Source organism: Moschus berezovskii, chromosome 25 (genome assembly GCF_049115385.1).
Source record: "Moschus berezovskii isolate FMDL1 chromosome 25, NW_MosBer_1.0, whole genome shotgun sequence".
Taxonomy (NCBI): domain Eukaryota; kingdom Metazoa; phylum Chordata; class Mammalia; order Artiodactyla; family Moschidae; genus Moschus; species Moschus berezovskii.
The window spans coordinates 39,571,263-39,715,441 of NC_142484.1; the positions used below are offsets into that span (position 1 = coordinate 39,571,263).

The following is a 144,179-nucleotide window of genomic DNA, read 5'->3' on the forward strand; positions in this document are numbered from 1 at the left end:
AGACTCTACAGGCCAAGGACTGTGCCCAACCCGAGGTGTTAAGCATCACACAGCGACTTACCCGCCCCCGGGTAAGTACGTACCTATAAAACAGGTATAACAAAAACTGCCCCCTTCATAGACTTGATTAGATGAATAATATATACAAATACATTCAGAACAGCCTTACACTTGGAAAACACTGCTGTTTTCACTTGAATTTTTCAGTTACTACTAAATGTTTTTCACTGGTCTTTAGCACTGTATCTTTGGTAAACTGTTTATCATATCCTTCCCTTTATCTACTTGACTGAGGTAAGTCACCTTACCTCCTTACATTTCTACTTTTTAACTCATTTGGAATTTATGTTGGTACTAGGTTGGAGGCAATTCCACCCTCCTTACCCATCAGATAGATACGTGCTCTCTCTCACTCACATAAACACCTTGGTTATTAGGCATATTATTTGTATGAGAAAAACTCGTGTGTCTCCTTTACTCATATTTTCCACACCTCCTACAATTCTCATACTAACTACAGTTAGCAGAGACACCATAGGTTACAGGCTCAATCCCGCAAGACTGCCTCTCCCTACCCTAGCTCAGAGGCCAATTGTAAGTCCATGTTGTCACCTGGACTTCCAACGAGCTGTAAATCAGTGCTTCTGTGATCCCCTTTGTGGTCCTGACAATTTGTTGGAACAGCTCACAAAATGCAAGGAAACACTTAAATTTTACGAATTTATTAAAAGGATACGATAAAGGATACGGAAAGGACAGATGAAGACTCACATAGGGTAGAGTCTTCTGGAAGAGTCCCAAGTGCAAGAGCTTGTGTCTCCACGCAGCTGGGATGCACCAGCCTCCTGGCACATGGATATATGCGTTCACAACCTGGAAGCTCTAAACTCCTTCACATTAGCATTTCTACAGAAGCGTCACGACATGGAAAAGACTGATCCTTCATTCAGTCTCTAGCCCCCTCCCCTCCCCTTTCCTGGAGAATGAGGCTGGGGCTGAAATTTCCAAATTTCTAAATATGGCTTTGTCTTTCTGATGACTGGCTCCATCCTGAAGCTATCTGGGAATCTACCAAGAGTTGCCCCATTAGAACAGAAGGCACTCCACTCCCATCACCCAGGAAATGCCAAGGGATTTATAAACTTTGAGTCAGGAAATAGGCCAAAGACCAACTATTAGAACAAAAGATGCTCTTCGTGCTCTCCTATCACTTGGGAAATAACAGAGGTTTTAGAAGCTCTGTGCCAGGAAACAGGGACAGAGAAGATTATTGCTGCACGTATTTTCTGTCATTTTCCATTATCCTATTTTGTTTGGCTTACTTTTAAGTCAATATGACACTAATCTATGTTGCCGCTTTCAGATGAGGCTGTCATTCCTTGCTTTGCACTTTGGACCCACAGTGCTGTAAATCCTGTCCATCGTGAATTCCAAGTTCTACATATCAGTACAGCTGTCAGAAGACTGGCTCCTGCCAAGAGCTGTTATGAGCACCAGTGGTGCTGCCATTCCTCTCCTGCCTCTGACAACCCGGTGGTTGGGCTCCTGGGGAGATCTCTCACTGAGTCTTATCCCTCCTACTGTGGTGCTTCTGCCTCCTGTGGGTACTTCAAGTCTGCCATCGATGAGTAATTACATGTGAGTAAAGAGCTTTTCGGTTCCAAACCTATGTCAAGACAAAACACATGTACACCCATGGCTGATTCATGTTAATGTATGGCAAAAATTACTACAATATTGTAATTAGCCTCCATAAATAAATAAATTTATATTAAAAAATTAGCCTCCAATTAAACAATTTAAAATTAAAAAAAAAAAAATGATGGGAAATGCAGATTTCACTGTGCCTTTTAAGATGGCCACTAGGCTAGGTGACAGTGCCAGTGCAGTGAGCCTGACGCTTCCATTTAAAGTGTTCTTGAAACGTCAAGAACACTAATTTAAGCTCTGCACACCAGTGCAGACCCTGGAGTCCCTGTGTGTGAAGGAGAGAGGGGGCTGCTTCCTTCCCTTTGGGCATCTCTTTGCCGACAGTCCCAGCCACGGCACAAGAGTCTGGTGCTCATTCATGGGGAGTGTACAAGACAGCTGCCAAGTGCCCATGACCAAGGCAGGCAGACAGGCGCCCGACTGAAGGAGCTCAGACAGGGTGACGTTTAGCTCCCCAGGTGACTCTCATGCAGAGATTTCTATTTCAAAACCAACTCTGAGATCAGCGTTTACAGTAAAGGAAAAGTTCTTTTAAATGAGAAACTTATTAGGTAGCGAAGTTTCTATAAAACATTCTCTTTGCTTTTTGCTACTTCTAGCTGAATGCCTACAACCAGCCTACCCTGCTCTGCCACAAAACCATCACACCTGCCCAAAAATAACCACAGAAAGACCTTAACTTTTGACAATGTGGGGAGTTCCATGCAGCATAAAAATGACACCTGCCTGCTACATCAGTAACAGATGGGGCATTTTCTAAGTGCTTTTAGCAAAACTAGACCAAAATACTAGCTAGAGACTTACAAAACATCTCTGATTGGTGACACACTAAACAGAATGCCACCAGTAAAAGCAAGGAATAAGCTTGAGGTCTTCTGAGAGAGACTGCATGTTAGATACCACAGCAGCCTTTCCACTCAGAGTCTATTCAGACTGCAGAATTCCAGGTCTAGTCAGACCCATGCAAGGTAGCAAATGAGACAGAGCAAAAGATCGAAGATAGATGCAAAGGACTCATGGAAGTTGTGAAGTCATCTTTTCTCAAAGAAAAGATTATTCACCTGGATGACTGCTGGGGGCCTCTCCAGACTGTGAGCCAACCACTGCTGCACACACAGGTGCCACCCTCACCTTGAAAAGATATTCTGTTTTCCTCCATGCAGTGCTGGAGAATAGGCATGACATCAGTAATCTGAATTCTTAAGAATTTGGAAACATGCTTATTAGTGATGGTAAGCAAGAGAAAGTGGGGGGGGGGGGAGTGCAAGTCGTTCCTTCCTGTCTGACTCTTTGCAACCCCATGAACTGTAGCCTGCCAGGCTCTCTGTCCATGAACTCTCCAAGGCAGAATCCTGCAGAGGGTAGTATCCCTTCTCCAGGGGATCTTCCCAACCCATGGATTGAACCCAGGTCTCCAGCACTGCAGGCTAATTCTTCACCAGCTAAACAACAGAAGAGCCTTGCAATTATTTTAGTCCAAGGAGAAACTTATCCCATAAAGTCCTATATTCTAGGAGTAATGTTTTGTCGGCTTGTGGAGAAGTAAACAATTCCTGCTCCAACATAATGCCTCTTCCTAAATATGGACTCTCAGAGTCACTTATTAAGAAAAATGTATCTTAAGAAAATATAATGAACAATAATAATGAGATGTTAAAAGCATAAAATTTTGAAAATGATTTGCGATGGGCTAGCTTTCCTCTGCTAACAATCTCTGCAGCCACTTTCAACTTGCTACCTAGATAGTAAAATGGTGTGGGCATATGCAGGTTTTTAACCTGATTCAGTTTTGTGTTTTTTTATGTATTCAACAGCTGATTTACCTCATTGTTATATTCTGATTATAAAGCTAACATGGTTGTGTGGTTTGTGTTTTTTCTTGTCAATCACGTCTAGACATCAGAGCAGGAGGTGGGAAATGTGCTCCACTGAGAATAAACAGCAGTCATCAGGCCAGACCACAGAAGGAAACAATTCCCTTCTCAGTTCATCCAAGGCCTGACTCTAAGGTCTATTAGCTAATTGATCTGGGCAAGACCCTAATTCCAATCTGTGAACTGGGTAAATGAAGATAATACCAACCCAACAAGCCCCAAAGTCTGAACCAGAAGATGGAAATGTTTATGAAGCATTTCACAAGCTTGAATATACTGGGGAAAAAAAAAACACAGCATAAAAGGAACAAGCCATAGACCTCAACTATAACATCCACTCGAACACCATGAGAGACAAATCAAAATCCGTCATAAAGGTAAGGAAGTTAACTTACAAAAGTACATTTTCCAGTTTGTATGAAAATGGTTTAATAACAGTGAAACTTAAAAAAGTGGTAATATTCACAAAGTGTATTGGTTAAAGACTATTTTTTCCAACCATGGCAAATAGTATGCAGACACATTTATCAAAGCAAAGCTTTCAGTCCCTCTACCACGTACTCTGAATCCTACTTACTATTCAATATGAAACACGATACAGTCAGAGGCTTTTTTGGCAGACATATCACATGCATCAATACATCAAATTCACAGCATTTTCTCCCTTAAACTTACCTGACAGAAGGCATCTGATCAAAATGCAAAAATGAACAATTTTAATAAATAGTTCAGCGTATCAATATCTAGAAGGTAACAAAAGTACAAAGATAAAGCTTTTTGGAAATTAAGTTAAAACAGAAATAAATTTTACATTTTATTAAATCATCAAATATAATCACTGGGGTATAATTTTATTAGCAAAAAATAATCATACCACTGATAAAGAAAAACGGAAAAAAGAAAATGCGCCTCAGACCAGAATACCATAACAAAAGTTTGTGGAAGCTGCATTTTATTTGAAAATCCACCCATTTTTGCTAACATACATTTTAATATTGTAAACAAAAATAGAATCTGCAGAGACAATGCAACAAGTATGCTTAAACTCATGTACAGAATTGCTTTCCTACAACAAACTGTCCTTCTTAAGGCCCCTCTCAACCCAAATGTTAAGATGTATTTACACAAAGCACCGATCAACAGTGCAGTTTAACTCTTCGTTAACTAAACTCTTGGCTAGACATTAATTTTAAAGATACTATTTCCCCTTATTTAAAAGGTACATGATCATAACATGGCATGAGCCAAATAAAAGGTTCAAGGATTTTGTCCCCTCCCCTCCCCCCATAACACCTCCTAGAGTTTTACTGAAAAGAAGGAAAGTCTTGAAGTGAAAGCAATTCCTCACATTCATTTTGGAAAGGCCCTAATGTCAAATGGAAAATAATGACATGCCAAGCACAAAGCAGTAAAGTTCCTTCCCAATGCACTAATGCTGAATTTAAAATGTAGTGCTTTTCCTAGTTCAGTGAACTGTTCCCTTGCAAAATCCTAGGCACAGAATTGACTATAAGGATTAATGCATTTATAATGCTTCCCTAAATCCCACAGAGACTGAGAATTCTTAAGCGATTCAGACCTATGGACTTGCCTTAAAATATTTAGTGCTTTGTATGTCAGCTGAGAAGCATTCTGAATCAGATTCATTCTTATGGATAACAATCACACATACCGTGTACATCCATACTCATTTTCATAAGGAGGTTTGATACAATATTAATGTTATGTAAATTGATAATCATAAATAAATACAAATACTTAAGGAATGTCTACTGCAAACTGAATATATAATTTTTTTTAAAAAAGGAAAGTTAATTTTAGTTACTGTTTCCGTATCTGTGAGAACTGGAGAAAAGAAAGATACTGCATAATGAAGAATTATGATTTGATCCCCCCAAAAGAGTCCTGGTGCATTAGCGTAAAGGACACAGCTCTTCTCTCCAGACAGCTTTTCCAAATACAAATTTCACACTTTCCAAATAAGGGCTTTTCTTGGTAGGTTACTGATTATGGGTATTAATAGGAGTTGAAAGAACTGAAGGGTTAGTCACCAAAAAGACAGCTCTTAGTCTGAAATCATGGCAATTCTTGGCTTTATAAACTGTATTGATACGTTCTCCTATAGACTAGTCCCAGTTTCCTTCATGGGCCTTTACTGGGTTACTGTAGCATTCTAATATGAAGAAGAGAGTTTAAGAGACAGCAGTTTGGATTTTGCTGGAAGTTAAGTATTTGCCGCTTGAGCACTTGTCTTTTTGGAATAATTCCATTCTCTTCCATCTAGTTACATAAACTGTATCTGGAAAAAAAAGAAAGTGTGAGTTAATTCACTGCATTTAAGAGACACTTTCTTCTAAGTAAAAATGCTTTGCACCTTTTACCATTCAACTTGCCTGGAAGTGTTCATAGCATGCTTATCACAAACCCTGATTACAAAACAAAGTCAGTATTATCAGCTTATCATGAGCCAGAACTCAGTATTTGAAGCAAAATTACAGGGCCTTCCAAGTTTCTTTCTAACTACTAAAAACCAAGGGGTATGGAAAGAAAGAAGATGAATGAACAATTTTTCCATGACAAGTTCAGAAAATCTCTCCATGAACACAAATATTCCACATAAAAATCTCATTTAGGCAACAAGCAAAATTTGAAATTTTACTTCTAAATATTATACCAAAATTAGAGATAATTAAGGGAACAGTATGATGTTTGCTAAAAATTTCTTTACTAATATAAATCAAAATCTGAAAGATCTACTTTCTATTCACTCAGATCCTTCACTCATAATATCCTTTAAACTGCTCATCCAAAGAAATTACTGGAATAGATATGCTAGTGAACTGCTGTCAAATCAGAAGAGTACAAACTCTCAAAGATCCACAAGGTATACCTACACTGGGGGCTCCAGCATCAAGAAGAAAAATGACACTGCTTTCCAGGAAAAGAGGTGGTGTGGATTAAAAGCAGAATCTTTCTATCAAAAAGGGCATTACGTATTCACCTGCCCTTACCTTAGACAAAGCTGGTTTGGGGGATGGGGGGAAATATTACCATTTTAAAGTGAAAAGGCATACATAAAAAATATAACCCTTTAAAACTAAAGATGCTCCTTATTAAGCTTGAATTCGATGTATAAAACTGCTGGTGTTCTCTATAAATCTTTTAAGACTGAATACAAACACCCAGTTTTTAATGGGTGGTGTTTGATCTCATCCATCTGCTGTGAGCAGTGGATGCTTATATGTACACATGTGAGACGGTCCTTTGTTTTCACACCTTCTAACAATGTTAAAGGCATTTTCCAAAAGCAGTTTTGTCCTCATGCCCTATTTGGATCTATTACTCTTCACCGCAAGAACAGAGGAGGAGGAAGAGGGGGAACCTAGAGTCCTTTAGAAACAAAAGAGAAGAGCCATTTGTACTTAATGTTTGGTAAATTTTAAAAGTTATTTCAGTCCCCGTCTCCCCCAACAAGCAGCAATACCTAAAGTGACTTATAAGAAATCCTCCAAAGAGAGCTCTGCAAAAGGGTCCTTTCCTGAAGCTCTGTGAGGACTGTGACTGGAGGGGCTGGAGGCTGCCGACAGCTGGGGGAAAGAGACAGAGAGAGGGAAAGAAAAAAGATCTCAGAACGACAGAACATGAAGGCAGAAAATGTAATGAAAGAGGAGGTGGTTTTTGTTTGTCATCTTTAATAAATATAATGGCAGCCTTTGCAGAAAGCAGAATCATTAAAACAAAAGTTTTAGTCACATGTCAAGTTAAAGGGTATCCAATGGCATGTGCTTTTCAGAAAACAAATTCTTGTTTCTGAATTCCAAAGGAATAAAGTCTTTTACCCAAAAAGGTCGAAATGAGCTGACCCATGGTTAAGACTTTTATTATATGTGTGAGTGGGAGTGGGGAAGAAGGGAGCCACAGTACAATTGTGAGCTGCAGATGGCGGCTTCCAGGGTGGACGCTGTCTCTCAAATGGTGTGCAAAATCTGACCTCTGTCCAGACCCAACACATCTAGCTGCAATACTCTTTCCTTCCTCATCCTTCCTCATCAGAGGTGGAAAGTCCTGTCCTCCGTGTTCACACTTTGGACAAGGAGTTGTCTCCTGCCTGTTTATTTGGAGAAGCTACAGCTGATGCTTTTATACTCCGAAGGAAGAAATGAGCTCAGAGGTTATCTACCATAGTTGAATGACCCACATACTACCCTGAATACAGGGAATACTTAAGATCCTTGATTCAGCTTCCTGTTAGAATACATTTACTTGATTCTTGGAATTTGCTCCTATTGTTTAAATATACAGTAAGGCAAATAGACTGCTGAAATCAATAAAATAGTTTTAGTATTTCCTCCAGTAAAGACAACTCCTGAAGTACCAAGATATTCCTTTTCATATCTGTATCTCCTTCATCAAGTCTACTTGAAGAGTATTTTAAACCAAATATGAAGCTATTTCTTTCTCTCTCTTCACTAAGTCATCTCCAACTCTTGCGACCCCATGGACTGTAGTCTGCCAGGCTCCTCTGTCCATGGGATTCTCCAGGCAAGAATATTTTGGAACAAACTTTTTTTTTTTCCTCTACCTGCATTAGATTGCAGAGGCACACAAGCACAGGAATGTTCAACTGAGCATTAAATCAAAGCTAAGTAGAAGCAGTTTCAATTCATACTTCAACATTCAAATTCATGTAAAGGATTTCAAGGCTCAAAATCTGTCTTTGCTGGCTCAGAGTGATCCCATTTCTGCCCCCCCCCTTTTTTTTAGCACTAGAGAGCATGAATAGCCAGTGAGTTTTCAACAAATATTAATATTATACCTCAAGCATATGCAATTTGTTGTTTTGGGTGCCAAGATTAATTTACAGGTTTAGAAATCATTCTCAGTTATATTAGTGGTTGAGTCATTTTCTTAATCCAGATCTTGTTCTCAGAAATAAATGTTCAAAGACAATGGGAAGAGACAATGGAAAAGTTGATGGAATTTACACAAGCAGCTATGGACAGGAAGATAGGACAGTAGGTCTGGGTTTGGAGATTCAAGTATCATCAAGGCAGAGAAGCTTAATTGGAAAGAAGCTTCTCCTCCACCTTTCATACCAACCAGGATGACCATTCAGAAGCAAAATGATTTTAAGTAATCACTGAGCTGGGAGTTAAAGATTAACTGGGTTTTTCTCCACAACACATTTTTTCATTTGACGTTAAAACAAAAAAGTCCCTGCTTACTGCAGAATGCCAATCATCCAAAATCTACAGTCCCGTATGACAGCCTCTCAACTAAAACATATTCTTGTATCACATTTTCATAAGGGCAGCAGTCTGAGAGGAAAATGCACTCTGAAGAATATGGGAAAATGGAACACCAGAATTCTTTTCTTTTCCACATGTGAGCACACTGCTAGAGAAAAGTTCTAGAGGCTTAATAATAATGTTGAAGAGCATCAGTTTTCCTTGGGGGAAAAACTGCTAGTTTCTAATACTTCTACTATTTGTTAAATTGGCAAAATAAACGCATACATAAGTCTTCAACACCTATTTAAAACATATGTAGCTACATTAAAACGTGAGAAAATAAGACTCAATAGCCTTGCAGTTAAGTTGCATATCAGCGACACCCATCTCAAGTGGACGGAACCTTGGCCCAGACTGGACAGGCTGACTGCACAGGTTGCCAAGGGCTGAGCCATACAGCAGTCCTTCATCACCTGTCCCACCCTTCCAGCACCCATACCAAAGGACACGCACATCATGCACTGCTGAGAAAGTAGTCAGTTCAGAGAGTGAGTAAGGAAACGGAAGGAAAGGAAATACACTGCAAGAGCCCAGTCACTGCTCAAGGAAAGAAGGAAGAACGGAGTACACCAAAGGGCAACAGGATCCTGGTGGGTGAGAACCAGCAGGATTTAAGGAGCCTGAGAAAGTCACCCAAAACTACAAGGGTTAGCTCTCCTTTACTTATCATTCTTGAGAGTATGTTAAGGAATATGTAGGGCTGCTACGTACTGGAGAGGGTTCAGGATGGGGAACACATGTACACCTGTGGTGGATTCATGTCAATGTATGGCAAAACCAATACAATATTGTAAAGTAATTAGCCTCCCTCCCAAAAAAATAAATAAATTTTTAAAAAATTTAAGAAGAAAAAGAAAAATCCAATGATCTTTGTTAACTGCAAAATCACTGTATTTTACAAGGTAGCAATAAGACAAATTGCAACTGACCACTGCAGTCATATTCTACTACAAATATGCCAACACACACATACATCCAAACAAAAGAAAGACTTTCACTTATTTATTTCAGTAACATTCTCTATACCACAATTTCCACAGAGCTAAAAAAACTTAGTACCGTCACCAGTTTGTTCAAATTAAATTGACCTATCCCACAACTAAATATGCCATTTAAACAAATGGTCAGTCTCACTAGTCTAAAAGAGACATACTTTTTTTCTCATCTTATACGAAAATGAAATACTGAGCAATGAAAGAAGAGCTGAATATAAATAAAAATACTAAAATGTACAGGTAATTGATGATGGCAACTCAGTTGACACTCCTTCACCCTCTTTCTTCACCTGAATCAACCTTTATAAAAATGTTGTAATAAAGTAGACTTTTTTTTCCTTTTTGGCTGTAGTGTGTGTTTAGCATAGTAAAGACAACAATACAGAAATCGTAAGTTAACTTCAAAAAAAAGCAAATATTCCAATAAAGGAATTTTTAAAAATAGAGTTCTATCAATATACTAAAGACCATAAAATAAAAATGGTTATTACTCCTTCATTCTACAACATTCAACACCAAAGAAAGAAAAATTTCATGTTAGAACAAGAAAATAGCATCAGTCTCAGAAAGTGAGCCTAGTGCAACTGAAAGCTTACAGGAGAATAAAGGACTGGGCATTTTAGGACAAACTTCTTGAAATGCATACTGGCTGTATTTAAAATTCTTAGAGAAGGAGCAACTCTGCCACATCTTTACATTTGCATTTGAATCCAAAAGCCTGGATAGCAAATAGCAACACTGTAAAGACTCATTTTGTCTTTGCTCAAGAGGCAAAGTCAACATCTTACGAGAAAAATGGGTGTACTTCTTTTGCCAAGGATGAGAGTACAGTTTTATGGAAAGATGGAGATGAATCTAATCCTGGCTCTTTCATAAAATGGGGTTAAGAAACACCCAATACCCAAATCTCCCTTAAAGGCTGCCTTGAGGACTGAAATATACAAAAAGCACCCAGCTCGTTGAGTGGCATACATTAGTCACTCAAATATTAGTTCAACCTTCCTTACCCCCTACAATCAAATGCTCATCTAATTTTATATACTAGGATCAGCTCGAATCTCACTGAATCTGCACTGCTCTTTTAAAGAGTTTTTATTTTACCATCAACCAGTCACTTGGGCTTCCATATTACACTCACCTTCAGGCTCCTCAAACGTAGAAACATTAAGAATAAGAAATGTATTTTGTCTCTTTTTCAGCAACTAGCAGTGACTTACACACAGTAAACACATTCTATAACATGTTAAGTTAAAAATGTAAAACTTACATTTTAAAGTAAAACTAAGTAAAATTTACACATTCTATAACATGCTAAGTTAAAATGATTTTTGGTGATAAAACAAGCTCTGTATGAAAATGATCACCGAAGTGGGGTATTAGAAGAAAATATTAGAACTTCCCTATTTTTACCCTCTTAAAATGTCTATTTCTTCATGCTTTTAATGTATGTAACATTGCTATAAGAATACAGAAGTATAAATACACTGAGGGTACTTGCTAAAGACTACTTTCCTGATACTTCTGTGTAATCAAAACATTTTAGAAACCTCAGCCCTACTTAATATGATTTCACCGAGACATTACCTACAAAACTAACCCGCAGAAAGATATGCTGATTTTGAATGTTACTGAATCCAGATGATTAAGACATAAACATACAGTATTGCACTGCAATATTTTATACTAAAGACAATGCTATTTCTCAGCTGCCCCTGAGAAGTATGGCTACAAAGAGAAGACTTCTCTATTGCATAAGATAAAGGGCCTGTCCTGGAGGTTGAGTCAAATGCCTTTGATAACTGTTTCCTGGGTTTATGTTCAACACAACCCCATCATGGGCTTCTGCCCATCAGTAACACCAAAGAGTAAAGCCAACATTACTCCTGTCACCTTCAAAGCATTACTCATCTTGTTTTAGGGACACAAAACAGTGACCTAAGAGGATTTCCAGTGAGTCAGCTCGTCGCATGAGGTGGCCAAAGTATTGGAGTTTCAGCTTTAGCATCAGTCCTTCCAATGAACACCCAGGATTGATCTCCTTTAGAATGGACTGGTTGGATCTCCTTGCAGCACAAGGGACTCTCAAGAGTCTTCTCCAGCACCACAGTTCAAAAGCATCAATTCTTTGGCACTCAGCTTTCTTCACAGTCCAACTCTCACATCCATACATGACCACGGGAAAAACCATAGCCTTGACTAGATGGACCTTGGTTGGCAAAGTAATGTCTCTGCTTTTTAATATGCTATCTAGGTTGGTCATAACTTTCCTTCCAAGGAGTAAGCATCTTTTAATTTCATGGCTGCAGTCAGCATCCACAGTGATTTTGGAGCCCCAAAAAATAAAGTCTGACACTGTTTCCACTGTTACCCCATCTATTTCCCATGAAGTGATGGGACCAGATGCCATGATCTTTGTTTTCTGAATGTTGAGCTTCAAGCCAACCTTTTCACTCTCCTCTTTCACTTTCATCAAGAGGCTTTTGAGTTCCTCTTCACTTTCTGCCATAAGGGTGGTGTCATCTGCATATCTGAGGTTATTGATATTTCTCCCAGCAATCTTGATTCCAGCTTGTGCTTCTTCCAGCCCAGCGTTCCTCATGGTGTACTCTGCATATAAGTTAAATAAGCAGGGTGATAATATACAACCTTGACGTACTCCTTTTCCTATTTGGAACCAGTCTTGATGTTCCATGTACAGAAGGATTGGGGCCAGGAGGAGAAGGGGACGACAGAGAATGAGATGGCTGGATGGCATCACCGACTTGATGGACATGAGTTTGAGTCAACTCCAGGAGTTGGTGATGGACAGGGAGGCCTGGCGTGCTGTGATTCATGGGGTCGCAGAGTCGGACACGACTGAGTGACTGAACTGAACTGAACTGAAGAGGATTTCTCTTTAAATGTACATTGTTTCTAAATCTCTTTACATAGAAGTAATGTTATTCCAAAACGGCATCTGAGACATCTCCTTAAAATCATGGCAACGTAAACTGACAAAGAATTAAAGAAAACCAAACTGAAGAGAGGGAAATGGATCGCAAGACTTCTTAAACTCATGGAAGGAAATATTAACTGCTAAAGCTAAAAATAAACATTTCCATATATAAGAAGTGTTTCCAGGGTAAGCGAAGTCTGTTTAAAGTTCAATTTGATGGATGGAAATAATGAAAGCTGGCTCAGCTTATGTGAATAAAATGTTCACGGCTCATTCATATAAGACTTTAACTTCTTATCCCTTGAAAACCAAAGAAAATGAAAAGCTTAGCTTTATGTTAACTGGTACTGCTGCTGCTGCTAAGTCACTTCAGTCGTATCCGACTCTGTATGACCCCATAGACGGCAGCCCACCAGGCTCCCCCGTCCCTGGGATTCTCCAGGCAAGAACACTGGAGTGGGTTGCCATTTCCTTCTCCAATGCATGAAAGAAAAAAGTGAAAGTGAAGTCACTCAGTCATGTCTGACTCGTAGTGACCCCATGGACTGCAGCCTACCAGGCTCCTCTGTCCATGGGATTTTCTAGGCAAGAGTACTGGAGTGGCTTGCCATTGCCTTCTCCGTTAACTGGTACATAAGGAGACAAAACAGTAATTATACCTAAAATGAACCACTTATTTGCTATTTATTGAAAATATGGTACTTTTCTTCAGTCAAAGACTTTCAAACTGTATTCCATATATGAGCTTGAAGCTATTACCTGATTTATGCTTTTACCTGATTTATCTACTAAGCTTCAACTTAAAATATCTAAGGAGAGAGCTCCTTAGACTTGAACATTTTCACAAAAGGTTTGCTACCCCCACCAAAAAGGTGGGGGGAGGAGATTTATAAACTATACCAAATTGGGCCAAATAAAAATTTTAATATAAAATCAAGTTTGGTAGTTTATGGTAACACTACCTCTACAAATGCTAAAATCAGTTCAGTTCAGTTCAGTCGCTCAGTCGTGTCCGACTCTCCGTGACCCCATGAATCACAGCACGCCAGGCCTCCCTGTCCATCACCAGCTCCCAGAGTTCACTCAAACTCATGTCCACAGAGTCAGTGATGCCATCCAGCCATCTCATCCTCTGTCGTTCCCTTCTCCTCCCGCCCCCAATCCTTCCCAGCATCAGAGTCTTTTCCAGTGAGTCAACTCGTCGCATGAGGTGCAAAGTATTGCAGTTTCAGCTTCAACATCAGTCCTTCCAATGAACACCCAGGACTGATCTCCTTTAGAATGGACTGGTTGGATCTCCTTGCAGTCCAAGGGACTCTCAAAAGTCTTCTCCAACACCACAGTTCAAAAGCATCAATTCTTCGGCGATCGTAAGGTAAAATCATCATTTTATAGATAAAGAAACTGAGGCTCATCAAATTTCCAAGGGCAACTTTCTCTGAAACACCTGGTTAGTGGGGAATCGAGTTGACGGATCTGTTGGAACTATCCTCCCAAAAGGTATCAATATGTTGAAGTCCTGACCCCTATGAATGAATCTTTGGAAACAGGGTCTCTGCAGATGTAATCAAGTAACAATGGGATCATTAGGGTAGGCCCTAATCCAATGACTGATTCTTTCTAAGAGGGATGCCACGTGAAGACAGAGACACAATGAGAGCGCCACGTGCGAGACGCAGAGGATGACTTGGGCTGCCAAAAGCTGGAAGAGGCAAGGAAGGGTCCTTCTCTAGAGAATTCCAGAGAAGCATGACTTGCTGACACCCTATTACTGGACTGTAAGCCTCCAGGAGTGCGAGAGATGAAATTTCTGTTGTTTGAAGCCATCAACTTTGTGGTTCACTCTGTTATGGCAGCCCCAAGACACCAACAACAGACTTGAAGCAGTCCCAGTTCCCAAAGCAGTCTGACTGCTTCCTCTCTAAAACCTGCTATCTCTATTAATCTCCACTCAGCTAGAATTTATGGCTATATTTAATATACAGAAAAAAGTTTTTAAGACTAGAAAGATAATTTTTTAGAAAGGATTTCTCTAGTCTATGTCAGTCAATACACACTGTGTGCCTTCTATATCGGAGAAGGCAATGGCAAGCCACTCCAGTACTATTGCCTAGAAAATCCCATGGACGGCAGAGGTGGTGGGCTGCAGTCCATGGGGTCGCTACGAGTCAGACATGACTGAGCGACTTCACTTTCCCTTTTCACTTTCACACATTGGAGAAGGAAATGGCAACCCACTCCAGTGTTCTTGCCTGGAGAATCCCAGGGACGGGGGAGCCTGGTGGGCTTCCGTCTATGGGGTCACACAGAGTCGGACACAACTGAAGTGACTTAGCAGTAGCAGCAGCACTTTTATATTCACAGTGCTATACACAGTCACTGATATTCATCATGAAGACTGTGTAGAACCTCACAGTCACCCAAGATTTTATGAATATGTTCCAGTTTTGTTGAAAACAAGAATCAGATTTCTACCTTTTAGGGAAAAGAAATGTCCTCAGCAAAAAGGCCTGGTTCTACATGTTGTCTTATTAACGATAATGGTCAACAGATGGGACTCCTCCAATTTTTGTTTTGACTGCTTCAGGTAGGCCCAGGGGACTACAGAAACAGTCTCACCAATGGTACTACATCCCAATTCCCAAAGTAAATCCCTGCCATGGGAATCTTCTACTAAGCAAGGACGAATGACCACAACACACTGCTGACAAGGCAAAAGGCTCCACAGAAATGCAGCTGGGCAGATCAGCTGAGAGAGAGGCACTGCCAACACCCACAATTAACACACCAAGAAAGTTAAAAACAAAACAAACAAAAAACGTAAAGCCTAAAAGCAAAGAGAGCTATTAGTTCTCACAGACAAGGAAGTCATTAAAAAGGCCATTTTTTTTGGTAAGATTTTAATTATTCCAATAGCCAAAGCTAACAGTACCCCCATTTAGGTTGGTAAAAGGCACTCACAACTAGCCACTGTGTCCTTTCAGACACTCAACTGATGTCATACTTTCTTAGATCTGGCAGATACAAACAAAAACACAGCAGCCATTTTATGTCTTATCCATATCCTCTACTAAAAAAACCCTCAAAGCATCCCAATACCAATCAGGAAAACAATAAAACTTTTAATATGCTTATTTTAAAAACTAGATCCCCAAATGTAACACTCTATGGTTTTCATATTGCTTTTTGGAAAACAGATTGATAAGGGGATCAGTATGAGATTCTCATATAAAAAAGTGATAAGAACATAAACACAACGCCCCCCTCACCAAATCTTCAACACGTCAACTGTTCTATGAACATTCATTAAGAGACTATTACTTCATATCACAGTAATTAAAAAAAAAAAAGCGAAACCAGGTTAACTGTCTTCATGCTTAGTAACATAATTGCTGCGTTACTGCAACACAGAATGAGTTTATAAACTATTAACCAGCAATGTACACTTCAATTTATACACCAGTGTTTATATAAAAGGACAAGCAAGAGAGGGCAGCAAGAGTCCCCATTCTCCTCAAGTTAAGAAACACACCAGCAACTGGTAACAGGAAATCAAACAGTGTGAAGAAGCACGGAAGAGAAGAAAAAAAAGCATTAGCCATACGGTTCTAGTAATCTCCATACAATCAAACATATAGAAATATGCACTCATGTAGAGCATTAACAAAAAAAAAAGCTACATTAGTCATGAAACACAACATCTTTAAGCTGCGTGAAAATATTTTTTAAAATACAGAATTAGCACAAAATGTGAACAGAACAGAGTAAATGTATAGGTCTTTTGGAACATTAGAGTATGGTGGTCTATTACATAAATTAAGGCTATACTGAAGAACGAAACAGTCTGAGCTAACAGCCATGTGGAAGGTATTACCTACTTACTTGCTAGCGGGCACTAACACAGCACTAAGAGTAACCTAAATATAATTTACAACGCACAACACATTGTTTGGAATACTTCACTAATGGTAATATGATAAATATATGTGGCAGGGTTGAGGTACCCTCAAGAACATTAACTTGGAAAAGAAAGAATATTAACTTGGTTTCATAGTAAGTAGGTAAGAGACCAGGAGCTGTAAGTTACGTCTTTAGTAAGTAATGGCTCCCAAAAGAAATACTTCAAGAAATAGGAAGACTTCTGACAACAGTAGGAGAACTGGGATTTGATTAAAAGATTCTGTTTTGATGGGATTTCACTTATATTTATAAACTATCATTTATTTTATACTGTATAAAGAGACATCTTTGCCTCAAAGATGTTTTATTGAAACAAAGAAAGCATATCAATGAGAGAACAACTAAAAGGTTTAAATTAAACATTGAAAAAATTATTTTGTTTACTGCTACCACTGAATGGCCAAAGTTAATAAAAGAAACAAGCTTTGTTGTTGTTCAGTTGCTCAGTCACATCCAACTCTTTGCAAACCCATGGACTGCAGCATGCCAGGCTTCCCTGTCCTTCACTATCTCCTGGAGTTTGCTCAAACTCACGTCCATCGAGTCAGTGATGCCATCCAACCATCTCGTCCTCTGTCGTCCCCTTTTCCTCCTGCCTTCTCTCTTTCCCAGCATCAAAGTCTTTTCTAATGAGTCGGGCCTTCACATCAGGTGGCCAAAGTATTGGAGTTTCAGCCTCAGCCATCAGTCCTTCCCATGAATATTCAGGACTGATTTCCGTTAGGATGGACTGGTTGGATCTCCATGTAGTTCAGGGGACTCTCAAGAGTCTTCTCCAACACCACAGTTCAAAAGCATCAATTCTTCAGTGCTCAACTTTCTTTTTGGTCTAGCTCTCACATCCCTACATGACTACTGGAAAAACCATAGCTTTGACTAGATGACCTTTGTTGGCAAAGTAATGTCTCTGCTTTTTTAATTTCATGGCTGCAGTCACCATCCACAGTGATTTTAGAGTCCAAGAAAATAAAATCTGTCACTGTTTCCATTGTGTGTGATGGGACCAGAAGAAACTAGCTAAGAATTATTAAAAACTAAAGCATGATAAAATATTTCCTACTCCAAGGATAGTTTAATTCTTAAATGATTAAAAATATTCAATCATGAAATTAAAGGCATTTTCATTCCTCAGGTTAGTCACCTAACATTTTAGCTTACAGTCTATTAACGAAGAATTTAAACCAATTTTGCACACTGCTTTAAACTACTACAATGGTTATAAGTAAGTAAAAAGATACATCAATGAGAAACAGAGTAAGTGACACAATGGAAAAGTAAGTTTTCAACCAAACTCCCTTGTTTGACAAATAATGTTCAAAACCTGTTTTAAGTGAGGCACCATTTTAGGAACCATGAACATAAAAGTTATACAAGCTTGCCTCTGTGAAGGTTACAGTCTAATATAGGCAACTCTCACTAGATCAAATGGATGGAGGGAGCGATGGATGGACAAATGGACAAACTGACAGATGCTAAGTAGTGACAAAATTCATAAAGAAAAATAATGCACAATAGGGAAAAGAACTTCAAATCTCAGGAGAACTGAAAAGGGATGAGAGATAACTTAGAACGAGTAAAGAGTAAATCCACTTTATGACAGACTAAGTTCTTCTAGGAAAGACAAAACAGCAGAACACTGGATAATCACTGAGAACTGTGAACGTGTGGAGCTGAAGAACATGAATGTTCTGTTTATTCATTATTATTTCAGAGAGGGAAATTCTGTGAGGTAGTTTTTAAGACAAAAGAAAAGCTGAGAATATATCTTACATGTTCAGTTAAATTAGATTCATCTCCTTAGATTTTTGAGTCTGGAGATAAGACGCTACAAATACTGCCTACAAAAGTTTACTCCAGTATCTACACATGGATTAAATTAGAAAGGCAAGAAAGGTTCCAATCTGGGTCAAGGATTATAGACTGCAAAAAGGGAGGGGGGCTAAGAATAGCAGAGGAACGATCAGTGGGATACTGTCACAAGATATATGGAAAACAAAGAGGGGAAAGGAATTTAAAGCAACTTTATAAAGTTTAAGATTCTGACTTTCAACTGGTTCAAATAACTCTGTAAGGAGAAGTCCAAAGCCTCTTTGAACCACTTCACTGCCACCCAATCTTCTTTTCCCCGTCATCAATTTGCCTTCTTCGTTTGCTTTCCTCAACCAGTAATATTTAAAATTAACTACTGACTTCAAATTTGATTTCTCAACTAGAAGCTTGTTCCCTAATGTTCTCATTCTCTTCTGGCAGAAAGTAATTAGAAAAGGGCACTTCTATCACTAATTCATTTATATACTTGAAAATTCTTGCACGGTTTTGGTGTTTTATTGACAGTTAACATGGATTTCAAAAGGAAACAAGATATAAGATCTGTGTTAAGAACTGATGCCAGGGGGCTAGCAATTTTTTTTTAAGGTAGATTCTTTTTTACTAAGATTTGTTTTAAACTATATTAAAAACACACACACCAAAAACCCTCATGCACAATGTTTCAAGATTAAAAGTATTATCCAAAACTGTATAGGATGCTCTTGACAACTACAGCAGTTATATCTTAGATACATAAATATAGTTTATAATCTAACAGGAAACCCAAGGAATTAGCAGAGTGGCTCACTGCGGCACAGGAAGCCAATAGTACCGTCGTGGCCACATGGGCTGAGGAGCAGCAGCAGAGAGGTAATGTGGCACAAATGAGCACCGGACCAGGAAGGAGCTAAGCTGCATTTCACCACTTGCTTAGTTTAGTTGAAGAAACTTTCCAAATCTCAACTTTTTAAAAATAAAGAATGGAGACACTAGTGATAAGAGGCCCATTTACCTTAAACATTATTTTGAGAATGAGGTAATGTATGTGAAAGTGTTTGCAAACTATCAGGTAGCACCCAAGCTTAGTAACAACATATTCTGTTTCTGAGCTAGGAGCTTGCAAGACAAGGCCAACATTAGGTGCAGGGTTTTAGCTATGCATCAGGGAAAATGAGGTAGTTAAGGGTTACCAGTAAATTTACAGCCCCAAAATATAGTTGGTTGTTTTTTTCCTCTAAATACATTTAAGTTATTTACCACTTGGTCTTGTAACAGTAAAAACCCAAGGCAATTTTAAAAAATAAACTATATGTACCTGAAGCTAAAAATGTGGGTAACAAAGAATAAAAAAAACAACAGGAAGACATAAACTAAAGAAAGGATCTACACCAAAAGTTAAGGAAATCATCATCAGCTTCATGTTTTCAAAATCTATACATTTCTTTAACAGTATTCAGCCAATATTCAGAACAGCTGCTGGTAAAAGATGGAAAAGAAAGAAAACTATAAATACTCATAATCTAATTTATAAAAAAAATACATAAGAAAGATAACCACACCAATTACCTCATCTGACAACTAACTTCATTATAAATACGTAACTGTTTGAGGAGCAGGAAGAAAAGGTCACTTTAACATGGACAAATGGGAATAAAAGAGGCATCTGGGGAAACACATGAAATTCAAAGAACATAGATTTTTTTACCTCTCAATCAGAATTAAATTCACTATCCACTCCCAGTCACTGGCACTGCCCAAGACATCAATCTATTAAATGAGTTCAATACTCAAAAAGGCTGAAAAATGAAAGGGTCTCTTCTGCTTCACTGGTCTATGAGATACATATAGACTAACTTAACTGGATCGATACAAACTAATTTTTGCAATATAACACTGTATACACTGGCAAGTGTAAAACTACCTGCATTCAAGTGGAAAAGGAATAACAAGTCATCAACAAACATGCTCAGGAATGCTTTCAAATAGTATTAAACACATAAAATAACCAATCAGTTGGCACTGGAAGCCACGAAAGGGGGTGACTTTTACAATCACATGTCAGTATTCCCAACTGTTAAACGATATCAGCAGGGTCATAGCAAGGGATAAGCCAATCTATCTCTTTACAAAAGTCTCATCCCACAGGATGTCATCAGAGAGGTAAACAAGAGAGAAACTTCTCATGTACTCTCCTAACCATAATGGGAGAAGCATTTTTCAAAAAAGATTTCCCTAATGCTAACAACAGTGAGATGAAAAAGAGTGAATATCCAGGTGAATTTTCACGAACTGAAGAAGGCCTTAGAAACATCTCAAGACAAAAGTCCTTCCTGTGAAGAAAATAGGTCCACATGGCATTTCAAGCATTTTTGCTCTTTTGTGGGGAGAGGGGTATCTGTTTTTAAATATGATCTTCAGCAGGAGAAAGTTATCTAATGAAAAATAGCATTCACAACTTTTGAAGACTTGTCAAGTTTCACAGACATCTCAATGTCAACGCTTCATCATTGTGGCATTCAAGTCAAGGCACTGAGTCCTGAGCTCAAGGTTTCTAAGACCAACACAGGAGAGCACACATCAGAACTGTTATCAGAAAGAAGGGTTCTTAACCTCTGGCCCCACCAACTCTAATCTAGACTTTTCCATCTTTACCTATTTGTAATCTGCTTATCCTTTCTTTCCAAATAGTCAACATTCCTAAAAGCTCTAACATGAGAAAGATACATGAAGAAAGTATCCTCTATGAAGGGAAAAAATGCTAACAACTTGTTTTTCTGAGTTGCATAAAAGGATTTTTTGGTATTATATTTCTTCCACATCAAGCACAGCACAAGTTACGTGCAGCATGTTAATTAGTACCTGTGCTCCTGATACAGGGCCAAAAGGGTTTGGTGGTCTCATGACAGGTTGGCTGTATATTAAGCTTGGTTGTGTCATTACAGGTACACTTCCCATTTGAGGAGGCTAAAAAAACAAAAAAGAGAAATTCTCAAGTTAAAGGATGCTGACTCACATTTTCCTTATTATAAGTAAGTAAACAAGAAGGATGATAATGATGTACTAGTACATGTGAATTAACTCAAAGGGGAAATGTCTATAAATGCAAATAAGATAGCTAAAAATTTTAAGAGAATTTTTTTTGGTATGGAAAATCTTTCATGTGCTCATTTTTTAAAGTTTACCAAAAAACTCAACTTTTTCTATATGAACTGCAAAATTCAAACTACAATAAACAAACAAAATAATTTAGACCAAAAAAATTTTCCAAATTTGCCACCTTTAGACATAGGGAAACTTAAAACTCTAAAATGGCTAAGACATTTCAAAGTAAATTGCCTTTGTTTATCAAATCCAGTTCTTATACCTTAATGCAAGTAAGCACAAGGGAAAATAGTTGATTCTTTGAAGAAGTCTACCTTCAGTAGTTCTTTCATTTTATTTTACACATGTTTAGAGAAAACCAAGAAGAGGCTTAAATTACACACAGAGGTTAGTTTATTCTTAAATAATTGAAAATAAATCTCAAACAACCATCTCTTTAAAAATTACCACTCTACAATATAAAATTAACATAAGTGGCAGAACAGAGTACACACAAATCATCACATTATTTTGGTTAAAATGCAACATTCTAAAATCTTATCTTTCTGCAAGTTCTATTTAACCTTTTAAGATGACTCCTATTTTCAGTGATTCACTTTATGAGTTTTCTGTGTAGACACCTTTTGTATGTAATGACTACTAACCCAAAAGCTTTTATGAAACTTTTTCATATGCAGGGAAAGAGCTACTTTCACTAAGACATAAATAAAGAAGTAGCAGAAGTAGCCACAGCAGCAATACCAATGGATGAACACTGCCTCCCACCAGCAAGTTTCCCAGAGTGTGTAGTGGGCTGAAGCTACTACACCTTCACTTCTTATCTGAGTCTGTATATTAAGAGAGCTGGGAGAGTAAGGGCAGTTTATAATGTGGGTTGTGGGCAGCTTAAAAGTTTAAACACTGTTTCTGTACTATACCAATCATGTCATAGGAAAATCTCTCTGGCCTTCACTAAACTAAATTTACCCCCTACACAATGCAAGAAATATCAACTCCCCATATCCACTATAGTAGTATTAAGGTTATAAGACCTCACTGGTATTAATATAAGGTCTAAGCAACAGAGACTTGGAGTTATCATTAATGTTTAAATGAGTTCACAATGAAGTATAGATACCTAACAAAACTTATGAGAGGAAAAATAAGCCAAGTAATAGAGTGAACATTAATAAATAATATTTGTTGTATAACAACTGTTCTAGAAATACTTACGAAACCTATGCTGTGGTACAAGGTTCTGTGCTAGTTACTAAGGGTATATTTGGCACTAACTCTTTTCTCAGTTAAGTTTGGAAATAAACACAAGTTAAATGCAGGTCAATCCACTTTCAAAAGGCTGTGTTGGGAAAAATACTTACGATTCCATATCCTATCATGCCTGTTGGTGTAGTAGCAGGATAGGCCATTACAGGGGGGGCCTGACATGGTGAGAGAAAAAACAAACAAGCAAGTGTAACTCACGTATGTCAATGGAGTCCAGGTAATTAATAGCTAAAAAGAATTGCTAAGACAGCTGTGATTAAAGGTGATATTTGTGTTCATTAATAACTGTGTCAAGCTCAATGACAAAAGGTGTCTTGAAATTAGCAGAAAAGCAGAATTATTAGAAAGAAAAAATACCATTTAAACTTAGATGCAACAGTGATCTAAGATTTCAATGTGCTTTTACAGCATTAAAAAATTCAGATTTTTAGAAATACTCAAATCCTGCAATGTAACATCTGTCTCTCCCATAAAGATGTCTGCCCAGAAAAAGCAGCACAGTGAATGTTCCTAGGTGCTTCACTTCTGCAGCAAAGACAAAACTTAAAGATCTCAAATCAATGAACAATCTGATCTTCCAAAAGACTAGTTTCTAAGGACCTCATTCACTTCTTTCAAATAAGCCCAAAGATTTCAAACCACTACAGAGTATGACTCAAGTTTGTATGTAGAGTATACATATTAATATTCCAATTTATTCTGTAAATTATTTAAAATATCTTCTGCAAAGCACCAATTCAGAGGTGCTTCAAGTCTGTTTATGCTTAAATATCTGAAAGAATGATCTACCACTAAGATGTTTAAGGTCGTTCCTCTTCCCACTTCAATTCATGCTTTGAAATATACGACCTCAGCAAGAATCATTTTAGATATATTTGCTGTCTTAACAACATTCCCTATGTGCTATCTTTTAATAAAAACTTAAGATGTATACAGGTGAAAGACCAATAACACTGCTAAAACATAAAAAATAAATTTTATGGCAATTTGAACATATACATGGAGAAGTTAAATAAAGCATAACTAAAGTGAATAGTTAAAAGTTAAGTATTTGAGTGAGCGTGTAGAACTTATTGGTCTCTCCCTACTTAAAAACCAAGAGCTGCGAGAGCAGTAGACAAACTGCCAAGTACAGCAGAAGCCTGTAAGATTTCATGCAATTGTTATATTCAACATTACCACAATCACCATTTCCCTTCATTCAGAAGTCATCAAGTGCATAGTGGAAGCACAGATACAAACACAGATGCCCAGCCATCTGGCAGCAAATGGCAGAATATTAAGCAAGAAAAAAAATTTATATTTCCCATGCTACCATCATCAGAATCAATACTACAACAAACCCATGAAATCAGTAGATGCTAGGAAGAATTTTGGCACATTGAAAATTTGAATGTGAAAACAAGTAATAGCTGGAAGGTTATGAGATTCTGCTATAGCAGTGGTTAATAGCATGCCAATTTATTGCAAAAAAGGCTAGTTTTTGGTCACTTACGTATTGTGGAAAATGCATGCCATTCTGTTTTTCCCAGGGAGAACAATTACATAATGCAATAACACTGGATTAGAACAAGTACTTACACAACAGAAAATACAGAGAGCATTTTAGTTCACACGTACATTCATCAACTACCCAGAATCCCTTGTGTGTCCAGTATCTGGTGGAAGAGCATCCACACTAAAACACTATCAAGGCTGACAAGCGAAACTTAGTCTTTGGCATCATCACCTTACTTACGTAAGAGTTTATTGATTACAAGCGTCATTAAAATATAAAACCTATCAGTAGTATGAATAGTGCAAAGTTCAGTGCATACTATGAACAGGGATGCATTGTATAATGAATACCACAAAAAAAAGCAAGCAGTTAAAAGAGTTGGTAGTGTAACATCATTATATATTTTAATAAAATATCAATAAATTTCTTTTAAATTTTTTAAAGTTTAGAAAAGTTTAAAAACCTTGACAGTGTTTAAGGATTAATAAAAAGGTTAGAAATGTAAAGAAATGTCATAGGCAGCAGTTTAAGCAGTGAATCATATCATCAACCCTAAATGTTAGTCATTGAAAAGAACCTCTATAAAATACATACATACACATATTTTAACAAAGTCCTCAAGAGATGACACACCTTACCATATACCACACAGCACCACAGATACGGTTTCTTATCAACACATTCCAGACGGTTAGATGCCTATTACATTCTAACAGTTGATCTAAGGTCAAGTGCTATTTGCAAATTTCTACTATTTCATGTAGATTAACTCTAATTAACACAAAACAGTCATTATATTTTCATATCAGCATTCGGATTTATATCATGGTTCATATGTTATATCAATGTATGAGTCACACCCAGAGGTGTGTTACAGTGGGAAAAACACTGGATTCAGAGTCAGAAGGGAAGGATTTCAATTTAAATCTGCTTCTGAGCAGCTTTCCACTAGAGGGGAAAAAAAAAAAATCACTGTACCCTTACAGTTGGGACAACAGCTGCTCCAAAGAGTACACTAATTATAAAGTCAGGATTGTGTGTGTGTGTGTGTGTGTGTCAGGATGTGTGTGTGTCAGGATGTGTGTGTGTCAGGGTGTATGTGTGTGTGTGTCAGGACAGTGTGTGTGTGTAAAATGTAAACTATTTAAAATGTAAGGTTTTATTATTGGTGATGGTAGTGACCACTACCAGGAAAAAAGTTGTTGTTTGGTCACTAAGTCATGTCCACTTATTTGGAGCCCATCAGGTTCCTCTGTCCATTTCCCAGGCAAAAGTGGGTTGCCATTTCCTTCTCCAGGGGAATCTTCCTGACCCAGGGATCAAACCTGTTATCTCCTGCATTGGCAGGTAGATTCTTACTGCTGAGCCATCAGGGAAGCCCAGAGAAAAAGTACTGATTTTAAAAGGTGGCTAAATTTTAGTATTGTTTTCCACTAATGAAGACTGAGATTAATAAAACTCTCTAGATAATGTCATGGAAAACTTTAATAGCACACTATTTTTAGCTCAGCCCTACATTTAATTTTTACAATTAACCCAAGGAATACAGCAAAACAGCACAATGCTCTGGAAGAGATAAAATAACAAAAGTGGCTATAACAAGGGTATGAGGGTCTCCAACAACAGGAAGGACAGAATGTGCAGCAAAAATGCTGCTTATTAGCCCAAGTTTGCAAGAAAGCATGTTTCAAATTTTTCTACAAAAAGAAATTGATTTTCTCTGACCCAGGAAGACATACTGGATTGGTAAAACAGGAGCTGACCAAGAGTAGTGGTACAGTCACAAACTACTCAGGGACAACCATACCTTATAGTAATTAAATTAGAACTTCTTTAGTATTAGAGGCTAACTCATTGTTTCTCCCTGGAGACTCAGACAGTGAAGAATCTGCCTGCAATGCAGGAGACCTGGGTTCGATCTCTGGGTTGGGAAGATCCCCTGGAGAAGGAAATGGCAACCCTCTCTAGTATTCTTGCCTGGAGAATCCTATGGACATTAATTATCATACAATTAATTTTCATTATTCATAGATTCTATATTTGCAAATTTGCTACAAACTAATATTTATTTGTAATCCCCAAATCAATACTTGTGAAGCTTTTGAAGTCTTTCATATACATGTGCAAAGTGGTGAAAACTTTGTCACTGGATACATCCAGTTCTGACAGGAAGATAACCAGAGGATGGAGAACTAGGGAACAGTGCGGAATACTCAAAGAAGCTCTGGCTCTGGGGCCAGTTGGGTAGGTTTAAAGTTTCAACTCAGGTACCAATTAGCAGGGTGGTCAGCTTAACCCCTCTGAATCTCCTTTTCACTTTTGTAAAGTTTTACAAAAGAATATATCATCTACTAGAATAAATTTATTTAGGATTTAATATTACAATCTATGTGAGATGTGTGACTGTGTATACATACACAGCTGAAACTATACTTGCTTGGTTTTTGTTAATACTGTCACCTAATTTTTACAGCCTATTCTCCTTATTTGCTGCACTTAAGGTTCAAAACGGAGAAGGCAATGGCACCCCACTCCAGTACTCTTGCCTGGAGAATCCCATGGACGGAGGAGCCTGGTAGGCTGCAGTCCATGAGGTTGCTAAGAGTCGGACATGACTGAGCAACTTCACTTTCACTTTTCACTTTCATGTATTGGAGAAGGAAATGGCAACCCACTCCAGTGTTCTTGCCTGGAGAATCCCAGGGACGGGGGAGCCTGGTAGGAGGCCGTCTATGGGGTCACACAGAGTTGGACACGACTGAAGTGACTTAGCAGCAAGGTTCAAAAGACCCTGATGCTGGGAAAGACTGAGGGGGGGAAGAAGAAGGGGACGACAGAGGATGAGATGGTTCGATAGCATCACCGATTCAATGGACATGAGTTTGAGTAAACTCCAGCAGTTGGTGATGGACAGGGAGGACTGGTGTGCTGCAGTCCATGGGGTCGCAAAGAGCTGGACACGACTGAGTGACTGAACTGAACTGAAGGTTCTTAAAGTCACCAGAACACTGAATTAGTAAACACTGAGCCATTTTTAGGGGAAACACTGTGTGTGAAATTAGCAACTGATTCATTATTAGACAAATAAATAACAGATTTGAAACCAGCAGTGGAGAATAAGAGCATAGCCTCTGAGGTAACACTGCCTGAGTTCTAAAAACCCACCCCACCCCATCTCTTTTATTTGGGCTTATTACTTAATAATTCTATGTTTCCATTTGCTCATCTGTAAAGTAGGGTAATAATAGTTACTACCATATAAGGTTAATTTGAGGATTATATAAAACAAAACTACATATTAAGTTAGAATGATGCCTGGCACAAAATAACCCTTAAGTAAACGTTAGCTACAAAAATGTACCTGGCAAATAGTGTCAACCCAGCTTCCTTTAGAAGCTGAATAAAAGAAATAAAAATTACTTTTATTTCTTAAATTTTTTAACGACCTTTGCACTTATGCTTTATAACTGCTTTACACAGAGTTTCACAGTGCATATTTACCTAAATTATTCATGTTAGTATATCATGAGATTTTCCAACTCACCATTGTCGCAGCATTCCACGCAGTTGTTGGTGCAACCTTTGGTTGCCAGTTAGATCCTCCAGTTAGCTTCTTTTCACCTGGCTGACTCCAATTTACATCACTTAAAATAAATACAAGTGAGATATAAATGAATGTAATTATGAAGTTTCTTTACTATAAATTTAGATTGAACAGAGCATTTAAGATACAGATGACACTTATACACATACTTTCTTGAGGTAAAAGCCAAACTAACCTCTAGACGGCACAGGGGGAAAAAAATGCAAATTTAACACTCACTTCTTAGTGGTTCCATTTCCAATGCCAAGATCTAGGACAGGAGAAAAAGAAAGCATTTAAAAACCAGACTCATTTTTATAAAACAACTTATTGTAAAGAAGATTCAAGAATTCAAAAAATACTTACTGCCCACAAGGTTGGCTAAGGATGAATCCAAGTCATCAGATACTAACTTATTAGGTGGGAGTTTGGCAACAGGAAGACTCTGGTTCTGAGAGGCCACTGTTGGTTTGAGAAGTCCACCTAGTTCATCAAAGCCTTAAAGTTACAAACAGATGAAATAGGATTTTGTAAGGAACTTTACAGAGCTATGGCTTTCTAAAGGAGGTCTCTGCCTTTTCTCCTTGTTTGTTTAATGGAAAAATCCTCTAAGAAAATGGGCACTAATAAAGTGGAAAAAGGCACTTAAGTGGAAAAAGGAGAAATCCACCATTTCAAAGTCAATTGATTGAGGAAGCTGTATGTACTTGGGCAGAATTCATTTGTCTTACGTCATAACAAAATTACATTAAAGTTAAAGGGAATGAAGAAAGAAGCAGTCAAGTAAACTACTCTTATTCCAAAACTGGGATGAGAAGGATGGAATTAATCCTTCCCCTAAGCTGACAAAGTCTTCTGAAGACTCACGCACACCTGAAGGTAAAAAATACATCTCTGAAAAAAATTTACATATACATAAAGTATATGTAAAACAGTACATTAGAATCAAGTGAAAATAAACCGCTAGCTTATCTCTTTTCTTCCATCTAAAAACAGCCTAAATTATACCTAAGAAATAGATAATCTACACTCTAATTGCACAGAATTATGCAGTAAACTAGGACATTGTTTAAATATAAAACAAAATCCCTTAGGGTTCTTTCCTGAAGGGTAAAAGGTATAAAACAAATCCAATCAACCAAGCCACCAAACGACTCAATAGCATAACCTAGGAATACTAGAGAATTTGAAAAAGAAAGTCAGCAAAACTGGGGGCTTATAAAATATGAACTGGTTTTTATATCCTTTATTCCTTCCTTCCAGTAAGACAAACTCAAGAGAAAAAGTTAAATACATCAAAAATCATTGTAAACCTACCAGTGCACAGAAAAAATGAATTTCTAGTCCGTACATACTCTTTATAAGCTTGTTTCTTACTTCTGTATAAACACTTATGATAACTATTAATAACTTTATATTATGAAATTAAGAGTATCTCAATGTTTAAATGGTCGGAATTTAATTACTACACTTACCACCCTACGATTAAGAACATAATTTAGTGTCGACTTCATAGGAATTTAATTTTTACAAACTTAAAATTAACAAGATACTAAATGGAAACCTAGCTGTACAGGTCTATAAAGCTGTCTTAAGACAAATGAACATACATACTGCAAAATGATTTAAAAAAAAAAAAGAGCCCTTGTACCCATAGCTCTGATATTTAATTATTCTAGCCGTTCACTACACAGACTATTTCAATATGTCAAGGTACCACAGGTAATACTTTCCTAGTTTTCAAAAAAAGCCAATTTCATTTCAGTAAAAGTAAAAATTACAGTGAATAAAACGCAGAGCATTCTACACATGGTCACTAGTAACTGAGAACTCTAATCTAAGGAAAATCTCTTTTTCCTCTCTTAACAGTTCTGGGAGAAACAGAATCTTCCCAGATTCAAAACTGCCACTAAGAAAAGAATAAATGCAAATAGTCGCTTGAAATTTTCTTCCAGTCGTTGGGGAAGGAGGAACCACTTCTTTGGCTACCCAAACTCCATCTCTTTACACATGTTAAAAGTACTATTATCTGTCCTTACACAGACTCTAAACTAGAACACTAGAGTAAAGGTAATTAAGTAATTTTTTCTTACCCCCAGAATCTACAGTAACATTGGTAGATTTATTTCCAAACACAGATTCGAAGTCAACATTAAGGCCAGCTGAAGGATGTGGCTGTGCAACCGGAGAAGGAGTGAACCCTAAGAGAAACCAAAATGGAAGAAGCTCAATCTTTAATAACTCTACATTGATAGATATCTAATAATGATGACAATAGAATGGAAAAAGTCCTAAATTCCTACAACAAAAAACAAAGCCAACCCTTCAAGCAAAATGTTTCCTAGACTACCACCTCTCTTTGTAGAGATTATTTTCCAAAACAAAATCACCCCACTAAGAAAATAAAAAAGTAAGTAAAGTTGAATTACCAGTTTGTTTCATTACAAAATAACATTTTTGCTTATTTTTTACCTTAAATTTTTATGCTAATAATCTTTAAAAAACCAAACACATCTAAAATTCTAGGATCTTGTATGAAACCAAAATTTAAAGGATCATCTAGGAATACAATAAGAATTCTGTGGTGTTTAAAAAAAAATAACTTAGTATCCCAAAAAGTCTTTTTCCCTCTACCTACTCACCTTCCATATTTCTCGCCTTCCTTCCTTCAATGATTAATCAAAAGCTATACGGTGTAAGTTCATTTGTGAAGTAACAGGATTCTTAAAAGTTATAACCCACTAGTCCTTATGAACGCCTTGTGTCCAGGTGTTTTTTGAATATTAAAAAAAAAAAAAGACTATTTTCAACCACCTTCTAAGTTCAACTTAACTACTTACAAAAGTGGGTCTGCCACATATGTAATTAAATATACTGATTTAACTAACTACGCTGAAACACAAGAACATAAAGGGAAAATTATTCTCTCCTCTCAATGTTACACTGATGCCAGTGGCATTTGGCCAAGACATCCAGTTTATAGAAACCAGGCAATGCTGAGGTAAATATAAGATTTTCAACTGTGTGAAGTTTTATTTTTGTGAAGTGAGGTTCTGAATTTCTATAGGCTAACTAGAAGAATTAAAATCATCTAGACCTATTATCGGAGAAGGCAATGGCAAGCCACTCCAGTACTCCTGCCTGGAGAATCCCATGGATGGAGGAGACTGGTGGGCTGCAGTCCGTGGGGTCGCTAAGGGTCGGACACGACTGCGTGACTTCACTTTCACTTTTCACTTGCACACATTGGAGAAGGAAATGGCAACCCACTCCAGTGTTCTTGCCTGGAGAATCCCAGGGACGGGGGAGCCTGGTGGGCTTCCGTCTGTGGGGTCACACAGAGTCGGACACGACTGAAGTGACTTAGCAGCAGCAGCAGCAGACCTATTATGGCTGTCACATGACTTGAGGAACTTTCAATCACTGAGTATACATTTAAGTAGAGAAGAGCCTAGCAAGGATCACAAAGAAGAAATTCTTTTACTTGTGGAAGGCTGGAAAAAATGGCAACAATAAATTCCTTCCTTGTGGAAGGAATTCTCTTCCATCTCTACATCTTATAAACTCATAATGTTAAAAGTTTTAAATGTCTGGTATTAGAAGATTAATAACTACAGCAGAGAGAAATTCAACTTTTGAGCCCTAAACACAGACCCTTTCTTCCTGTCTCATCTCTCTGCTAAAGGCAATTTCAGTCTGTAAGAATCTCACACTGAACTCTTAATGGACATGACCAGGACATAAGGAATTATAATAATGCTGTACTAAAAAGACAGATCTTAAAAAGGTAAAAATTAGGAAGAGATTTGGTGAGAAGTTCAAGAAGGTCCTCAAAGCCTGAGAAGCCAGAAAGGACTAATATTTTTATTAACAGCGACTCACACAAGCTGGTATACATCAATGATACTACTGTAAAAGTAGCATGTTACATCAGAGTATGAATATTCTGTAGAGGCAAAGATTTTTAAATGTACAAGTTTGATCTTATCCCATAGTCAGTTAGCCCTTAAAATACTCTTAACTCAAAGACACTGACCATACAGTGAGAATACAACACTATCAAAATATAATTACAGACAATGATTTAACGGTTCTCTGAAGCACGCAACTGTTTAGACATATCCCACAGGCTTGCCAGTTCTTCTCAAAGCTGCCTTACAAAAGGAACAGATGTATCTACTCAAGAAAGACAAAATTCTATCGTGCTTTATACTTACATCCCCGTGATACACCATTACAGTGTAAGAAGCTTACAGTGTTCTTTAAATCCTGGAAACAATATCTGAGCTACGGTATCATTTAATAAGAAAACAAAGGGAACAATAATTTGTAACTAGGATAGTATATCAAATTTCTATTTTCCTCTGATATCCTGTCCCAAATTCTTTCTAGAATTTTGTTGATATCAGAGATGAGCCTATCCTTCATAATAATACAAAAACAACTTCATTACTTTCTGTAAAGAGAGTAGCCATCTCCTGAGGTCCCTAGGGGCACCAATCTATGAAATTATGATGCTACTGCCTAAAAGTATAAAAAGTATAAAAGAGTTGAAAAGATATGAAGTAATCCAGAGCTAGTACATCAAATTTTAACAGCTTCGACTAGCAGAGGAAAAAAGTAAAAGGGAAATTCTTAATAAATTATAATAGCTGATTAGATTGTCAACCTTTAATTTTTAAAAGTGACTTAAAGCAAAGTTATAAAACACCACCATTTCAAAAGAGAAGATTTAGGGATCCCCTGCAGAAGATCAATAGGCTTGCGAAGTTAAGGTTAACCTGATGAAAACTGAACTGCCTAACTCTTTCATTTCACAAAATCCAGTGAAAAGTCTGTCACGGGCCGCTTCACAGATTAACACTTATTAATACTGCACTGTAGGAACAATCTCAAGAGGAAAATAATAAGCTGACTGAAAGGTACAAGATGAACACGTGTTGGGGACAGAAAGGCATTCCAACACCTCCGAGAAAAACTGGCTGGGTTGTTAATAGATTTTGGTGGTAGTTTGGTAATAAATAGGCCTCATACTTTTTTGAGAAAATAACTCTACTATTTATTAAACCAAGTTTTTTTTTTCTTTTTCTTACCAACTCATTTTAAGGAAAACAAAACGAAATCCCTCTTGCATAAACAAACTAATAAATTTTAGAGATTATTGTTACCTACCTCCAAATAAACCAGCTACAGTAGAAGGCTCATGGCACATAAGGGTAGTATTACGATAAGCTTGAGTGCCACAAAAAGTATCTGACAAGGCATATAAGGGAGGAAAAGAAAGGACAGGAAAAAGAGAGAAAAGTGAGAAGTGAGGAGGAAAAGCTAAGAGTGGAATGGAGTAATTAAAAGCAAAAACAGGAACAAACAAAAACAAAAGAGAAAACAGAGGAGTCCAAGCTCTTGGTATTCTTAAATTTACAACTTGCTAAAAAAAAAAAAAAAAAAAGCACTTAAGGCTCCATTATGAGTACTATATTTAAAACATATATATAAATAATATTCACAACAAATTTTTAAAAATAACCAACAGTGCATATCTTTAGATGAAAAAACATGAACCAGCTGGCGTGTTAGCCAATGCTAACATGTCTTCTAATGTCTTATTCTGCAGAGGAGGAAGGAGGCCTCGACAAAGTCACAAACATGGCATGGCTGGGACCACGACCCACTCACCTGACTTACACATCCCAGTATCCTTAGGGTTTTAATGAGGGCAAGCTACAAACTACACTGAAAACCATATCAAATCCAGGTCTTCCTCTGAAAGCTCTGGAAGGTATCTACATATCTAACTCTCTGATTTTTCCTGGTCATGCTTAACTCTACAGAGCAGGAGTTGGCAAACTACAGCCTGTGGCCTATTTTCATATGCCATGAGAGCTAAAAATGGTTTTTTCATGTTGAAAGGGTTTTAAAAAAAAGAAAAGATGATGACTCAGAGATTTTAATGCATCATATAAAAGCCTACAGTAGTTATTACCTGGCTCTTTACACTAAGTTTCCTGATCCCTATTCTAGCACAGCACGATACAACAAAGCTTTCTAGTAACAGAAATGCTTTATAAATCTGCACAATATGCAGATATGTGCAGACGGTACACTATGGTAGCCACTGTGCCACTTAAGAGTGGAAGTGTGGCTAGTTCAAGTGAGAAACAAAAATTTTAATTGTATTTAAAGAGTTCCTTGGACTGCAAGGAGATCCAACCAGTCCATTCTAAAGGAGATCAATCCTGGGTGTTCACTGGAAGGACTGATGCTAAAGCTGAAACTCCAATACTTTGGCCACCTCATGCGACGAGTTGACTCACTGGAAAAGACTCTGATGCTGGGAGGGATTCAGGGCAGGAGGAGAAGGGGATGACAGAGGATGAGATGGTTGGATGGCATCACCAACTAGATAGACATGAGTTTGAGTGAACTCCAGGAGTTGGTGATGGACAGGGAGGCCTGGCGTGCTGTGACTCATGGGGTCGCAAAGAGTTGGACACGACTGAGCGACTGAACTGAACATTTAATTTTAATAAATCAAGCTTTAAAGGATGACATGTGGCTAGTGGCTAATTGGATGATTCAGTATAAGGAATGACACACTTTGGGTGTCCTTTCATGCTCTTACTACTGAGTGAGAAAATACTGGAATTTTTATTACACAACTGTACTTAAGAACTTTCAACTTGCACTGAAAGACTTACTAAAAGGCCTCTTCTACAACAGGCATCAACAAACTATAGCTGCTTGTCTTTGTAAATAAAGTTTTACTGGAACACAGACAAGCTCAAGTGTTTGTGTCTTGTCTATGGCTGTTTTCATGCTATGTCAAGGTTTAGTAGCTGTGAAAAAGACTGTGTGGCTCACAAGCCAAAAATATTTACAATCTAACAACCTTTTAAGAGGAAGTTTGCTGACCCTTACTCTAGATTAATGCCTAACTGGTTGCTATCAGTGGTTTTTAATTTCCCCTTCTGCACTCACTTTCATTAAAAAAAAGTATTTAACAGTTAAGTTTTAGAAAGAAAGAGTATTTAACAATACTCTGTAACAATACAAAGAAAAAGTATTTAACAGTAAGTTAAGTCCCCTGTGTGTTCAGGGGACACAGATATATCTTGAAGCCCATCACTGCTCTGACTTAAAAGATGGAAATATATAGCCCAAATCAAAGTCATATCTGCTTCATATTCTCAAACTAAGGGAACAGACTTAAAAAGATACAGTCATATTTACCAAATACATACCGTGCATATTCAGTAAATATGAAGAAAAGATACAACCTGTAAAAGACTATCAACAGAACACTCCAAAGATAACTCTCGTTACCCCATATTACCAAGCAAAAAGGTACAGCATCTGACATATCGCTAAGAGTAACAAAATGTATAATTTAGCTTCAACTGCTTTTAATCTAATTTTTTAATGTAACTATATAATAAAGGAATTACAGCAAACAAATATTACACTTTAGAACTATTAAGACTATGCAATCAGAGCACCTGCCTTGAAACTTTCTCAAATCTCCAACTACTGCTTTCAAGTCACTTTCCCTTCTTCTCTCTCTGATACAGCTAACACAATATTCAGAATGGGGCCACATGCTCTATCTAGGGTACACAGATGACTCTATGCATGCTGCTTCAATCAAAGATTTACATTTGTGTCACCTTACGCTGTATTTCTGAATTGAATAAAAACACTTTCATCATCTTTTAAGGGGGTTCGGAGAAGGCAATGGCAAGCCACTTCAGTACTATTGCCTAGAAAATCCCATGGATGGAGGAGCCTGGTAGGCTGCAGTCCGTGGGGTCGCTAAGGGTCGGACACGACTGAGCGACTTCACTTTCACTTTTCACTTTCACACATTGGAGAAGGAAATGGCAACCCACTCCAGTGTTCTTGCCTGGAGAATCCCAGGGACGGGGGAGCCTGGTGGGCTTCCGTCTATGGGGTCACAAAGAGTCGGACACGACTGAAGTGACTTAGCAGCAGCAGCAGCATTTTAGCAGGATTCAAAAACATTTATTTCCGTTTAGTATATATTTAAAAACTTACTCTTCTTGGTATAACTTTGGTATGAAATTTTGCTTTTTTTTTAATAGATTTTTATATCACAATTAAAGCTATTCCGCCAAGTTGCTTTCCATTTTCTATTTTTCATTTACCTCCAGGCTAACAATGAAGTGAGACCCTTAAGATTAGACAGAGGGTATGTATAGATTTTAGACAATATAAAATTATACCATTATTTGAAATTAAAAAGGGGAAAAAAAGATTAAGAAAGCTACTAAGGGTGATAACCACCCTCTCTCTCAAACAGAAAGGGAAAAATATAAGCACACATAAACATGTAAGTTCAAGAGATGTCACTCTTCAGCCAACTCTAATAACTAACTCTCTGAACTAATAAACAGGATGTAGCATGTGATGCTACAGTATGAGAGAACAAAACAAAATTCAGTTTCAAAGGAAAATTTCTTCCTTAAAAACTTGCAACAAATAATATCATGGATACTAGTGTAAAAAAAACCTCACTACACTATTGCTAGTTTATTCTAAAGTTTGTTATTAAAATCCAAAGTAATTATTGCAGTGCTTTAAAAATAATGGATACGTTAAAAAATACTTAGGCAGTACAAACATTAATTGGAAAGAAAGGTTAAATGGTACTTTACCAACAAACATTTCATGAGTAGGTGTCCTAGTAGTAAAAGTGGATACATCTGAAGAAATAGGAAGGTGAACATCACCACTACTTTTTGTGAGGAAAGGATTTAAGCTTGGAATGGCATCATCAACAGCATCTACAGTAGCAGAGAAAGGATCTGTGCAGTCCAAGTGCATTACAGCAAAATGAAGAAAGGAAGTAAATCAATTAGTATTATAATTAGTCAAAAGAGGCAAAGTGAAAAGTAGCATCTATTATCATTATTAATCCAAATGCAAATGATCAAATCTAATCACCAAGACGGAAGAAATGCATTTAACATATTTTAAAATGAACCCTGAGAAAAAAAATACTCCTGTGTTCAGCAGCATACTAAGGATGGATCTGCTCCACAATATCAGAAAGACAACAGTCAGGTATTAAAAGAGAATAACAAAATACTTCGATAAAAGAGCCATCCAACCTGAACCATGTTCCCCACCCAAGATGGGAGTGTATTGGCTCTGGTGGCACAGCTATACATACTTAAATAATTGATATAAATAACTGGTATGAGTATGGAATAAGGAGTATTTCAAAAAGCCAAAAGGGATTAGGAGTTTCTAATATGTCCATATAACTCTTGTACAGCTTCAGATGTAGGAAACAAAATAATAAAGATGAAGCAAATGTCTAATGATGGAAAAAGAAATTTGGGGAAAATTAAGAACAGAGACTAAAGACTGGCCATGTAGTAGACTGGCATTAGCTTTGAAGGCCTGGCTGTAAGTTTTAAGCCTAAATGATTTGGCAGGAATAACAAATGTATTGTTCCCTACTAGAATGTATCAAATACATACTATCATCAAGTCCTACAATTAAAGTTATTTTAGAACCACATATTTACTGTATCTGTTCCTCATTCAAGATAGCCAACACTGTAATGATTGAAAGCCATTCATCATTCCTTAAGTATGGGGAGCAGCAAAAATAAACAGCACCAAAAATAAACTCTTATAATTTTATCGAGCACAACTAAAAATGAAAGGTACTCCTGTACTCCAACCAGTAGCCTATTTTTGTGTATTCTAGTTTGTGGTCCTAACTTAAGAATACAGTTTTCAGCACTATTAATCTACTCTAAGACTGTAAGATAGAACAATAAGGAGGCAATGGCCTAAGGAACAGCTTCTGCATTACAATACAGGCACACTTTATCCTTAAAGTCAATAAACTGAAAGCTAGTGTTCTGCAAATCCTGCAACTGTAATTTCAAAAAGAAAAATATCAAAAGAAAATTGAGGTCACTGTATGAAGTCTTACAAACATACCAAAACTCACTGATACACTATTCTAACTCAAATGATCATAAACATCTTTCCCACCCCTCCAACTCCTCAATAAATGGAAAAATGGGGGGAAAAGAATCAGAAAAAATAATTCAGAAACAAAAAGCAGACAAGAGTCAGACATAAGATTCACTTTTTGTACTAAAATACAAATGCAATGATGACCACTCTAACTCCTCCTTGTATAAGAAAGGAGCTGCACTAAGTTTAGAGTTGATCAGTTCAGTTGAAAGCATTAATACTAGTCTGAAATATCTGATTGTGGCATGGAGTTTTTAAAGTACATCATACTTTGCTGGACAAGTAAGTAACACAAAAACTCTCTAGTTGTCCATGCAGAAGGAGCCATGTGAGAAGTCATTCAAAGAGAGTATACACATTCCTACAACAGATTCATTAGGTTTTTGAGAAAAGACATGTTTGGAAAGTTACTAGTTATCTGCTACTCTATTGACTGATACTTTTTAACTGAGCACTTAATATTGATCATTTCCTATTATATGAAACATCCTAAAGAAGAGTATGCAGAAAAATGTAAGTGCATCTGTATATTTAGATCAATCAGATAATAAGAAAAACCAGCTTTTAATCTACCTTGACAAAACACTTCTACTGTGGTATAGTAGATAAACATCATTTAGATTTAATTATACCAAAAAATTAATTCAAATTCATTAAAGATTAAAAAAATAGTAATAATGTTCCAGCTATTCCAACTTAATCAGCCTGGCAACTCTAAAATTTTGTGTACTTTATTATTAAATACTTTTTTCTATTTTTATCATTATTCACTTGAAAGTTTAATTTTATGTAGAAAAATAATCCAAAAAGTTAAAATAAAGATTAAAATAGTACCAGTCATTTTTTTAGTCTTGAGATAAATATCTGATATCTACATTTGCAAATAGAAAATTGAGTGTTTTCATAATGTGTTTTTAATGAGTGTTTTCATAATGTGTGTTTTATACCAGCTGAGAAAGAAACAAATCAAACTTAAGAATGGGTCATTCTTTTTTGCCTGAAATAAATTTTGAAATCTTGCTTAAAACATACAACAGTGTACTAAGCTGAAAATAATGTGTATCTCTAGATTTGCTGCAACTCAAAGTTTTTAAGGTGGTAAAAACTGAAATCTCAGCTATTAGTACTCAATAGCGATTGTGTGTTTTGACTCCAGACCATTTCTTGAAAAATCAAAGGCTCGTTAATAATGCAATGAAAGAAACAAGCGAGCTTGTGTTCTCTTCAATGTTCACTTTTAGGTACAATCTTATTTACATACCTCTCATATAAACGGGGAAATCTTACTTCCTCTTAACTCTGTTTATCTTAACCTAGCTGTGACTGGAAATACACATTATTTCTGTGGTGCTTATAATAAGAACTAAATTAAATACCAAATCTGTTGCTGACATTCATTTTCAGCAAATGAGAGCAAGAAAAGCATTAAATAACATTTTAGAATTATCAAAAAAATCTAATCTTTGTCTTGTCACATTCTAGAAAAGCAAGATACAAAATGTTACATATTTAAAATGTTCAGGTAAATGGTTAACTTCAAAAAGTACCTTCTGGAATTTACTGTTATGATCAAAGCTTTATATAAAAGACTTATTTATCTTAGTAACTTTAATTTTAAAAATAAAGGAAAATATCTTAATCTGAATGTCATGGATATGAATAATACAATGAGTAAGTATTAAGAGTTCTTGGCTTAAAATACTCTGGCTATCTCTTTATGCTTAAGTCAAAACTTTGAAGTTATTACCAACTCAGAAGCCAAATATAAGACAAACTTTCATTTTTCTTAAATTGAGGGGCTTATAGTAAGATCACCATGTTTTCCTCATATATAACTGTAAGCTTTTGGAAAAACAGTAGTCAATTGCTACTGCCTCTGCTCCCAACTATACCTTATACCTGATAATACTTTTTTTTCAAACAATTTTTACAGTGCCACATTTAGATAGCAAGCCTAATGTTAAAATATGGGGGAAATTTTGACAAAAACAGTACATAAACCGAAATAACCTAAAATAGAAAAGTAAAACATAATTAAATGTACTCCAACATTCTAATCACAAACTGCTATCAGATAATTCTAACAGACTATAAAACAATTTTTACATACTGAAATTACTTAAAATTATTCTCCCACACTAATAGTCTATCTGCTTTCATATGTGAGCTCAATGATTCCAAACAGAAACTTTGATTTGTCATTGTTAACAACTGTATATGGTATCTAGATAAAACTATCACCCAGTTCAGTCTCACTAAAATGTTATATTAGTTCTAAGTCTTCTGTAAAATTTTTCATCTCTCCTGTAATACTTCAGCCTTAATTTTAGAAAACCTATAGTTTGTTTTTTTAAAGGTAAGCAAAATAAAACTGCTTGAATGGTCATGTTAATCCTATTAATAGGCAATTCACAATAAGCAGGAAATAAGCATATAAATTTTGCCAGATTAAAAATCCTAAAATTGTAATAATCATTAGGCTATTAAGAAATTCTTTTTTCTTAACCCTAATATGCTGTCTACAGATCATTTAAATAATTCTAAAAAATTCACTGACTTTGAACTAGCTTACTACTTTTAGAAATGACTCCCAGATCTTAAGATTTAGCTCAACTAGTTTTTAAAAAAGTGATAGCTCACAAATGTAGTCTAAAAACCTAGTGTTTTAGTGTTTTACTATTCCTTTTCCCTGTTCTTTCTTGAACCAGAAATAATCTGCCCCCTAAAAAGGAAAATGTCTACTGATTCAACAAACATTTACAAAGTACCTGCTATATACCAAGAAAGGTTCAATCCATCGGGGATATATCACTCAACAAAATATTTTAGAGCTCCTCCCTTCACATAATTTATGCTCCATTATATAAAATTGAGTCTAAAGAAATAACTATTAAAAAACCAAAAAAAGTTATTAACTCAAATTATTAAAATAAAGAAAAAAGTCTAATATATCACAAAACCCCAATAGAACAATGATCCCTGCTCTGAGAGGTGAGCCACTCAAGTTAGACTTTACATGTGAGTCAGCACAAAGTTTAAAAAAAAGCTTGCCATTCTCTAACAGTTTTCTAGACAATGTCCTTTCTCAGAATATCTTCCCCCCTCATAAAATTTTGAGTGTTTGTAAAATAATATTTACATAAATACAAACAGAAGTACCAAAACCAAACAAAGGAAATGATTTGAAAACATACTAAATGTCTAACTTAAAAACTGACATGGCTCGCTCTTCAAAAATGCCGGGTCATGAACATAGTATGCTCACCTTAAGGTCTAAGAACTACTCAAAGGCAGCAAACTTTCCTGTTGGTACTAGGGGAAAACTTTTTGAATACCAAAATCTGAATTAAATGAACATTTTAAACAGAAGTAGCAAAAGTTTGTCATGACATTCCTCCACAGAAGATAGTGCATTGCCTGATAATACTACCTGAACTTAATTAGAACTTCATTAGATGAGTTTTCCCCTCTGCAAGTAAATTTATTTTTTATAAATTGCCTGATAATACTACCTGAACTTAATTAGAACTTCATTAGATGAGTTTTCCCCTCTGCAAGTAAATTTATTTTTTATAACAAAAGTAAACTACCCATTATGTACTTCTGAGTAATAGAACAGAAATTCAACATTGAAAGAATTATTTCACACTTAAACATATTTGGTCCTTCTTCATCTGCATTAAATCTCATTTCATAATTTAACTGAACATATATTCCAAAATTGTATTTATTAATAAGTGAAAATGTCTTTAAGGGGCAAAATAACTTCACTGTCATATTAATATTTTTCAAGTTCTCATGTGTCAAGTAAATCCCACAAAATGGGGAAGGGAGACGCCTATACAACATACAAAGTAGATTCTTAATGCTTACCTCCCCATGTACTTGCTACCTGAGAAGCAGTTGACATTGGAAGTACAGATGGGTGAAAAGTTGGCTGCTGCAAATCAAGCAGATCATTTGGTAGCTTTGATGTGCTAGAAAGATATTTTGAAAATATGATTTATTTATTAGACTTTGCTGTATCAGTCATTCCTCTCACCCATTCCAGTAAATAAAAACATTTTTTAAAATGGGGAAAAAAAAACAATAATATAAATCTCAAAAGGAAGAACAGTTTCAGCAAGATAAGAGTTGCACATCCCTCATGTAACAGCATATTTCAAAGGAGATCTGGAAAATGATTCAAGTACCATATCTTAAGTTTAGAAAGGATTCAAGTAATAATAGCCGTTTTGGAAAGAATCAAGGTCGTGACCAGGAAAAAAGAACCTAGAACCTAAATAACATAATTCTAAATTATGAAATACATGACAATTGATTTTTCTAAAGAAATGTGTTTTTTAATATTTAAAGGACTCCAATTACATTTTCAATACCAAAACTCCCACAAAATAAAATACCTATTAACCTTACCTCTATTGATTCAAATATCAAGCGTATCAGTAATACATGGAAAAAATTATACAAGGATATAGGATATAAACTTGTAACAGAGCCACCCCATTACACAATACAGCTCACATATATCTTACCATGAGACTTTTACGTGATTAAGAAACAACTGAAATAAGATTCCAGTTTCTAAGAATTGAGGCATTATTTGTACCTCAGCATAGTTTATTTTTAACTTACACTTATTCAAAAATAAAAAGTTTTGAAGATGTATCTTTTAGATGTAAAACAGTGTTGTAAGTAGATAAAAATACGAATGTATTTAGTGCTTTGGGGAAAAATACAGACTATGCAGTAAGTGTTATGTAACAGGCTGTAAGATTTGTCCTTAATTACTATTAAAAAGGTTAAAATGTTGAATGTATTAAGTGAAATAAAAATATTAGATCTTTATCGAATGATTTGTTTTATCCTCAAATATTTAACATTCTTTTCTATTCACCTGCATCCTCCTTCCCTGCTTAGACAGGCTTCTTTCTAAGATCCCTAAGAGAAAAACTTAACACTTAATGGGTTTGATGCTATTGGGGATTAAGGAGAATATTATACAAAAATCAAAACAAATAAAAGGAAAAAACTGAAAGAAAGAAAAACACCTAACTAAATACAACATCTACTAAGACTTTTGGGAGCAGGCAGCAGTTGAATTAGTGAAAGTCACACTGAACTGTGACAGGAGTAGTTAAGTGGAAGGGAAGAACGTTTAAGGATAAGTTAATGAACAGCAACAACAAAATCAAAGAAAAATAAGCAAGCATCACTCTCCATGTGGCATTTACCATGTACTAAGCACCGTGTCCAAAGAGTCGGACACGACTGAGCGACTGAACTGAACTGAAGCACCGTGTCCACGGGATTAAACCAGTCAATCCTAACTAAAGAAAATCAACTCTTAATATTCATTTAAAGAACTGATGCTGAAACTCCCAATACTCTGTCCACCTGATGCGAAGAGCCCTATCACTGGAAAAGACCCTGATGTTGGGAAAGACTGAGGGCAGGAAGAAAAGAGGATAACAGAGGATGAGATGGTTGGATGGCATCACTGACTCAATGGACATGAGTCTGAACAAATTCCAGGTGATAGCAAAGGACAGGGAAGCCTGGTATACTGTAGTTCATGTGGTTGCAAAGAGTCGGATACGACTCAGCAAATGAACAACAAGCACCATGTTAAACCCTACATTAGTGATCCTACGACCCTGACAGATAAGAAAATTGTTGGTCCTTACCCTATAGCTACTGAACCAGAAACTCTACAGGTGGGGCTCAGAAATCTGTGATTCTGATGTTAGCTAAGACTGAGAACCATGATCTGTACATTATCTTGTCTGGAAACTGAGATTAAAAAAAAAAGAGAGATATAAGAAACAAACCAGGATTCTTATACTCTAAATCACTTTAAGGTAAAATACAGGATGGATTTTTAAAAAGCCAGTTATTCTAATTTGCCTGGAAATATAATATTTCTATTGCTAAGTAGCTTAAACTAGGCAACAGGATTACTGAAGCTGGGTTAGTAGGGTTCAGTACCACAGAAATCTGGCAACTCTTACTGTGTTTCAAGTTACCTAAGGGACTAGAAATGAAAAACTTGAAGTATCTAATAAAAGGATATTCTGAAATTACATATCATACATATATACCCAAGAGTTATACACAAGGTCTTGAACCATTAGAAACTTCACAAATGTGTATAACTAATAGCTAGTTTTTATTTTTTTACAATGAAACATTCGCCCAGAGAAAAACCACCACCCTCTAACTGGTATAAATTTATCATCCAGCCATCTTCCATTTTTCAAATATCGAAAGTATAAACTCTTATCACTTTGTATTTAGCTATTATTCACTACCACCGTTTACTACTATCTTCTTTGTGTGAATTCATGATTATGAAAATCTGGTATCAAATTAAACCTGAAAACTCTAGACAACTGATATAAATCTTTAAACCCAGGCATTCAAAGGTAAGTGTTAACCACTCCACCTACCTGTTAGAAGAACTAGGGGTAGAAAATATGTCAATGGCTGGTGCAGTCATTACACTCCCTGCTGAGGTGGACACAGGAGAGGCTGCAGTTGTTAAAGAGGTATGAGGTTTCTTTGCAAGTTCTTTTAGGCGCTGCTCCTGTTGAGAAAAGGCACTACCATAAGGAATCTAGAAACCAGACTTATTTGTAAGGCCTATGAAAGGAAGTGTTTTCTAATTTTGTTTTGAGAGCAGAAAGGTATTCTCTGTATTGTCAATCGTTCAATGTCAGGATGAAAATTAAGACTACTAAATTTCATCTCGTTTGTACAAATATTTATTAAATACTGTTAGTCTGTATGGAAGTCCTAATTACTTTATGAGCACCTATACCTGCTTTTCCAAATAATTTAAGAGAATGCAGACACCTACCTTTAAAGCTTTTAAACGAGCCTGTTCTTCCTCTAATGCTGCCTGCTTTTCCCTTTCATCCACTTTGGTAAGAGACAGGCCAGTGCTTGCCAGGGAAGAGACTGCGTTGGAAAGTGTTGTTGCCCTAGGATAATCAGGCAAAAGTAACTTAGTTTTTGGCCAAACATTTCACATTACATCCTGGTTACAAAATGGTCTAGCGGGCTAGCCATGGATAGATACTATAATTATGAACTAAACCTATGGAGTCAACATCAGTACTTCAGAAGAAATAGTCTACCCACTCATCTAGAGGATTATAAAGAAATTAGCTGATTTACACATATATTCATTTATTATTAGAGTTCTGCCAAGAGAATGCACTGGTCATAGCAAACACCCTCTTCAACAACACAAGAGAAGACTCTACACATAGACATCACCAGATGGTCGACACCGAAATCAGACTGATTATATTCTTTGCAGCCAAAGATGGAGAAGCTCTATACAGTCAGCAAAAACAAGACCGGGAGCTGACTGTGGCTCAGATCATGAACTCCTTATTGCCAAATTCAGACTTAAATTGAAGAAAGTAGGGAAAACGCCTAGACCACTCAGGTATGACCTAAATCAAATCCCTTATGATTATACAGTGGAAGTGAGAAATAGATTTAAGGGACTAGATCTGATAGAGTGCCTGATGAGTTATGGATAGAGGTTCGTGACACTGTACAGGAGACAGGGACCAAGACCATCCCCATGGAAAAGAAATGCAAAAAAGCAAACTGGCTGTCTGAGGAGGCCTTACAAATAGCTGTGAAAAGAAGGGACACGAAAAGCAAAGGAGAAAAGGAAAGATATACCGATTTGAATGCAGAGTTCCAAAGAATAGCAAGGAGAGATAAGAAAGCCTTCCTCAGCGATCAATGCAAAGAAATAGAGGAAAACAACAGAATGGGAAAGACTAGAGCTCTCTTCAAGAAAATCAGAGATACCAAGGGAACATTTCACACAAGGACGGGCTCGATAAAGGACAGAAATGGTATGGACCTAACAGAAGCAGAAGATATTAAGAAGAGGTGGCAAGAAAACACAGAAGAACTGTACAAAAAGGATCTTCATGACCCAGATAATCACGATGGTGTGATCACTCAACTAGAGCCAGACATCCTGGAATGTGAAGTCAAGTGAGCCTTAGGAAGCATCACTATCAACAAAGCTAGAGGAGGTGATGGAATTCCAGTGGAGCTATTTCAAATCTTGAAAGATGATGCTGTGAAAGTGCTGCACTCAATATGCCAGCAGATTTGGAAAACTCAGGAGTGGCCACAGGACTGGAAAAGGTCAGTTTTCATTCCAATCCCAAAGAAAGGCAATGCCAAAGAATGCTCAAACTACCACACAACTGCACTCATCTCACACGCTAGTAAAGTCATGCTCAAAATTCTCCAAGCCAGGCGTCAGCAATACGTGAACCATGAACTTCCCGATGTTCAAGCTGGTTTCAGAAAATACAGAGGAACCAGAGATCAAATTGCCAACATCCGCTGGATGATGTAAAAAGCAAGAGAGTTCCAGAAAAACATCTATTTCTGCTTTATTGACTATGCCAGAGCCTTTGACTGTGTGGACCACAATCAACTGTGGAAAATTCCGAAAGAGATGGGAATACCAGACCACCTGACCTACCTCTTGAGAAACCTGTATGCAGGTCAGGAAGCAACAGTTAGAACTGGACATGGAACAACAGACTGGTTCCAAATAGGAAAAGGAGTACGTCAAGGCTGTACACTGTCACCCTGCTTATTTAACTTATATGCAGAGTACATCATGAGGAACGCTGGGCTGAAGGAAGCACAAGTTGGAATCAAGATTGCCGGGAGAAATATCAATAACCTCAGATATGCAGATGACACCACCCTTATGGCAGAAAGTGAAGAGGAACTAAAGAGCCTCTTGACAATGAAGGAGGAGAGTGAAAAAGTTGGCTTAAAGCTCAACGTTCAGAAAACTAAGATCATGGCATCCGGTCCCATCAGTTCATGGCAAACAGATGTGGAAACAGTGGCTGACTATTTTTCTGGGCTCCAAAATCACTGTGGATGCTGACTGCAGCCATGAAATTAAAAGACGCTTACTCCTTGGAAGGAAAGTTATGACCAACCTAGACAGCATATTAAAAAGCAGAGACATTACTTTACCAACAAAGGTCCATCTAGTCAAGGCTATGGTTTTTCCAGTGGTCATGTATGGATGTGAGAGTTAGACTATAAAGAAAGCTGAGTGCTGAAGAATTGATGCTTTTGAACTGTGGTGTTGGAGAAGACTCTTGAGAATCCCTTGGACTGCAAGGAGATCCAACCAGTCCATCCTAAAGGAAATCAGTCCTGAATATTCATTGGAGGGACTGATGCTAAAGCTGAAACTCAAATACTTTGGCCACCTGATGCGAAGAGCTGACTCATTTGAAAAGACCCTGATGCTGGGAAAGATTGAGGGCAGGAGGAGAAGGGGATGACAGAGGATCAGATGATTGGATGGCATCATCGACTCAGATGGACAAGGGTGTGGGTAGACTCTGGGAGTTGGTGATGGACAAGGAGGCCTGGCGTGCTGTGGTTTATAGGGTTGCAAAGAGTTGGACACGACTGAGCGACTGGACAGAACGGAACTTAACTAAATGTTAGACTTTGGAAAGGATTCACAATAAAGGTGAAGGACACTGCCTCTTCCAAGCCCAAGGGAGGGATCCAATGCAACTGGAAAAGAGTTCACATACTTTAGGGAAAACTCTGACGGGTAAAACATATTGAATTTCTCATTAAGAAGTGACCTTCTGCTAATTTTCAACCTGGGTTTTGGCAGTACTACTACAGAACACGAAAATACAAGAAGCAGCAATAAATAATGCATATGTAGATATGCTTCCCTTATAACACCCCCCAAAGATGTCATTCCCAGAGCACCCACAGGTTCTCCCAAAGGAAGACTAATGTCATCCCAGTCACCAGTCCATTTGGCACCTCCTTTCTATCTGCTACCCTTTTGCCAAGCTAGAATTTTCTTTTCAAACATACTATATTTGCACATGCATATATAATTCCTCATTTCTCACTGGTGGATTCACAGCTAGCCATCTCCTTTTGCTTAGATCAGAAACTTACCCAGATCATAAACCCCAACATTTAATTTCCAAGTGTTAATTCCAGGCAAAATAAACATGTGTGGTAAAGAATTCTAACCTGAAACTACCCCTCAGTGACTGCTATTAATTTTCCTTTTATCACACACCAAACACCATTAATATCTACTCTAAGTAAACAACTACTAGTTACATTTTATATAAAAATAAATTTATAAATGAGCCAATGTAAAGATAAAACTCTGAAGACGTAGAGTAGTACTGTTTTAAAGAAATTTGAAAGTATTAGAGATTAAAAAAACATATAAGGTAAATTGGTATACCTGAAGCTACTTGGTATAAATAAATGATAAATTTATCATTACTTTCTCAAATAATTGGGGGGCCTTATATTTCTAAAAACCTGTTAGAAAATCACATCAAAAAGAAGGAAAGTTCTAACCATAATTTATACAAAAGTTTTTCTTCTACTAACCAACACAATAACAACATTACAAGGTCAATAAGAGATGATCTATATTATTTTCGATTTGCTAGGTTCACTGGTCTTAGCCTTGGAAATCAGCTAAAAGGCTAACAGAATGATGAAAATATGTCTCCAATCACCCCCAAGAACTGGCATTAGAGAAAGATGATGAAACCTTACGTTGGACATCCTAGTTCTGAGTCCCTGAATTACTACTGCATACTTCACAGGGCTATTTGTGAGGGTGAATCAAATTTGTAAAAAGGAGTCTTATGATTATAATATACCATATGAACCCATGCATTTCATCTTTAAGAGAAATACTAACATTATGAACACCATTCTAAACCACACAGTTACTGTCATCATCTTAACAAATGCTGACATTTACTGAAAATTAGAAACTGCCACAAAAACTTACATGTATTAATCTTTAAGAGCAAGTTGATACTACTAATAAACTTGACTTACAAATGGGGAGATCAAGATAAAGAGAAATTAAGTAACTTGGAACTTCAGCTAGACTCATCTACTACTTTCTCAGAAACATCACTACCTCTCTTTGCCCCACAAAGAATAATGTACCTGCTTGCAGCTGTAGAATCTTTGATTTTCTTTCCTTCCAAGGAAGCTAAATGTTGTTCCAAAGCATCAAGAAGACTACTGGGGGCCTAAAATTGTACAAATATTAAGACTTTCATGATAATCACACAATTACTCAAAATAAATCAAGAATCACCTAATACAAGAAAGCAAAATAAATAGGTATATTCCCCATGAACGAATTAACAGTGGCATTTTAGCTATCTAAGAATGACACTATTATTTTTATTACACAAGCATCATTTGGTAAGAGTATTAACAAAGAAAGCCATAAAAACGAAGACCATGTGAACCGGAAACACTGGGAGGATCCTGCAATTTTTTAATATTTAACTTATTTAAATTTTAAATAAAAACAATCCTAAAAGTTAGACATATTGTTGAGTGAGCTCCTGGTACTTAATAAATACAGAGTAACTGAAAGTGTCCAAACACTGTTTTGAATAGTTACTGACAAATGAAACTGAAAATCAACATCAAGGAAACAAAAAATCAAAATGAGATACAACTTCTTACTCACTAGATGGTTACACAGACTAGCAACATCAAATGCTGAGGATACAGAGCAAATATAACTGTCATACAATGCTGGTGGGAATACATCCACCTTGAAAAAAGATATGGATTGTTTTTAAAAGAAAGCTAAATATACACCTACCTTAATTACCCAATTTCATTTCTAACTGTTTATTTAAGAGAAAGATATGCGTATCTCCACAAGAAAAGACTTGTTGTAAGCAGCTTTATTTGGTGGTTTAGTAGCTAAGTTGTGTCTGACTTTTGCGACTCCATGGCCTATAGTCTGCCAGGCTCCCCTGTCCATGGGATTTCCCAGGCAAGAATACTGGAATGGGTTGCCATTTTCCTTCCCAGGGGATCTTCCCAATCCAGGAAATAAACCCAAGTTTCTTGTATCTCCTGCACTGCAGGCAGATTCTTTACTGCTGAGACACCAGGGAAGCCCCAGCTTTATTTACAACAGTTAAAAAACTGTAAATAATCCAAAAATGTTCAAATTTTCCAATTTAGAAAAGAGACAAAACTGTGGTAAGTTCACATGATGAAATACTATTCAGCAATTAAAAAGAATTAATGTTATATCTAACATATAGACAGCTCTCAAAACATTATGATAAGCAAAAGAAGCCAGACATGAAAATAGTCACAATTCCATTTATATTAAATTCAAAAACTGATAAAAATTACTCTATCAGAATTCAAAACAGTGATTTGTGTGGAGCGGACTAGGGGTGACTGGAGGGGGTCAGAGAAGCTGATGGAAACGATTTACATCTTAAATGGTGTATTGATTATACGAGTGCTTACGGTTATGAATCCTCATTCAAACAGGTATTTACCTCAATTTTTTTTTTAAAGACTAGCTTGAAACCCTCAGTCTATGTGTCAAATCTCAACTGAATATGAACAATTACTTATTTTCAAAAGGAAACCTTTTCAGTCAGCTGAAAAGGAACTGTTCACTACTTTCAAGTGAAGCAAATACATCAGTGGCATTCACTTACACCAAATATTCTTTAGGATTTGATACAGAGTTTCTGAATTACAGGTATCCAAAAGCAGCTGGAAGATACAGTACCAGCTAATTTCTCTGTCAACTATGACCTGAACAACTTCCTTCCTCCTGTATTCTCTATATATCAAGACTTTAGCACAAGAAAGACATGGTAGAAAACATGGACTTCTATGTTGATCTAAGGACACATGTGCAATCCCTCAAACCCAATAAATCAGCAGGCCAACTACTGTCTGAGCTACGTCAGAGATGATGAGGACAGTGTTGCTGCTGCTGCTACTGCTAAGTGGCATCAGTCGTGTACGACTCTGTGCGACCCCATAGATGGCAGCCCAACAGGCTCCTCTGTCCCTGGGATTCTCCAGGCAAGAATACTGGAGCGGGTTGCCATTTCCTTCTCCAATGCGTGAAAGTGAAGTCGCTCAGTCATGTCCGACTCTTAGCGACCCCACTGACTGTTGCCTACCAGGCTCCTCCGTCCATGGGATTTTCTAGGCAAGAGTACTGGAGTGGGGTGCCATTGCCTTCTCCAGAGGCGAGTGTTACTAACAGTGATTAACATTTTAAAAGCTCCTGTAACACAATGGGCACTGTGCGAGCTACCCTGTATGCCATCACTGAATCTTTGAGGAAGACACGACTACCATATCCATTTTACAAGTAAACAGCCTGAGACACAGAAAATGAACTTGCCCCAGATCACGGATCTGATACATAGCAGGAGCCAACACAGTGTGTAAGGTATGTCCCATCTGAAAACCTAGATACTATCTACTATGCTGCTGCTGCTGCTGCTAAGTCACTTCAGTCGTGTCCGACTCTGTGTGACCCCATAGACGGAAGCCCACCAGGCTCCCCCATCCCTGGGATTCTCCAGGCAAGAACACTGGAGTGGGTTGCCATTTCCTTCTCCAATCTACTATGCTACAGAATCTTAAATTAAAACTGAGGTCATTTAAACTATGCATTTTTTTCTGAAATATTTAAGTTGTGCTTACAAATACTTAAACTACCTAGGTGTAATTAATAAACTATTTCTTAAGTCCCTTTTAAATATATCTATTTTTTCAAAGTCAAATCCACATTACAAAAAGTGAAGGAAATGTGATGCTTCACATCCTAAAAAGAATAATTTATAAAAAAAAAAGAGTAAATAATCTCAAATTTTCACTTTTTAAAAATTTCCACTCGTGTATAACTACCATCTTTCCTAAAGTACAATACCATGAATATTAAAGTACAGACACATAATGACAGTCTGCCCTGAGGCTGATCTTTTTACTTTCAAATTTATTTATTTTAAACTTTTTATTTATATTGGCATATAGCCCATTAATAATGTTGTGACAGTTTCAGGTGGAAGGCAAAGGGGCTCAGCCATATTATATACATGTATCCATTCTCCCTCAAACTCCCTTCCCATTTGAAACTGTCAAATCAGTTTATACTGTTCAAACAACTACCCTTATCACACTTAGCCTATAGTAATAATGTGCTCAATCTTGCTGCTGCTAAGTCGCTTCAGTCGTGTCCGACTCTGTGCGACCCCGTAGATGGCAGCCGACCAGGCTCTGCCGTCCCTGGGATTCTCCAGGCAAGAACACTGGAGTGGGTTGCCATTTCCTTCTCCAATGTGTGAAAGTGAAAAGTGAAAGTGAAGTCGCTCAGTCGTGTCCGACTAGTAGCGACCCCACGGACTGAAACCTACCAGGCTCCTCTGTCCATGCAATTTTCTAGACAAGAGTACTAGATTCTATCAATACCAACACAATTCAACTTACAATTCAATTCTGAGTCAAAGCTTCAGATACAGGCAGGCATTTAGAAGTATTACAGGCCCACCTCACAGGATAATTTGAAAGACAATTAGTATTGTCTTACGTTGATCCCGTAACATCAATTGCTATTCTTGCTTTTGGATTCTATTAGAATGTGAGTTTCATGAAGACAAGAGATTTTGTTGTTGTTGCCTGGTGCATACGAGGGAATAAATAAATATTTGCTGAATGAATGAAGAAATGAATGCTTTCCATGTCTGTACATAACGTCACATTTGTGTATCAAGTTCTAAATCTTATTGTAATTGATGGCTATTTTAAAGGATGTTATATGGAGGATTATGCCACAACACAAATTTAAGTCATTTATGTTGCTAAGATTTCATCATTAAAGCATAACTAATCAAATCTCTAAGAAGGACACCTGGGTGTTATACTAAAGCTCTGATTTCAAGGAATCACAAAAATAAGTCATTTGTCAAGGGAAATTCCTGCTTGAAAGCAACTGTCTTAATGAGGTCAATTATTTCATGTGGGCATAGGCAAAAATTTTTATGTGCACACAATTCATAACTAGATCTAGTGTATACCCTTAGCCTGGAGATCAAAGAGATGAATCAGAACAAGTGAGTCCAGAGAAAAACAGTAAGAACCATTAACAAGCAAAGTATTTAAAAGAATCTCAGAATGACTGAAAATAAGGTAAAAGAGATAACTACTACTGAGGAGAAAGTTGATACATAAGGATAGTTTATGCCAGGTCCTTTCATTCTTAATACTCAGTAAACAAACACCAGAAAAGGCCAGAAAAAAACTGCAGGTTTAAAGTTTTCTTCCTAAATTTTTTTTAAGTAATGATAATAAAAAATAATATTATAGTAGCTAAGACTGAGTGCTTAATGCTCTAAATGTTTTTTAGGTATTAACTCTTGATCGTCCCAACTGAGATGGGTATTGTAATATCTACATTTTAGAAATAATGAAACTGAATCAGAGAGAGTAACTTCCCCAGATCAAAGGGCCAGTTGGTGGCACAGCCAGGACTCAAGAGCAATGTTTTGATGTTTATACTTATTTAATGTATCTACCTGAGTCAAAGAGCCAAAGTGGAAGGTTTAAAACAGGAAAAACAAATCCTGTGTAAGATAATTCTCTACCAATAGTATAGTGAAGATTTTGTTTTTAAAACACATTCTACAAGTTCAGTTCTTTCTTTTTTTTTGGGGGGGGGCTTGGTGGGTGGTAATGATAATGATGAGAAACAGAGACTAAAAGGGAATAAATTAAAAGAACAGCAGAGTACTGGCTGGCTCCACCAAGAAGAAATGAGCAGACTTTTATATGGTTATAATGTTAGAACCACCACCAGCAATATATCAAAACATTAAAAAAAATCAAGAAAAATTACACTGATCTTGACAGCAAGAGCTGCACATTAGTCATCTTTGTACCCTTCAGACCTAGTAGAACACAGCAGACAGAGACTGATATTACAATAATACTTACCTGTGAAAGATCTGGTATATCACCTCTGTCAATTCCAACTTGCTGAAAGAAGAAGCAGCATCATATTTAATAGATAAAATTACAATAAAGGGTTTTAGAAGTAAAATTTAGAAAATAACATTTATGACTAGTACTATGAGCAATATTTTAGGAAGAATTCTTTAAAGTTAGAAGAGTATTTAATCCCCACAGGTATCATTCAATACTTCCAAAGACAGATATTATCTGATGGGTCTAAAAGTTCTAACAGGAGGGGAAAGAGAGTTGGAAATTCAACCAGGCTGAGTTACCATCTCCACATCCTCGAAACACCTAAGAAGCTACCTTGTCACAATCTGAAAAATCCATCACTTCTATGACAAAAATACTACACCAAGAATTACAAAGGGTGACCATGAACAAGTCTGTTGGAGCATAAGTTAAGGAACAAACCTAACCACAATGACTCACTCTTTCACCATAAAGTACACTTTCCCTGGCAGTCACCACAGATTTCAAACCTGTGTTCACTCAAGCAGGCCAGGTTTTATATAAATACCAACTGATATTTAACCAGGATACAACTGTCCCCATAAAGCAATCCCAACACACTTTTCACGATATACAAACAATTCCAAACAAAAAAATCAATCACCGCCATCTACCTGATTTTATAGAGAAAGAATTTAAATATCAGATTACTTTTTAGTATTCAATACTAGATTAAATACACAGGGCAATATTCAATATTATATCATATCCATACCACAGCACAGAATACAATATAGTGTAGTGCTATAACTGAATATACACCTTACTATATTTAAGACACTTCTTTCACTCGGGTAAAGACTGATTTCTTTGAAATGTACACTTAAAGACAAAGAAACCAAGTTAAGAAATACAGTCATTTAAACACAGTTTACCTCTGCAACTTTGAGAAACTCTGAGATTCTAGTCATCCTAGTCAGGAACTTCTTATAGATGTCAAGACCTTCTTTGCACTGGTTCTTTTTCATATCAAAATATTTTTCTGCCAAAAACAGATATAAACATACTTTTATTCACATCAAAATATAATACTCAAAAGAGAAAAAGATTTAAAACAGCCCAAGTTATACTGATGTCTCAGAAAACACATTCACCCTACAGAAAGAAAGTGTGCAGTTCAGTTCAGTCACTCAGTCGTTACCTACTCTTTGCGACCCCATGAATCACAGCACGCCAGGCCTCCCTGTCCATCACCAACTCCCGGAGTTCACTCAAACTCATGTCCATCGAGTCGGTGATGCCATCTAGCCATCTCATTCTCTGTCGTTCCCTTCTCCTCCCACCCCCAATCCTTCCCAGTATCAGACTCTTTTCCAGTGAGTCAACTCTTCGCATGAGGTGGCCAAAGTATTGGAGTTTCAGCTTTAGCATCAGTTAGGTATTCAAAGCAAGTTAAAATAGAGATGCTGTTATAATAAAAATTAAGAAATTATGATTTTACTCCTATTACCAGTTTTTCCTACAATATTTCTTCCTTAACAATCCCTAAGTATAATTTGCATGTCAACACAGATCACATTTGACTCCATTTAAAACAGTGATAGATGTCTATTTCCAAATATTCTAAATAATATTAAGAAAGATGGCAACTTTTCTAAGTCCAGATGTCACCTGGAAAACTAATTTAACTTACACAAATAGCAGTTCAGTTCAGTTCAGTCGCTCAGTCGTGTCCGACTCTCTGAGACCCCATGAATCACAGCACGCCAGGCCTCCCTGTCCATCACCAACTCCCGGAGTTCACTCAAACTCATTTCCATCGAGTCGGTGATGCCATCCAGCCATCTCATTCTCTGTTGTCCCCTTCTCCTCTTGCCCCCAACCTTTCCCAGCATCAGAGTCTTTTCCAGTGAGTCAACTCGTCGCATGAGGTGGCCAAAGTATTGCAGTTGCAGCTTTAGCATCAGTCCTTCCAATGAACATCCAGGATTGATCTCCTCTAGAATGGACTGGTTGGATCTCCTTGCAGTCCAAGGGACTCTCAAGAGTCTTCTCCAGCACCACAGTTCAAAAGCATCAATTCTTCGGCGATCAGCTTTCTTCACAGTCCAACTCTCACATCCATACATGGTAAAGAGCTTAATTTATACCAGTCACAAGGTGGGAGACTATACTTACCAAAACTTTGTATATAACTTTCCATTTTTCACTTGTGAAAAAAAATAACAACCCAGTTTCCCTATCTCCGTGGATTAAAGCATCCCTAAAGGAGTTTATATTACCCTGCCTGTGAAAATCAAATTTAAATGAATTCTTTAAAAAAAATTACTGAAAAGGGAGAACAATATATTGGAGTAAACACATCTGACATCTTGACACTTGATACTTTGACACTCTTTGCAGACTGTTACTTTTCTACTCCATTCAAACTCCACTGAAAAACATTAGCATCTCTAGGCAAAACTAACTGAATGCCATATGTACCTAATATACAACAAAGCACCACACACTCCTAAAATGTCTCAAATGTAAAAAATATCCTTTAAAAAATGTATTTTATTAAAATAATTATAAATCAAAAAATTAAGTTTAGAAAAAAGTACCAATTTTACAATTAAAAAGTTCATTTTGGAATAAACTGAGGTAATTATTTTCCTGAGGCAGAAAATTCCAACTTAATTTTTAAGAAAATTTTCAATTTCTAAAAATAAAACTGATAGAAAAAATACAGATATATCTAAAAAGTGCATAGTTCATCTTGCTGAACATTCTAATTATATAATTATTTAATCATTTAGCATGTGTAGCCAGGTATAAAATTCTTTTCTCCAAATTGTTCAATGAATAACTATAACTCAATGAATTTTAAGGCAGCTTTGAGTAATAACTGATGCTGATTGCAGCCATGAAATTAAAAGACGCCTACTCCTTGGAAGGAAAGTTATGACCAACCTTGATAGTGTATTAAAAAGCAGAGACATTACTTTGCCAACCAAGGTCCGTCTAGTCAAGGCTATGGTTTTTCCCGTGGAGAAAGCTGATCGCCGAAGAATTGATGCTATTGAACTGTGGTTCTGGAGAAGACTCTTGAGAGTCCCTTGGACTGCAAGGAGATCCAACCAGTCCATTCTAAAGGAGATCAATCCTGGGTGTTCATTGGAAGGACTGATGCTAAAGCTGACACTGCAATACTTTGGCCACCACATGTGACGAGTTGACTCACTGGAAAAGACTCTGATGCTGGGAAAGGTTGGGGGCGGGAGGAGAAGGGGACGACCGAGAATGAGATGGCATCACCGACTCTGTGGACATGAGTTTGAGTGAACTCCGGGAGTTGGTGATGGACAGGGAGGCCTGGCGTGCTGTGATTCATGGGGTCGCAGAGAGTCAGACACGACTAAGCGACTGAACTGAACTAAAGACAATATCAATGACATAAGATAAGAAATAAAATGTTATTAAACGATAGAAATATTTACCCAACAGGTTAATAATGCCTTCATTGTACGCTGCAAACAGTCTAATGGCGTCTTTGAACAGGAGCATGAAGGCAGCATTTATTACCCCATTTGTAAGTTCGTTGCTATTAACCTGGGAAAAAAAAAAAAGAAAGATTAGCTAATGTTCCGTTCTAAAATGACAATGACTTCTTTAAAGTAAAATACAATGAATTCAAACACTGAGGTGTAGGACAGAAAAAGACATTTATCTCTAGCAATCAGAATCACAGCCATTCAGTGCAAAAATATTTATCGAAGACTTCAGATTTATTTAAAAGCCACAAACACAAACCCTACAACACTGAATTTAGTTCAGAAATAAGTCAGTGAGAACAAAAGTACCCTTCAACTCTTGAAATTCTTAGGCTACATCTCAAAAGTATTTTATGTTCATTTCAACATTAAATACTTCTAATTACATGCCCATTTCTAAGTAAAGTTCACTTTCAGTCATGAAGCATTTACTGAATGTTTCTAAATAAAAACAGTATTTATTAAATGGCTACTATAATCACCAAAGAACTGAGTTAAGCTAGGTAGAAAATATTTTTTAAAAAAAGAAATAATTTTCCCAATATTACAAACAAACTCACCTTCAAAATGGTTATTTCTACCTCATGGTTACAGGAGAATTAACTGTCATACTGGTGTAAAGAGTCTGATGCAGTATTTTACACATAAATGATCAATATTTATTTTTTCTTAAACTTTTTATTTTGTATTGGGGTATAGCTGATTAACAATGTTGTGCTTGTTTCAAGTGAAAAGAGAAGGGACTCACCCATATATATACATGTATCCAATGATCAATATTATTATTATTAGTGACTCATGTTTTTATTAAAAAAAAAAAAAAAAGCAGTTGTCTACCAAGATATATGAGAAATACCTTTAGCTTAACAAGAAAATAATCAAAAGGATAAAACAAGTTAATCTTAAGTTCCTTTTTAGATAACTGTGGTGGTGGTGGTTCAGTTGCTAAGTTGTGTTTGACTTTCACGGACTCTAGCCTGCCAGGCTCTTCAGTCCATAGGATTTCCCAGGCAAGAATACTAGACTGGGTTGCCATCTAGATAACTAAGTACATGATAATTAACTTGTCAGGTACAGAAAAATATAAGCTGAATGGTAAGCAACAAATTGGTAAATATTTTCAGAATATCTGACAAGACTGATCTGCATTATAGAGAACTCTATAAGACAATTCACAAAATAAAAAATACACATAGCTAATAATGTGAAAAGAAGTTCAACTTCACTAATATGCAAATCAAAAGAATCAAATTAAATTACTGAACTATCCTCTCTTGAGTACCAGACTAGTAGGCATCAAGATAGTCAAAACCAAGGTATTATTCTACACCAATAAGAACAAAGAAAAACAGGTGCCTATTGACTAGTGACTGGCTCAACCCTTTTGGAGTATTATTTGGCAATATTTAATAAAAACTTAAATATTTATGGCCTTTGACCATCGAATTCTTTGTCCAGGGCATTAATTCTATATAAATAGGCTTATAAATGTATAGATACACTATTACCTAATGCACACATGGAGTATCTAGTATCCCTCCCTTCTGTTTTTTTTCCCCCATTTATTTTCTGAATTAAAAACCCAAATGCCCTAAACATTTATCAACAAGTAGTGTTAGTTGCTCAGTCGTGTCCAACTCTTTGCAATCCCATGGACTATAGCACACCACACTCCTCTGTCCATGGGACCTTCCAGGCAAGAATATTGGAGTGGATTGTCATTTCCTTCTCTAGTGGATTTTCCCAGCCCAGGGACTGAAGCCAGGTCTCCTGCATTGCAGGCAGGTTCTTTACCATCTGAGCCATCTGGGAATCAATAAATTACTACATACAACAAAGTATAATAGACACTGAAAAGAACATGCAATTTTATAAAGATACCCACAACAAATTAAATGGAAAAAAAAAAATCATGGTTGGACGTTTTCTCTATAAAAATCAAAATAAAGTTCAGCAGTTACATTAATTCCCTGGCTTCTGGACTAGGAGCCAGCAAACTAGGGTGTGACTCAGTATTCAGACTGTGCAGGCCATGTTATCTGTCACAACTACCTGGCTCCATTATTACACCAAAAAAAGCAGCCACAGACTACATGCAACCAACGAGCCTGTTCTAAAAACACTATTGTGGACACTGAGATACAAATGTCATATACTTTTCACCTGTTAAAAAATTCTTTTATTACTAGCAACCATTCAAAAATGTAAAAATATTCCCTTTTTTTATTATTTGAAACCATTTAAAAATGTTCTCAGTTCACAAGCCACATAAAAAAACAGCTTGAGAACCTGTTTTAGGTCTATAAAGTACCTACGGGATGCATTTACTCAGTTTATTGAACACTATCTATGTGTCACACAGTCCTGACAACAGGGACACAGCAGGGAAAAGCAGAGCTGGTGCCTGGCCTCCAAAAGTTAAAGATTATCAAGGAACAGCACAGCATTAAAGGAAAATCAATTGCAGCATAAAACTGTCACCATTTCAATCACTAATTTACACTTACAAGGTCTAAAATAAAGTATCTTAAGCTAGATGCACCAAAAAAGAAGACTTGAAAACGCTAACACCCAACATACTACAAACAAATAACAAAGCTGGAAACTTGGTTCAAGTAGCAGTCATTAAAACAAAAATCCCAGGGAACACCGAGTCCTTGGGCAATAGCTATACAACACACTGTTACAAGTATATTTGAACTTCCCTTTATTTCTTAATAACTGTCATGCTTTGAGTTATGCAAAGCAGACAAAAAGTAAAATCTTAAGACAGCTAGTCATAAGGAAAATTTTTTTGCATTTTTAACACCTAAAAACCATTATCAAAAAAAGCAGATTTTCACATCTCTTCACCTCTCCATCACTTTCTTCAGCTTTTATACCCTATAATATAGGGGGGATTATGGAAGCACCACCAAAGAAATCAGAGTAAATCTTAAGCAATTATTAAAATAGAAAGTAATCTGATTTGGGACCACATGTATAGAAAATCCTTAGCCAAACAGGATAATAGTGTGAAAAAATTCGTCTATGACAACTTGAGATTTAAAAAATCTAATTTAAATGATGCGATTTTTAAAGTATCAAATTACAAAAGCATTTATGTAATCAACTTACATTAAAATCAAGAAGGGCATCCATTTGATTCTGAATAATTGGTACAGTTTTTAGGAGTTTTTCTGTGTTCATGGTTCTCATAACTCCATCAGCCCTGTTTAAAGAAAAAAACAATTGAGTTTGTTATTAAATCTATGTTTCAAACTCCCATCTGGTTCTCTATTTAAACAGAGGACAAGTTGTTACCAAACATCACACGTTTTTATGTCATTATTGAACCTGAAACCTCAAGTAGAAATCGTATAGCAAAACAAAAACAGGAAATACCATATGTCTGATATCAAGGTGCTCATTTCAAACGAAAAAGATGTAAAACATGAGCATAAAAATAAAAGCTTACAATGTATAACCAGGTTTATACTATACTTTCACATGAGGAAATCATCTGATGTTCACACTGCTCACGTGTCTAAAGGGCATTTCCCTCAAATCACTAAATAGCACACAATGGAATCTGCAATTGAAAACAAGTCTTGGTGAGTACCACTTTATTTAAAGTAGTTTATTTATGACTCAAATCAAAATTATTTGAGGAATTCCTTGGTGGTCCAGTAGTTAAGAATCCTCCTTGTAATGCAGGGAACACCAATTGGTTCCCTGGTCTGGGAAGATCCCACATGCCACTGAGCAACTAAGCCCCTGTGCCAAAACTGCTGAGCTTGCAGTCTGGAGTCTGTGAGCTGCAACTACGGAGCCCAAGTGCAACAACTACTAAAGCCTCAGGCCCTAGGGCCGGTGCTCAACGGGAGAGATCACCGCAGTGAGAAGCCCGTGCCTCACAACAAAGAGCAGCCTCTGCTCTCCACAACTAGAGAAACCTGTGCACAGCGACAAAGACCCAGCATAGCCATAAATAAATAAAACATGAAGTTATATACTCAAATATATACAATTAAAAAATTATTTTATTACAACATAAAGGACAGTTTTACCAAGTCATTCTAATTGGGCCATTAAAATAAGTGATGCTTAAGAGAAATGGTTTTTAATAAAATATTCTGTTAAATAAAAAGATTTTTTAAAATATTTCTTTAGATATTTCTAAAGAAAGATAAATATCAGCAGTACCAAATAAATTAGAATGTTACAAAACTGACACCAAAAACACTAGATAAGAGGTAATAGAGTTAACACACACCACTAACACCAGCATGTTTATTATAGACCAGGCTTCCGTATTATGGGCTTGGTATATGTTTCAAATTCTCAGAAAAATCCTGCAGGTGGGTCCCATCTTACAGACAATGAAATTTTAGGTTCATTGAGGTTATGAGAGTATCTAACGTCAGAAAACGATCTGATTTTAGGGTCAGTGTGTAAACCCAAGTGTATAAGACTCTAAAGCAGAGCTTTTCATAAACTTCTGGTAGAGGAACAAGGTCCTTTCAAAAAAATGTACAGATGTTCCCTAACTTACAAATGATCCATACTTCGAAATAGCTGTTCTATCCTAAGCTATCCCTTAAAACACAACTCCAGATACCAGAAAAACAATTAAGCTATGAAAAGCAAAAACAGTGTTTTGTAGGACAGGAGTTTAAAGAACACTGGCCTGACTTATGTAGGCAGTCACTGACCAGTTTCAGTCCAAAAACCCTCCCAAATAAGACGTGTGAACTCACACATACCCATGTCCTCACTGACTGGTGCCAGCTTCAGGAGTCTGGGATGAGAGGACATCAGCCCCTCTTTTGCAGCCCTTTCTTTACTCCCATACTCATCACACTCCAGATTCATCAGGCACTGTTGGTCCCTTTAGTTCTCCCTCCCTCTCCTTGCTAAGTGATTTTCTGACCTTCTGGTCACTTCCCCTGTATCACAAAAGATGTCAACATTGGCTCAGTTTTTCTCAGTTAATTTCAACATCTTACATGCACAATCAATCCAACATCTTGATCTCAAAGTCCTTTAACCACATCCCCTATTCTCACAGTCATATACCGACCTTACTGCCTGCCAAGAAACCCCATTATCCCTAGCCCCAACTACCACTCCCTTACCCTCAAAGTAAGAAAAAGCCAAGATTCAGACATCTCATCGTGACAATCACCTTTTAACTTTCTAGCTACCTTGGCCAAGTGTTCCATGACAAAAACTATTTGACTTCATCATAAACTTCAATGTATTAATCCTACCACTAAACATATTGATCCCTTCTAGCTTTTCTTCTTTCATCTAGCTCATAATTCCAAAGGTAAGTATTATAATCATACCCTTGCAAATACCCTTAACTCTCTTGCACCTCTCAATCCCCGCAGTCACCTGGCAAATTCACAATTTTCATTCATTATTCAACTCACTCCAGTGTAAGCTCCACTTTTACCTCTCTGTGCTGCCTCTCCAGTGAATACTAGTCCAACATTACTTGACTAGACTTCTCAGCAGCATTCAAACTTTTTTCTCCCTCTTGTAATTCTCTGCTCTCTCAGCATCCCCGATATCCGCCACTCCTTGTTTTCTTCCTACCACACCATTACTTGTCCAGTCTCTTTCCTTGTCTCCTCATCCTCTACTCTAAAATAAATGCTGAGTATCTCAAGATGTTTCCGGGCCCTCCCCTCTCATTCTATACTTATTCCCTAGGCTACTGTCATTCCCCAGGCAGAAATTACCAAACTGCCACTTATACACCCGGACTAGAACTCTCAAAGGTCCTAGTTAGTACTGTCCAATTGCCTACTTGATATCTTAACTTATAAAAATCACAGACATCTGAAAACTAATATTTCCTAAATTAATTTCTTAATTTTTAACCACTACCCTATATTGCTTCCAAAAACCTTCCCAATAAAAGGTGCCATCTCCCCAATGGTTTAGGCCAAAAACAATGGGAACATTTTTTATTCTTCTCTCTCTCACTAGCCTCCACAGCATTTCTTCCCAGAGAACTTTAAATTTCTCAATTAAGAAAAATCCAAACAGTTATCACATGCTTACATCAGCAATTGACTTCAAAAAACTCAATTCACAAACCCAAATGCTTAAACATGATTCAAACCAAATACACGACAATTCATACTCCATGCAGAACACAAGTATTTATTACTTCTGTAATCAAGTGTAATTAAATTCAGATACTTGCTTCCCAAATATAAGAGCAATGAATTAAAGGCTGATCATCCATACTCTTACTCACAGACAATACCTGGATAATTCTTTCTTTTGCTAGTTATATAACAATGTCTTACCACTTCAAATTGTACCAATTTAGAATCAAGATAATTCTACACGGCAAGTTAACACTATCAAAAAAATAGAATGATACACAAAAAGAAAATGAAGGGACCAATGTTTAACACAACCAACTAAAAGATATATCAACAAGCAAATTACTGGGTCTATTTTTCATAGAACCATTTAATGTGCTATTTAGAAACTCATCTAATCATCTTTTCAAAAACTATTAAGCATCTACTTGTTTAGATACTGTGGGAAGTCCTGAAAATAAGAATCTGAGACTATATTGTCTTCATGCATGAGACAATGTCATAAAATATCTAACAGAAAAAAAGGCTTCCTCAAAAAAATGTTTGAGTGAATTCTTGAAGAATGACTAAGAATTTGACAAAATAACAAAAAAGGGGCTAGATAAAGTAAGTGTAATTAAGTGAAAGGTCATTTAACCAAGTGCGTGCATGCTAAGTCGCTTCCGTAGTGCCCAACTCTGTGACCCGATGGATTATGGCACACCAGGCTCCTCTGTTCATGGGATACACCAGTCAAGAATACTGGAGTGGACTGCCATGTCCTCTAGGAGATCTTCCTGAGCCAGGGACTGAAGCTACATCTCTTATGTCTCTTACATTGGCAGGTGGGTTCTTTATCACTAGCGCCACTTGGGAAGCCCATTTAACCATACAGGGTAATGATCATTCTGATTTTTGAATAACCCATATTTCTATTAAAAATTATAGTTGATCTCATCTCACTTTTTTAATATCAAGATATATTCTAAATGAATCTAAGATTTAAATAAAAATACTGAATCCATAAAAATATCCAATGAAAACATAGTTAATTGATCACTTTGAGGTAGAAAACCCCACTCCAAGTTTGCTTAAAAGATAGTAGCCATAAAAATAAAGAAAAGAATTTTTATCACACAGATTTTTTAAAAAGTTTTAATAAATGCTAAAAAGGGGGGGGCAGTATTTATAACCTGTGACAATTTATTTTCCCAATAAATCCAAAAGCTTGTCAGTTTGTCATGTGCTAATAAGCATTATATACAATAAATCGTTTAATTCTCACAAAATCCTCATAGATAAATGTTATTAACATCACCATTCTACAGATGAAACAATATTTACAGAACTTCGCAGTGGCACAGGGGACATGGGTTCAATCCCTGGTCTGGGAAGATCCTGCATGCTACAGAGCAACAAAGCCCGTGCGCCACAACTACCGAGCCTGGGTACTACAACTAATGCAGCCCATGCACCCCAGGGCCTGAGAGCCACCAATGAGTACACATGCTCAACTACTGATGCCCACACACCTCGAGCTTGTGCCCCACAAGAGACGCCACTGCAATGAGAAGCCACGCACTGCAACAAACAGCAGCCCCACTCACTGTGAGCAGAGAACACTACGCACAGCAGCGAAGACCCAGTGCAACCAAAAATAAATAAATTTTAAAAAATTCACAGATGAAATAACTTGAAGCTGAAGTCCACGCTCTCCAACTGTGCCACACCACACTACTATGGTACAAATGGGCTATGCGTATGCCCACACATTAATCCCAAGCCCTTCAGTCTTATGTAGTCCTTTCCACGTAACACACTGTCCTGTAAAAATAGCATCCGTTTGTGTGGCATGATGTGGGAAAAGTTGGCCAACTGATGGATATGTAATAAAAGATATTTTTTTCTTAGGAAACAGGCATTGAAATGTTAAGAGCTATAAACTGTAAAAAGGCATGAGGTATATATAATCCACTCTCAAATGGAGCAAACAAAAAAGTAAACAAATACGCATACACAAAGAATAATTAAATGTTAAAAACTGATGAATCTCAGTGAAGTGTATAGGAGTTATCTGTATTGTTCCTGCAGCATTTCAGGAAGTGGATTATTTCAAAATAAAATTATTTTTTAAAGGTTAACAAGCTGGCTGAAGTATCTTACTAATATCCCTCATCTAATTGGAGTGACCAATACTTTGGCCACCTCATGTGAAGAGTTGACTCACTGGAAAAGACTCTGATGCTGGGAGGGATTAGGGGCAGGAGGAGAAGGGGACAACAGAGAATGAGATGGCTGGATGCCATCACCGACTCGACAGACATGAGTTTGAGTGAACTCCGGGACAGGGAGGCCTGGCGTGCTGTGATTCATGGGGTCACAAAGAGTCGGACACGACTGAGCGACTGAATTGAACTGAACTGAATTGGAGTGAAGCTAGAAATCAAACCTAAATTTATCTGACTAAACTGCCACTAAGCTTTTAAGACAGAAGAATTTTAAAAGTCCAATGGAGAAATGGGCAAAGGATACTGAAAAGCAATTAACAAAGCAAGAGTGGTATTTTTACAGAGAGAAAGAGGCTCAATATCACCATTTAAAAGTTAGTCAATCAACTAACAAATATCTAATGAGATACATTTTCATGATGATGGAAAAATACAGTAAAGAGGTATTTATAACTGTATTTAACTCAATAATTTGGTACTACTTCTAAACAGGGCAATTGGTGTTTTCTATTAAAATGGTACATATATATATATATATATATATATAGTTTGACTTGTCAATTCTAACAATTTATTCTACAGGAAATTTCACTTACAAATGCAACCATAGGGACCTCCACAGTGATTCAGTGGTTAAGACTCCGTGCTTCAACTGTAGGGTGCACGGGTTCAACCCTGGTTGGGGAACTAAGATTACACATGCCAAGTAGTGTGATCAAAAATAAATTAAAAAAAAAAAATGAATGCAAACATATGTAAAATAATATTCAATACATTTCTAAGATTAAAAAAACGGAAATAAATCAAAGGTACATCTAGAACATAATTCTAAAGCCATTCAAAAGAACGAGCTGATTCTCTGTGCACAGATACTAAGAATATCTAAAATACCTATCGGGGAGGGAAGCAGTCTTCGAATAGTGTGATCCAAATATGGGGTTTGCTATGTGTCTTCATACATCTATTTTTATTTCTATTTTCACACAGAAAACAGATACACCAAAATATTAACAGTTGAAGTCGGAAGTCTATGTTGCCTGAATTTTTAAAAAATAGTTTATTATTTTTATAAACCTAAAAACATTCAGAACAGACAAATCCACAGAGATATAAAGTAGATTCGTGACTGAAAGGGTCCAGAGGAAAAGGAAATGCATGTTTTGGAATTAGACAGTACTACTTATTGTATACTTTAAAAGGGTGACTTTTATGTTGTGTGAATTGTCTCAATAAAGCTGTTGGAAATTTTAATAAGAACTTCGAAAATCCTAATGCAAAAGTATCTGATATACTTCTTTAAAAAAATGAAGTTCATCTTTTAAGACTGGCTTGAAATTCTGTAATTCATAATCAATAACGCCTATTGTTGTTGTTTAGTCGCTCAGCCATGTCTGACTATTCGCGACCCCATGGACTGTGGCACGCCAGGCTTCCCTGTCTTTCACCATCTCCCAGAGCTTGCTCAAATAATGCTTGCAGTTAACATTTTAAAATATTCAAATCCATTAGATGTCAAAAAGAAAAAGAATGAAAGAAAGAAAGTTTAACTCACCCTCGTTTCACTTTTGTGAAATCAAATGCAACTTGTCTGTATGAAACTGCTTTTTCATTTAGATACCTACTATACCTCCTAATAAATGTAGACATGTCATATCCTGTAAGAAAAGAAACATAAAAGGATTTCATAAAATATTAAAAACCCAATTAGCTTAGAAAACCAACTCATTTTATCCAATGGTCACAATGTCTAGATATTCCACCTTCAAATTAGTGATATGAATTAAGTGACATTAACATCTATAATACTTTACATTTTTAAAGTTAGGTATGTCATATGTGGCTTAGAAAAATCTTCCCCCTTAGAATTTCACTAAAATAATAATTCTGCTTTATTCTGACCAACATTCCTTTTATTTATTGGGAACTGAAAAACTTGCTTTCTTATACTACTTGATAACCGCATAACTCAAATTTAACATCCTGCTTCTCAAAAGCATTAATCAATTTAATATTTTTTATATTTTTCCATCTTTAGTTGCACATGATTTAGAACTTATGGGTGCCAACCTTATATGCAGCAGAGAAAATTACTGCATTATACAATGAAATAAGTGGCAATATGAAAATTTAAGGCCTAACAAAAAATAATTCTATGACAGTTTGCAATGAAACTTTCTAAGTGAATAGCTAAATCATTCGAAGATTTTGTTTCAACACAATCATGAGATTTCAAGACTTCAGCACCATAAAATCTAATCAATATTATTAAAAACAAACAAACAAACTTGCGTTTTAGCTATTGCCTGGCTCAAGGAAGTCTACAAATTTTTGCTCTTTCCCTTGTGGCTCAGATTGTAAAGAACCTGCCTGCAATGCCAGAGACCTGGGTTCAATCCTTGAATTGGGAAGATCTCCTGGAGAAGGGAAAGGCTACTCACTCCAGTATTCTGGCCTGGAGAAGCCCATGGACTATACACAGTTCACGGGGGTTGCAAATAGACACGACTGAGCGACTTTCACTTTCACTGTAAAAGCAGATTCATTCTACTTGAGTTCATTTTCATCTGACAAATTTAATTTTAGTTGATAGTCTCTCCTACTTTAAAAAGATATAACACTAAAACAAGAGCGTGCACACATACAAAGTACAGTGACTAGATTTAACATAATCACCAACTCATTTATTCAGCAAATATTTCTTAGTAGCTACTAACTTGATACTGGAGAAAAATCAGTGAACAGAAAGAAATCACTGCCCTCAGATATTCTCATAGCTATTAGTGTACTATATAAGGTGTTACATACTCACATTTTTCAGCTCTTTAGTTAATACTGTTCCCTCTAATACACTCTACTAGATCCTCACTAAGGGGAGAAACATCCTTCAAGGCTTGGTCTCTAAAACTTTCCCTGAACTCTTTGTGTACCCATATTATTCTTACTTCAAGTACAGCTATTAGATGTACACAGTTATCTCACGCACTATAAGTTTAATATATACAGCCAGTATATGCTGAATAAAACATACCAGACTCCACCCAACAAAATACATCATCAATCAAAATTACAAAAACATCACTGAATTATAACTTTTATCATTTCAGTCTAACCTTTATAATATCTTTGAATATAAGCTTTAAATAAAAGGCCTAAAAACTGTTCTCTACATAAAAGGAATGAAAGTCTTAAAACCTTGTCACTAGAAGTGCTTAATTTCCACCTCAAGAAAGTAGAAAATCAGTAGTTAATGAGACACAAAATTCCCACTTGGAACATACGCATATATTCTGCTCCAGAGTAGTGATTTGCATATTGTTTTCCAGACTCTTACAGTTCAAATGAACTAAATAAGGCTGAAAGTAGAAATAAAAAGATGAGGTAGTTTTATCCATGTTCCAGAAAACAAAACAGCTCCAGTTTCACCTATTATATATACAGATAGCTTCTATTGAAGATTTTACTTGAAAAAGGGATTCCATGGCTTCATTTTTTTTCCCCCTTAACTATTTAAGGCATGATATTTCTCATTAGAGTAAAATCAACCTTGTAACAGCTGGTTCTATGTACAGATTACTGATCTTTCAGAATCTCTGAGAGATTGAGTATTCAATTCTAATTAGTACTTTCAACTGCCAAAAGTAAAGAAGTATTGAACACTTCATAAACACATACACAGCTACTCACTAAATTCTGATTTTCATCTCCACAGAAGCCACAATTCAGGCCCTCATTAACTCTCTACTAGATGATCAAAATAATGACCAGAGCAGTCTCAAGGTCCTCAAGATGTTGCTCACTCAAATACAACAGGCTAGAGTGGTTTTTTTATATAACGCACATTCCTTCTCTCCTCCTCCCTCAACTCAAAAAACTTTGATGGTTTCTTGCTGCATTATAAAATCCCAATTATATCAAAATCCTTTGTGCATGATTTTGGCCCCAAACAGCTTCCCAACGGTTATCTGCCATTACATATTCTCCAACAACTCATCTTACATTCTATTCATTTGCCCTATAAATAAACACCCATGCTCTTTACCATCCACGTACACCTGTGTACCTTTGCTTAAGTCAACTCACGTCCTCATCCATCTTTCAAAGCACAGCACAAATCTTACCTTTTCTAAAGATATTTCCCAGCTGAAACTTACTGCTGAGTACTCCTTTAGTATGGTCTTAGTATGTCCTTTACGAGGCTCTTCCTAGAGCTATTCTATAATGCTAACAGTCTAGCTCTGGCTAAGTGTAACAGATCCCATTAAGACAATACGTACATGGAGCGCTACAGTGCTAGATTACAGCAATTTCAAGTTACTGAATTAAAGCAAAATAAATAAAATACCTGGTAATAAGTAATTCATCTGAAAAACATATTATACTTACCTTTGCTACTAAAATGTACGATATTCTCAAATATTTCTTAGAATAAAGTATAAAATAATAACAAAAACAACAATGAAAGCAGATATGTTAAGAGTTACATTCTACATTTACAGATATGTAAGGTACATTCTAACTTTACATTTTTAAAGTTAGGTATGTCATATGTGGCTTAGAAAAATTTTCCCCTTAGAATTTCACTAAATAATTATTTTATTCAACTAACATTCCTTTTTTTTTTTTGCTTTTTTATTGGAGGCTAATTATTTTACAATATTATATTGGTTGGTTTTGCCATACATTGACATGAATCCGCCCCGGGTGTACATACATTCCCCTTCCTGAACCCCCCTCCCACCTCCTTTTATTTACTGGGAATTAAAAAACTTGTTTTCTTATACTACTTGATAACCCCAAATTCAAATTTAACATCCTATGGAACCAAAATGCCACTCCTCAAATCATTAATCAATTCCGTATTTTTCATACTTAGCGTCTTGAGTTGTGTGTGACTCAGAGCGACTGTTAACAGAATGCAGGTGGCGTCTCCTATGTGCCAGGCATCATTCTAGACACTACACCTATCACTAGGCGTTCTCGTGTTATCACGTTATATTGTATCACGTTATTATTGCTATGTGTAATCACGATGACCCTATAGGCGGGTGCTATCATTACTCCTGATTTTACAGATGCAGAGAGGTAAAGGAACTTGCTCAAGTTTATGCAGGTGGTGTCAGAGATGGGATTTGATCCAGGCAGTCCACTTTCAGAACCCATGCTCTTAAACTGCTACTTTATACTGCTTCTCAAAGAGCTCTGGGTGGCAAGAAGTGAAGTCAATCAATCTTCTTATGAAAAGATATTTTTTTCTTCTCTACAACCTTCACTAAAACATGAGGCTCCTCCATAGCATATGTTCTAAAGAACAGAGTTCAACTCTGCAGTAATCCTCAAATGGGGTCACTCTTGAATTTTCTGTAATGAATAAGGTGTCTTTACCTTGCAATCCACTTTTATCCAAAAAATTGCTTAAGTTAAACAACGTGTTTCTTGAAGCCAAATACTGAATGAAACGCTGGGGGGAAAAAAAAACAACAAATAATTATGTCAAATAGTACTGCTATCTAAGAAACTTTGAGAATTAGGGTGGAAAGTGGTGGTTAACACATTAATCTGATCTAGTTTAAATTTATCATCGTCAGTCCTCCCAAAGACATAAAACATATTTTTCACTTGCATGCAGGAATTTATTAAATTCTCATGCCCACAGCTATGGTATTAAAAGGAAACAGGCACTTTTAACTAAAAGCGCTTTACTATAGCATATTATGGCTACAGCTAATCAAACTCAGATGGTGCCTTTATTTTAAAACAGGTATCTAGTGATCCAAATTTTTATTATTTTTTTCTAAAAACAGAACATTAGTAATCATACTGGAGTATAACAGAACAGATATCTTCTTACTGACAGTCCAGATTAAAGATCATCACTTTGGATCCCCTTACAGGATCAAATTACACACTATTAAAGACACACACCTTCAATACCATTCCCTTCTCTTCCTCCCTCTGCAAAGGCAATCCCTTTTCTGAAGTAGGTTTTTATCATTTCCATGAATGTTTTTAAAAATTTTACTACATATATAAGGATCTAAATACAGTACATAATTTTGTTTTCTATTTTAAATTTACAGAAATTCTATACTGTACTCATTCTTTTCCAATGTGTTTTTCAGTAACTTCTTCCCAAGAATTATCCATTTAACATTATGTACATCTAGTTCACTCATTTTCAACAATTTTTGAATATTTCAACAAACTACTGCATCCGTCATATATCCGTTTCTACATGGATATATAAGTTCTTTCCAATTTTACTATTATTAACCATGTTCACTGACATCTTTGTACTGGTCTCCACCTGCAGGCACGCGAGCGTTTCTCATGATATATACTGAGGGTTGAACTGTTGGCTCAGAATGTATATAAAAATTCACCTTCTCAAAATACTGTCAAACCCCTTTCCAAAATGCTTACCACAGAATACTACCTTAATTTCATTTCACACACAACCTCTAGAACAGCTAAAGAAACTCTTTTCAACTTTGTAGGACAAATTTTAAAAGGATTACTTTTGTAAATGTATGCAGAGGATTACTAACAATTTTATGTACATGGTCACTTCTCTGACTCAACAGTGTTCATCAGAGATCACCACAAACTAACAAACCACGATTTTGAAAAACAATTTTTAAATCAAAGACTCCTGTTTCATCATTTATCCTAAACCAACTTATTTCAAAATGCATTAAAATATCCTAAGACAAAGAAAACAAACCCTAAGACAATGTAACACTCTTTTTGCTTTTCATGAGTTTTGCTGATTCTCTTTTGTGAGGGGCTGCCCTGTGCACTAGTAAGATGTTCAGCATGCCAGCAGCCTCCACCTACTGCATGTAGGTGGAGCACCCCCTCCAGTTATGCCAGTGTCCCTTGAGGGTTGAAATCACTCGCCTGCCTTGCCCTATTTCAGAACAACCGTTCTAGAGAACCTCCATCACCACAGCATAGTGAATCCCCATGCATGCTCTCACAGACCAGGAAGTCCTGCCAGTGCAAAAACTTGAGAAAGAGCAGAGCACCAGATTTCTCTCAGCTGCTGAAGGGAAACAGCTCATCTGAAAACCACTACTGAAATGCCACCTTTCTCTTCCTGTCAGTCAGGTGTAAGGAATGACAGTCAACTTTCTATTTCCTTGCCTTTTAAAAAGGTTTTGCTTCTGGTGTTATCACCGTTGGGGCTTCCCAGGTGGCTCAGCGATAAAGAACTCACCTGCCAACACAGGAGACCCAAGAGATGCTGGTTCAATCCCTGGGTCAGAAAGATCTTTGGAGCAGGAAATGGTAACCTACTCTAGTATTCTTTCCTGGAAAATTCCATGGATAGAGGAGACTGGCAAGGCTACAAGTCCATGGGGTCATAAAGTTGCACACGACTGAGCACTGGGCAAATTATTACCTTATTCACCTCTGAAAGTCACCACGGAATGTCTGCCTCTTTAACTGGCATTGCAGCTGGTTATATTTGTGGTTTTTTCTTCTATGTAGTTTATTCTTTAAGGTAAAAAATACATATAAGCCTAAAATTCTTCTGAATAGATGATCATGATCTTAGGTAAACACATTCCTAATAAAAATAGAAACTATTATTCTAGTTAAGATGAAAAGGTTTTAGGCTACACTGAAGCTAGTATATTCAAATTTTTCTACTGACTCTGTACACTGCTAACAAGGAGTTAGAAAGCAGCTGAGTAACCTGTCCTAAAAAGGGCTCACATGTGTTACCTAAGTAATCATACTTGAAAATAATTTTTAAAACTTAAAAACTACAAATATAATCAAAAAAGTCCCTCCTCATCTCAATGGCAACTATCTCCTAGCAATCAGTGATCTGCATTTTTCTAAGGCACATACCAAGGTCCTAGATTTATCTAATTCCATTCAAACTTTCTTTAAATACAGTTTTAAACACTCCTTTTGACACAATTTTACAAGTAAGCATACTAGGCTGAGAAAATCAACAACTCAAAAATTAGCTATTGGGCTATCATGGAAAACAAGATGATTCTCTCCAGACATTAAATTGCAAAGGTTTATGCATCTTATTCGTTACCCTTTCTGGGTAATGAAGATTTTAGACACAACTCTGCTGAAGAAGGTATTCTTCAATCAGTCCCTCTCAGCAAAATGCCATCTTAGTCCTTAATATCACAGCCCTGAACTAGGCAAAGGGCTTCTACAGACAACTATATGAGATCAGACAGAAATCTGACTGGGCTGTAATGAAAAACCAAGTGAACAGAGACAAACATATAACCTACACACAAAGGCCTGCAAAAACCAGAGCTGCTTATAGAACCCATCTCCAGGCATTAATCTTTGCTTTTCGATCCCATTACTGAAAGTCCCCTGTGCTCTGACCCACTTTCTGCTTTCTGACTTAAAAGGCAGAAAAAAAAGTGTAGGGTCTACAATTCTATTTCTGCATAAGCACCTTGCCCTTTTGACCTATATTATTCAGTTGCTATAGGCATTTCTGAGGTGTCAGTGGGAGAAGCAACCGGAACCAGTCAACACCCCCAGGACACTTGTTAACCAAAAATACTGCTTACCTCATTTCCATACACCATCAAATGATGAGTTGTAATGAGAGATTTGAAGACCACCACCCAACTACTGTTAGTAGTTCTTTCAAATAAACTGTCTGCTAACTGCGGGATGTTCACATTCATCTCATTTGTGCACTGAATTAAGTCTGCAATAAAAAAAAAAGATTAATTTACTCTGCTTTATTTTTAACAGTAGTTCTGCATACTAATAAAGGTTTAACAAGAGTGGAACAAAAATGGATAGTTTGGAAAAGTTGTTAAAAATCCTCTAAGAGAACAACTGAGATAGAATTTCTATCTGAGAAGTAAACAGGGCATTGATTAATATCACATAATTAATAGTACAGAGTGGCTCAGACAGTAAAGTGTCTGCCTACAATGCGGGAGACCCAGGTTCGATCCCTGGGTAGGGAAGATCCCCTGCAGAAGGAAATGGCAACGCACTCCAGTATTCTTGCCTGGAAAATCCCATAGACGGAGGAGCCTGATGGGCTGCCATCTATGGGGTCACACAGAGTCAGACACGACTGAAACAACTTAACAGCAGCAGCAGCAATTAATCAATAATACCAGAAAGTAAATCAAACTTCCTTCACCCTGAAGTACATTTTATTTATCTCAAAAGGAACTGTTTCAAGGCCCTGAGTAACTTTCAGTTCTCTTACTTCTCATAAAACTTGAGAATTACAATACTAATAATATTCATCCCGACACTTAATTCACACATATAGAAACAGACACAAGCTGAAGGTCGAACACCTTTATTAAAATCCTCCCTAGAATGCTGTGCTTGTACTAACAGAGCAGGTATGTGGTCTGTGAGTGGACAGGACTCTCCGTTTATAGAAAACAATTCTCATTCTTTTCTCCCTTCAGTTCTGAGTCAGCTCAGTTTTCACTTGATAGCAACCAGCTAATACTGACAAAACTGAAAATGGGCTGAATGTTTCTCAGTGCAATAAATTTCCAAAGAACTGATTCAGGAACTCTACTCAATTATTACTCTGAAAACAGGTAAAACAATATTAAGTGCTAAATTTATATTTTAAAATATAAATAACTGGAAAACATTGCATCTACAATTGTTCTAGCACCAAAACTGAAAGAAAAAGTCAATATACTTCTCAGAATTTCACCTCGTATCTGCTTCACAGATATTATTGTCAAATTCAATGAAGAAAATACAAAATATGATCCAATTTAGACATGTAATGAAGATCAAGAAATGAGCTGTTTTAAAAGTATGCATAAAACAAAATGCATAATAACCACCTCAGCTGTAAGTGCCATTAAGGGGGAAAGTAGTAGTCATCTGTGACTCATTAAGAGTTTGTCTGCTTTCCACCTTTAGAGCCTAATGATTAAATATGAACTCAAGTGATCCAACTTGGCTGTGATTGGTAAAAAGAAACAATGCCAACTAGGACCATTTATCTGCTTATAATCTTTCAAAAATGTTTGTTCTAATAGGGCCAATTTCTGTACAAAGTAACATTTGATAAGCAAATGCATTTTAGATAAGCAGTTACCCTGGCCAACAATGCCTGAAGAACAAAGCACAAAACAGTCGAACAGAATGTCCATGGAACACAAGGCTTTCACAATTGAGACTACTTGCAACAAAAATTAAATAGTTCATTCAACTTGGTTTGTATGGCTCAGTTTCTGATATTTTACTTCTGCTATTTTAAATCTGATCTTCTGCCTTCTTGAATAGTACTTTATACCTGCCCTAAGGCACTGAATATATTGTACTTGCCTTATTCCAAAGATAAACTGTCTCTCTCAAAATATAATTTACTGGGAGTAAGGCCTATCTATGTTCTGCTCATTTTGAATCCTTTAAAACGTCAAGCACAGTGATCAAGTTTTTATTTTAATTATATGAAGTTATATTCCGAGCTTCCTGTTTTCCCATGGATTTATTCTTATATATTTTTCTTTATCCTTCCAGAAATTATCTTTGTTAAGTTATTCATTTCTTTAACAGTTATTTCTCACAATGACGTCAATAATCATTTTACTCCTCAGAATCTTACTTTCCAAAACTGAACCTGTCACAAAATCTTTTGTCACAATACCTGCCCAAGGGCACTTCTACATGTGTGTACGTGTTCGCACACCCACATGTGTTCGTGGACACTCCTTAGAGCCCATCAAGAACCAAGTCTCTTCTTAAACTTCTAGATATCCCACATTTTCCTCTCCACCCCACTATCACTGACAAAGCCAGAGTGAAGATCCTATGTTTCCCTAACTACAAGCCAACCAGTCCTGGGAGTATTTAGAACCAAGTTAGGGGGAGGAATTATCACACCCTCTGAAGGACTTTACTTGGCATATGACGACAAAGATGAGGGAGACTGTCATGCAATGCATAACTGACACTCTGCAGTTAAAAGCTGCCCCGCCCCATTCAGTGGTAAAGAATCCACCTGCAGGAGACATGGGTTCAACCCCATCCAGGAAAATCCCACACACCACAGGGCAACACGGCTCTGTGCACCACACCTACTGGGCCTGTGCTCCAGAGCCCAGAGCTGCAACCACTAAGGCCCGCACGCCTAGAGCCCGCACTCCACAGCAAGAGAAGCCACCATGGTGAGAAGCTCATGCACCTCAACCAGAGAGCAGCCCCCACGTCAACAAAGACCTAGCACTGCCAAAAAAAAATAACATTTAAAAAAAAAAAAGCTGCTCCACCCAAAACCATCCCCACTAAGAAAATGCTGGACTAACTGGCCTCTTCACTTCTAATGAGATCTCATTTGGGGTCTCCCCCACCCCACATTCCCAAATAAAAACTGGCCATGACACTGACTAACCTTAATGATCACCCAACTGCACACAGGATTGGCATACATTTCATCTTTGTCAATATCCTCCTTGTTGAACCTTAACTTCCAAGACGGGCTTCCCTGGTGGCTCAGATGGTAAAGAATCTGCCTGCAATGTAGGTGGCCTGGGTTTAATCCTTGGGTCCTGCAGATACCCTGGAGAAGGGAACGGCTACCCACTCCATTATTCCTGCCTGAAGAATCCAATGGACAGGAGTCTGGAGGGCTACAATCTATGGGGTCACAGAGTCGGACACGACTGAGCGACACACACACACACACACACAGACACACACTGCTGCTTCACACCCAAATCCTTCCATTCTTGCTCATTCCTCAAAATGAATGATGTATTTTCCTTTGTGACATTCTCCTCTCCACAGAGTAAGGTACCCACCACACAGACACTAAAGCTGATACACAATTCCACACTTTTATTATTTACTTCCCCATCACTCTCGTCTAGAATCAGAGATTTTAAAAGGAATCTACAAATACTTTTGTTGGTAATTTTCCATACTCTTAACCAGGGAGGTCAGTAAACCGCTGGATTAGTCAGACAGCCTGATTCTAAATGAAGCCAGCAGTGTGGATCTCCGTTTCACTGGGCATGTTCCACATCAGCTTATGTGTATCCATCCATGGCATATCCCCTTGTGATCGGCTCTCCTCATCACTTTGCTTCAGATACACTAGTGTCTCCTTTGCAATGCCTCCCACGAGCCAAGCACTACTAACCTCAGGTGTTCAGTAGTTTGTTCCTTCTGCCTAGAATCAAGATTGCCAGAAATATCAATAACCTCAGATATGCAGATGACACCACCCTTATGGCAGAAAGTGAAGAGGAACTCAAAAGCCTCTTGAGGAAAGTGAAAGAGGAGAGTGAAAAGGTTGGCTTGAAGCTCAACATTCAGAAAACTAAGATCATGGCATCTGGTCCCATCACTTCATGGGAAATAAATGGGGAAACAGTGGAAACAGTGTCAGACTTTATTTCTGGGGGCTCCAAAATCACTGCGGATGCTGATTGCAGCCATGAAATTAAAACGTTTACTCCTTGGAAGGAAAGTTATGACCAACCTAGATAGTATGTTAAAAAGCAGACATTACTTTGCCAACAAAGGTCTGTCTAGTCAAGGCTATGGTTTTTCCAGTGGTCATGTATGGATGTGAGAGTTGGACTGTGAAGAAAGCTGATCGCTGAAGAATTGATGCTTTTGAACTGTGGTGCTGGAGAAGACTCTTGAGAGTCCCTTGGACTGCAAGGAGATCCAACCAGTCCATTCTAAAGGAGTACAGTCCTGGGTGTTCATTGGAAGGACTGATGCTAAAGCTGAAGCTTCAATACTTTGGCCACCTCATGCGACGAGTTGACTCACTGGAAAAGAGTCTGATGCTCGGAGGGATTGGGGGCGGGAGGAGAAGGGGACGACAGAGAATGAGATGGCTGGATGACATCACCGCCTCGATGGACGTAAGTCTGAGTGAACTCCGGGAGTTGGTGATGGACAGGGAGGCCTGGCGTGCTGTGATTCATGGGGTCGCAAAGAGTCGGACACGACTGAGCGACTGAACTGATGAACTGAACTGAACTACCTAGAATACGCTTTTCCCAGATAGCCACACTTCTCTTACTCCCTGAGTTTATTCCTACAGATCTTTGCTCAAATGTCACCTATCAGATGAACATCTCTAAATATTTATAAAAAGTAACAAAGCCTTACGGAGAAGGCAATGGCAAGCCACTCCAGGACTCTTGCCTAGGAAATCCCATGGATGGAGGAGCCTGGTAGGCTGCAGTCCGTGGGGTCGCTAAGCGTCGGACACGACTGAGCGACTTCACTTTCACTTTTCACTTGCACACATTGGAGAAGGAAATGGCAACCCACTCCAGTGTTCTTGCCTGGAGAATCCCAGGGACGGGGGAGCCTGGTGGGCTTCCGTCTATGGGATCACACAGAGTCGGACACGACTGAAGTGACTTAGCAGCAGCAGCAACAAAGCCTTAAGGCAGTCCTCTACCTCCAAACCCTCACTATACCCTCTTATCCTGCTTTATTTCTCTCCAATGCACTTACCACCTAACTCATTTTAACTTATTTAGTGTCTTTCTCTCTCAATTAAAATATAAGTTCCACATAGGGAGGGCTCTATTATGTTCTCTGCTGGATTTCCTAAGAATAGTGCAATGCAGTCAATGGTCACTCACACTTTTTGAAAAAAATAACATTTATTTTAGTATGCACTTGAGCAGCCCTAACATGACCATTCAAAATTTATTTTTTACACAAATTACACCAACGATCTACAACTCTTTGCCAACCTGCAATCCCCAAAAGGTAAAAAACAGACCTGAGCAACTCATCACATGCAGAAATTCTCAACTTCAAAGTTAAAGGGGATCCAACAAATAATGGTTTATTATAATGTTATGAAAACTGTATTTCATAGCATTTAGAAATGACCACATCAAAATGGAAGGAAAACTCCAGAAGCTAAAATGTAACACTTCATATATAACAGGAAAAATAGGATAAGAGTTCATGCATAAATTCACAGTAGACCAAATGCAAAAACCAAAGATATACAAACGTTTCTGGGAGAAAATATACCGCACAGTTACACAAACTCTGCAAAACACACTTGCCCCTAGTACTTTAACTCAACCAGTCATTTTCCCCAGTGCTAATTTTTCCCCTGAACAACGTTCCTACTATAGTAGTAACTCAAAAATGCTTCTAAGCTTGAGCCCCAACAACTCAGGAAGGAAAATGTTTTCCACACCTCTAATCAACCAAAAGCCAATTGTTTCAAATATCAAGCATATCATGGAAACCTTGATAGCTACTGCTTTTCTCATTCTCAATTCAGATTTCATTTCTTAAAAAGCACAAACTTGAAAGCAAACTTGCTTTACCATCAAAAGTCTTCAAAGTAGAAACTAATCTTATATTTTCATTTAGCTGTTTACCTTCAGAATATAAAAAGTGTAAAACCTTCGTTAATATTACATTAGTAACAAATCCTAAACTCTACACTCAAAAAAAAAAAAATATGGCATATAGGTTCTCTGCTTTAAGTATAAGTGAGAATTCATGAGGATTTCTAGTATTTAAGGGAAGAGGAAAACAGGCCTACTATGGAAATGAGCATTTTTCCACACAGAGACAGCAGAAGGAACCAATCTAAACTTTTAAAACAAAATGCTCACTTTTATTATTTAATACCCCTCTAAAACAAACAAGGTCTTGGGTAGATAAAATAAATGTTTACTGCATTAACACAGGTAAGGTACTGACCCATAGGTAAGGTCACAGGAGCTCACTACTAAATACGACTTAGGAACAGAATTAAATATTTTGTAAAAGATAAGGATGCTTGGAAACATATACAAATACCCAACTAGCCAATTTAATGTAGGTTCTAAATTTCTAGCTAACTTAAAAATACTAAGAAAAGCAGTGAAATGCAAAAATACATATATTTTTGTATTCATCAGGAAATGTTCAAAAAGTACAAAAACTAAGAAATAGCCAGTTACCAGACAGCCACAGATCTGTATTGACTTGTTGAAGGGTAGACTTCCACAAGAAGTCAGGCAACCCAGTCAGTGACATGCACCGTTAGCAAAATGTAAAAGCCTCAAGTTATCATCTAAACAGGCACTCACTAGGCTATATCAAAACTACACTGATACCCAAAGTAGATTTTCTAATTAAAGAGCTTGCCTAAAGCTAGTCTTTAAAAAAAGGCACAATGCATCACAATCATTTAGCCACATATTACTGTCTCTTTCAAAAGGGTCATTTCGAAAGACACTCCTTTTGCAACTGCCTTCAGAAATTATTTTAGTAACATAAGATGATCTCTTCAATCATCTAGAAAACTGTAGACACACTCAATTTGGAAGGCAAATTAAGTGGTTCATCAAATGTTGCTTCGCTGATCAGATCTTCGAAACTCTTCCTGGGTAGGAGTACAAATAAAAACAAATATTCACCAAGAAACAGCAAGGAGAGGATAAAGAAAAGGTTCGGAACTTTTGCTATAAAGTATCAGCACAATTATTTTCACTTAGGAAAAGTTTGAAAGTATTTAGAAAACATGCAAGTTGAAAACAGACCTCAGCCAAAAGATGTCTAGGAAACAGAATGAACCATGTTACATCATTCAATTTTTTATGTAAAGGGTCACAAAATATGGTCCAAATTAAGATGTAGCTGTTACAATTTTCTTTAAAGTTTGTGAGATCCTCTGTGAGAAATGTGTTAGACTTTCACACAATTTCCATTAGAATTAACTCAAAAATACAACCTTTACAGACTGATTTATACCTTAAAGAAACAAATCTAACCAACATTTTAACTGGATTTAAAATTAAAACTAGGGAAAGACTCACATAATATAGAATACTCAGTACAAGTAATAAGGATTGAGTTAACTTGAGAGAGGAGAAATAAGCATTCAAAGCACTAAAAAGAAATGACAATGATATCCAAAAAATTCTGATAAAGAGTACTATAAAGCTAAGGTACCTAAAGTCACAGTGTGAGTGGACACGTTTAACAATGGAGGAACAGCTCATTAAATGACAGCAGTCTGGTAGTGAGACACTATGAGGCCAACAAATACAGAGAAAAGGAAAAAAGCTGAGTGGGGGAAATGCTCACAGTACATTATACCAAAACCATGTTAAAGAATAATGCAGAGTAACATTAAGATCTCAGATACACTATTTTTTCTGATGTATAGCATATTTGCCCAAATAAAGAACGCTTTCAAAATTACTCAGCAACTAAGTTACACGTAGAACAGCTAGTTAAAACCAGTATGTAAAGGAACTATATCACTATTATTTCTATAATTTCACAAATTTCAGTAAGGAACTCTCACGTCACACAGCAAACATGTACTGTAACTAACTCCAGACTCTTTACAGCATATCACGATCACTGGCAGAAAAGACAGCAATGATATCTTCCTTTATTTCCTCAAGGATGAGGAAGAGGTGGTATAAGCACAAGAGCTGCAAGTATAACAGCTGGAAATCTGGTAGCCACTGTTGCAGAGGTAGACCAATACTTTGAATACAAGTTCAGTCTTACACCATTGTAGGTGAGACTTGAGGAAAACTCCACAACCAACAAAGAAAGTAAGACAAACTCCCATCTTACTAAAAAAGAAAAACAAAAACAAAACAAGTTGCAGCTGTAGGGAAAAATCAACCTGTTGCCACAAGTAGGTATGCTATTTCTGCCACTGTGTTTTCTGCAAAAATGAATGGACTAAGGATTCACACTGGTGAAAACTAAGATTCACACTGGTGAAAACTAAAATGTAAAGATAACCTGATAGCTTGATAACTATATATCAGTACATCACCGACTCAATGGACATGAGTTTGGGTGGACTCTGGGAGTTGCTGATGGACAAGGAGGCCTGGTATGCTGTGGTCCATAGGGTTGCAAAAAGTCGGACACGACTGAGTGACTGAACAGAAATGACAATAATATTAAGAGCATAATAGTATAGTTATATTTAATCTGGTTATTGAGTAGTAAGTTTTTCTTTCAACTGTTTTTTTTTAAATCACATAAGAGGTTTGGCCCCCCTTAAAAACTATTCAACAGAAAAGCTGCTATAAATCCTCACAAATTCTCACATCATCTAGCTCTCAATTTTAAACAAAATTTTTGAAGAAGATATATTAACCTGAAAACACATTCATGAGTGCTAATTTCAGGTGCTTATGGAGACCACCAAAAGAAATCAACTTTTTTAAAAAGAGGAATAAAAAACGTAACAAGATTTAGGAAGTGTTGAGCGTCTTCAGAACACTTTAAAAAATAGAAAGGATTGGTCTCCTGTATATCTGTAGCAAAGGAAAGAAGTAGAACTGACAAACGTATATCTAAGAGAAGAAAGAATTCAGATAAACAAAGCCAACCCTAAGGTACTCTACATTAATATTTTGCTGAAATTTATCTCTTGTATCACAGATAACACAAGCCAAGTTAGCTGAACTGCCCATAAAGTTTAAAATAAATTGTTTTTTGTTAAAGGAATCATCAAGCAGTTGCCTTAAAATTTTAATCACACACAAAGCATCTTCTTCAGATCAGCTCAAACTACTGTCTCTTAAAATTGTCTATTATTATTTATTATATTTATTATATATGGGCTTCCCTGGTGGCTCAGAGGTTAAAGTGTCTGCCTCCAATGCGGGAGACCCGGGTTTGATCCCTGGGTCGGGAAGATCCCCTGGAGAAGGAAATGGTAACTACCCACTCCAGTATTCTTGCCTGGAGAATCCCATGGACGGAGAAGCCTGGTAGGCTACAGTCCACGGGGTCACAAAGAGTCGGACACGACTGAGCGACGGAACGGAACGGATTATTTATGCATTTGTCTCTTTATGACATCAACTTGTCATAAATACATAAAAATCTCACAAAAAGAACAAAGTTCAAGTCATGAAAGCATTTACAGAAAAACATAGTCTTGGAACACTCTCAGAATTCAGTGCCACTACCTTCTTTTTCAAATGAAACAGTCGTTTCACCCCTATGAAAATGCTTCAGCATTTCGTGTAAGCATTTGTAACATGAAAAAGTCTGAAAACCATGGTGTTGTGGTGTACTCTGCATTCCTACCACTAGATGGCAGACTGTACAGAGAAACAACAGGACTCTGGCAAGAACAGACACTTGGGGTTTCCCAGGTGGTGCAATGGTCAATAATCCACCTGCCAATGCAAGAGATGCAAGAGATGTGGGTTTGATCCCTGGGTCGGGAAGATCCCCTGAAGGAGGAAATGGCAACCCACTCAAGCATCCTTGTCTGGAAAATTCCATGGACAAAGGAGCCTGGTGGGCTACAGTCTACAGACCAGGTCGCAAAGAGCTGAACACAAGTGGGTGACTGAGCGCGCGTGTGCACACACACACACACACACACAAGAACAAGCTTAGCTATAAACAAACGCCTTAATCTCAGATTGTTTAGGATTTCAGGCAGTTTCCAAACCTAGATAACTTTAGTCCCAACCCAGATTCCAAATAAGATCTCAGAGGTGAGGAGAATCGCATTTTGGTAAGCACTATCTCAGAGGTACTATTACAATGTCTAATTTTCCAGACAATGTAAGATCACAATAAGAAGTCACTCAATAGAATAAAAACACATCACTTAATATAAGAATAAAAATTTTTATTTAAATTGAATAGGAAAACAAAAGCATTACAGTGTTCCAACATAAAAAAAAATTACATGTCCATGGTATAAGCACAGGGTGTTCTCCTTCCCTTCTTTGAAGATCTGAAGTTTCAGAATTACAATCCCACCTATAGAAAAGAAAACAATGCTATTAAGTATGTACCAAGCAATTTACGAGTAACTGCCAAAATTACAAACTCTTTTTTTACTATATTCTAAGAACTTGACAACTTCTTCAATCCAGTTAAGGAGACATACCACGACTCTCAAAAACAATCAAACACTGGATCAGAAATACACAAAACCTGATTTCCTAAGCAAAATAAAAGGTCAACTAACAACATATCACAAGTTCTGTACTTACCTCTACCAATGCTGTAAATCAGAACAGTCCAGGGCTGCAGAAAATATGGAAAGATTTCTTTCATTCCACAGAGACCAGGAAAAAGGAACCAAAGCTTGAGAGACTCTGTGAATGCACATTAGAATTCACTGAAGGAGAAAAAATTACATGGAGAAGTTCAAAGAACTGGGACTAAGAGTGGAGAAGAGTATGTTGTTAGCAGGGGTTGAGCAAGTGTCCTCATTTTCCCGGAACAGCCTTGGTTTACACCTGCTGTCCCAGTGTTCCATTCAGACAGCACATACTTCCACTCTCAACAGTGCCCCAGTTTGGAATATAAATTACATGTCACCCTAGTTATAAGTAACCTAATAAAAGTCTACATGCAGCTAAGGAATTAACACACTATCATCTTCTACACCCAGTATATTTGCATTTTTCTTTCTTTGAGGGCTAAATTCTGGTTCTTCCCTAGCCTTCCTACACAAACATGCTCCCATTCTGTCTTCTCATCCCCAACAAAAACCTCTATGTAAATGATTCTCAGATTTCTTCTCTGGGGAACTGTAAATACTAGAAATTTTCACTTCTATGTCCAAAAATATACTATGCTTAAAAAACAGAAACAGAATCTCAACTGTTACAAGACTGTCCCACCATTTTTAATCATCAAGATTCACTCTTAGATTTGTTAAAATAAATTCAGAAATCTTTTTTTGCTTTTATTGTTCACATGTGTGGCATGCTATTTTGTACACGTGTTGATATGATGGGATAAATACTTGTAGATTTATAGGTGAAACAAAAGTCCATTTCTCCACTCTAAGGTCCACAGAGAAGGAGAAACGAAGAGGCAAAACGTCCTCCTCACAGATAGATTAATGTTACTCAGTAGCAGCCAAGCCCACGTCTAGAAAGCAGGAATCCAAAAGAATTTTAATGGCTTCTCTTAAGAATTTAAATCTGTCTAGACAGAGAGAATAATAAATTGTAGTTAGCCTCTGTGCCAGAGTCTACCTCATCCAGAAAACACAAGTTTCACGTCTCCAATGCAATTAGAACAACAGAATCTTTATATTCCACCTTCCCACAACTTTGCAAACTTCAGTATGAACAGAAATCCCATTTCTTCTATAATACTCATTGCATGGGATCACAAAGAGTTGGACACGGCTGCGCAACTGAACAGCAACAACACTCATTGCATAATATGCCAAATATTTAAGAAATACGTAATAGTGGACAAAGCTTCTGCCACTGCATACTAGTGAGAGAAACAATCAATAAACGAACAAAAGCATGTCAAATGGTGAAAAGTGTGAAGGATTTCTCAGCCCTTAAAAAGAATGGGCCAAGTGTTAGGGGTGGGCTGTTATTTATACATGATAATCAGGAGCCTTGGATAAAGACTACTGAAAATTACAGTAACAATGATAGTGTGTCACCAGTGGCTTGGAGGTCTATGGATCTGACTGCCATGATCAATTACCATCATCCATATAATACAGAAGTGCGGAGGCATTCCATCACCTGTCTGCGTCACCCTTGCCAAACCTAAGTCATGATGAACAGCAACCTTGGTGATCCTGCAAAAGCCTTTAGCATTACCCAGATAGTTCAGTAAGAGAGAGTGGGCATCTCAGTTATTCACGCACTTCAAAATTAAAGCAGAGCAGTATGTTCCCCTTCAGTGAGTCAAAGCGGCCCCAGTCATCTACTGCAGTTCATGAAGCAGGCACCCTTCTGAGAGTAAAAGCCATCTCTGAAAAATCTTTTTTCTAACTGATATAAACAGTAATGACAGATACAACCCAAAATAGTAGCCACCAAATAACGGCCCATCTACATGCCTTTAAGTTTTGAAATAATGCTCCATAAGTGAAAAATGTGAGCAAATAATTCAGTTCAGTTCAGTTCAGTCGCTCAGTCATGACCGACTCTCCGCGACCCCATGAATCACAGCACGCCAGGCCTCCCTGTCCATCACCAACTCCCGGAGTTCACGCAAACTCATGTCCATCGAGTCGGTGATGCCATCCAGCCATCCCATTCTCAACACCTTCTTGGCTGGTCACTGGCTAAGTTAGGAAAACCTAACTGATGAGAAAAATAAAAGAGAAAGCATTTTTAGGTTAAGTCTACAAGCCCAAAGACAAGAAGCAGCTTAAGCTTCTCTTAAAAACTTTTCCACCTCCTGATAGGAAGAAGTGGTTTTCTTTCTGCAGTCAAGGAGTGTCTCAGCCTCCTGAGCTGCTTTGTAAATGCCATTCTAACTTAGCTGCCAGCTGCAACGCTGTAATTAATTTTTCTACAACTAACTTTTAAGTCAGTACTTATCCTTATTGGTTACTGCCACTCAGCTACGTCTGTGCAGTGTTTCTGGGCTGTGCTACTGAAGTGACCTGAAAATAATCCCTTTGTCCACTCGAGGTCACCAATTCGAAACAACCTTTTACAAGAATATGAAAAACAAAAATAAAGGACAGTTTATCCCATACCAAGTATAAAATCTCATACTGAACTAACACCTAACACTAATTCCAAACCTGTCAACTAATATACAACTATATAGTTCTGTGAAAAAAAGTTATAAAAGTCAATGTTGAGAAAAGAAAAATAAAAAAGGAAATACTGCCTGCTAAACCTTAACTTCTCAGTGATTTTACTTCTAAAAACAAATGTACAAATGGGAATAAGGATAATGTGGTTTTATCTCCCAGATCTGAAACCGGAAGACAATGTTTTTCATGTAAAGAACAAGCCAGATCTTCAAAAGATCAAATGCAACTATCCTGTAACCCTCTTGGATATTCAGTTCTTAAAAACAAATTCATGTAGAGAAATCCATTCAATTTTGTATTTATCTTCACAGTGGCCTTATAAATCAAAATTAGACCAATTTCTCAATACCTCACCTGAAACAAAGCTAGGAACTACAATTAGTGAGATATTTTGTTTTCTACTCTCCTGATAAAAATGGTACACACTTCCAAAATCTTGCCCCTCCCTTTTCAAAATTGCTATCTGAAGATAGGCAAACCGTACTTAAAAAGGTACAATAAATACCATTGCTGTTGTTCAGTCACCCAGTCGTGTCCAACTCTTTGTGACCCCATGGACTGTAGCACAATAAATATTACAAGTTTCCTAATATAATTTAGATTGTACACGAAACGACTAAGGATTGTTCTAAACGATACCAATAAGTTGCTTAAAGTCACAAAAGGTAAAAATATTGCCAAAAATAGAGATAGCTCATGCTGTATTTGAAAAGTTAGCTCAAGACTAACTATACATACATGTACCTGCAAATAAAAGCAAACTTTTTTTTGGGGGGGTGGTGAGGGGAGGGAGGCTGATCCGTGACCAGGGATTGAACCTGCTGCTGCTGCTGCTAAGTCGCTTCAGTCATATCCGACTCTGTGCGACCCCATGGACAGCAGCCCACCAGGTTCCCCCATCCCTGGGATTCTCCAGGCAAGAGCACTGGCATGGGGTGCCCTGGCCCTGTCCAGGGACGGAACCTGGGTCCTCAGCCACTAGAGTGCAGGGCCCTAACCGCACAGCAGGAAGCTCCCTGACCGTCTCTCAGGGGCAGTCCCAAGCACACAGGTGGCTGCAGACCAAACCGAGTGAGCAGCACAGTCACAGAGCCGAGGCGGTGCTGGCCTAGTACAAGCCCCAGACGCGACTAGTACAAGCCCCAGACGCGACTCCATCCACAACACCGTCACAGCACACACATCCTGCAAGACACAATCTCTCCCTCAAACAAAGAAGCTTTCAGACAAAAATAATGCTTACATTTCTATAGTTCTATGAAATCAAAATAAGGGATAAAAATAAGGCTTAAGGCATTAATTCACAGATTCATCACTTAACCAAATAATTTTAAATTACTGTGTAAATGAACACATGGTGATAGATTAGTGATGCATCAATATATACCATCAACTGACCTCCCATGATACCCAACAGCCAACAAAAGCAAGACAAATAGCCAGTGTAGACCAGTTAGTCTATAGTTAAGGGACTACACCATTACCCCTTTTCAGGTATCAAGTACATAATCCTAGCATGAACACTACGAACTTATCAAATGAGTGAACCAACTCACTAAAAACCAAGATCATATCTGAATGTTTGCAATAAACATTAATTCTGTCCAAGAACTTTACATTTAAAAAATAAAAAAAACTGCTGACTAGATAGTTCGTTCACCAGCCCAGCATAGAAAGCTCATTATCTTCATCAAAGATTTATTAAATATTTACTAAGCTATTATTATAGACCAGGCATTATATTCTGGGTATTGGGGATACCAAGATGAATAAAGCAAGAATCCCTGTTTTCAGAAGAAATAAACAGGCACAAGATGCTATAAGAATTTAAAATAAAAAGACAAAAACCAGAAAAAAGAAAACTGCCTCTGCAGATGGACAGAGGAGCAATTTGATCACAATTGCTACTTGCACCCAAAGGGAACAAACAGGAAAAGATGGAACAGCTTGTGGTCAACCGGACTGAAAATTCAGAAAAGCAGGCATTGGAAACATGGGTGGGAAGGCTTACAGGAAGTCTTTTATTATCAAGTATTTTAACAGTTTACATAATTCACAAATGTTTAATAAAAGAAAATTCACATTTTTCTTGGCCATCTTCTCCTAAAACAATGTCACAGAAAACCAAGTTGTGCCCCCGCTCCCAATGACAGTAAAATACGCAAGTGAAAATTGTTTTTCAAATAAAGATAATATATATCAGTAGGTGAGATACTGTAACAGAGAATGAAGCAAAGCTCATAGTGAAACTCCTTAATATTAGTTTCCAAAGCGCAAAGCCAAGAACAAAAAAGCTAAAGGGGCCCAAATACAGCATCACAGAGTAGCAGAGCAGGGAGGTAACTTAGAAAACAAGTAATTTAATGAGAAAGGGATTTTCCTAAGCTCATATGGAGCTGGGGCCAGCACACCACATTCCAGTTCAGGCCTTGTTTCTTTAAAAAGTATAAGAAGTTGCTGTTTCCAAATATAATCTTACACATTTACAGAAATTATATTTCTCAAGGAAAGGCTTTCTCCTATTTCCCATTCCCTAAAAGTTCTCTGTGAGCTACGAGATTCCCCAGATTGGCTCACTTCCACCCAAGGTTCTTCACTGCCATTTAAGTGTTAATTTTATTCTCTATTTCCTTCTGTTACAGTAATGTTTCTTATTATGTATCTGTACAATAGAGCTAATAAGACTACCTACGCAACAGGCTTTTTTTTAAAAAGTCAACTGTGTTAATGCATGTCAACTGCTTAAGATAGGATTCTTTAAATCTGAGCTATTATTTCCATCATGCAGGCTATATCCTAAAAAATAAATGATCTGATCAGATTTTGTGTAATAATGAAGACTGAAAAGGTTCCTCAAGGATCAATAAAATATCTTCAGATCAAAATTAGGAATGTATTACAACTGTTTAGAAGATTTCTTCAATAATTCATTCCTGAGCAATCTATAGACTCAGAAATCATCCAAACCTTAGATACCGCCACTATGATGCCATTTTTAACAATCAAGTTAACATGAAATGCTAAAGGCAGTAAAATCTCATTCTCAGCTTACAGATCAGCAAAACTTGCCTTCCCTATTTCAACACTGGCAGCAGCAAATATAGTACAGCTTTGAAAATCAGCTTTAACTAGGGTCCAACTTTACCTACAGTAGCCAAAAGCTACCAGGACATGAGACATATCTAAAGGTCACAGGATTAAAATCCGTATTCCCTTCACAATCTCATCCCAGACAGCTGTTCCAACTATACTTCCCCTCAGGCCTGACCTGTCCTTCCTCTGCCTCAAAGCACCCCATTTATCATCTACAGTTAAGGTAGATTCCTTTGTTTACCATCTAGATTCCTTTGTTTCCCAAACACAGTTCCAGCTTTGCTACTTACAAATGTTTGCTCATGCTCTTTCTTCCACCTGAAATGCCTACCCCTCCTAATCACCATTTAAGGTCCATTTCTCCTCCTTTATCAAAAGCAGTTATCTCTCTCCCCTCTAATTTTCAATGACATCCATCCTGAGCTTATCTTACACTGTTGCCCAGTAATATAACTATCTGTATATGTCATCCTCCTTATTAAACTGAGGACATGATCAACAATTTCACTTTTAGATTTCTCAATAATCTCAACACAGCAGCTTGTTTATACTAGTAGACAACATGTAATTGCTAATGAGTATATTAATTTCCATTAGACTAATAAAGTCTTGTTTGGTAGAAATTGAGCTTTAAAAACCTAAAGAAACTAATAATTAATGTATCCTATGTAATAAATTGCTGCTGCTGCTACTGCTGCTAAGTCACTTCAGTCGTGTCCGACTCTGTGTGACCCCATAGACGGAAGCCCACCAGGCTCCCCCGTCCCTGGGATTCTCCAGGCAAGAACACTGGAGTGGGTTGCCATTTCCTTCTCCAATGTGTGAAAGTGAAAAGTGAAAGTGAAGTCGCTCAGTTGTGTCCGACCTTTAGCGACCCCACGGACTGCAGCCTACCAGGCTCCTCCATCCATGGGATTTTCTAGGCAAGAGTACTGGAGTGGCTTGCCATTGCCTTCTCCGCTATCAGTTGTTAAATCACATAAATCAAACACGCCCCCAAGAATCTCAGCAAACTTTTCCTATTCACACTGACTGTCATCAGATGATAAGATAGTTTAAGTTCATTCATAAAGTCAAAACAAAAAAACCTCTACCTGCAGACAAGCCCACAGAAGTCATTCAATCAGTGTACCTGATTCTATTCATTCAGTGACCCAAACGACCACATGTAACAACATTCAGTACTTCTGCAGTTCTATCACACTGGCATGGAAAACTAGGAGAGCAGGTAACAGGAGGAAAGGGATTCTAAAATGAAGATGTGGGCAGAAGAGACCAGAGTTTATCAAGGTAACTCCTGTCCCTGAAAGACACTTAAGGGCTCTCTCGCCAACCTCACTGCCCGCCATTCTCATTAACAGTTTACATTCCACCATATGGCATTCACTGCTTACAGCTTTCCCCAAACACACCAAAATGCTCTTTCCTGCCTTTGTGTCACTGAACGTGCTAATCTATTTGGAAGGAATTTCTCTGTCCATCTGGCAAATCTCTCTTCATCCTTAAAATTCCTGTTACCTCCTCTACGAAGCTGTCACTAAAACTCCTTCAAAATTAATTACTCCACCCCATATTCTGATACTTTATGTAAACAATATTACGCATTTATCTCAATGTATTACAGTTATTTGTTTACACATTTTCACCATAGTTCTCATGTTCCTTTTAGGGTAACGACCAAGTGTCACTCATTTTCCAATATTTCCTAGACTTCAATCACTTTTCCTTAGCACTCCATTTAATGCTTCTTTCTAACCAGGGTTTTTGCTGGCACTGTGCAACTCAACAGAACTCAATCTCAGAACTTTCACCCCATAGTCTTGCTCATAGAACAAGCAAAAGATCGTAATATAGTTTCCTAGGTAATTTTACTAAAATAATATGAAATTTTAAAAAAAATTGCTCTTATAATTCTTTTTCCATTCAAGGCCTTCTCCAAGAAATATAACATAAAACAAAATGCTCAGTTCTTGAGTCTGTGGGTACACAAATGAATTAAGATTTATCTACATTACACTCTCCAAAAAATTAATTTGTATTTCAAGTCAATCAAGGTCAACATCCAGTTCATTCATTATATAGCCTAATAAAGTCATATATTTCATTTCTAACTATCTTCCTTTGCACTTTACATGTTCTGCCAATGTCTTACAACAAAATACACAAGCAGGTAGCAAGTAAGGCATTTATAGCATCCTGCTGTCAAGTGAAGGGAAGTTAAGTGAAGTCGCTCAGTTGTGTCCGACTCTGCGACCCCATGGACAGTAGCCCACCAGGCTCGGCCATCCCTGGGATTTTCCAGGCAAGAACACTGGAGTGCGCTGCCATTTCCTACTGCAGATAACACAAAGTCTAAAGTCAAAGACTGCCAGGAATACACTTACAACAATCATACATTAGCAAGTAAAATTCATAATAGGGAAAGAAAAGCATAAGAATCTTTTGAAGTCTAATATACCAATATTAAGTAGGTCCTGGAATAAATAATATTTTAAGTGTGTAAGAATACCCTAATTTTAATATAATCTAACTCCATAAGTCTGCTTCTTAACTTCCATAATTCCTCACATTTTCAAACCATAAAGAATAAAAAGTAACTTCATTATGGAAACAGAAAAAAGGTTAAACAAACAACTACTACTCATAGTGAAGATATTACCCCTAGAGCAATCTTTCTCTTCCTTCATGGAAAAAAACCTAAAACATTGTTTGGTAACACATTAGCAATCCCTCAAGAAAATTTTATCCCTCCTTCATTCTTTAAGCATCTTTTCATTACAAACTTGCTACATGCTCTATTTAGCACAGTAAAGAAGACATGCAACTATAAACATATAATTATAGAAGCTATAGAGAGTTACATCACATGAAAAGTGTCATTATGGGGAAGTGTAAGATACACCATTCTGTGTAGACAAAAATGCTTACTGATCCTCACGCAACTATGTGTTATCTCCTCACACATTTAAACTACCCCAAGAACGTTTAAAAAAAAAAAAGTTTATTGGATTAGATTAAATGGTCTACCCAATTAAAAATGTTTAACTTGTATTTTCTACAGTCAATGAATTATACCAGTACTGGAGAATGCCATTAAGGAAAATTTTTTCTCCCTCACTAGTCTCTATTTCTATGTCACACAGAGGAAGCAGAGTTGTACCCCATGTCGACCTCAAAAGAAGGGTAAAAACTCAAATATCCTCCATTTTCCTTACTATCCTCTTGCCTCCACACACCATATATAAAAATTAACTCAAAACTGACCAAACCTAAAAGAGCTAAAAAACATAGAACTCTCAGGAGTAGTTAAGGCCTAAATCTGCATAACCTTGAACTAGCCGATGGTTTCTTAAGATAAAACAGCAAAAGCACAAACAGAAAATACAGAAAAACTGAACTTCAAAATTAAAAAGGTTTGCACATCATTTATAAAAATATTATGAATCACTATGCTGCATGCCTGAAACTAATAAAATATTGTAAAACAACTATACTTCAATTTTTAAAAGGGCAGGGTGTAGAGAGGTTATTATCAAAAAAGTAGAAAGGGTTAAATGCAAGATGGGAAAAAATAGTCATATAAGTCATGTAAGGACCTACTATCCAGAATACCAAAGAACTCTTCTAGGCTTCCAAATAAATAGAGTCAAATTCCAAAGGGGCAAAGGATCTGAATAGACATTTTCAAAAATATACAAATGGACAATAAGCTCAACATCATTAAAAAGATGTTTAACATCATTAGTCATTTGGAAAATGTCAAGCAAAATCATTACCAGCTTCCCTAATAGCTCAGTTGGTAAAGAATCCACCTGCAACGCCAGAGACCCCGCGTTGATTCCTGGATAGGGAAGATCCACTGCAGAAGGAATAGGCTACCCACTCCAGTATTCTTGGGCTTCCCTTGTGGCTCAGCTGGTAAAGAATCTGACTCCAATGTGGGAGACCTGGTTTCAACCCCTGGGTTGGAAAGATCCCCTGGAGAAGGGAAAGGCTACCCACTCCAGTACTCTGGCCTGGAGAATTCCAAGGACTATATATAGCCCATGGGTCGCAAAGAGTCGGATACGACTGAGCAACTTTCACTTCAAGCAAAATCATTATACACACATACACGTATGTATGTATTTAACTAGGATGATTACAATGAAAAATATTTAATAAAATTTTAAATACCCTGAAAATAATAAGTGTTAGAAAGCATATGGAGAAACTGAAACCTTTATACATTGCTGTTGGGAATATAAAATAGTACAGCTGCTGTGGAAAACAACCTGGTAAACCCTTAAAAAGTTAAACGTTTAACTACCAGAAATTCCTCTCTTTGGTACATACCCAAGAGAACTGAAAACATATGCTAACACAAATATTTTTATACAGATGTTCATAGCAATACTATCCTTGGTGGATTTAAAGGGGTAAACAACCCAAATGTCCATCAATGGACAAAAGAACAAAATGTGGTCTATCCATAAAGGGAATATTATTAGGGGTTATAGAAAGAATGAAGTATTGTTACATGCTACAACATCCACAAACCTGGAAAGTTTTATGCTAAGTGAAAGAAACCAGACATGAAAGGCCAAGAATTGTTCAATTCTGTTTATATGAAATGTCCAGATTAGGAAAATCCATAGACAGAAAGTAGATTACTGGTTGCCAGTGAAAGAGGGTGGCGAGATTGGGGAGTGACTGAGAACAGACGGCTATTTTCTTTTTGGGGTGGTAGAAAATGTTCTGGAATTAGATAGTGGTAAAGGTCACACACAACATTGTGAATATATTTGATGTTATGTGAACTACATCTCAATTTAAAAATTGCATACAAGAGACTTCCCTGGCAGTCTAGTGGTTAAGACTCTCAACTTCCACTGCAGAGGGAGCAGGTTCAACCCCTGGTTGGAAAACTAAAATACATGCCGTGAGGTGCAGCACCCCAAAAAAATTTTGCATAAAAAAATCACTTTGCCTCACAATCCCCCTTTTCACAATAGCTCTGTATTAGTTAAGTGACAAAACCTCAAATTGTTCAATACCATGCATGAAATCAAATTTCTGTAAACAACTGTTCCAAATACAACAAAAAGGCCTGCAAACCCTTTCCAGTGTGACTATCACTATAATTACTTTTGGTATATACATGAACTATAATAAGATTTTTGCACACGAGATGTATTTAAAATGTTATACTTCAGTATTTCTCAAGCTTCCACAAGATAACAAACTCTATTACCAGCACATAAAAATCTTAATACACACACACACACCATAACGCTTTTTCTTAGAGCTTATAAATCACATGAGGAGACCTATGCTGCTGCTGCTGCTAAGTCACCTCAGTCGTGTCCGACTCTGTGTGACCCCATAGACGTCAGCCCACCAGGCTCCCCCGTCCCTGGGACTCTCCAGGCAAGAACACTGGAGTGGGTTGCCATTTCCTTCTCCAATGTGTGAAAGTGAAAAGTGAAAGTGAAGTCGCTCAGTCATGTCAGACTCGTAGCGACCGCATGGACTGCAGCCTACCAGGCTCCTCCGTCCATAGGATTTTCTAGGCAAGAGTACTGGAGTGGCCTGCCATTGCCTTCTCCATGAGGAGACCTATAAAGACCTATAATTAGCAGAAAAATGTACTGGGTAGGCTGAACTTGTTGGCTGAAAAAATACATTAAAATGGGGTTTCCCTGGTGGCTCAGTGGTAAAGAATCCTCCTGCCAATGCAGGAGATTCAGGTTCAATCCCTGGGTTGGAAAGATGCTTTGGAGAAGGGAATGGCAGCCCACTCCAGTATTCTTGTCTGGAAAATCCCACGGACAAAGAAGACTGGCGGGCAACAGTCCATAGGGTTACGAAAAGAGTTGGACAGGACTGAGTGACTGAACAACCACCATACGTTAAAATACAGCAACTAAGTAGACCCTATGAAGTCACTTGTAAAGTACACCTGCTCTCTTTAAGTGAGGACAGAAGTTTGGAAAGCATGTCTAAGTTTCTTCAACCACTACTTGGAAAAAATTTCCCTTGAGTAAACCAGGGCCCCTAGCAAGCTTTCAAGTACCAAGTTTATGACTATAAATACCAGCACCATTTCAGAAATCACTCCTGGAATTCCAAACATTCAGAGAAGACTCTGAGCAATTCGTACCAGCCCCTGGAATCAACTGATTGATGATCCAGATTTAGTGGTCTTACTATCACAGCCAGCACTATTACCAACTCCAACCTTTGCTTACCTCCTAAAGCTTCATTCTAAAACAGTCATCTCTTCTGTATTCTGACATTACCTACTAAGTTTGCACTTCAACCTCTCTTATATCTAAAGTGAAGCTGCTATACAGTTATATACAGGAAACAGCCTCCATATAGATTATAATGTGATCAGCACCTCCTGGACCTGTACAAGGAAGCAACTCTGATACACATTTCAAATATAATTCTGGTCTCCTGTTTAATTCTTAAAATTAATTTTTTCTTTTAAGACCACATCCTCAAAATCAGCATTTTAAAATAGCTTTCAAACTGAGTAGCTGTAACCACAAAATTTTTTTCTTTGCTATACCACCACTTTGGGAAAATCACAAAATACTGAAACAAAACTAAACTTCAATTCCTCATGGGTCCCATGAAATATAGCAATTTGTTGTTTTTTTATCAATGCTACTGAACGACTTTATATATAATTTTGTAACCAAGTGATTACCGTTCACTGGAACTAAGATAATGCTCATAAAAACATTATTAAAATATCTACTGGAATATCTCAATACAATGTCCATAAGTTGTTCATTCAATAGCCTGAGTTGTGACAGGAGATTACGTGCAATCATTCAGTATTTAATGGGTACCCAAAGCACCATTGATTAGGTAGTGTGAGAAGAGATATACAACAGTACAAAAAGAGAAGTTTCTATTCACAATTAAAATATGCACGAACCCAAAATATACAGAGAGTCAGAATAACCAGGGGGAGTTGTTCAGTAGTGTCCTTATGAAAGAGGTGATTTTAAACGTGAACTTTAACAAAAGCAAGTTTGTTTAAAGTAGGTAAAAGAGGAAGGAAGGATCTGTTTTGACACAGAGGGCAAAGACATTTTGTGGCCAAGGAATGGTATCTGCAAAGGACGGCTAAGAGTTTGGAAGTCAAGAACTTACTTTGGCACAACTGGTACCTAACCTGCTTAGCTGAGAAAGGGACAGCTTAGCTCTATTTAAAACAAAATACAACAAAACCAAAAAGTGAGGAAAAAGAGGATCAAGAGTGTCAACTGATTATGGACTTTATCAAGGCCTTTTAGGAAAATTACATTATTACTGTTAGAAACTCTTTGCCCCAGTGCAGTCTCCTTTGCAAGTCACACATCACATTCTTTCCACTCTACTCAACAGTATGACATAATCAAAGGATTATGTCACATCTCTTGCTCAGTCTTAGAATGACTGGGTCACTGTTACCCATCAAATCAAATGCAAAATTACTCTGAGAATTGCAAGGACCACTTAAATCTAGTTTCTCTGTTTCTTTTCCTCCCATCTTAACAGACACTCTTCCTTCAAGTTGCATTTTTTTTTCAGTCTCAGAACATTTACAATCTTTAAAATTAAGGACTCCAAAGAGCTTTTATGTGGTTTTTCTCTAATATTTACTGTGAGGGTTAGAAATTAAAACTGAGAAGTTTTTAAAGATTGATTCATTTTAAAATAATAAAACTCATCATGTTAACATTTTTCATAAAAAATAACTATTTTCCAAAGCCGAAATTAGAACAGTGGCATTGTTTCATATTTTTTCCAAAACTCTTTACTATCTGGCTTAATAAAAAATAGATGGATTCTTCTATCTGCTACTACATTCAGCTTGTTTCAATATCACATAACCTCTGGAAAACTCCACTGTACAATAGTGGAAGAATGAAAATGGGAAAGCTAAACAATGTCTCAGCATATGAATACAGTTTTGACCTCACAAGGAGGTAGAGGACCACACTTCAAAAAATGCTGCAAGGGACTTCTCTGGTAGTCCAGTGGTTAAGACTCTATGATTCCACATTAGGGGACGTGGGTTTGATCCCTGGTTGGGAAACTAAGATCTCACATGCACGGCCAGGAAAAAAACACTGCCTTGAGTAAATAAATATGGCTTATTCATTTCCCGGAATAGAAAAGCATTACATAAAAAGTCACACTAAGGTGAAACCCAGATTGATGTTGAACTACCTGGGTTCAAATCCCAGTTCTCTTCTTGGCTATGCAACCTTGGGCAAATTACTAAACTCAATGCCTTAGTTTCCTCTCCAGCAAAATGCTAATAATAATAAAAATCTCTCTCACAAAGTTGTTGAAAGGAATAAACAAGTTAATAAATGCAAAGTGTTCAGTAATGTGAGTGCCCAGCACAAAGTAAGCACAAATAAACATTTGCTAAATAAATATAAACACAACCCAGGTATATGCACAAAGCACATGCCTAGCTACGAGTACAGCTGCTACATTCTAATATAACTTGAAAAATCCTTGGTATTCTTATATCTGGCAAACTACAACTCTGAATGTAATTTTTAACACAAAGGTTCAGGTTCATCAAAATACCCCTTTCAAGGAATATCATTAGCAAATTCTAACTGCCCACAAACAATTCTCCATGAAAAGAACTATATATACAATGAACATACAAAATTCTAAAAGGTCAAATCCAAAACTTCAATTCTCTAGAGAAATATATAAAGCCATTTAACAGGGAACATACTGAGACAGAACACAAAGTAACGGAAATGCCACTTCAGCCACCAAAAGAACAGGAAGAGCAAATAGTAAGCCTTTACTTTGAAAATCTAACCCTACTTCTCCTTGGTAAGGCTGTAACCTCTGGCCAAGAAATCTTTATTTTTCTTACTTCTTTGATTTTAAGGGAGAAATCATGGAACTAGGCACTTTGAAAAAAAAAAAGCGGAACTAAAGAGATTTCCATGTATTATGACAGCGAACTTTCACATTAAGTATTCTAAATGATAATCAGAGTCAAAATAAACTATTTTATTTAAATTAAAGCAACTCTATTTCAAATAAATTATATTAAACAATTAATGTACTTTTAAAACATCTAGGGAATTCTCTGACTATCCAGTGGTTAGGACTCCACGCTTCCACTGTAGCAGGTACAGGTTCAATCCCTGGTTGAGAAACTTAAGATCTCACAAGCCTTCGGCACAGCCAAGAAACTAAAGGATTAAGTAGAAGAGCTTTAAAAAGCTAAAATAAAACATCTAATTAAATACAAGTATTCTACAAATCAAAGGAGAGGAAATCAAGTCAAAATTAAATTCTAAGACATCTCAGAAATTATTCAGATATACAAAACATACAAACATAAAAAGCACTGGTACATGAATAAAAACTAGATGACTAAAATTCAAACATTATTTCTTAAAAGAATAAGTCCAGTGATGCCTAATTATTTTACAAAGATATTTTATAATTAATTTGCTAATTACAAATAAGGCAGGTACTGAAATGGCTAGAGATCACATCTTTTTCTGGGTTTCTCTTTTAAAATACATACTATCCAGAAATATAACTAAATATATCAAGGAAGAAAAAACTTATATTTGTAGAGTTCTACTGTACACCTCCTGCATTTGACACAAGTAGTCAAATCTTACTATCACCACTTAGATGACTCAATCACCATTTTTTGTATTTCAGAACTATTAAAGGAGTAAGGAACAGAATAAGTCAAATAATGAAAATGAAAATATAAACCATAATTCTTATGGGAATTCTTATGGAAAAGAACAGTAAGCCCAAACATAACTACAAAATAACTGTCCATTTGGAAAGCCTCAGCTACCTTATTTCTAAACAAGAGCCATCAAGGGCAGATCTTCCACTTTAATTACCTTTTTCACGTGTACTTTCTTGCAGATCAGATTCCAGTTACATCTTCTTGATAATACAAAAACTAAGTACCCACTGTGTATCATTAAGACATTAAAAATCAATAATTTGCTTTAAAAGATCATTATTTCAGCTGCATGTCAATATTTTACATGTATTTTTTAATGTTATAAAACCACTAACCCAAATACAAATTACACTTTCTATAAATTCAAAGCATTCACAAATTCTTACTTTAAAAACATGCACAAATTTCACAATTAAAATTAGGCTGAGTCTAAATCCAGTACACAACACACAAATACCCACACTGTATCTAACTTAGAGATATGCTTAAAATGAATACTTAATAAGAACGTGATTTTGATTTTGTTGTGCAGAATGTAAGGCAGATGGTGGCTAGGATGAAATGCCTCTTGAAATTAACCGGGAAAAACATGGATATAAAAGTGAAGACATTAGATCCGTTAACAAAGTATTTCATTTCAGTGAAACATGTCATAACATAAATGCACAAGGAAAGAAAACTAGTATAGAAAAAGTATACTTGTCAAAAGCAGAGCAAAGGCTGTGAAATCGGATAATATTTTTCAAAAATTATAAATTATAAAACTGTTCTGTGTACTTCATCAATGTTTTCAGCATTCTATATCCATCTCTTTAAATGGAGTTAGAGACAACCTTCTATGCATATGACTTGCCTATCCCATAGCTATGAGACAGGATTAAATTATATAATGGTTAATAAGTGCCTGGCAAACAGAAGTCCTTCAGGGACAAGGGCTGCTATTCTCCTACCTTGATTATGGACATCAGAGGCCTGGAATTAAATGCAAATCATGTTTATTTTTAAAAATGTGTTTCAGAGGACTGACAAATCTTTTCCCACTGTGGACACTAGCTAACATTATTATCTATTGATCCCTATAAGAAAAGCAAAAGCTCTTTCTTAAACATATATACAATGCAGTATGAATTAAGCCATAATTTATGGACTACAATAATCATTTCCTAATATGGACAGACCTTGGCAAGGTGCACAGAAACCACCTCCACATTCTAAAGGCTTAGAGGGAAAAAAAAACAGTCCCAAGCATATTTTTATTAACTGCTAACATTTAAAAAATGAATCCATTTTCATTAGGCTCAACTAATCAGGCAACAGTTTCTCAGGATATTAAAGGTGCAACAACAGAACTAAGCCTTCACTAGAAAAATTCCTAAAAGAGGAAAATTATATCTGTATTAAAGCCCTAAAAGTCCATGGTGTCATATGGCTGAGTCCCTTCACTGTTCACCTGAAACTACCATAATTTTTAATTATGTATGTTACTCGGCTATACTCCAATACCAAAGAAAAAGTTTACAGTTTGGGGGGAAAAAAAAAGTCCATGATATCAAAACCCCAAACTGTTCATGAAAGCCTTTTGGATTTTCTCAAAGTATGTTAAAGTGTGTAAGGCAAGAGGGTGTTTAGAAAAGCCACTCATTGTTCAGACTTTAGTTAAGTGTATTTTATTAATGGAACTGGTTGTATAGGTGTTTTAAACAATATAGGGATGACAGTATTAGTGTATTTTTAAAATTTCATTTGAAAGAAATGAGTAGTGGCACCTTATCTACACAGATTAAAAAAAAAAAATCAAACATTATCAGCAATATTCAAGTTCTAAAGAAATAGGAATGTATAAACCCAGCAGTAGTGGAGAAAAAGAACTACAAACGTGAGATTAGCCATACCAAACGTAATCCCAGTTCGATTCTGCAGTAGTTTCCATTATAAGAGAAAGCGCTAACATTTAACATTCATAAAACCACAAGCAAGTCTCACTCTCCTAAACTTACCTAGCCTATTTTCTGACCTTTTCCACAATGTGTTAGAACTGCAACATTTAAAACAAGACAAAAATCTTTAAAAGGACTTATAAAACCGGTATCTATTCTTGTTATACTTTATCATTTTGAAGTAAGAGAAGAGGGAAACAGTTCACAAAATCACAAGTAGTTTCTTCAACACTGAAAACAAGCAACAGAAACCAACCTCATAAAAGAATTGTTAGGGCAACCATGGATTGAATACAGAAATCCAAGTAGTCATGTGAAGAGAAGCAAACAGTAAAAATGTCTATTCCAAATATCAGATAATCAAAAAAGCACTTACTGCTTCATAATGCATTTTAAAGAATTTTCCGTTTATAAAAGTGTCACGATTCAAATACATTCTGAATTCCTTAAAATAGTCTAGGATTGATGGTTTAACAAGCAACCTGCAAGAACCGCACATCAGAAAGAACCACCGAGCAGTAATAATGTTTTTTTTTTAACTTTTCCACAAGGAAGGAACAAGTCACAATGAATAATGGGTTTGTCTGTAGCAGTAACTTGTTCTAACAGTACTTCACGAGCAAAGAGTCTTGTAAGAATTCACATTTTGTGCATTTTTTTATAAAAGCGCAAACCTTAGGGCCAAAGTCCAAGCGAGAAAACAAAACAGGACTCCCGTCAGTGAATTCTCTTTCGGGACATGCTCACTCTTGCTTCAAACAGTAAAGCATAGTAACTTTCATGGAGGATAAAAGTCAGTCAGGCTTCTGTGTCCAATAGCCATTAAAAAATAAAAGGAACTTATTTCTTAACTATGCCTTTTCCCCCATGTTTCCCTTAAAGTTTCAGGTCAAAGCTCCACCGTGTCAAAGATTGAGTAATCCACTGATCTTTGTACCTTGAGGTAAAGGAGTGGAATAAAAAAGGATATTACAGGTGGCTTCCAGGTTTGGAAAAAGTTGGGAGGAGTTATCTGGAGTAACTGTATTTGTCAGTGAATGGTGTAATGTTATGCCGTGTAAGAAAAGCTAGTCTCCCAAAAGACAACCAGCATAAAATAGAACGGAGTCCAAACTCAAGCAGCACCAACACCTTTTCACCAGTTTTTTTAAAGACGTTTGTTATTTGTGGATTTGATTACTAATCCAGTTTGAATTCCAATAGTCTACGCTTCACTAAAGCTTCTAAACTGAAACGGCCAGGTTTAACCGCTTCTACTAGAATTGACACCAACATCAGCAAACATTTTTCCGTATCCCCATCAGACAATAAAAAAAAAAAAAAACGGAGGGGGAGGGGGTGCGCCTGACATGCACAACTTATTCCAGTCCGAAGCGAGAAAACACTGACTAAATTCCACCAGGGGTGATTAAGAATCCCGAATTTCCCACCAAGCTGTCCCCACACCAAGGGAATCCCTTTACTTTCACGATCCTAAAAAGAAAAATAGTCCAGGGGAAGAGAAAAAAAAAAAAAAGTCGGGGACTGAGTTATAATATTTACAATGAGACGAAGGGAACTTAAGTAAAGCTACGGAGGCGAAGAAACGTAACCCGAGAGGAGGAGGAAAGGTGGATGAGAAAGCGGGGCGGGGAGAGAAGGGACGGGAGAGGCTGGCGGGGCAGCGAGTGGGGACCTTCCCTTCGGGGGAGCCAGTCCTCGGGGGCTGCGGAGAAACGGGGGGGTCCGGGCGCTCACGGAAACCCCGAGGAGGCTGCTGCGGAAAACAATGGGGCGCTGAGGCCGGGAGCGGGCGGCGGGGTGCGGAGAGAGGAGAGGGCTGCGCCAGGACCGGAGGCGGCCGGGGGGCGAGGGGCGAGCTGGGGGCGGCCGGCCGGCCGCCGCGGCGCCCCCGGGAGGCGACGGGCTCGTCAGGGACAGCCCAGACCGGGAACGGAAGCCGCGAGGGCAGGTGTGATGGAGGCGAGAGAGAGAGAACACGGCTCCGGGAGGGGAACCCAGGACCCGCCGGGCCCCGAGAGGCCGCAGCCGAGGGGAGAGGCAGCGTGAGCCGCGCAGGGGCCGCCACTCACAGTCCAGGTGCTTCTTCTTGGGCCCCATGATCTCGTGGGTCGTGGCCTTGCATACTGTCTTGGATACGGCGGAGCCGGTGACACTGTGCTGGGCGGCGGTGATCCGGTCCGTCAGGCTCTGGCCAGACATCTCTGCGGCCCCTGCGCCAGCCCTCCCGCTCGGCAGCCGGCGGGGAACTGGGACCCCCAGACGCCGGAGGGCCGCCCGCCGCCGCCGCCGCACCCCCTGAACCCCGCACCGGCCCCGCTCCTCCGCCTGCCGGCCCGGGGCGGGGCTCAGGGCCGCGCGCCGCCACCCGGACCGGAAAGAGCCGGCTCCGGCCCGCCGCGGGCTCAGGCGCGGCGTCAGCTACTCCGCCGGCCCCCGCCTCAGGTCCAGCCCAGCCCTCCCCTGGTCAGCTGGAGCCCGGCAGGGCGAGAGGCACCGGCGGCTGCAGGAAAATGGCGGCGCCAGGCTCCTCCTCGGAGCTTTCCGGGCTGCCCCGGGTCACGTGACGCGGGCGCCGCCCCTCCTCCTCCTCCTCCTTCTCGTCCTCCTCCTCCTCCCGCCCCCTTTCTCCCTCCTCCGTCCTCTTCGGCACCCGCCCTCCCTCGCCCGGCGAGGGCAGAGCGGGGCGGCGCCCGCGCGTTACGTGGTGGAACCCGCCCGGCGGGCGCAATAGGAGGCCGGCCCGCGGGGGAGGGGAGGGGGGAGTGCGCGGCCCGCCGCGTCACGTGACGCTCGGTGCCAACAGGTCGCCCGAGGCCGGGCTCGCGGGGGGTCACAGGGAGGGGGCGGGGTCACAGGGAGGGGCGGAGTCATAAAGAGGGGCGGGCTCAGGACCGGGGGCGGGGCGTGCGGCTGCGCCCCTCACCCGCCTCCGGGGTGTCCCAGCGTCTGGTCGGAAGCGACGCTGTGACAAAGAGGAGGTGCGGCCGCCTCCTCAGCCCCTCCCTGAGGAAGCGGGTGGCGGAGCTCCCGGGGCTTTTTTCGTTGTGGAATTAAGAACGGGGTGTTCAGTGATGCGCCCCCTCCGCCCCTCCGAAGCCATCCTCCTGGCTTGAGGGGCAAGGCTTCCGTCGACCCATTCTCGGGCCTCTCCCTCCAGTGGGTATTGAAGCTCTCGCTGCTTCCTGACCCAGGAGGGTTGGGGTTTTTTGTTTTTTCTTTTCCCCACCCTTTTTCTTGAGAGGCTTGCAAATACCACCTGTTTTTGTTTATCGCTTCTCTGAAAACGCGACGCGTTGATGCCAGTCTATATTTGAATACTAATCGACCAGGGTTCTCTTGGGGCGTCAAATACGACAGGAAACACATAGCTTCACTGGAATTTCAAAAGGGAAGTAGTAGGATGATGTCACCAGAGATTAGCTTGACCCTACAAGGGCTGACTGCTGTGGTGATTAAAGGTCCAGACCATAGAAGGAAGTGAGAGGGTGGCAAATGGAGACGTCCCATTCAGAGAACCCAGACATCACCACCTGGCATCTCCCCCTGGTTTAGTCTTTGTTCTCTTTGGCCTCTTTTCTCTTGCATAAACCAGATTTTCAGGGAAAGAAGACACTGAAACCTTCCTGTGGGCATTTAGGAGAGTTACTATATCCTGTGAATCTGTTTCATGAGATCCAGATCTCTTAACAAAGTCTTAAAATGTTATTAGGGCCCCACTTGCAACACTAAGTTTAAGGATAAATTTGTAAACCTCTGTGAACGTTAATTTACCGTGGTAGCCCTATGTAGTCTTGCTAGTTTCATATGAAATGCTAACATACTCAAAGTCTGTGCACACCATCTGCCAGCCAAGTCCGAAATACTGTGCTTCAGTCTGGTGACTCTCAAAAGATGCAAAGCTAATAGATAGTTAACATTTTGTGTCATCATGAATTTTGTGGTCTCTTCTCATTCCCTTTCCCCTCTTTTTTTTTTTTTTCATGATAGCTGGTGAAATTCTGCAGCACTGTGCTTTTGCCAAGAACATAAAGTGCTTAAACCAGCAGGCTTCATCTTTGTCGAGCCAGCCCAAATTTCTCAAAACTGTAATGACTTCCTTCAGTGCATCTGCAATCCTCCTGTGGTCTGGTGCCCAGTTTGCTGCCCTATGTCCATTGGGCTGTGGAGTTACCCAATTTTCAAGACATCTTTGCTATTCTTCTCTGGGTTCTATTTAATAAGTTACTGGGTGGCCTCTGTGCTGGTACACCCACGGTGAGGTCAACAGGATCTAAATCAGTAGATAAATACTTCATCTTTAGGGAAAATCTAAAAGTTATTCCTAAACACACAGAAGGCAACATGTATGTTTTGCACACTATGAATGACATTCTAGCAAAGTATTTCACCGTTACTTCTACCAAAGAGATTCTTACAAAAAAACCTTTATTCAAATAACTGTGGACATGTTCCCTTTACTAATAAACTAGCTTCTATTAGAAATATCACCATACTCTTTTTCAAGGATATGTTTTAGAAGTTTCCAAATATGTAAATAATTAGTGATCATTGGAGAGATGCATAATTCTGGTCTAAACTATATGAAGCAATGTAGATGGTGGAGAAGTGCTCTAAGAATAGGAATTATTGACCTACTCTTTCTTATAAGCTTTTCTGTATGTTCCACTTTCCTTGGTCTAGTCAAGAAATAGCTCTCCCTGAAGTCCCACGGATGCCTCAAACCCACTATGGCCAGAGCTGAATTTCTCTTGCCCTTGCCCATCTTACATCCTAAATCCATATTGATCTCCTGTATTCCTTGTTTCTGTTAATGGCCTCACCACCTGCCCTGAAGTCCAAGCCAGAAAACTGTGGTTCGTTCTCAGCTCTCTTCTCTCTTCTTTCTCATCTCGCCTGTTCTACTTCCATTCTCTCTAACTCATCTGTCTCCTACTCCACTTCTATTGCCTTAGTTCCAGCCTGTGATGTCTTTCCCATGTGGACTGTTCTAGCTGATTTCTCTCTCTCATACCTCAACTCCAATCCAGATCATTCTGAACCTAAAATCTGATTATCTTTTCTTTGCATGAAAACCCTTCTGTATAATCCTTCTCGCTACTCTGGAGGATAAAAATTCAGGGCTCTCAGCCTGGCATACAGGCCCTTCATGATCAGTAGCCCCTACCTAACTGCTGCTCATTGAGCCTCATGTCTTCCCAGGCCTCCACATGCAGTCCAGCCAGTATCACACTACTGGTCATACTTGGATATGCCATGCAGTCAGCAGTTTCCTTTTGTTGCTAGTGTAGTATTCTGTACATCCTTCTGCTATTGAATTATTTTAATTTTTATTGCAGTAGCCTCTGAGCAACTGAGCACTGATTGTACTGGCATGGGGCCCTGGCAGAGATACCTTCTTGGTAGCACTGTGGCTGATGCATAGTAGGTTTGTTTTCAGGTTTGTTTTAGTCACTCAGTCATGTCTGACTCTTATTGCAACGCCATGAACTGTATGTCGCTCACCTGGCTCCTCTGTCCACGGGATTCTCTAGGCAAGAATACTAGAGTGAATTGCTATTTCCTCCTCCAGGGGATCTTCCTGACCCTGGGGGATCGAACCCACATCTCTTGTGTCTCCTGCATTGACAGCCCAATTCTTTACCACTGAGCCAACTGGGAAGCCCGACATATAATAGACATAGTCAAATGCTGGTTGAATGAATGAAAACATTCTGAAGTCACCCATTGGGAAACACCACTCCAAACCTCTCATTTAATAAAACCTGCCCATTCTTTCACACTTAGAGCATAGTTGTCAGGTTACGGACCATAATTATGTATTATGGGCAGCTGGTAAACATAGTTATGTCCATCCTATCATTGTCCATGGAGCATCATCCATATTTCAGTACTGTTTTAATTCACTCATTCTTTCAAAAAATATGTATTTAGTAGCTGCTGTGTGTAAGGCACTGTTCTGGGTGCTGAACACTGTTCTAACAGAGAACCCATTAATTCTTTGGGAACTAATAACTCTCAACTTTGATCATCAACTTGAAAGTGTATGTGCTTTCATTATAAATGAACAGAACCAAAAACAGAAGAAAGGAAGAATTTGAATGGAACATGATATTTCCTAAGGTTCCCTAAATTATAAAGTATATTGTAGAGAGGTATGAGGGACGGAGGAGGGAGAAACAGTTTTCTGAATGCTTTTTGTGTGCTCGGAGCACTACATGAATTTTTTCATTTAACTCTCATTACTATAACTCTGGGTTTCCCTGGTGACTCAGTGGTAAAGAATCTGCCTGCCAATTCAGGATACTCAAGTTCAACCCCTGGTCCAGGAAGATCCCCAAAGGAAGGAAATGGCTCCCCACTCCACTATTCTTGCCTGGAAAACCCAATGGACAGAGGAGCCTGGCAAGCTACCCAGTCCATGGGGTCGCAAAGAGTTGGACACAACTGAGCAAATAAACAACAACTATAACTCTAAAAAGTTTTGTGCCACTTAATACAAGGAGAGAAAAAGTCTTAGAGTTTAAATGTTTATGCGATTTTACTCTATTGCTTAAAAAGAATCTTCAGTTCAGTTCAGTTCAGTCACTCAGTCGTGTCCGACTCTGCGACCCCAGAAGTCTCAGAATTTCATGAATACTCAACTGGTGGAAGCAAGAGTTACAAACCCACTGTCTTACATACGCATTGCTGCTGCTGCTGCTAAGTCACATCAGTCGTGTCCGACTCTGTGCGACCCCACAGACGGCAGCCCACCAGGCTCCCCCGTCCCTGGTGTTCTCCAGGGAAGAACACTGGAGTGGGTTGCCATTTCCTTCTCCAATACATGAAAGTGAAAGTGAAGTCGCTCAGTCCTGTCCAACTCTTCGAGACCCCATGGACTGCAGCCCACCAGGCTCCTCCGTCCATGGGATTTTCCAGGCAAGAGCACTGGAGTGGGGTGCCATTGTCTTCTCCATATATACGCACTACTATGTATAAAATAGAATACTAATAAGAGCCTAATGTATAGCACAGGGAATTCTGCTCAGTGCTCTGTGATGACCTAAATGGGAAGGAAATCTAAAAAAGATTGGATATATGTATCCATATAGCTGATTCACTTTGCTGTGTAGTAGAAACTCACACAACATTGTAAAACAACTATATTCCAACAACAACAAACCTCATTGTCTTTCTGTTACTTATCTAGATCCTTTCACCAAGACTGAAGTTACTACCATATAGATTAAGTTCATTCAACAAATACTTGCTGGCCTACTTTGTGCTAGGCATGCTAGATGCTAAGATATAATAATGTGTGAGGCAAACGTGATCTCTGTTCTCAGGATTCTTACACTATTTTAGATAACGACAAAGGAGAAAAATAAGTGGGGAGAAGAAAATACGCTGCACCTAAAGAATCTTTATGAGGTCTGTAACTTGATGAAAGTGAAAGAGGAGAGTGAAAAGGTTGGCTTGAAGCTCAACATTCAGAAAACAAAGATCATGGCATCTGGTCCCATCACTTCATGGGAAATAGATGGAAAAACAGTGGAAACAGTGTCAGACTTTATTCTGGGGGGCTCCAAAATCACTGCGGATACTGATTGCAGCCATGAAATTAAAAGACACTCCTTGGAAGGAAAGTTATGACCAACCTTGATAGTATATTAAAAAGCAGAGACATTACTTTGCCAACCAAGGTCCGTCTAGTCAAGGCTATGGTTTTTCCCGTGGTCATGTATGGATGTGAGAGTTGGACTGTGAAGAAAGCTGATCGCCGAAGAATTGATGCTTTTGAACTGTGGTGCTGGAGAAGACTCTTGAGAGTCCCTTGGACTGCAAGGAGATCCAACCAGTCCATTCTAAAGGAGATCAATCCTGGGTGTTCATTGGAAGGATTGATGCTAAAGCTGAAACTCCAATACTTTGGCCACCTCATGAGACAAGTTGACTCACTGGAAAAGACTCTGATGCTGGGAAAGGTTGGGGGCGGGAGGAGAAGGGGACGACAGAGAATGAGATGGCTGGATGGCATCACCGACTCTGTGGACATGAGTTTGAGTGAACTCTGGGAGTTGGTGATGGACAGGGAGGCCTGGCGTGCTGTGATTCATGGGGTTGCGGAGAGTCGGACACGACTGAGCGACTGAACTGAACTGAACTGAACTTTTAAAGTAAGAAAGTGAAGGAGAAAAAATATGTAAAAGAGGATTCACCAGAATTTTTACCCTTTATTATTTCAGTTAAGCTCGTGCCCAAATCCAAAGAATCTACCAGTTCCCTGTTTCCACTCTTCTTAGGACATTAACGGTAAACTAAATTATAATCTTCTGACATTCTGTTAGCTAAGCTGACATGAACACCTTGGCAACTTCTTCACCCCTCACCTTTTTGTGTTTATGCTTCCTGATGCTGCTGAATCAGTTAAAGATTATAATCTTTTATAACCTTACACGAATGTAAGTACTTTTCTTTGAATGTGGCTGAATTCTCTGGCTAGAACCTCCAAGCAACGACTTCTCTTCCAACCTGACTTCCTTATTCAGGCTCTCAGCCTACATCCTTGTGATAATAACAGTTACATGCTACTCTGTTGATTCCTTAGCCTGTGCTAAGCACATTACATTTTTTTTTCTCAGTGAAACCCTGAAGCAACCTCATGACTGAAAGTAGCAGAGACACCTCTGAATTCCCCCAAAGTCTGTTTCCTTTTCTCCTGAGCACACATACTATGATCCCCAGCCTCCTTTGTAATTAGCTGGGGTCTTGTGACTGACCTGATACACAGTGGAGTGTGGACAGAAACAATGAAAGCCATTTATGGTTTGGCCCACAAAGCCTCTAAAACTTCCTGCAAGTGCATCATATTCTCTTTATTTACCTACCAGCTGAATGAAGATTTCAAAGACTCTAGAGGAAGTCAAAATGGAAAAATAGGAGCCTGGGGCCCCGAGTTAATCTTTAGAGGAATCCTGCTCCAGAGAACTGCATGAGCAGGAACACCTGTGTTGGATTTTACTTGCTTTATTAAATTACGCCTCTAAAGTTTTGATGCTGCGTTTTATAGTAGTCCCTTAGATAGCAAGGAGATCAAACCAGTCAATCTTAAGGGAGATCATCCCTGAATATTCACTGGAAGGACTGATGCTGAAGCTGAAGCTCCAGTGTTCTGGTCATCTGATGCGAACAGACGACTCATTGGAAAAGTCCCTGATGCTGGGAAAGATCGAGGGCAGAAGGAGAAGAGGGCATCAGAGGATGAGATGGTTGGATGGCATCACTGATGCAGTGTGGACATGAACTTGGGCAAACTCCGGGAGGGGTGAGGGACAGGGAAGCCTGGCATGCTGCAGTCCGTGGGGTTGCAGAGTCGGACACGACTGGGCAACTGAACAACAACGACAAGATTACAGTAGTAACTAACTACCCCACCAAATACTCCTCTTTTCTCTGTTTTACTGATAAAGAGACTGATGCTTAGGAAAAGTTAAACACCCTCGTGGTTCAGCTGGTGAAGAATCCGCCTCAATGTGGTAGACCTGGGTTCAATCCCTGAATTGGGAAGATCCCCTGGAGAAGAGAAAGACTACCCACTCCAGTATTCTGGCCTGGAGAATTCCATGGACTGTATAGTCCAAGGGGTCACTAAGAGTCAGACAGGACTGAGCAACTTTCACTTTCTCACTTTTTTTTAAAATAAAATTTAATAAATGGTACAAAGCATAATGCCATAAACATCAACAGTTAAAATATCACCAAATGAAAAAAATACTATAGAATACACAGTTGCAAAAAGCTACGTTATTTTACAACTGCCTCAAGCTGCAAAAAGAAAAAAAAAAACCCAATGCCCTACCTAAGTCATCCCTCTCTCAAAATAATGCCATTTATATCACAAACCACGAACTCCCCATCAAGACGGGAACTGCCCTTGTTAATTCATATATATATATATATATATATATATATGTATGTATATATGACTGTATCACCCTGCTGCACACCCGAAACAAACACAACACCATAAATAAAACATAGCACAATATAAAATAAAAATAAGTAACAGATCTATGGGGCTTTACACTGAGTTAGAGTTCCTATCACAGGGATAACAGCACCACAGCCGCACTGAATCCTCATGAAGGAGGCACACGAATGACTGGGTTACAAGAGTTACAGGAATGAGAGCTGCTCATTTCCCAGAAACTACATAGATGGAAAAACAGTGGAAACAGTGTCAGACTTTGTTTTTTTGGGCTCCAAAATCACTGCAGATGCTGATTGCAGCCAGGAAATTAAAAGACGCTTGCTCCTTGGAAGGAAAGTTATGACCAACCTTGATAGTATATTAAAAAGCAGAGACATTACTTTGCCAACCAAGGTCCGTCTAGTCGAGGCAATGGTTTTTCCCGTGGTCATGTATGGATGTGAGAGTTGGACTGTGAAGAAAGCTGATTGCCGTAGAATCGATGCTTTTGAACTGTGGTGTTGGAGAAGACTCTTGAGAGTCCCTTATACTGCAAGGAGATCCAACCAGTCCATTCTAAAGGAGATCAATCCTGGATGTTCATTGGAGGGACTGATGCTAAAGCTGAAACTGCAATACTTTGGCCACCTCATGCGACGAGTTGACTCACTGGAAAAGACTCTGATGCTGGGAAAGGTTGGGGGCGGGAGGAGAAGGGGACGACGGAGAATGAGATGGCTGGATGGCATCACCGACTCTGTGGACATGAGTTTGAGTGTACTCCGGGAGTTGGTGATGGACAGGGAGGCCTGGCGTGCTGTGATTCATGGGGTCGCGGAGAGTCGGACACGACTGAGCGACTGAACTGAACTGAACAGCTCACAGAAAACCAACAAAGGCACGAGATACAGACCATTCACTTATGAATGTGTAAAACTCAAGAAAGTCCACATCACTCCTACAACATGTCGAAAGTGCCTCAGAATTCACACAATACCAACTTTCTCATGGTTCTGGTTAGATTACATATACCAGTTTATAACAAATGGCAAAATCTGTAACTCTGTTCAAAGTTTTAAAAGATTACTTAAGAATAATTTCTTATATTTCTATGCCTCCACTTTCTCACTTTTATTAGGTGGGAGAGCAAGGGTTAAATATCAGGTCTGTCTTACAGCCTGGAGTCTCACTGCTTGAGCTTCTCATGATACTATTTTATGTGCTTCTAGAGTTTTATTAAAATTTTAGTACACACTCCTTCACATAGCATGCAGAAAAGACAGTAATAAGGGTGACCACCAGATTCCTCTACATATCTGAGTCTTTTACTATATCTTTAACTCACTCCTGCCACATTCTCCTTTCTTCCAGGTATGTTAATTATATAATCTCAATATGAATTACAGTGTATTGAGAACTTTTATACCTCTTGAAAATGACATGTGGACTAACTATTAAATATAATCCTTCTGTTAAAAGGGAAGACTAACCAAACCTTTATCCTGAATCATCATCAAAAACTCTAATCGTGAAGCAGAATAAAAATAGGATACTTGAGCTGTTAAGGTACCTGGGGTCCATTCTTCTCTGTAAAGAGGCCGAATAAAGTAAAAATGTATTACAGCATGCAACACTGATCATGTTGTATGGTGTATATGCAAAAATAGATCAGAGTTTCAATGTTAATAATAAAATTAGTATATTAAATTTTGACCAGTAAGTATCAATAAAATTAAGGAGATTTATTCATTCATTTGAGACAATGGTAGAAATATCAGATTTGGAGTCAGACACACTTAAGTTCAAAACTTGGGCGAGTTACTCAGCTTCCTCATATATAAAACAGGAATCATAGCAGATATCTTACAGATTTCTTGTCAGGATTAAAATTATGTACATTTGTAACCTTTTTTTAGATTCCACATATAAGCGATATCATATTTGTCTTTCTCTGTTTGACTTACTTCACTCAGTATGACAATCTCTAGGTCCATTCATGTTGCCATAAATGGCATTATTTCATCCTTTTTATGGCGGAGTAATATTCCATTGCATGTATGTACAAATGAACTTATCTACAAAACAGAAATAGAGTTATACATATAGAAAATAAATTTGTGATTACCAGTGGGTAAGGGATAGGGAGGGATGAACTGGAAGATTGGGATTGACGTGTGAGTGAAGTGAAGTCACTCAGTCATGTCCGACTCTTTGTGACCACATGGACTGCAGCCTCCCAGGCTCCTCTGTCCATACTACTATATATAAAACAGATAACTAATAAGGACATACTGTATAGCACGGGGAACTCAGTACTTTGTAATAGCCTATACAGGAAAAAAATCTTTAAAAAGAGTGGATATATGTTTATGTATAACAGATGCACTTTGCTGTATACCTGAAACTAACACAACATTGTAAATAAACTATACACCAATAAAGATTTTAAAAAATAAATGAAATAACGTACATAAAAAACTAGTACAATGCTTGACACATAGTTGTTACTAAGAGAATAAATTCATTCAATAAACATTTACTCAGAATTTGCTATGGGCAAAGCCCTCTACTAGAGTCTCAGGATACAGACATAGATTAGAAAAAATGTTAGTGTAATATACAACTGACCTTTGAACAACATGGATTTCAACTTCACAAGGCCACTTATACCTAGATTTTTTTCGATAAATACACCTACTGTGCTATACAATCTTTGGTGGGATGAATCTGCAGTGCAGAGGTTTGACTGTAAAGTTATACTTAGATTTTCAGCTTGGCAGTGGGGTGGAAGGTGGAGGGTAACTCTTGCCTTCTTCAAGAGTCAACTAACTGTATTAAGCAGTATGATAGAAGTATGCCTACAGTACTGTAAGAACAAAGAAAGAAGACACCTAGTTCTTTCTGGTGGGATCAATAAAGGTTTATCAGAGACAGTGACATGTAAACAGAGTCTTGAAGGTGATTAGAAATTGTGAGGGAATAAAGGAAAAGTTATTCCAGGCAGAGGAAAACCACAAATGCAAAAGAACGAGCCATTTGGGGATTACAAATTGTTATATATGGCTGAAACAATAAGTGTATGTGAGGTTTTTATTTATTCATTCAATCAGCAAGTAGTTACTAAGCACATACATGTGCTGAATAGTGTTCCAGGCCCTGAAAACACATCAGTGAACAAAGCGGAAAAGTGTTCTTTCTGCCTTCTTGACTGTGTGACATATAATGAGCAAATAAATATGAAACAGATACAGGGAGAGAAGAATGCTGTGAGGAAAAATTAAGCAAGATACGTGAATCAAGAAGGACGGGAAGAGGACCTTAAGCTGGATGACAAGGGAAAGTCTTTCTAAGATGGTGACACATGACTTGAGTGAATTGTGGGATCTGCAGTGCAAATATTGGGCAGATCACTTTGTGTGCAGGGAACAGTGAAAACAATGGCCCTCAGACAGGAACAAGATTAACTTGTTTATGGAACAGTAAGGCCAGTGTGGCCACTGAAGAAAGAGCAAAGAAGAGAAAAAAGATTTAGGAAATGATCTCAGAGATATGACTAGACTATGAAGGGCTTCATAAGGTATGTTGAGGAGTCTAGGTAACATCTAGAGGTAGCTATCCCATGACAGACAACCCTAGATCCTTGGAACAACCTGATAACCGCATGAAGTTGGCTGTTTCCAACCAAGACAACAGGAACAAGACCCCATTGGTCACCATATTATTCTTTTTGCATGTATCCCCTTGGCTTTGCATGTTTATCTTGTCAGCTGTTTTCTCCCCCAACTTCTATATTAAGGTCCTAGACTGTTAACGGACATCTGTGGCCTTGACTCCTGGTATTCCTAAGACTTACATCTCTAATATACTGGTAAGGTTGAATAAACCCTACCCATATTAAAGGAAAAAAGAAACTTGATCATGTAAGGAAGATTCAAATAGATCTTCTTTCCTTATGTAAGGAAGCCAAATATATTGGCTTCCCAGGTGGCGTTAGTGGTAAAGAACCTGCCTGCCAATGTAGGAGACATAAGAGACACAGATTTGATCCTTGGGTTGGGAAGATCCCCTGGAGGAGGGCATGGCAACCCACTTAAGTATTATTGCCTGGAGAATCCCATAGACAGAGGAGCCTGGGAGGTTACAGTCCACAGGGTTGCAGAGTCGTACACGACTGAAGCGACTTAGCACACATCCAAATGGATTATGTCACATCAAAATCTAAGAATATTGATTTGAAACGTCTTTCAAACTCTAACAATCTTTGCCTTAGTGTCTATCTGCATTGCAGTTACAAGATATATGATCTTCAGTGTCTTAAATGCTGCTGCACAGCCATTGCTGCACTAGGCTTTACATTGATCATTTACAAATGATCAACCAAAAACAACAAAAAACTCTGATGCTTGTAGAGGTCGATATGACTAGTGAAAAAGTCAATACATAATTGCAACTTATAAAAGAGCAATGCAGATCTGCATTAATCCCATCCCCAGAAAAATAAAAGGCTTTCTCCCAGTTTAGGGTGAAAACCAATCAAAAAAGGAGGACTGAGAAATGAGGCAAGAATGATCATTATGTGCAAAGTGAAGTGAAGTGCAGACTGAAATGGTCTACTGTACCATTCCATGATATGTAACAAAAGCTAGTTAAGCTCTTACTGTTTAACACCAGCTTGTTTAGGCTGTTTGTTATAAGACCACATATGAACTGGTTTGACTGTAATGCTGCACAGATTCATAGATTCTAGTTACTCAGTTAGCTTACAGATTCTAACCAATTCCTGCCCAGGCTACATATCCACCACCAGGACACCTATGATTAATACCCGCCCCCTTCCCGATTCTGTAAATATCTTTCCCTTATCACCCTCTTTGAGATGTTATCGGGACTCTATTACTGTGGTGCTCCCCACGAACAGCAATTTTAACAAATCCAGATTTTATCGATGAACAGTTTTTCTCACGGTTTCTGTATAGAAGGTGGAAGACTAAGTCGTACCCCCTCCCCTGACAAAGATGCCTATGTCCTCATTCCCAGAACCTGTGAATTCGTTGTCTTGCACGGCAAAAAGGACCGTAGCAGATAAGAATAAGTTAAGGATGGGGCCCGAGGTAATCACAGCACCCTTACAGAGGGAAGCAGGAAGTCGGGAGATGAAGGCTATGTGACAACATAAACAGAATTTGGAGTGATGTGATCACAAGCCAAGGAATGCCAGTTACCTCTAGAAGCTGGAAGAAAGAAGGAGTGGGTTCTCTCTAGCACGTCTGTAAGGAAACACCTCTATTGACAGCTTGAAGTGAATTCTGGAAGTTACAGATCTAAAATAAGACAACAGGGAATTCCGTGGTGGTTCAGTGGCTAGGACTCTGCACTTCCACTGCAGAAGACATGGGTTTGGTTCCCAGTCTGGGAACTAAGATCCCACATGCTACCTGAAGCAGCATAAAAAATAAACAAATGAACGAATAAATAAAATAAGACAACAGATTGAATAAGGTCTAAAATAAGACAACGTAATACATTTCTGTTATGTAAGTCACTGAGTTTGTTAAAGCAGCAATAGGAAACTAACACAGAGCTTTGGCAGGAATTTGGATTTTATTCTAAGTGAGATGAGAAATAATCAGATGTTTTGAACAGAGGAATAACATGATCTCAAAATATTTATATTTTTTATGTCTAAACTTGCTGTTTGGAGAATGGAATTTTGAGCAAGATAGAAGCGGGGAAAGTGGTTAAGACGGAATTGCTACAGACAAGAAGAATAGTCAGTGACTTAGATTAGAGTGGAAGGCACAGAAATGAACTGTAGATAGATTTAGGTATATTTCTAATGTAGGATCAACAGAATTTGCTGGTGGAGCAAATAGTGGGGAGAGAATCTGAAGACAGCGACTCAAGGGAAAAAGATTTTACAAGGATGACTTCTAAATTTTGACCTGAACAACTTAGGTGAATGCAGAATAGGGGCAAATGAAGCTGAAATGAAGACAGTAGCCCTGTCATGAAACACCCTGTATGCTGTGCTTAGGAATCTGGATATTGTCCTGAAGGCAATGAGAATGCTTTGACAAATTCCAAGTCCGGGATGGCATCGACATCTAATTGACCTTTGTGTCCCTTTCACTTTTTAAACTCAACAGATATATTAAAAGATGTCCCAGGCCCATAAGCCATTATTCCGTCTACTTTCTCATTCTCTACCTGTGTGATGCTTTGGTTTTTAATTTAATGAAAGTCTCATTATGAGAGAAGTTATCAAAAAAAGTTCTGAACAGCTAAGTTTTACATTTTATGGTCTGCATTGGGCCTGATTGAGAAAACAAAAATCTTGTAAAAATAGTTGTACTTGTTCATAATACTTAATCCAAGGGTGGAGCAAGGGAAAACTGGTCAGTGGGTAAAGGGCATTGTAATAGAGGCATTAGAGAGGGGAAGAAGGATATAGATCCTAGAGATAGGAAGCATTAATAAAATGCATAAAATCTGATAAATAGATTGCATGAAATACACAAGAGGACCAAAAGTAAAGGTTGATTCCTAGTTTTCTGATGCGGTTTAGCTGGATACATCATGATTCCATTTACTGAAAAGGATGATCTTGGAGGAAGAGGAAGTTGGCAGGGAGAGAAATGCATTCAATTTGAATATTATTTTTAAATTAATAAAACATATTTTAAGAGCAGTTTCAGGTTCACAGCAAAATGGAATGGAGGGGCTTCCCAGGTAGTCCAGTGGCTAAGACTCTATGTTCCCAATGCAGGTGCCTTGGTTTCCGTTCTTGGTCAGGGAACTGGATTCCGCATGCCACAGCTAAGAGTCTGCAGGCTACAGGTAAAAAAAGTATCCCACGTGCCACAGCTAAGACCTAGCGCAGCCAAATAAATAAATAAAAGAAAATGGAGGGGAGAGACAGAGAATTCGCATACACCACTGTTCCCACACATATACAACCTCTCCCACTTATTAACGTCCACTATTAGTATTTGTGACAATCAGTGAACCCACACCGACACAGTATTATTATCCAAAGTCTGAAGTTTACGTTAAGGTTCACTCTTGGTGGCGTGCATTCTGTAGGTCTGGACGAATGACAGTAACAAGTATCCACCACTGTGGTATCATAATAAGTAGTTCTGCCCTAAACATTTCTGTGCTCTCCCTTTTGACCCCTTCCTCCTCCCTAGACTCTGTCAACCAGAGATTTTCTTTGTATCTGTAGTTTTGCCTTTTCCAGAATGCCATGTAGTTGGAATCGTACAGTGTGTCACCTTTTCAGATTTGCTTCTTCCACTTAGTAATAGGCACTTAAGGTTCCTCTATGTCTTTCTGTGGCTTGATGGCTCCTTTGTTTTTAGTGCTGAGTAATATCCCATGGTCTAGATGAACTGCAGTGTATTTTTCCATTCACCTTCTGAAAGATGTCTTGGTGGATTCCAGTTTGGGTAATTATAAACAAAGCTATATAAATATCTGTCTAGAGGTTTTTGTGTAGACACAAATTTTCAGTTCATTCGGGTAAATATCAAGGAACACAATTGCTGGATCACATGACATTAGTATGTTTAGTTTTGTAAGAAACTGCTGAACTGTCTCCCAGAGTGGCTGTACCATTTTGCATTCCTGCTAGCAATGAATGAGAGTTTCTGCTATTCCGCATCTTGAACAGCATTTAGTGTTTCGAATATGCTCATAAGACACTCCCAGTATACTAAGGATATTAATGTGTAAGCTGGAGATATAGGCCCAAATGATACGCGTGTACTAGTACTGTGGTTGGTACAATCAGTCGTGTCTGACTCTGTGACCCCACAGACTATAGCCCGCCAGGCTCCTCTGTCCATGGAGTTCTTCAGACAAGAATACTGTAGTGGGTTGATATTTCCTTCTCCAGGGGATCTATCCGACCCAGGGGTTGAACCCAGGTCTCCTGCACTGCAGGCAGATCCTGATCCACCAGGGAAGCCCCCAGTGTATCTGTATAATGGAATATTATTTAACCATAAAAAGTAATTAAGTTCTGAAATACACAACGATATGATGAATCTTAAAAACATACCAAGTTAAAGAAGTTAGTTACAAAGGACCTCATCTTCTATGATTCCATTCATCTGCAGTCAGAAAATCCACTGAAATAGAAAGCAGATTAGTGCCCACCAGGGGCTGGGGGAGGGGAAATGAGACATTAAAGTATGTGTCCTTCAAACTGTGGGCAGGATTGAATGGAGCTATCTTTCCTTGTTGAGGTCAGGATCCCTGTCTCCTCCACATGAAAGCACAAGAAAATCAATTCAAAATTTCCAAGAAATCAATCATTCTAGATCTTAATGATGAAGTACAAAGCAAAGTTCTAGTGTCAGCCCAGTATCTGCACTCACCAACCAGGCAGTTCTCTTCTCAGGAATCCCTTTGGAGCACTTCAACCTCTAAGAAAATGAGGCTTCCAAAATATGGATTTTTAAACAAATTCAAACAGTTGCAAATAAGAGAATCTGTCTAGGCAAGCCTCTCTGTTTATTTAAACATACCCCCTTTCCTGGGCTTCCCCATCCCGAGGTTGTCTAGCTACAAGACTGGAAACTGAATGATCCAGGACCTCCAACTTTCCTAGTCATAGCAAAGGTCTGCTGTTGGCCTGGTGCTGTCACCATCGAGGCTCTACTCTCTAAAAACGAAGTCAATCAGGAACTTTCCTGGTGGTCCAGTGGCTAAAACATCACCTTCCTAACACAGGGGGCCCAGTTCCAACCATGATCAGGAAATTAGGTCCTACATGCCCGACTAAGAGTTCTCACACCAAACTAAAGATCCCAAGTGTTGCAACTAGGACCCAGCACAGTCAAATAAGAAAGCAATTTTTTTTAAAAGTCAACCAAGTACAATTACAGAGTACTTGAAGTCACCCTGAGCATAAGCTCCCAGGAGTGAGAGAGTCCTGGGGAATTCCAGCATTAAAGAGATAGCATACAGTTTTGAAGGAGCACTGAATATAAAGCCACCCTCCGATAAAATTAAATTTTCTCTGGTACTTTGTTATTGCTCATATAAATTTATCAAAGTTCATTACCTTTTATTCTCTTACACCCACACCTCCCACACCCCAATTAACTAAAGCAATTATATTACATAATCCTCTCATCCTGGGGCAATTTTTAACATGGAGACTTTTAAAAAGTATAATAAAATATTTTAAACTCCGTTTTAAATGAAGATCTATAGCTTGTTCTATAAATCTTTTGTTTAAAAATATCTCTGGAAAGCAAAGATAGTTTACTCCAATTGGCAGATCACAGAAAGCTTTGAGTACCAAGTTCTAAACCTCCAAAAGTAGGATTAAAATTTGAGATACTAAAAGATTCCAGGAAACAGCAGCATTTCTGCATGCGCCAGTAAAATGAAGACAGGAGGATGCATCTGCCAAACTTTATATTGTAATTAAATCACTTTGTACTGACATAGCTTTACTTTGGAGGAGAATGTTTGCGGGGATTTTTAATCAGATAAAAGTAGGGCTGCTGTTTTCTCTATACCAATTAACATAGTTGACATCTAGCCAGATCTGCCCTGGACGCAGCAGGGGATGTTCAGTTTGTCCTGATTCTGTGGGAAATGAAAAATGCAGTACTTGGCACAGAGAAAATATGTGAACCCAAGAAATGTTGTCAAATATAGCAAGTCAAATTAAGAAAATTGATTTACTGAAGGGCGGTCTATGCTTTCTAGAGAACAAAGAAGGGAGGAAGACTCTGGACTACTAAAAACGAAGGACCTTGAGTTTAACTATTAATACTCTGTTAATGAATAAACATATTTAGTTAAAGACTTTCCTACAACTCTATTAAATATGCAATTTGTCCTACTTTGAGTTTAAAGAAGGAACCAGTAGTGGCTCCAACATGGCTTATAAAAATTTATTTAACATTTTTGCACAGAAAATCAGCCTAGATGTCATCTAGTCAAATTCTTTCTTTCTTGGAAGATGAAAATTGGTCCCAGGGATGTTAAATTACTCTTCATGAAGTCACAATGGTACAATGCCCTCACAGACCCTTTGGCTCATGGGCAGAAAACTATAATGGGGACATCAAAGCTATAGTAATATTTCAAACAACCAGAGTACTTTCAGAATAGTTTATTCTAGTTCATTTAAACATATGGTTGAGAAATGAAAGAAAAGTGTTTTTATAACTGCTTAAAAACTGATCTAAAGTGTCAGTTCATAGTCCTATCTTTAAAAGTAGTATGTTAAAAACACGAAGTTACTGATGTTGGGTAATTATTTACCCACTGCTGCTGCTGCTAAGCTGCTGCTGCTGCTAAGTCACTTCAGTTGTGTCCGACTCTGTGTGACCCCATAGATGGAAGCCCACCAGGCTCCCCTGTCCCTGGGATTCTCCAGGCAAGAACACTGGAGTGGGTTGCCATTTCCTTCTCCAATGTGTGAAAGTGGAAAGTGAAAAGTGAGAGCGAAGTCGCTCAGTCATGTCTGACCCTTAGTGACCCCATGGACTGCAGCCTACCAGGCTCCTCCATCCATGGGATTTTCTAGGCAAGAGTACTGGAGTGGCTTGCCATTGCCTTCTCCGAATTATTTACCCACAGACATCACTAATTTCATATGGTTCAACCTAAAATATAAAAGTAAATTAAACTGAATATGTGAGTAACATGTATAACTCAACTCCATCACTCTAAAAAGTAGTTTATATAGTTCAGCATTATGGCTTAAATATAGATGATTTAAGTGGCTATGGAGGAAATATTCTGGTTCCTAAATACCCTTGTGCTAGCCATTAAATAATAGCTAGCCTATCAAAAGTAAAGACATCACTTTGCCCACAAATGTCCATATAGTCAAAGCTATGGTTTTTCCAGTAGTCACGTATAGAAGTGAGAACTTCCTGGCCCAGGGATTGAACCCAGTTCTCCCGAATTGCAGGCAGATTCTTTACCATCCAAGCCAGCAGGGAAGCCCCTGCAGATGTGAGAACTGGACCATAAAGCAGGCTGAGCACCCAAAAATTGATGCTTTCAAATTGTGGTGCTGAATAAGACTCTTTAGAGTCCTTTGGACAGCAAGGAGATCAAACCAGTCAATCTTAAAGGAAATCAACTCTGAATACTCTTTAAAAGGACTGATGCTAAAGCTGACCCTCCAATACTTTGGCCACCTGATGCGAAGAGCCAACTCATTGGAAAAGACCCTGATGCTGGGAAAGATTGAGGGCAGGAGGAAAAGGGAGTGACAGAGGATGAGATGAGTCGGCATCACCAACTCGATAGACATGAGTCTGAGCCAGCTCTGGGAGAGAGTAAAGGAAGACAGGGAAGCCTGGAGTGCTGCAGTCCATGGGGTCAAAAAGAACTGGATACAACTCAGCGACTAAAGAACAGCACCAAAATACCCTGAAAAACTTGAGACCTGTGCTAGCCAGCATCCATGAGGGATTTCAGTGATCCTTATCTCCTAGTGTTCATGCCAACGTATCGTCCCCTCTCTCAGTGAACAGGAATGGCCTGTGTAATCAATAGAACCTTGAGGAAAGGATGGTGTGTGTCTTCTCAGACTTGATCATAAAAAGTGTTGCAGCTTCCACTTTGCTCTCTGTTGGCTCACTCACTCTGGCAGAAATCTGTCACCGTGTCATGAGAACACTCAGGCTAACGGAGAGCTCCACGTGGCAAAAAAACGCAGGCCTCTCGCCACCAACCTGCACTCACTTGCCAGACTTGTGAGAGGACCATCTTGGAAGCAGATCTTCTAGCACCCCAGCCAAGTCTTCAGATGCTCTGACCAGCGTCTTGATTGCAACCCCAGGACGGATCCTGAGCCAGAACGACACATCCAAGCTGTTCCCAAATTCCTGATGCACAGAAACTGTGTGAGATGTTGGCTTAAGCCACAAAGTTCTGGGAAAATGATTAATAAGGAGCTTTTCAAATATGCCTGTGCCCTAGGTTTGTTTCCCTGGGTTGCTGTAATAAATTAACCCAAATTTGGTTGCTTAAAAACAACACACATTTATTCTCTCACAGTTCTTGGGGCCAGAAGTCCAATATCAAGGTGCTAGCAGGGCTGCACTCCCTCCTGAGTGTCTCGGGGAGAATCCTTCCTTGCCTCCTCCAGTTTCTGATGGCTCCATGTGTTCCCTGGCTTGTAGCTGTGTTTACTTCTTTCTCTGTCTCCACTTTCACATGACCTTCTCCTCTTCTCCGTGTGTCTCTTTGTGTGACTCTTAAAAGGACACTTGGCTTTAGAGCCTACCCGGCGAATCCCCATGGACAGAGGGGTATGCAGGCTACAGTCCATAGGGTCGCACAGAGTTGGACACGACTGAAGTGACTTAGCACGCATGCACAGATAATCAAGGAGGATCTCGTGTTTGGATCCTTAATATAATTACATATGCAAAGACATTTTCTTTTTCCCAGGTAAGTTGACCTTCTCATGTTAGAGAATATGGACATATCTACAGGGGGGCCACCATCCAACCTACTATGCCCTTTACATATAATTCAGTATATAATTTGTTTAGTTGCCAAAGGAGTCATAAAAGCAAAATAATTTAACAATAACAGGGATCACAGTGGTAAAGAACACACCTGCCAAGGCAGGAGATGCAGGAAACATAGGTTCAATCCCTGAATCGGGAAGGTTCCCTGAAGGAGGGCATGGCAACCCAATCCAGGATTCTTGCCTGGGGAATTCCTTAGACAGAGGAGCCTGGCGGGCTACAGTCCATGGGGTCACCAAGAGTGAGAGGCAACTGAGCATGCATGCTATTATAGAAAGCCTGGTTAATTGAGTGCTCTGGTGAATGGGTTTAATCACTCAAAGCTGCATAATATCATTCTTTTTTATGAACAGGAATCAGAAATCCTGTGTTCTGGTCATCACTGGTTGTACAGCCTTGGCAAAATCCTTTTCTTCTAACTTCTATGATCCTTTTTTTTCTTTTCTTTTTTTGGCTGCACTGTGCTGTGTGCCATGTGGGATCTTAGGTGCCCAACCAGAGATGGAACCCATGCCCCCTACAGGGGAAGCATGAGGTCCTAACCACTGGACTGTGAGGGAAGTCCCTCTGTGATCATTTTTAGGGGAAACTCCTTTCCCCTAGCCTCTTTTCATGTGTGAACATCTCCACTAGGTTACACCTCTGGCCTCTCTTTCCCTCTGCAGTCACTCTCTGTAGGGCAAGAGGAGGGATGTACCTGATTGGTGAGTTCAGGAAAAACAACTGGACAATGTGAGGCCAGGGAGGCACCTGAGGCACAAAAGTGAAGAAGGCCCGCAGCCTCAGGGTCAGGAGACAGACATGGTCACGAGCCGAGAGTGAGGGCCTCCTTGAGTTCTGCACCCTAGGTGCCTCGTTCACCTCACTCTACCTCTAGCCCCACGTGTGGGCTTCGCCTGGTTGGAGCTGCCTGCCTGCAGAGATCTTGTGTCTGTCTGGTCTGTCTCTGCTAGATGGTAAGGGGCCGGGACCTGCTTAGGGAGGCATGAGTCTCCAGTGAACCCATATCTGAATGAGTGAGTCTACCCAGTTAGGCAATGAAGTGTAGCCACATAACAAAGCTCTATCTTCCAATTTAGCTTTTTGCCACTAATAAAAAGAGCCGACTCACTGGAATAAAACCCTGATGCTGGGGAAGACTGAGGGCAGAAGTAGAAGGGGGCTACAGAGGATGAGATGGTTGGATGGCATCACCGACTCAATGGACATGAGTTTGAGCAAGCTCTGAGGTTGATGGACAGGGAAGGCAGGCATGCTGTAGTCCATGGGGTCACAAAGAGTTGGACTTGACTTGACCTGACAACAACCACCACCACCACTAATAAAGCTGCTATTTTAATCTCTAGTTATTTGTTCTGTCAGCTGATTCCACAGTCAGGTAAAGGAAAAGAGCACTATTAATGACATTCATACACACACACGCGCGCACACACACGCACGCACACACACATGCACGCACACACACATACACGTCACAGTTCCCTCACTCATAAAAAAAAAAAGAACTAGACAACACTCGGAGACTTTATAGCATTACTACGGGAGTGGAAGGAGATAGAGGGATGGCATTTTGTTTGTATTAAATTACTATTTGCAGCTCATGTGATTTCCCTGGACCTGTAAGGCCCTAACTCCATTCCAGGGATCGTGTTATTGGTCTCACTCCAGCATCCCTCTGTGAAGTCCTCCCTGCTGAGTGACTCAAGATAACACCAATCTTTCCCTATTCTGATCCTCCTAAGTGATCCTAACACTTGTTTGGACCTCACAGTTCACAATTCTTCCCTATTCTCTAATTTTTCCAGGTATGCATTATTTACCTCTTCAATTAATTTTGTTATTATAATTTATATTTTTATTATTATTATTAAGAAACCCTCAGTGTTGGCCAGCCATGTTGGGGCACATTACAAGAGCATCATTACACATTTACCTATTGCCCAAATCAATAGGAACACTTCTTCAGGAAAAACCCCCTTATCATGGTTTTCTTCTTGGAGATCATTTTGTCTCAGAAAATATTCTTTATTTCAGAACACAGTACAGAGATTTTCTACATAGACTATTTTCCCAATGAAAACTGTATAGTACTTAAAGCACCTAAATCCCTTGTGTAAGCTAGTTATATTTCAGAAATGTGTATAAACTTTTTGCTGTTAACTTGCTTTCCAAATTTCTTAATTTGTGACTCTTCTCTAGTGAGGCTACTGATTTAATTATATTATTTTAGACAGGCTAAAATACCAGTTATCATTGGAAGGACTGATGCTGAAGCTGAAACTCTAATACTTTGGCCACTTGATGTGAAGAGCTGACTCATTTGAAAAGACCCTGATGATGGGAAAGATTGAGGGCAGGAGGAGAAGGGGACGACAGAGGATGAGATGGTTGGATGGCATCACCGACTCAATGGACATGAGTTTGGGTAAATTCCGGGAGTTGGTGATGGTCAGGGAGGTCTGGCATGCTGCGGTTCATGGGGTTGCAAAGAGTCAGACACGATTGAGCGACTGAACTGAACTGAAAATACCAGTTAGGCCAAAGAGAGCTTTCTATGTATGGACTCTGCCTGAAAGGCACACCCCTAATGTATATGGAGGTGGGACCGGATGGTACATAAAGACCTACACGTCATATATCTACATGTTTAAAAGTCACATATTAAGTTCTCAGACTTTTAGAGGAAAAAAAATCCTGTACTTCTACTTTGACAAATTTTTTTTTCTTTTCTGAATTTTACTTTTCTATTTTCTATTTCTATCTTGGCCTGAACTTGAACTCACTCCTAATGCTCTAAAAGATTAAAAGCCAAAATACAATTCTATTCAAACTGTCCAAATTTTGAACATATTGTCCATCAAAAACTATAAATATAAAAAAATGAAAATTTGCAATTATTTTTGGATGAAGACAGTGCAAAATTCTTGTTAAAAAATAAATATGTTCTGGGGATATAATGTACAGCATGACAGAGTTAAAAATGCTGTATAAACAGTCCTGTGTATTTGAAAGTTGCTAAGAAAATAGATCTGAAAAGTTTTTACCACAAGGAGGAACAAATTGTAACTGTTATTTAATGGATATTAACCAAATTATTGTGGTAATCATTTTGCAGTTTATATATACATTCGGCCCTCTTTATCAGCGGGTTATGTATCCATGGATTCAATGGACCATAGATCAAAATTATTGAAGAAAATGCAGCCATTATGAAAAACAATGTGGAAATTCCTCAGAAAACGAAAAATAGAATTACCATATGATCAAGCAATCTCACTCCTGGGCATATATCCATACAAAACTATAATTCAAAAATATATATGCATCCCTCTGTTCATAGTAGCCCCATTCACAATAGCCAAGATATGGAAACAACGTCAAGGAAGATGTACATAAATATAACGGAATACTACTCAGCCATAAAAAGAATGAAAGAATGCCATTTGTAGCAACCTGGATGGACCTAGAGACTACAGTACTAACTGAAGTAAGTCATATCACAAATACCATATGATATCACTTACATGTGGAATCTCAAATATGGCACAAATGAACCTATCTACAAAATAGAAACAGATTCATGGACTTAGAGAACAGACTTGTGGTTGCCAAGGGAGAGGGGAATGGAGGAGGTAAGGACTGGGAGTCTGGGATTAGCAGATGTGAACTATTATGTATAGGATGGAGAAACAACAAGATCCTGCTGTATAGCACAGGGAGCTATATTCACTATCCTGTGATAAACCATAACAGAGAAGAATTTTTTTAAAAAAGAATATATGTGCATAATGGAGTCACTTTGCTGCGCAGCAGAGATTGGCACAACATTGTAAATCAACTATACTTTGATAAAAAGAATACTTGAGATAAAAAAGTTCCAGGGAGTTTCAAATAGAAAAACTAGAATTTGCTCCATGCCGGCAACTATTTACACATGGCAAATATATGGGGAAACAGCGGAAACCGTGGCTGACTTTATTTTTCTGGGCTCCAAAATCACTGCAGATGCTGATTGCAGCCATGGAATTAAAAGACGCTTACTCCTTGGAAGGAAAGTTATGACCAACCTTGATAGTATATTAAAAAGCAGAGACGTTACTTTGCCAAAAAGTTCCATCTAGTCAAAGCTATGTTTTTTCCAGTGGTCATGTATGGATGTGAGAGTTGGACTGTGAAGAAAGCTGATCACCAAAGAATTGATGCTTTTGAACTGTGGTGCTGGAGAAGACTCTTGAGAGAGTCCCTTGGACTGCAAGGAGATCCAACCAGTCCATCCTAAAGTAAATCAGTCCTGAATATTCATTAGAAGGACTGATGCTGAAGCTGAAACTCCAGTACTTTGGCCACCTGATGCAAAGAACTGACTCGTTGGAAAAGACCCTGATGCTGGGAAAGATCAAAGGTGGGAGGAGAAGGGGACGACAGAGGATGAGATGGTTGGATGGCATCACCAACTCAACGGACATGAGCTTGAGTAAGCTCCGGTAGTTGGTGGTGGACAGGGAAGCCTGGCATGCTGCAGTCCATGGGGTCGCAGAGTTGAACACAACAACAACTAACCTGCTTACGGGCACAGGTAGTAAGTGACTGTGACCGTCAAATAGATGTTTTCTGCATCTTAAGCCTGTACTTTTTTCACTTTGTTCTTGGTGAATCAACCATGTCTCTTAATCCCAGATTCCAGGTTCACAGAGTACAATGTTACTATTATTCATTCGTTAAGGATGAAAATTATAAGTAACTTGTCATCACCAGACTGAACTCCTTGAGGGCAGAGATTGTTTTATTCAGCTCTTATCACAATGCCTGAAACACAGCTGACACTCAGTACATGTTTGTCAAACTAGAGGAAGATAAATATCATATGATATCACTCATATGTGGAATCTAAAAGATGGAACAAATAAATATATTTACAAAACAGATTCAGACATAGAAAACAAATTTATGGTTATCAGAGGGGAAAGGCAAACAGTTTTGGAGAGGGATCAGGGAGGGACAAAGTAGGAGTTTGGGATTAGCAGATATAAACTGCTGCTGCTGCTGCTGCGTCACTTCAGTCGTGTTCGACTCTGTGTGACCCCACAGACGGCAGCCCACCAGGCTCCCCCGTCCCTGGGATTCTCCAGGCAAGAACACTGGAGTGGGTTGCCATTTCCTTCTCCAATGTGTGAAAGTGAAAAGTGAAAGTGAAGTCGCTCAGTCATGTCTGACTCAAAGCGACCCCATGGACTGCAGCCTACCAGGCTCCCCCGTCCATGGGATTTTCTAGGCAAGAGTACTGGAGTGGCTTGCCATTGCCTTCTCACAGATATAAACTACTATATATAAAATAAATAAGGTCCTACTGTATAACACAAGGAAGTGAATTCAATATCATATAATAAGTTATAATGGAAAAATATAAAAAAGCATACATATGTGTAACTGAATCACTTTGCTATACACTGGAAACCAATACATTTTAAATCAACTATACTTCAATTATATATATATGTACATATGCATATATATTATACATATATATGTAGCCAAAAACAGGCTAGGGAAATTAACAGTGTTTTGTGAATTGATAGTCAAAAATAGATTCACTGAGATAACTGCAGTATTACCTCTGATCCCTGTAACAAAATTTTATATGATTAAATAGTGATTTTTTAAGTTCACCTTAGTTCTTGTTTTGACATCTTTAACCCCGGGTATACAGGCCTTGACTCTGCCATGACTCTTCTTGAGGTAAAGACTGCTGCTGCTGCCACTAACTCGCTTCAGTCGTGTCCGATTCCGTGCAACCCCATAGATGGCAGCCCACCAGGCTCCCCTATCCCTGGGATTCTCCAGGCAAGAACACTGGAGTGGGTTGCCATTTCCTTCTCCAATGTGTGAAAGTGAAAAGTGAAAGTGAAGTCGCTCAGTTGTGTCCAACTCTTAGCGACCCCATGGACTGTAGCCCACCAGGCTCCTCCGTCCATGGGATTCTCCAGGCAAGAGTACTAGAACATTCAAATTCTTTCTGGTGTCCACTAACATTCCCATGATCCTTGCTAGAAAACAAGCTACAGGATGTTTAGAGATGTTTTCCTTATTTAGACTGAACTGCATGTGGCTATATTTTTCTCAGAAAAATCTCATGGTACACACAGGTTCATACCAGCTTGAAATATGGTTATTTGTATGCTTGTCACTTTAAATAACATTTAAATTTGGGTTCATATATTTAGGAATATAGTGATGATTCTACAGAGTTTTATTCTGAGTTTCAGTTCTTCTGGAGTTCCACAAGGAGCAACCTGCATCTAGTACTGAACAATATCTTAAAATGCATTTCCTAGCAAGTTGTAGGAGGAAAAAAATAAATAAGCTATTTATTTATACTTTAGTCCAGACTGGGAAAATAAGGGATTTCAAGCAAACTCCAGCAGCATAAGCTCAAGTGACTGACTAACCAAAATGGTAATGAAAAAAAAAAAAAAAAAAAACCACTTGTGTCAGACATAATCCCAGATATCCACTCCTTCGTCTTTACTTGGTGATGGAAACTTGATTTAGGCTAGGTTTATAGCCACTCCAAAAAAAAAAACCAAAAAGCAAAAAACCATCTCTGGTTGTTAGATATGTCTATAAAACTAAATTCTAATCAGTGAAATGTTAGTAGAATTGTTCTTTGGAATTTCCTGGAAGACTCCTTAATGGGAAATCATGCAGGTTTCTTCTTCATCTCTATCTCCTTCATTTGGACTGAAAGCAAACTGTGATGGCTGGAGCTCCAGCAACGATTCTGTATCATCAAGTAGAAGCCCTGTGCTGTGGGTGGCAGAGCAAGAGGGTAAAAAGAATCTGTGACTTTGACAATTGTAGATCTACTTTACCTAACCTGGACTGTTTACTTCCAGACTTCATTCACGTAAAAGAAATATGAATTCATATATCATTTAAGAAGCTGTTACTTGCAGCTTTCTGTCTTTCTCATCTGTACCTAATCTTAAGAGACAGAAGGATCTGCTATACTGAAGGGTCTATTATAGAAGACCTCATATATTTTTCTCTCTTAGACAAAGAAAAGAGAAAGATTTGACCTTATCTCCATGATCATTTTCTTTTGCTACTCCCCACTCAAAATAATTATCCTATTTCCACCTGGCTCACAGAAGCCAAAGACATCTAAACAACTTTAAGATGCAATTTGTCAATTAACCCTAGCTTATGAATACAGTAGCAATTTCTCAAATAATATGCTTATATTATCCTAAGATGACCTAATTAAATATTCTGAGTTTTGTTCTATAAAATTAGTTTAAGTGGTTTCCAAGCTCTACACAGCTCATTAACTTTACACCTTTAAAGGCCTTAAAACCTTTTCCTACAGATAAATGTGACTTTTAATCTCAAACTTCAACCTGGTTTATACATAACATTGAAAAGAACCACACAGTTGTTTCTCCTAAAAGCCTAGTTTTGCTTTTCAAATGTTCCCTCATTTTTATAATCTAATCTCTAAACTCTCTCAATTTATTATTATATATTGAATCCTGTTGTAAGGTTATAAATTCATTTTTTAACATTTTCTTTTTTATCCTTGAAAAGATATTTTACATTTTGAATAGTGAATAATTTTTAGGAAGGTAGATAAGAGTAGGAGATGGGAGGAGAAAAGAAAATGACATTGAAAAAAAAATTAGAGTTTAACATAAAACCTAGCTAAGCGCACATTAAATGTTTTGGCCAAGAAAATTCTGCTGCTGCTGCTAAGTCACTTCAGTCGTGTCCGACTCTGTGTGACCCCATAGACGGAAGCCCACCAGGCTGCCCTGTCCCTGGGATTCTCCAGGCAAGAACACTGGAGTGGGTTGCCATTTCCTTCTCCAATGTGTGAAAGTGAAAAGTGAAAGTGAAGTCGCTCAGTCGTGTCCGACCCTTAGCGACCCCACGGACTGCAGCCTACCAGGCTCCTCCATCCATGGGATTTTCTAGGCAAGAGTACTGGAGTGGCTTGCCATTGCCTTCTCCAAAGAAAATTCTAATAAATATCAAAAAGATTTTTAAGCAACAGGAACAGAAGTCTGACAAAACCAAAAGGCAGCTTTCCTTATAATCTAATAGGATGATTTTGTCTTTTTATTAGCAAATGGATGTTGTTAAAATAGTACATGGAGAAGTATGCTCAGATGTTCCCCCAACGGTAGCAATGTGCATGATTCAGACCGTGAGCAACATCAGCTTGACTTTGGGGAAAAGCACGCAGTTGCCAAATCATATCCTCAGGCACCAGAATGTGTGTGAATCCTCTACCCACGACCAACTCATGTCTCCAAGACGTGTTGACACACTTGTTTGTCATATGTCTGTCTTTAGTCAGCAGCATGGTGTAATACAAAGAGCACTGGGTTCAAGGTCAGAAGCCGTGAGCCCCAGGCCAGCCTCTCGCACACACTTGATGGCCTTGTGCAAGCCACTTGACCTGGCCCAGTGTCAGTTTCCTCATCCATCAATTGGGGTTGCTAACACCCGCCCTGGACTTTCCCGGTGGTCCAGTGGTTAAGAATCCGCCTGCCAACGCAGGGGACACTGGTTTGATCCCTCATCTGGGAAGATACCACATGACTTGGGGCAACGAGGTCCATGAACCACAACAACTGAAGCCCAAGCACCTAGAGCTCACGCTCCGCAGCAAGAGAACCCATCTCCACAAGAAGCCCACGCCTCCAGCTAGAGAGTAAACCCACCCTGCTGCAATTAAAGAAAGCCCATGCACCCAGTGAAGACCCAGTGCAGTTTAAAAAAAAACAGCCAAACAAAAAACACCTGCAATGTTTGCCCCAAAATCTGTCCTGAAGATGCAATGATGTGTATGTATTAGTGCTTTGTAAATTATAAAAGTCAAGCGTTCTCTTACTGCAGGCTTTTCTGCCTGTACCTCCAGATCTACTCTGACATTTCTTTTCCTGAACATCTTTTTTTTCGAAAATTAGTAGTGAATCTGAATCTTTCAGTTACCTCTCTCAAGAGAAAATCCCTTATCCTCTTCATCCTCTTGATCATAAATGACAAAGTGAACTGCATTGAGAGATCAAACTTCTATTTAGCTACAGAAAATGTTTTGAAATAAATGTATTCAGAAGATCAGCATGTAAAAAGGACAGAAGCAGGTTTGCTCTTAGTTGAGATGGCTGAAACTAGATTGAGAAGTCAGAATCCTGTCTAATTAGTTGACTCCCCCACTATACCCCATTCAGGCATTTATTGAAGCCCTTCCAAAAAACCTTAGGTACTTCTCAGACCACATCTACACTGTTGGTTGTTATGATTGCAGCCCTTATATTTCTATGATTTTTCATGCAAATTTCTCTACTTTAAAGGGGTAAAGAAAAACTGTAGTATGTTATGGGCAGATGGATGCCCTGGAATCTGAACTCTTATTAGCAGACTGACAAACAGGCTGAAATGCAGCCAAGTCAGTCTAATCAGTTAAGTATCAAACTCCTCAAGACGGAAGATGTCTTTAAGAAGCTACGTGAAATAACTCAGCAGTCCCCATGGAGCAGAGAGCTCTGCCTGAAACTATAAAAGTAAATATCGAATGGGCAGTTCTCCAAGTTGTCCCACACTAAATATACAGCAATTGTGCAGGCTCTTTGAAACTGTTTTCAGTAAGAATGACTCAGAGATGAAGAAGCCACTCATAATAAAGCAAATAATGCGATGCCATTTCTCAATGCCCCAAACAAGAGAGTTTACTTAGGGAAGTTGGCTTCAGAATACTCAGATCATATAATCGCAGAATGTCAGACCTGGAAATAATGCTAGAGAGCAACTGGTCTGTTTTACAAATGAGAAATCTGAAATCCAGGAAGACTGTGAGCTGCCCAAGATTAGAAATTCATTCAAGCTTCATTAAGTAAACATTAGCAGAGGACGAGCTCTATGCCAGGTGGAAAGAATAAGAAGGCAAAGAAAACATGCTCCCTGTCCAAGTGGTGAGAAAAGACAGACAAGTAAATCCATCATTGCGGTTGGATTGTTGTAAAAACAAGATTCAAACTGTGTCCAAATTCTTAAGTCAGTGTCTGTCCCACCACCTCCCACTGCCTCTCAAATCAAAAAGCTTGAGAAATTAGAAGTGGGGAACGACGGTCAAAATTATAAACATAAATTAATGTCAACTAAGTCTCGGTCTTTGGGGTGCACAGGTAAGTACCAACATTTCTTAAGGACCTATGAGTTATAAAGTTGTAAATTAAAAGAAAATTCTGATAAAGACCATTCACTAGCACTTATAAGGACTTCTTGGAATGCTGAGGAAATCACAAATGAAAAAGCCCTACGAAGAAAAATTACGATAGCAAGGCCTTTGCACAGCTTTTGGAGAAGTTGCTATCAAGGTCAAAGTCATGAAAAATTCTGTTAACTACTGGCCTACTTTTCAACCTACGTAAGCAAGAAAAGGAGATTTTAATCAGCTGTTTTCGTGGGTTTATTATTTTTCTTTAGTATGTAAAATACTGAAGAAATGTACGAAATGTCAAAGACCTATGCCACCCTCCAGAAAGAAAAACAAAAAACTAGCCAACCAAAAACCTATGACCACGGCTATAAAGTCTCATTTCTTCATTGTTGATAAGATACTATTTATAACATGAATTCTTTCTTGCCAATTCTGGACTATCATGTCTTTTCTAAACTGCATTGTCATTTTTCAACTATAGTAAAGTAAAACAAACACATATACCTGACAAGAAAACTAGGAAACAGCATCAGTATCCCTACATCTATTTGGCAGAAGTCTAGCATTAGTAGACCTGAGGTCAGGTCTGCCTTACAAGGAATCCATCATCTCTTCATCTCTTGTCCATTCAGTCATCCAGCAAGCTTTTCCTTAAACATGTTTATTTTATTTATTTGGCTGCTTTTGTCATAGTTGCAGTTCACAGGCCTTTGTTGTGGAATGTGGGCTTCTCCAGTTGTGGTGCATGGGACCACATTGAACTCACAGCCCCTGCATTGGGAGACAGAATCTTAACCACGGAAGGAAGTCCTTGGCAAGCATTTATTGAGTGCCTTCTTCATGAATATCATAACATCAGGAACTATGTAGAATACTTGAGACATAGAATGAGGTGAAAGGGTTAGCCGCTCAATTGTGTCTGACTCTTTGCAACTCCATGGACTCTAGCCCACCAGGCTCCTTTGTCCACGGAATTCTCCAGGCAAAAATACTGGCATGGGTAGCCATTCCCTTCTCCAAGTGATCTTCCCAACCCAGGAATCAAACCCAGGTCTCCTGTACTGCAGACAGATTTTTTTTTTTTTTTTTTACCATCTGAGACATCAAGAAAGCCTAAGACATACAATAGTATTTCTCAGAATGTAGTTTGAGGATCCACCTGCATCAGAATCACTTGGAGAACTTGCTAAAACCCAAGTTCCTAAATTTCTCTGGTATCATTTATATTGATTATGGCTCCGTATAGTTCTACAAACAATAGAAATCAACTCGCACTACCAAGGAGTTGATTGGAAGAGTATCTGGGGTCCCCAGAATTAACCGAAAATTGGAAACAAGGAAGATTCAGAGGAGCCACAACACAGGTCATAATGCAGGAATGACGTTGTCTGTACACCGACACTGTGGCTATCCCTTCTAATTCTGTCATGGCATCACTGCTCTAGATTGAAATTTCTGAAAAAGAGCCTCCAAACAATGGGGCCGACACCCCAGGCCCAGATGACTCTTCCAAAGACTACTCTCCAAAGGGAGATTCCACTGAAAAGAAATTAGGAAGAAAATGGGAAGTGGAGTTAAATGCCAGTTAATAAAAACTGACAAATGCCTGGGTAGCTATTAAATCAAAACCTCTGAGGATTAGGATGGAAATTTTCTACACTTTTAAAACAAGCTTCTCAGACAATTATGAAGTATTCTAAAGACTGAGAAACGCTGATGCGGAGGATAGGATCTATACCCTAAAATGGATGTAAATCAATTTTAGTTGAAGTAGAAAACAAAGATATCCTATTTATGAAACTGAAGAATAATTCCCAGTTCCTGATCAGATGTCTCCCTGTAGACATTGCCCCCATCTCTACCTCTCACTCTCATCAGCCATCTAGCTATTCAATCAAAAATGAACATCTTTATTAAGTGGGATATTCTGCTTATATTTAACTATAATAGAATATAGCGTACACTTATTTTTATGGAGAAAAATGTGTAGCTGCATAAAAGTAAATTTGGAATGCTGCTGTGCTGTGCTTAGTCACTCAGTCGTGTCTGACTCTTTGTGACCCCATGGACTGTAGCCCGCCAGGTTCCTCTGCCCATGGGATTCTCCAGGCCAGAATACTGGAGTGAGTAGCCATACCCTCCTCCAAGGGATCTTCCCAACCCAAGGATCAAACCCAGGTCTCCCGCACTGCAGGTGGATTCTTTACTGTCTGAGTCACCAGAGAAGCCCAAGTTTGGAATACTACTCACCAAAATGTAAACAATGAAAAAGAAAGAATAATTCCAAAGAAAATATAAAATGCCCAACAGTCATATAGAATACACATACAATAAAAGTAGCAGAAATCCTTTGCTTTAATTTTATTATTATTTATTATTATCATTATTTTGGCTGCACTGCACAGCATGTAGGCTCTTAGTTCCCTGACTAGGGATGAAACCTGGACCCCCTGCACTGGAAGCACAGAGTCTTAACCACTGGGTTAAGGGAAGTCCCCAGAAATTGTTTATTTTGAATTCTTACATATTTCAGTATTTTCTAATTTTTCTGAAATGAGAAAAAAAACACCCTCATCCAACACATTTGGAGTATAATTAGTCTCCGTTAGTGACCATCTTCATATGGCTGGTAGTTCAAGACTTTCTAAAAGCACTACATGTCAGATTTTTTTTAAAGTTACAGAAATTTTCATCAGTGTCACTTATTGAAATGTCAAATGAAGAGAAATGATCACCAACAAGATTATATAGTGCAATTGTTTATTTATTCCAAATGACATTTGAGTACTTTCTACATGTGTAGTTGTATCCTAAGCTCTATGTTATAGAAAAAAAGTGGTGATATAAGAACTAATATAAGAAAAAAGATTATTTTAATAGAAGACAAGTAAAAAGTAATGTGAAAGCACCTTATCAACAAATACCTGATGGCATATTCTAGATATTGTCTAATAATAATGTTTTAACAGCCTTAAAGTATGTTCCTTTCAAACTAACTCCAGTGTATGAAAGCAAGATAAACCATCAGCTTTTTGTGTGTGGTCACATTGATATGATATAACCATAGTCATAAAGTAGAAAATGTATAAGCAGTTCTGAAATACAGCATCAACCATGGTGTGGTAGCTGCCCCCAGGGCAACCAAGATCAGTCTGACTCTTTTTAGCAGAAAAGTATCCACCAGTCACCAACAACTGTCATGCCTCTGGCTGATCACAGGGCTCAGAGGCAAAACAGACCAGTGAACCAACAGAGCAATTAGTAGTTGTGTTCAGGCGAATAGGACAGTAGCTGGCTCCTAGGAAGAGCTCAGTAAATGCTGCACGTTCAATGGTCATTCATTTGGAAAGAGCTGCCCCTGCTATATAGATCTATCTAACTCTTTTCTCACCCTTTCCTCCTCATTTTCTCATTCCTCTGGTTCCCTGCCACACACAACACAAGGAGAGAATAATTACATCCACAGTAATGAAATATAGAAATGTTTACCCAAATGCCAAACACTTAAAACCACAAAGGTATCTAAATGCATTACAAAACATAACCTAAAATGTAGGTTTAGCTAGAGAACACCTAAAAAAAGAAAGAATTTTAAAAAATTAATTTGAGTTCAGGCAAGAAGAGATTTTATACTGTTTTTATGCATACTATTCCAAGTTTTGGCTCTGTAAAGCTTAGAGAGATTTGCTAAAGACATATTAAAATGTACCTAGCTGGTTAACTCACAAGTCAAGTCTTGTAGATGTAGGTCATTATTATTATAATTATAGCAGTTAATAATTATTATAATCAACATTTATGTAGTGCTGTACATTACAAAATGCTTTACACTGTTCTTGGCTCTTATTCTGCTGATACTAAATCAGTTAAAGCCAAGAGTGGTTTCATTTTTATTCACTAATGATGGTTAAGTTTGACTGTTTTGGGGAACTTGCAGAGAAAAAGACAGATGGACTAAAAGTTTAAATATTTGGTGTAAATTGCAGTTAAAATATTCAACTGTGTAATTTAATTATGAACATAATGAAGCTTCACACATTACAAGATCAAATTATTAATGTTGCTATTTTAAAATTTTATGTACTTATGTATATATGTATTATTTATTGAAGTATAGTTGATTTCCAATTTTATAAGATTATTTTATACTGATTTTGTTATAATTATAGGACATGATAGATAATGATAATCTATATGAGTGTTTCCATAACTTTTCTAATGGTATGAATTATAAAGGAATGTTTTTTAAAAATACAATTTCTTAGCTCCCAAGGCTTGGAGTTTCTGATTCATCCAGTCTGAGATGTAACCGAAAATTGTGTTTTTAACCAATACTGTAAGAAATTTTTATTATCAGGGAAATTTGGGAGACAGTAGCTTCTGTTAACTAGTATCCAACTGCCAGACTCCATAGGAATTTGGAATATACACACTCTACTTGTATAATCAACCTGTTGGCACAGGGCTTGAGACTTTCCACATCTCTTTTGGTCTTCACAACATTCCATAAGACAGAGTGTTACCATTCTCAGGAACCAAACTTTGAAAAGTTGAATAACTAGACTAAGATAAAAGTTGAATAACTAGACCAGAAATACAAAGCCAGATTTACCTGGCTCCCAAGGCTATGTCCAATCAGTCTATATTTTCTTCCTCTGCTCATTGCCAAGACTTGCATCACAGAAAAGGAAAAAACAGAGGAGGAAAAGTCGGAAATTCCAGAATTCCAGTAAGTGCACTTCAGCTTTTCAAGAGATCATTAAATATACACAGTAAGTCAAAAAGTTAAATACACTGTAAAATTCTCCAGTTGAAATGTAAAATTGTTTGAAAAGAATCAGGTAGAAGTCCCAGGGGAAGACCAAAGGGAATAGCATGGTCATAAAATAGATCAAAGATTATAGCCGATTTCTATATTAGTATTGAGGTAGTTCTTGTTTTGTTGGGAAGTAGAGAGCCCTTTCTGGTTGAGGAAGGAGAGAAAGGAATAATAGGCTATGATTCTTCAATAGAACTGGTTTATTGTGTCTCTGAAAGTGACAATTTAAACTGTAAGGAGAACATTCTTTTCTGATGGCTGTGGCTCTTAATCTTGACTGAATGAATGAAGACAAAAGTAATGCAGTCTGTAGCTCCAATTTTTGTTCTGCTTTAATACTGCAGAGGGGGCTTCCCCACTGGCTCAGGAGTAAAGATTTTGCCTGCAATGCAGGAGAGACACGTAGATGTGGGTTCAGTCTCTGGGTCAGGGAGTCCTCTGGAGGAAGGCATGGCAACCCACTCCAGTATTCTTGCCTGGAGAATCCCCTGGACAGAGGAGCTTGGTGGGATACGGTTCATAGTGTTGCAAAGAGTTGGACACGACTGAAGTGACTGAGCATGCACGCATGCCTTGATGCTGAGAAATTTTCTAAAGTCACTCAATAAGCAATCCTAGTTATAAGAATCAGATTTGTCATGTACAAATGCAAGACCTGAGTTGAGCTAACTTTTTCAGACAGCACAATCTGAATTGAGTTTTTACGTAAAACACGAGCTCTAATGTTACCTTGAAAGGCTCAGCAAAAAAAACCCTTCAGACTTTGGTGTCAAATGGGACAGAGAACCCATGCCAAGAAAGGGTGGAATATGTCAGCAAGCTGTTATTGAAATAACTTCCCTCTTTTTGGTTTGTGGTGACTCTGATGCTGGGAAAGATTGAAGGCAAGAAGAGAAGGGGGTGACAGAGGATTGGTTGGGTGGTATCACTGACTTAATGGACATGAATTTGAGCAAACTCTGGGAGATAGTGAAGGACAGGGAAGCCTGGTGTCCTGCAGTCCACGGGGTCGCAAAGAGTCGGACCCAACTTAGCAACTGAACAACAATTGGTCTGAACATAGACAATGGTGATTATTTTTTAGTTTTGTTATGGATGTGACTGCTTCCTTGACTTTCAAATAATTTTATTTCCTTGGTTTTTTTGTTTCAATGAGTCGTAATATCTCTGCTTTATAGTTAGGGGAGATGATCTTGGGAATAGACTAGTGTGAGGGTCGGATTTGTAACTGAGGGGAGACCATAGTTTGGTAATGAACTTAGCTTAGGGGAGTTTTCAGAAAGGTAACAGACCCATCAACCAGTAAGAGAATAGCTATAGGAATGAGTCTGAAAATGAGAAAACCATTATAAAAGAGTTTGATAAACTGAAAGAGCCTAGCTATAAAGCAGTATCAAAAACCTTGTTAATTCCCACTTTTCTTATACAGATGAGACAGGACAGAAATTAATCTAAGAACTTTGTGTTAGAAAAGCAAAATAATATCCTGGGTGAGATGTTTAAACACTAGGGCAGGGTATCGTGGTTTTCACTTTCAAAGCACAGTTTTCATATAAGGAAGCATCTTAGTGAATAGAATTAATTTTATTTTTTTTGTCTGTATTTAACTTCTTTCATTTTTACTTATTTTTAGCTGAAAATTGTTTTTTAAGACCTGAATGTGCAAAGTAAGACTGTTGAAGAAAAAGCCCAGTTCTCAAAGGCAGAGAACTACTACAAAACGTGGTGTGATTTGTCTAGGCATTTGTTGCTTTGATACTTTGTGTGCCTGAAATCAACCCATTGTTCTTTGAGATCCTCCTAATTCTAAGAGCTATAAATCTATGAACCAGAATCTGAAGGAGAATAAAAATAAAACCTTTTCTCATTAGCATGACTAAGAAACACTTTCCAATTAAATTGTATTGTATCTTCATAGCATGTCATATTCTATCTACATGCCAAGTGGAAAATATAGTTGGAAAGTCTTTTTTTTTTTTTTTTGCCAAATATAACTCTGTTCTGGGAAACTACTTTCTTTACCAACCACAGCTATTCAGACGCATCTTAGAATGTATCAATAGTTTAGGTGTCCAAGAAATACCCACCATGGTCTTATGAATCAACTCTTAGAAAAAATTGCAAATGCATTACAAAGGCACCTGGTTCTGGCATAGTGTCTGCTGATTTTTCATGCAGATGTCTAACTCAGCCAAGCAATTGGTTATGCTTTGTGAGAGGGAAAACAGACATATCCTGTAGATAAGCAAGACATCTCCATATGGTTGTCTCATGGGTTTATCATACTTAATACATCAAAACCAAATCCCCCAAATGTGTTCCAACTGCAATCTTTCCTATCTCAGTAAACAGCACCACCATACACCCAGGAATTCAAGTTCAAACCTAGGGATCATTCTAGTTTCTGCATTTACCTCACTCCCCAAATCCAACTCATCAACAAATTCTGGAAATTCTGAACAAACTCTTCTGAAATAAATCCTGAATTTCACCATTATTACTCATGTGATCCTACTCTAAACCACTATCGTCACTCATCTGGACTGCCATACCAGCCTTGTGTTTGCCCTCTATGCTCCATTCTCTAGCCAGAAAATGGAATCATCTTTTAAAAACGCAAATCGATCTGTATTTCTTCCTTGTTTAATTCAACCCTGTCCATGGACTTTCACTGTAACTAAAACAAAGCCAATAGTCTTACCATATTCTATAAGATCCTACTTGATCTGGCTTCTGCCTATCTCTACAGTCTCACCTCCTACCTCTCACCCTTTTGTTCAATTCATCTCAACCAAATTGTCTTTTTCTTCTGTTCCACGAACCTGTGGACCAAGCACCTCTGCACTCAGTGCCTTTGGGTTACTGTTCCCTCTGCCTGATATGCTTTTCCTGGGCCTTTTATAGCTGGCTCCTCATAATCCAGGTCTCAGCTCAGGGCTCACCTCCACGAGAAAGAAGCCTCCTTCTCTCTCCTCTCCCTGCTCGATATATTTATTTGGGTATTTAATTTTTCTAAACTGCTGGATGGCATCCCCAACTCGATGGACATGAGTTTGAGTGAACTCCGGGAGTTGGTGATGGACAGGGAGGCCTGGTGTGCTGTGATTCATATGGTCACAAAGAGTTGGACACGACTGAGCGACTGAACTGAACTGAACTGAAACTATATTCACCTATCACTTTGACTTTTTAAATTAAGGTAAAAATATATAAAATAAAAACAAATAAAACAGCATCTCTAGTCATTAATCTACCACTTTATTTTGTTTTCATTATAATCATAATCATTTCAAATTAATTTTTTAAATTTCCATGTTTACTTGTTTATTGTGAATCTCCACTACAATTTAAATTCCATGAGAAGGGGGATTTGTTTCAATGACCCCCATGTCTGCCATGTATTTCAGCATCTACAAGGTATTTTGTACGTCATGTTGTTGTTCAGTTGCTAAGTTGTGTCTGATTCTTTGTCCTCCACTGTCTCCCAGAGTTTGTTCAAATTCATGTCCATTGAGTCGGTGATGCAATCTAACCATCTCATCCTCTGCCACCCTCTTCTCCTTTTGCCTTCAATCTTTCCCAGCATCATGGTCTTTCCCAATGAGTCAGCTCTTCACATCAGGTGGCCAAAGTATTGGAGCTTCAGCTTTAGCATTAATCCTCCCAATGATTATTTGGGGTTGATTTTCTTTAGGATTGACTGGTTTGATCTCCTTGCTGTCCAAGTGACTCTCAAGAGTTGTCTCCAGCACCACAGTTCAGTTCAGTTCAGTTGCTCAGTCGTCTCCGACTCTTTGCGACCCCATGAATCACAGCACACCAGGCCTCCCTGTCCATCACTAACTCCTGGAGTTCACTCAAACTCATGTCCACAGAGTCGGTGATGCCATCCAGCCATCTCATTCTCTGTCGTCCCCTTCTCCTCCCGCCCCCAACCTTTCCTAGCATCAGAGTCTTTTCCAGTGAGTCAACTCGTCGCATGGGGTGGCCAAAGTATTGCAGTTTCAGCTTTAGCATCAGTCCTTCCAATGAACACTCAGGATCGATCTCCTTTAGGATGGACTGGTTGGATCTCCTTGCAGTACAAGGGGCTCTCAAGAGTCTTCTCCAACACCACAGTTAGAAAGCATCAATTCTTTGGTGCTCAGTCTTCTTTATGGTCCAACTCTCACATCTGTACATGACCGCTGGAAATACAGTGGTATTTGACTTTGTGTATCATACACTTTCAATAAATATTTGTTAAGTGCATAGATTTCACTTGCCTAAGAGAGAGGAAGTTTTCTCTTGGCTGAGAATGGTCACAAACATTCATTTGAAAAGAGTGCTTTAATTAAACATTTTATTCAAGTTAGGTTCTGTCTGCATATTAAGAGACTGTTGCCAATATTCATGCACATGGAATGGTTCCTTGATACAAATGATAAATTGTCAATATACAGATAGAGCTTATAAAAAAGATGGCAAATAGTATCTCTATCCATTTCAGCGTGTCAATGGTGAGGTTCACATCAAAGTAAAACTTGAGAAGCAAAGTTAATGCTGACTTGGATCTGACAGCTAAATCCTAAATTCTGCTTTTTAGGCAGTGGTCAGCTGGGTGGAACTGCTAATGATGGAAGTGAAACCAGAATATGCGAATGTTCTAGGCTGGTTTGCAGCACAGCGAAAATGAAAGA

At 38.2% G+C, this 144,179-nt stretch overlaps 1 protein-coding gene across 12 annotated transcripts; it reads right to left on the reverse strand.

The window, feature by feature from the left end:
• Positions 1-4,385: 4,385 nt before the first annotated feature.
• PICALM (phosphatidylinositol binding clathrin assembly protein) lies at positions 4,386-104,536 on the reverse strand. 12 transcript variants are annotated; one of them, XM_055416151.2, is made up of 23 exons: positions 104,062-104,536; positions 74,271-74,413; positions 71,098-71,173; positions 67,268-67,370; positions 60,522-60,615; positions 57,351-57,462; positions 54,807-54,913; positions 53,902-53,943; positions 49,066-49,151; positions 44,894-45,017; positions 44,484-44,620; positions 41,908-42,011; positions 36,693-36,842; positions 33,193-33,273; positions 30,114-30,221; positions 28,387-28,503; positions 28,261-28,291; positions 27,982-28,081; positions 24,435-24,458; positions 23,035-23,094; positions 21,434-21,538; positions 7,069-7,171; positions 4,386-5,883 (listed from the first exon to the last, which is right to left on the reverse strand). In XM_055416151.2, the coding sequence occupies exons 1-22, from the start codon at positions 104,189-104,191 to the stop codon at positions 7,079-7,081; spliced, it is 2,127 nt and encodes a 708-aa protein (XP_055272126.1). In that variant the 5' UTR covers positions 104,192-104,536; the 3' UTR covers positions 4,386-5,883; positions 7,069-7,078. The 12 variants fall into 12 exon arrangements, with proteins under 12 accessions (XP_055272126.1, XP_055272125.1, XP_055272127.1 ...); XM_055416150.2 differs by having other exon boundaries at positions 28,387-28,518; positions 104,062-104,535; XM_055416152.2 differs by lacking the exon at positions 24,435-24,458 and having other exon boundaries at positions 28,387-28,518.
• Between the last annotated feature and the right edge of the window lie 39,643 nt (positions 104,537-144,179).

Bases quoted from the DNA above. Each gene is read 5' to 3' on its own strand.
- PICALM (XM_055416150.2), bottom strand. From the start codon at position 104,191: ATGTCTGGCCAGAGCCTGACGGACCGGATCACCGCCGCCCAGCACAGT. The intron at 71,174-74,270 runs GTAAGCAGTATT...TTTTCCCCCCAG, and splicing joins TGATGGTGTATGGAAATGAG to CGTTTCATTCAGTATTTGGC. The intron at 7,172-21,433 runs GTACTAATTAAC...TCTTTCCCCCAG, and splicing joins GCCCTGTATCAGGAGCACAG to CTGTCGGCAGCCTCCAGCCC.